The sequence below is a fragment of the Cupressus sempervirens genome, chromosome 2 (genome assembly GCF_028749045.1).
Source record: "Cupressus sempervirens isolate cs-2001-9-10 chromosome 2, ASM2874904v1, whole genome shotgun sequence".
Classification (NCBI taxonomy): domain Eukaryota; kingdom Viridiplantae; phylum Streptophyta; class Pinopsida; order Cupressales; family Cupressaceae; genus Cupressus; species Cupressus sempervirens.
The window spans coordinates 21,886,365-22,030,543 of record NC_143119.1 but is presented as its reverse complement, the minus strand read 5'-3'; positions in this window follow the sequence as shown (position 1 = coordinate 22,030,543).

The following is a 144,179-nucleotide window of genomic DNA, read 5'->3' as shown; positions in this document are numbered from 1 at the left end:
ACAAAATTGGCCTCCCCTGCATCCTAGGTCATGTTTGGACTCCACAACTAGACTGAAAAATCTTCTTCTTCATACTTTCAGTTTAAAATCATTTCCTTTTCAAAATATATAACCCCCTTAAATAGGAACGTGTGCATTAACAATGAATAATGGCCAAAAGTTTTTTCCACCTTGCCCTTCGCAATTCCAACTAACCCTATATGAATTTCCTCCACCAAGTAGGATGCAAAATAAAAAATAATATCAACACCAAAAGAGGAAATTTGAATCAACATATACATAAATTTTATTGGCACAAAATTTTCCTAATCCTCACCAAAAACCTTACATAGAGTCATATATATTTCTATGGCCCTAGAAGTGAAAAAATCCTTTTAAAAAGGTTCCCTAGTAGATGTTGCGACTACTAGAAAATTTCCAATTGGACCTATGTGTGCCCTCAGTGTACCCTACCTGATCTTTCCCTTCTTAGATAAATATTCTTTCTCCAGTCTTGGTAGGTCAATGGATATATGATAATCTAAAAATGGTTCTAAACCAAAAACTTCTCAAATTTCTTCAGGACTTATTCTGACTAGGCATCCACCATCCATTCTTCTCACTATCATGGCTATTGGGTCATAATTTTAGGCAATGGCCATTAATAGGTCAGAATCCATAGAAACACTAGGGAACACAAGTTTTCCCAAATCAAAATTCCAAATGTTCCTATGGGGAGCAAACAATTTCCTTTTTGAAAACCACTTCTTAAAAAGATGGAGCCCTATTTTAGTGGCGGTGGCATCTCTAACCGAACTCCTTCTATCATATAGCCCATCCACAATCTTGAGCCTAGGGTTTACGAAAATTATCCTTTTCATTTGGTTAGACTCAATTGTAGATTTAGGCCATAACTCAAGAAGGTCATCATGTATGTTTTTTTTAATAGAATCTACCTATCCCAAGAATACTTTCTTTGGAGGCATTATGGATAAAATCTGCTGAATATTAGAATACTTCAATGTATATGGTGAATTTAGGAACTTACTTGGCTTTTGGCTACTCTTTAACTACAACTTCTATGATACACTATGAACAGTGGAAATCCTTTTGCGCTCTAATCACACCAGACACAACTATTTAATGGCTTTGAGCTCTCTGAAAGTTTGAAATTTTTTTGCATAAAGAAGAAATGGTGAAATCTTTGCAATATACTCTATTTCTAGTTCACACAGGGAGCCTTCAATCTTCATAAATGAATCATAGGGAGGAATGGGGTGGCATCACCTTCTATTTTTAAAACATGCCATCGATTTCAAAAAAAAATTGATGATCCAAGAACAAAATCATGAATGACTCACTTTCCACTTGCCTAGTTAGCAGCCAATCCAATAAAATTTCTCCATGTAAGCCTTTCTCTCTATGGCTAGCAACTCAATCTAGACCCACTAGTGCTCATGTACACATGTTGCACTCTCACTATGTTGCTATGCATAAACATCAAGAAACTTCTGCATGTAATATAGCAACCATCACTGATTCTTCCCTGATCTGATGATGCATATTTCACAAGTGTTTTAATACAACTGTGGTGGGTCCTTTTGTTTTTCCTTTGGTTTCCATGTTGCGTCCACTAAATAATACCCAAGTTTCCATAGCGACAACATGACCATTATTGATGCATCTTCAATTTGATGACTTTAATCAACACACATCTTTTTATGAGTCTAGGTCCACATTGCATGTGACATTAGATTTCCCTTGATACACTGGTATAGTTATTTTATAATTGTCAATCCTTTTGGTGTTGTTCTTTTGAAATTAGGTCCCATCGTGTTTTATTTCACATGAGGTCTCTATGTCATTACCGACATAAATACCACATTTCTTGAGCATGATATAGTGACCACCGCATTATTTGCAAGAATTTGGCACATAAAATATGTACGTTCTCATTACTGTTACTCCATTCATTGCTTTTGACTTTCCACAATGGTCATGCAGCTCATTGATGATGAGAAGACCTTTTGGCCCCTACTTTTTAGTGTAGACCTCATAATGTTCCATTTTCCCAGTAAGTTGCCATGTCACTACCGGTGAAACTCTTACACATTTTGGTGGTGACATAGCGACCACCTTAACCTTGGAAAAATCTCGACACCATGAAATAGCACATGTTCTTGTTATGATACTTTATTTATTGCATCTCTAATGCATCTTTCAGTCTTTTGAGTTGACATGGTTTATTAGTGACAGGAAATTTTTTTAGCATCATATTCCCTTTTGTCCCACCATGTTTTCCTTTTGTGGGAGGTCACCATGTTGCTATTGGTGGAACTCCTACTTTTTTTGGTGATGAAAAAGCGACCACCATGACTTCAAAAAACTTGGCATCACAAGATAAAGCATGCTCCAACTAGTACTTCTTATGGTGCCTGACATTTGTGACATCCCATTGTGCCACCAAAATTCACAAAAAATAATAAAATCCTGGCACCCGTCTTTTGCAATCTGATCTCTTTGTGTTTTTGTTTTGCAATGGTCACCATGTCACAAAGGATAAAAGCCTTATAACTTTTGGTAGCAACATGACAAGCACCATAGATCTAAAAGAAGATCTAATGGTAGGAAACAAATTCAAGAAAAATGAAACCAAAAAAGAAAAATTAAAAGGCTTCCCAAAAGTATATACCTTTTTCAAAATGATTCTCCCATTCATTTTTCAAAATAAAGGCATACGACCTAAAAGGTCTACTTAGGGAAAAAAATTGGTTTTACTAGGGTTTTTCTTATGGTTCACAAACTTTTAAAAGACCAATCCCTTATTTGTAGGTTACATATGGATCTATCAAAAAATTTATAGATATTTTTAGGAAAATTTTGCATTTTGGAAAATTAGACCATCAGAATATAACCAACAACAATGTCAAAGTATGCACTTTATGTTAGATGGACAAGAATAGGTACAAAGGTAGAATATATTGTGAGATGGTTGAAAGAATCTTATGGTAAGAAACTAGAAGTAACTATTTTGGAAAATAATATTCTCTATATTGATTGTTGTAGTTTAGGTTTAAAAAGAATGAATTTTTATTTAAAAATGCCCTAGTTTTCAAAGGAAATTTTTTTAATGTCCTAGTCAACAATCTTTCATTAACCCAAACAACTCAAACTCCTTCATAATAGATTGTGTTGTTAGTTTTCCTAATGTTCCTATTGAACTACTAACAAAAGAGACTCTTAAATTGATAGGTAACAAGTTAGGGAAATATGTGGGTTTTGTAGAAACTTAAGTGAGCTTTTCTAGTCCAACATGTGGAAACCTAAGCCTTTAAAGATATATATAAGGGAAGATCATTCATAATAAAATCAAGATTTGTGGAAGGATCTTTCAAAGAGGACCCTGTAGCATCTTCTCCAATCCCAAATTAGAGCCCTTCTTTTACTTAGCCTTCTTTGGACATGAAAATTATCCTTAATAAGGAAAAGGGAGGCTTTGACATTGTGGAATCTGTTAAAGTAATAAAGTATTTTCTTATTAATTAAATAATATTGATTTAATTATTAAGTCATTCATTATCTCTAGTTTTCTTAAGCTAAACTTTAGGCATATAATATTTAATCCTTTTATTAATTATTATCATGCAACCTAGGTTTTACCTATGAGGGTTTTGATCTCCTTTTATAAGGATTGATCTCTTTGTAATTTATTGATTTAGTTTTGATAATAGAAATCACTTTTTTTCTCATCAAGAATGTCTCATCTATGGATTTGGTAATTTCAACCTCCATATCTTTTGCGTCTCTCTTTTTGTGATAGATGTTTGCATGCAGGTGATTCTAGGGGAGGTGTGGGGTTGATCTTTCGTCAACTTCAACATAATCCTCTATAGGGGATGATTTGGAAGATAGGAAAATAAGAGAAGTTGTGCACTCAATCCCCTTGGTTATAGTGGGAACTATTATCTCTACAAATCGAGGATGAGAGGCTTTAGGATTCATCATGCATACCACCCTTGTTAGAAATAGGGAATATTGAGAGGGGGGGGAGGTAGGGGGAGTGAATCAATATTTTACTAACTTTAGCCCAAAATTGAATATTGTTAATTACTTTATAACTTGCATATGAAAGTAAGCTAAAAATGCTAAATAATAAACATAATCATACAATCAATGAACTCATAACACCATGTTTTGTTAACTAGGGAAACCCTTGCCAAGGGAAAACCTTGGTGGGGATTATACCCACAAAATGATCTACTAAGAAAAAGAATTTGGTGAAGGATATTAACCCTGTTAGGAGTCTATGAAGTACATATAGTGTCTCAGTCCTTGCCAAAGGACTAGGCCCCATTACATGCCCCAACCCTATTAGAAGTTGCTTCAACCCTGTTAGAAATTGGTATTAAAAATACAATCTATGCAAGATGAGCCCACTTCCCAAACATGGAATCTATAATTAAGTTCCTTTATAAAAAGAGATAGATACAAAAACCTCTTTCTTGTTGTATGTTGTACTTCTCATTCTTTTGGTCATATATCATAAATCTCATCACATATGCCTTGTTGATCACATAGATAGCCTTCACATAAGTTTGCATAGCTCTCATAATACTTCTACAAGTACACACACTACTTTACATATTAGAATATTTTCTTTATACCTTACAATTCAGCAACTACTATGCTAACCTTCAAGCTTTCACATGCTTGGAAAAATAAAAAATTAACTCTTTCCCTCTTAAGGTTAACATCTAGGATGTCATTTGTAATTATTTTGGTAAGAAAACTAATCCTTGAAATAAAATATCTAGTTCTTTTTCATTCTTTGTTCTGTTTGTTTATTGTAGTTACTAGGAAATTGATCATAATGCTTGCTAGAATCTCCATACTGACTCATGCACTTAGCCACATCATCATGACACTCTATACTTAGTGTACCTAACTATGCACATGCCAATTATGCCTCTAGTAACCGTACATACCAAAAATGTGTCTTCTCTACTAGATGAACTCCATGATTCTTAGAAAATTTTCTAAGTATAACTTCCTTATCTTCATTTTAATGATCCACCCCATTCACACTAAAATCATGTGACAACATCAGTTGCTTGCCTTAGCTAAATCTTCAATAATCACCCCCTTTCTCATCAATGGTAAGATGAGGGAAAATTGGTAAGTTCCAAAAAAATCATCACTTCAAAATTTCAAAAAACTTTTTACAAAATTGACCTTGATTAAAAATTCAAAACTGCAAAGCTGTAGATCATCATATTAACCATCTTGCCTTATAACTCTTAAATACACTACATTATTCCCTATTTGACTAATTTCTCCTTACATACATTTGTTAATTATGTATACAATTTTCCATAACTTTTCTCCCCCTTTGACGTCAATGAAAAAGGCATCAAAATTTATTTACAAGTCAAAATCTTTGAATCTATACCTTTGCATCAAGTTGATAGTCATGCCATATAGTCATCAAAGCCTATCTTTAGAATCTTCAAGTTCTTCTCCCATGAATCTCCAACTCCTTTAGATATGTTGAGAATAGCACAAAGTCTATAAGATGTAATCTCAATTACATTTAAGTTTGAATAGAAAAATTTCTCAAATGATGTCTTAGCCTTAAAATATTCTTCTATATGTTGCTCCAATGTTCTAATTTTCAAAGATATATTTTCTTTGAAAAGTGAGAATCTCTTTTGATTTCTTTCCTTATCCATCTTAATGAACCTTATCTCATCATAAATCTTCTCAATTTGTGCCTCAACATCTTCAAATCTTCTAATTTTTCTTTTGAATCTGACCTACCAGTGCTTCAAGTTCTTCATTTTTCATCTTTATCTCCTCATCTTTGTCCTTAGTGAACTTAAATTTTAGTGCACATATAACATACACACTATTTACTTCTTGTTTGCATCTTCTCAGTATTGTGATGTGGAGCCTCATTAGACTCGTAGGTTTATTCAATGTGATTTCCCCCTAGATTATTTCTATAGGGGTTTGGGGGAAGCACCCTAAGTGTGTTCCCTATTGCAGTACATGGTGGGGTCAAGAGGCAACACCCCCATAGGGGTTTTGGGGGGTAGCATCCCCAAAGCCAAAAATAACCTTATGTTGTAAAAATACATCATTTATTATTTTTCTATTGGATGACTTACTCTAGCCCTAATTTTATAAGCAACAAAAGCTTGTGTAAAAAGGATTAGGATTAGGGATTTTATAATGTATAGTGATATTGTAGCTTCTTGTAGTGATATTGAACTGTAAGGGATTGTGGATTGTAATAAATGGATAATAATAAGATTGTACTGTTAGAGTAAATAATTAATAATTATTTATTTATTCTATTTACTTAAGCTTACTTAGGTTAATGCATTTATTTAATATTTAATAGTTAATAGTTGTAGTGATGAGTTGTTGACAACACGGGAGTTTGTTCCCTTCTAGCATGTTCCACCTTTCTGTGGAAAGTATGATTAGTTGTCAACCTTATCTTCTACCACCTTCCAAGCTTGTTCTACAAGCTTCCTTGAGGCCTTTATAAGCAGTCTCTCTCTCATTGTAAAATCATCCATTCACATAGCAATTCTAATTTCCTATTGTGAAATATTTTGTCTTGCTTTATTTTCTTCAAGATCTTGTTCCTTCAATTTCTCTTCAGCAAGCTATTTGCATGCAGGTGATCTTGGTGAGTTGTGGAGTTGGATTTCATCAACTCCTACATGGTATCAAAGCCTCCCTACTGCTTCTTGTTTGAAGGATTTTTTTAAACTATGATTCGAAGACACAAACCCTAGTTTGTTTGTGATTTTTTCTTCAATCAGGAGGAAGAGCATTTTTTTTAGTATTTGGAGAAAAAGGAGAAAGAGGATTTGACATAACGGATCTGATATTTTTTGGAGGTGCAACGATGGCGATTTAGAAAAAATAACTACAAAGGTGATTTTTAAATAGCGATATCTCCCTCATACGGACTCATTTTTTCGAGAATTTTTTTTTTGTTTTGTGGTAGGATTTCATGATCTACACATTGGCGTAGGTGGTTTGAGATATTTGTTCTTGAGTTTTTCTACAACTTGCAATTCCCAATTTTTTTCACTTCAAATACTTAGTACGAGCTCATCTGGATACATAATTAGGTTCTATTTTTTTGAAAGTGTATACTTTTTTGTCTACTTTCTAGATCTATAATTAGATTATGGATTTTGTAGACAAAAATACTACTTTAAAAAATAGGCCCTAAATTGGCTATTGTAATTGCACTAAGTAAAAAGTGCCCAATTTATACATTGTGTGTGTGTGTGTGTTGGGGGGGGGGTGTGTGGAGCATTTTATTTTTTGTAATTTACTTCAGAATAGACCCTTCTACTTCCATCTTCTCTCTCAATGGCGGATCCATCTGTAACTGTCTCATACCACACAACTATCACACCTAGAAGCCACAAATGACTAGGCTTCTCATTTCAAGGGGCTTATGGTCATGTTTGGATGAGAATCAACATGTTCTTACATGCCCTTATGAGGTTATTCAGTATAGGAATAAAATGGATGAGGCCATGGGATTGATTGCACTAAATATTTTAGATAGTTTACTATTTCACTTGGATGGTTTGACCACTCCACGAGCTTATTGGCTCAAATTTAAAACTTTGTTTGGCACAATGAAAGAGTTCTGGGCACTTTAGCTTGATGCAGAGTTGACTTATTTGACACTTGAAAACTTTCCCACCATTGAGGACTTCTTAATGAAATTCAAATCTTTGCATACACTTTTGTAGGGATGTGGGAAAACCAAGACAGATGATGAGTGTATCTTTTTGATACTCTCAAAGTTGAGGGGATAGTATCATATCTTCTCTTCCACTTTCTACTCCACTATGGATGCCTTTGGTGATAGACACGGGATGCCTTCATTTGAGATATTTTGTGATTGATTAACTTGTAAATAGTCCAAAATCAATTAAATGGATTCAGTTTTAGGTTCACAGTCAAAGGCATTGCTTGTCAAGGATACATAGGAGCAGAAGTCAAAGTAGATATCAGATCCCTCTTCTACAAGTTCATCATCTTCTAAGAAGAAGGAGAAAAAGAAGACGGAGACTCCTACTTGTTCCTATTGTCAGAAAGGATCTCATGATGAGGCACATTGTTTTCAGAAGAGATTTGATGGCTATGAGAAACAAATTGTAGATTTGCAAGCTCTTCTTTAGAAGAACATTATTTCTTCTCCATCCTCTTCTACCTTAGAGGGGTCTTCCTTTCAGTCTTCTTCCACATCTTCAACATCTACACTAGATCTTGGAAAGGGTCTTGCATTACAGGCTACCATTGCATCTCCTTCACAGGTTCCTTGGATATTGGATTCAGGTGCTTCTCACCATATGACATCTTCTCAAGGTGTCTTCTCTATTCTTGAGGCTTCTATTCCTCATATTCTCATGGGGAATAACACTACCCTACCAGTCTATGGGAAATTTTCAATTCACATCCAAGATGGTATATTCAATGATGTATTTTATGTTCAATCTTTTTCTACCAACCTTCTCTCAATTTCTCAGATTACACGTACTGGATCAAGGAAGATAGTTGAGTTCATTGTTGATTCAATCTTCATTCGAGATCATGATATAGGAGGTCTTATTGCTATAGGGGCAGTTCATCCTTCCACTCGTCTCTATAGCTTCTCACACTTTGGTCCACCATCTCCATTGTTGGAGCACGACTCTTCTCTTTTGTAGGAGCATCATGTGGTGCAGTCTGGATACTTGAACCTTTGTATTGTTCCTGAGATCCCTATTTTTGCTTCTACACCACATCTAGTTGAGGGCTTTTCTCCTTTGTAGGATTCTTCTTCTACTCTACCTGATCCTCTGGCTTCATTCATTGAGACTCCAAGTACACTTGTTGCAGATACTATAGTGGACATTCATGATAATGTCATCACACTTTCCTTGGGGATTCCATTTCAAGATCCTCATCCTTTTTCTTTTAGGCATCAGCTAAGCCTTCGAGTTTCCCCTCTCATTTACGGGTTTCCTTGTTATGTGCCTTTGTTCCTTCCACATTGGAGTTTCATTGGTTCAATCATTTCTACAGGAGCTCCGTCATTCTGGGGGGGTTTTGGTGTCTATTCTCATGGGGGGACTGGTTGTACTTATGGTTTTGAGGGAGTCTCTTGAAAAATTTCTGATGGAAGTTTTCCTTGGGGGGTCTTGTTGAGGCCTTCCTTCATTCCTTACTATATTTTTTAGCATGTTTGTACTTACCTCTTTTTGGAGGAGGGTTTTTCCCATGTGGTTTTCTCTCTTTCTCCATTTTCAGATGTTGCATTTCTTTGTATTGTACATGGGTACCTAACATGGCCCTATTGTCAAGACCCATCTTGCATTTTCATCTTGGTTTTGTGAGCTTAAGGCATTCCCCTAAGTTGCACTTAAGGGGGGGTGTTAGAGTAAATAATTAATAATTAATAATTTATTCTATTTACTTAAGCTTACTTAGGTTAATGCATTTATTTAATATTTAATAGTTAATAGTTGTAGTGATGAGTTGTTGACAACATGGGAGTTTGTTCCCTTCTAGCATGTTCCACCTTTTTGTGCAAAGTATGCTTAGTTGTCAACCTTATCTTCTACCACCTTCCAAGCTTGTTCTACAAGCTTCCTTGAGGCTTTTATAAGTGGTCTCTCTCTCATTGTAAAATCATCCATTCACATAGCAATTCTAATTTCCTATTGTGAAATATTTTCTCTTTCTTTATTTTCTTCAAGCTCTTGTTCCTTCAATTTCTCTTCAGCAAGCTATTTGCATGTAGGTGATCTTGGTGAGTTGTGAAGTTGGATTTCATCAACTCCTACATGTACTTGTTGTTGGTGGGTGTAGCCTAAGGATTGGGTGAATGACGTTAAGTCTTTATGTCTTGTGTTCTCTTTTGTGCACTCTATTATTTTCTAATATTGGTTATATTTGCATGTAACTGTTATTTTTGTTTGTGGTTAATCCTAACACTCAGTTCCTTGATACATGTATTAAGGGTTCCCAAATCATTTATGATGTTCTAACAAACAATGCTGAACACTTTTGCATTATCCCTATCTTGTGCTTGTATCTCTGCAATGTGATATAGCTTGGTTAATTTTGCATCAAAATATGGTATCATAGCTTTTGCTTTATCTTAAGGATCTGATTCTGTCATCTTTATAGGCAAGGTTTTCTCAAGTCTTTGTTTTTTTTCTATCAAGGTATTCTATAGCCTTTACACCTTCCTAATTTTTCTCTATGATTTTGCTAAGAGATGAGATTAGTTCAGTCTGAACATCATCATTTGATCCTGTCAATACTGCTAATGTAATGGGTGTCCCAAAGGACCTAGGTACACTTACCTTTTTCTCATCTTCTTCACATTTCCTCTTATCTTCTTCCTATTTCTTCTTCCTTTCTTCTTCCTTCTTTCCTTCCTTCTTCTTCTTCTTCTTATCTTATTTTTCATTTTTCTTCCTCCCTTTTGCTTCTTCCTTTCTCTTCTTCTCTTCTTCTTCCTTTTTTGTTTTTCTCCTCCTCTTTCTATTTATTTTTCTCCTCTTCTTCTAATTTCCTCTTCCTTTATTCCTCTTTCTTCTTCTCATCTTCTTCCTCCTCCTTTTCATCCATATGTTCTTTCTCCTTTCTCTCCTCACCCTCTTTTATTTTATTTTCCTCTTCCTCATTTTGCTTGTTTCTTCTTTCTTCTTTTCTTCCTCTTCACCATCTTTAGAACTGGTATAGCTAACCAAATTGTCAACAATATATATTCCATAATCCTTGAAAGGAATTTCTTCCTCAATATTTATTGTGATTCTGGTACTATCTACTTGCACAGTGTCAGTACTAATAGATACTGGCGATGAAGGATCTGGGATTATAGTGTCCTTGCTGACCTTTGGAACTGATAGAACTTCTGGTATGGATTATGTTAGGGTCTCTTCTTCAACCATAGTCTTTGTTTGTTTTGTTGATTTTGATATTGTAGGGACTTCTCCCCCTAAGTCTTTGCCTTCTTCTTCTTTTGGAGCCATCTCATAGTTTCCACCCATTATTAAAAATTATCTTTTCTTATTCCTAAGTAGGGGCTCAATACCCTTCTTTATCCCCTCCAAGTCATCATCATTAAAACTTCACACAACTTCCTCATTTGATTTACTCTTAGTTTTCTATCTTCTTCTACTACTCTTCTCCTATTTACAAGTCTATTATACAAATATTGAGGAATATCAGATTGAATATCTTCAAACCTCTTATTTGTCAAAATTATGTTTCTAACTATTGCATTATCTAGATGTAACCTTTCCATATTAATGTACAAGGGATAAAACTTTTTTAATTACTTAAAACTATTACTATCAAAAATTTGGACATTTAGTCTTTCTACCTTAGGTTTCCAACATTTCTTACTCAGAGTCTTGTTTGTCTCTTTCTTAGCCTTCTCAAATGGTCTATCTTCTTGTTGTTTTGATTCTTCTTCATTTGATTCTTCAGACTCAATCACCTCTAGTGTCTTTCTCCTCTTTTCTAAACCACCTGATTTCTACTTTATTCTCTTCTTTGATGTTGATTTAGTAGGTTTAGAGTATACTTTAGAAAGTCTTTCAAACTTCCTTGTGCTAGAAGGGGTGACAATTTGTTCTTCAATTATTATTACCTCCTCTTTATCCTTCTCCTTCAATATAGGTCTTCCAAAATTGGGTTGCACTTGAGATACTATTGCATAGGGAGCACCTGGTATTTGAGTGGATGACCTTGCTATTGTGACTCATTTTACCACTCTTGTAGTTGCTAGAGGTCCAGCAACTAAAACATCAGTTTGTCCACTAGCTCCCATTTCTAGAGCTATTCCTAGTGCCTCTGTAAGTTTCTCAAGAATCATTCCTAATTCTTTTCTCATGGTCTCAAAATTCTTTTCAACTTTCTTCTTAATCTCCTTATTGTGGAGCTCACTATATACCTCTTTCATTTTTTCTTCATATGTCCCCCATCTAGGACACATGAAGTCCTTTTCTGACTCTAGGATTATCTTAGCATTACCCTCAATTAATTCATCAATTATTTCATATCCTGTACGGTCAAAGAATTTTAGCCTTGGTTCCACTTCCTCCATGCATGTGACATCTATTTCTACTATAAAACCTATGTCATTTGCATAATTTCTCTACTAATGTTGGTCGAGTTTTGAAGCTTTTCCTCATGGCTGATTGCAAATTTTTTATCATCTTTGAGATATCTTTTATTATCTTTTCTTTTGACCATCTTCTATAGTGTCTAGTTATCATGCTCATTATATAATGATTACTATCCCATTCTTGATTAATCATACTAGGGAATTGTATAATGACCTAGAAAAAGAAAGTGTTAATAGTGATTCAAATATAAATAGTGCATTCTTGGTTTTATTTTGTTGTTCTATGTTGTCTAACAACTGTTGTTTCACAATTTCACACATGTTACCTTCTCCTTCTTTGCTGCCATTAGCTAAGTTGCATGGATGAATCCAATAGGCATAAAATTCACTCTAGAACAATAGTTCAACTTGTAACTAATAATTCTTCTAATCAATCTGATATTAGTTTCCTTTATTAGATCAATCCTCATGTTTCTTACATTAAATTTAGTTTCTAGGTTTACTTCAACTTGCTTCTTCAATTTTTCTCATTCATGAGATTGCATCCTTCATTACTTAGGCCAGTGAGTTTGTGGATCATATTTTTATCAATCATTACAAGAATTTCTTCTACTCATAACAAATCTTCATGAATTATGTTCATAATTATCATTGTTCATTCGTGGTTGTCAAACTTAGTTTAAAACATTTGGTTGATAATGTTCACACCCTCGTTTCAATGATAAATCATTGTTGCAAACTACATTAAGCTCCTTGTGGATATCACTATCACCAATAGTTTCAAATTTATAGTGAGTTTAAGCTCTAATGTCTTCTACATGTAAAACATTAATGTCTTCTAATGTCGTAGAGGTTCATCTTCCAAAGATACATAGGGATGCTTCTTGAATTTATACCTAGGTCTCTCACTTACATCATAGAGTATTGGATTTTTCATCTTAAGGATTTTCCATCTTAACTAATTCAAAGCTTCAAAAATGCAACTTCAATTTCATTATAAAATACCTAAAATTTGCATAACTAGGGCTTCCTTTAGTTCACACTTAAAAACAATTCAATTTTCCTTCAATTTGTCCTCACTTCTCTCTATACTTTTCTTAACTTCTTCACATGATCAAATGGTACATACAATCTTGTTTGCATAGCTTATATCTCACAAAATCAAACTTCACATTAATTGTAGAAGTACTTAATTTATAAAAGTTGTTTTTGATTACTAGTAAACTTTTTTTCTTTGCACTCACATGTGATGTCTCCAAATAATATGTGCTCTTAACCATAGTTTCATTTCAATTTTTTCTTCCTTTTGCTTACTTCAAAGCTCTTAATTTGATCTCTAAATCATGTTCCATCTCCCTAGTACTCTATCTTCAATAGATATGTGCTTAATTCAAATGGAATGATTTACTTACAATAATTGACTTCAATAATTCATTAGGTGCATCAAAATATTGTTCTTCCAATACTATTTATGAACTTGATGAATCCTTTGTAGTGAAAAATACTTCTTTGAGTTCTTCAACATATTCTCTCATTTCATCTTTCTAACTGTTGTTGCCTCCATCATTCCTTTTGAAGTTGTCATTCCTTCTATAATTCTAGTTCTTGTTGATGTTCCTCATATCCATTATAAAAAACCTTGCAATATGAGCAAAGTTGTTGAATAATTGACATACTAGTGTACTCCTTCTCTAATTATGTTCATTCGAATTAATTGGTGCTCTACAATTTCTAGCAATGTGTCCAAAGTTATTACACTTTTAGCACATAACATTACTCCTAGTTTCATTAGATCTCTCTCCTTCATTAGAACTTCTTGAGGATCTTCTTCTTTCATTACCTATAGGTTTATTATCCTAAAACCTTCTATTATTTTGATTATTATTATCAAACTTAGGTTTCTTATAATTGACTTCCTTATGGCTAGAACGATGACAATTGTAACAATAAAAATTAGTAACAGGTTTGAATGACTTACCTGTATAATTTCTCTTCATGTGACCAACTTCATTAAATTTAAATAATCTACCTTTGAATTCATATTTTACCTCTCTAGGTGATTCAACTTGCTCTATTTTCTTAGGTTCATCACATTTTTTAGGTTGATTTTCATGTTCAACATTTTAAGGTACATTTCTATTGAATTGGTTCAATCTCATTTTAATCAGTCTCTTAGTTTTAGGATGTTCAATATCTAGATTTAGTTCCCTTTTAGCTTCATTTTTCTTTGTTGATTTTTCTCCAATAAAATATCCAATACTAGTCTTATCATAGGATTCTCTCTGAAAATACATTTGTTCATCAATTTCATCACTATTGGAATATACATTTTCTAACTATTGCTTGATTTGAGTCAATTTCTCTTTCACAATTGCATTGTACTTCTCAAGGTATACATGCTCTATTTTGATAGATTCAATTTCAAATGTTACCTTTATAACATGAGATTTTAGATCTACATTTTGATCTCATTTTGGTTTTGACAAATGAGTGACAACACACTTAAGTCATACTCTAGCAAAATGATAGTGTGAGCTGAGTGTATAGAGAAAGCTGAGTATAAGTTGTTAGATAATGCATATCAAGCAATATACTTAGTTAGTACCAAGCACTAGTATGTGCTGAGTAGATGGTATGTGCCAAGTCACTCAACTGCCGAGCAAGTCAATACATGCCAAATGATTCAAGAGCTAAGTAAATATTTTATACCAAGCCATTCAGAAGCTGAGTGACAACATTGAAGATATAATGATTGTTTGAACATCAGATTCTTCAGGTGCCAAGTGAACAGTTTTTGGCATTGTTGTTTGTTTTCTATGTACACCATTTTTGGGCTGACTTAATGATTATTTTATGATTCTAGAAGACATATACGAATGTATATTGTGGACCCTCATGCAGTACATGTAATTGATTAGAAAGAGGGATGTATTAAATGAAACTATGGATCAACTACAACTATTGATTCCTACCTAACCCTAGTTCACCTAAGTCTTCTTATGGAGGGAAAACCCTAAAGAGTTTGTATGCATGTATAAGAAAAGAAGGAAAAATGCTAAGTGTAGAGAGAGAGCATTCATGGTGACTATGGAGGTTATGATAGTGATATGACTTGCAAAATTAGTTAGAGAGAACAAAGGAAAGAAGAGAGAGGATAGATGATACATATCTAATTAGAAGGATCAAGGATACACTAGGAAAGAAAAGTTATATTATCTAGCAGAAGAGTACTAACCAAAGGATCATGGTGCTGAATCATTCTAATAGGTGATGTAGAGAAAATCTTCTAATAGAGTATCCCTAATAGGTTTTTGAGTTCTAATAGACCCTTGTAAATCCCTTAAGTGAGTGCTTACTTTATTGTGAGTTAAATTCCTCTAACAAGGCACACTTTTAGTAGGGTATTAAAATCCTTTAATAGGGTGAGACTTAATAGTCTTTGAAAGCCTTTAATAGAGAAAACCTTTCATAGGTAGATCATAGTTTATGATCAAAAATTGTACCCTTAATTGGATACACTTTACAATTGCAGTAGTGAAGATTTGTGAGTGTCATCCCTGGCTCAGTTTTACCTTCTCTTTGGAGGGTTTCTTGGTAACCAAATATCTTGTGTCAAATGCTATTTACTTTATGTTATGTATGACATGCATGGATAGTTATCTTAGTTTACATATTTGATTATGAGATGGACATGTGGTGAATATGGATTTGATAAATTTTTGAAGAGTTGATTCAACACCCACCCCCCCCCCCCCCCCCCCCCCCCCCCCCCAATCAAAATTCACTTTCCCACTGTTATTTCAAACAATTGGTATAGGAAATTTGGTTCTCTTGAAGGAAAGTTTGACTGAAGATGAAAGTCTACAAATTGGGAAAAGTTATTGAAAACTAGAAGATTGAAATATAGCTTATCCTACATCAGTTGAATGAAGAAAGATATGAGTTGAAGCACTCATTGAAGAGAAGGAAAGAGATGGATATTCAACAAGATGACACACAATACAAATAGATTGACACCACTAAGCTATTTTTAGAAGGAAACTCTGGAGAGCTTGATGAAGCAATTATAGATCTGATGGAAAAGAATGGTACCCTAATTGAAGAAGTCATAAATCTTAAAAGGGAACAAGAAGCACAAGTAATACTATTGTGTGAGACAACTGAAAAGAAAAAGAAAGTTGAAGAAGACAAAGTCATGATTGAGGAGGACAAAATAATACTGGCTAGTAGACTAGAAGAGAAGACATTAGATGTGCAAAAGCTTGCCAACATGAAATTGATGATGACAAATCAAGAGCTAAATGGGAAAGACATTAAGATTATAACCTTGGAGACACAAAATGCCCTACTACAGAATGAATTGAAAGTAGAAAGAGAGAAGCTTAACAAGCCAAGTGAAGCCATAAAATATTTTGAGAAATTGATGGAGTCACCACGACCTAACAATGATACTATTGGATTGGAATACAACTCTACTAAAGAAGGAGAAGTGGTGATAAAAGGAGTAAAAAAGGTAAGAATAGTAAACCCACTTATCATAATTGTGGTAAATTAGGTCATATAGCTAATTTCTATAGGAGTAAAACTTCCAATCAAAGCCCTAAGAAAATATATAAAGGAAATTGCTACACCTACAACAAGCAAGGACATTAGACACATGAATGTAGGACCAAGATCATGAACACACAAACATTTGAAGGCTATTGTTACAACTATAAAAAATATGGAATCAAGGCATATGAATGTAGATCCAACCCTAAATTCCCATCAAACAAGAAAGTTAAGGTAAGTAATAATGGAAATTCATATGTTTGGGATTACAATACAAGATACATTTGTCACTATTTGTAAGAGTATGGTCATGTTCCTGAGAATTGTAGTAGAACACATTTAAGGGGCAACTATAATAAATGGTTAAGTGTGACTACATGCTTTAGTTGTTTGAAAATTGGTCACATTAGAAAAAACTATCCAACAAGGTCACTTGTGTCGAGTAACATATCCAACAAAGGAAAAGAGAAAGTTGATGTTGAGAAAGTAAAGGTGCAGATGAGAGAAAATGGAAGAAGAAAGAATATTGAAAAACGTCAAGTAAAGATAAGGTCACTTCATCCAATGGATCAGGTGATCACATGACCCTCAACTAGGCAATCAAAAGGTATGTGTGGGATTGATATTTTAAAGTTATATTATACATCAGTTCCAAGAATCTAAGATCTAAAAAGATTATATACGCGTGAAGTAAGATGCAATGTATTCGTTAGAACTTGGAAGAAATATGTAGTTTTGTTATTTTGTATGTTGTTGTTGAACATGGAAGTTTTCATAGTCACTGTTGAGCATGAAAGAAATTTTAGTTGTTGCCGAGTGATAGAATTATCTTATTATTAGCCAAGCTTGCTATGTTAGCAAAGCATAGTAGAAATAATGTGTAAGATGAGTGAGTTGAAAGTCCTATGATAGCTACATTTACAACTATAAATAGTAAGCATTTATTGCAGAATTTCAAGGGTTATATAGTCAATTTTTGACTAATTTGTATTCATCAGAGATCAAAGAGAGCAAAAAGAGCACAAAGGTGAATTGAGAAAGAAGATTCAAGTGTTTTTGAATTGGATTCAGCTACTACTCATCAGCATTCATTAGATTTGAAAGGTATTTTACTAGTGTTAGGTTACGCTGTTTGAATTTTCACAAATGCTAGTTACTTGAAATGATATCTAGCTCTTTTTCAAGTGTTAGGAATGAAGTAAAATAAGTTTTTTAATGTTTAATTGATAAGTAATGATGTTAGAAAACCACCCTTCTAAGCTATAGTATATAAAGAAGACCTTTTTGGTATGTTATTGATGATACCACTTAAGGTTTTGATGATTCAAGATGTCAAATGTTATTATACTAGAAAGATAGGAGAAGTTTAAGATATGGATATTAGAGATGCATATAATAGACTATGTGATAATGGTGTTTTGAGGGATGAGGACAAAATTGTGGAGTGAAAAGGATTAAATCATGGCCTAGATTTTCCCCAAGTTTTTAAGATAGAGTAGATACACATTATTCTAAGCCGAATACATGACAAATACATTTGGTTGGAGAATGTGATGCAGGAGCATCAAGATTGGATTTTGGTGGTGTGATGATTTTCATGGTTAGGGACATGTTGGAGACACACTGGAGAACCTTTCCTTATGATTGCATAGAGATTGGATGGATTGAGTTGAGTTTGAACTATTTTTACCTTGTTGTTGGAATTGTATTTTTCTGGTTTCTAGATGCTTGTTGTGAGATGCATAACTAATTTTGTGAAATGAATGCAAGGATGAAAACTTCAATAATTAAATAGGGCCTAGAGAACTATCATTTATTAAGGGTTCAAGTTTTAATTCATTACAATTTGGGAGATATGGCAATTCTCCTAGAGTATTGATTTCTGGCAATTTTGCATGATAGTCTACTATGCATGACTTTTAGGATGGATGCATAGATATTCTTAAGGAATCAGCCTTTTTGTATTTCACAGGTTGTAGAGGACCTCAATTTATACATTTAGTTTGAAGCATGAGTTCTAATTCAATTGGAGCTATGAGATATCACAATTTTTCTCGGATATTGATTTGTAGACATTTAATTGCTATTGGAGGCTAACTTGTGGCTCTTCAAGTATTTAATGTTAGCTTTATTTAGTTTCTAGCAGTTTGGGCTGATTTGTGGCATAGATTGGTATCAATAGGGGTCTTGTGGAGTCTTTTAGTCATGTAGTTGGGAGTGTCAAGTAGCTAAATAGAATTTTTTTCTTGAGTCTATGGATAGAGCATTGAATGTGAGGCAGCTTACAGTAGGATGGTGATGGAGTTGTGAATGTGTGGACAAAGCATCGAATGAGAGGTAGTTTATGCTTGGATATTGGATTAGTTGGAGTATATCTAGGGCTATTATTGGAAATAAGGAGATTGCTTGGTGGTCTTGTGAGCACAAGTTTAGATTTCCTTGGTGATTTCTTTCAGATTGTTGTTATGTTGTAGATCTAAACTTGCTAGGATTAGTGTTTGGGTTGGATCTTGAGGGATCTTGTAGAACTAATTCTATGATTTCTATTTGTATTTGGCCCTAACCTAGAAGGCCTTACAACTAGGGATATTGCATGTAATCAATTATATTTTATAAACAAATTTTTGTAATTTGGTATCAGATATTGCATTGTTGCTTCTTCTTGTTGTGTTTCCATTGTGTGGTTATATTGTTTGGGGCTAGGTCATCTCCTTTGGGGATTCTTCTAACTTGCACTACATCAGAATAGACCTATCAAGATCACTTAGAGGATAGTAAACCAAGTATTAGGGTATCCTACCCTTGATAGGCCTAAAACAATGCAAAATGATGCAAAGGAGAAAATTGAGAAGGGTACATGTGTAGTATGGAATAAAAGAGGGATGTCTATTGACACAATCTCATACCCCCTAATTTCCTTTGTAGTAAGAGTGATTGGTCACAAATTCTTTCAATCTACCATATTGAATAGTGTATCTTGTATGTTAGTAGATTTGGGATATAAGATAGTAAAGAAAGATCACACGTATGACCTTGTGAGTTACAACTTGAATAGCTATCTAAAAACTTGGGGGCCATAAGGAAAGCAAAGAATGCATCATGCAAGTTTGGTTCTTTACTATTTTTCATATTCTTCTATGTGCATAATAATTTTCCAACATTTAGAAAAGTGGTTGGGAAAACAAATAGGCCTGCTACACTTTAGATTGCATAGCTTATAGAGAAGCTTGGAGAAGATTTTGAGTTTATGATGACAAGCTACTTTGAAGATTTCAATAAATATATAAAGAAAAGACTAAGAATACCTATATCACTAGTAGAATGGTACTACAATTGTGTTTTCTTTCTAGTTGATGTAGATCATACATATGTGTAGGCAACCATAGCTAGGGTTTTATGGTTGAAGCCCTTGCTATATGAAGTGAATGTAGATGAGGCATCTGCAACTATTACAACTCTAGTGGTAGAGGAAATTGATAAAAGTGCCACCTAATTTGGAACTTATGAGGAAGTCAAGTCAAGAATCACCATATACTTGAAGACAACTTTAGTTATGAGGAAGAAAAATAAGTTGGTGAAGAAGCTAAAGGAGACATTTGGTGAAGGGGGAGAAGAGGAAGAACATGCCCAATCCCAATTGGCACTCACTCAAGGACAAGAAGAGGATGAAGAAGTCAATATAGAAGGTACCAAGGAAGAAGAAGCTAAGGAAGCACCTAAACTAGTTGAGAATAAGAAAAGGAATGGAAAAGAAAAAGAGGTGGAGAAACCTAAGAAGCTTGTGAAGATTTCACAGCAAAAGCTAGTAGTACCTACTACTGGGTCTAGCACAATGTAACCACCAAGAAAGTGAAGGAAGCCAAAAAAACCAAAGGGTAAAAGGACTATAATCTCAACAAAGTTGAGCCAGCTTGCAAAGAAAATATATAAGAGAAAGTACACTCCAGTGGCTAAGTTAGGTGAGGATAAAAGTGAGTCTGATGACATGACTGAATTCAAAGTGGTAAGCCACAATCCTTCCTCTAACTTAGACAACTTGTGTGATAACATTAAGCATAATGTAGATTTATATGGTTTCACACATGTTGAGTTTGATAAGTTAGGAAAGGTTGATATGAATAAGGTGGAAGAAGCCATATATGAGATGATGGCTACATTTAAGACCACACCTATTGAAATTTCTAACTCATTACCTAAAAGCTTATATGACTGAGTTGAGTAGAAATGGTAATTTATTTTATAAACTAAAAGACAAATAAGAGAAACCACTCTAGCTAAGTCATGCCTAAATTGCCCAAATAGATGATTGATGAAGCCATGGAATTGCACAAAGGAAAATTTACTCCCAAATATAGAGCATTCTATATTTTAGAAAAGAATATAAAGGATGTGGTAACCAAGAGCACATATATTTGGAAATCTATTTATCAGTTACCCACTCCTACTATTACATAGAAAGGTGAGAAAGATTTGCAAGATCCTAAGCAAGGTGAGAAACCAGTAGCATAGACTTCACAAGAGGATTTAATTAAGGATGGTAGTGTTGGAGGCACTAAGGAAGTAGAAGAAGAAGAGGCCATAGTTGAAGAAGAGCAGCATGATGAACAACATGTACAAGATGTATAAGTACCGAGTAATAGCCCCCAACACGTAGACCAAGTGAGCCAATAAGACTTAATAAAATCAAGGATATTCTTGAAAATTCTACTAAGAACATCAATCCTCTAACTAATGATGATTTGAAGAAAATTTTAAAGTATTCCACCATTGCAGTTCAATTATGCACAAATCCTATATTGGCAAGAATAGATGAAATTGAAAAGGATGAAGTGGCATCAAAAGGGGAGAAGAAAATTGACACATCTAGTGTGCCTCCTCCATCTACAAAGATAAAAGTTATAGAAGAACAAACTACAAGCACTACACAACAAGGTGTTTCTACTACAACACTAGTTGTATTACCTATAATTCCACTCATTATAACTAAGCAAGCCTTAGTTATAGTTGAGAAGGATGGGATAGAAGTAAAACTAGGTCAAGAAGCTATTCTTGCACCTACTCCATAGACACCAAGTGAAGAAAAAAAGGAGGAGAGTCAAGAAGATAATTTTGAAGAGTTAAAGTTTACTACTACACTAGAGGAACAAGTAGCCATATTGACTCTAGTTACCCTGGTTAACCCACTAGTTTCTATTACTGATACCGGTAGTCAAGCACTTTAGAGGCTCAGAACCTGTGCCACACCATTACAGATATCAAGTCCAAGTGTAGAAATGATCTAATTAGGATCTAGGACTATTACAGAGGAATGCTTAACATTATTTCATCAAGTAAAATTTCAAAGCATTAATTAGCAAATTAACACAACTTAAATGCTGAAATGAACAAAGCATAAAAAAGTAATGAATGAAAGAAAGAGAGTAGAGAGACATAACAAAAAACACAATTGATAACGGAGTTCATTCGCGGGTCGGACTACATTTTCGGGTCCTGCTCCAATAGAGGGAATGATCCAATTTGCTCCAAAATCAATTACAAGTGTTCAAGATCTTCCCCTCAAGCACAATTGCAGCATTACTCTCCAATGTGCAGGAATAATCATCAAGTCTCTAAGATCATAATCTCCTTCTCATCACCTAGATGTCTTTCCAAAGCTTATTACCCCCATTTTATACATCAAATTTAGCCAAAAATGGGCTAAAACAATTAACCAACATAATCCCCCATTTTGGTTACATATTTCAAATTTACCCCTTTTACCAATATTTTGTTATGATCTCACACAAAAATTAAGGGTTTGTTTTCAACAAATACCCTTATTTAGATAAGATTGAGTGGATTTGTTATGGATAGATAACAACTCTTCCCTTAATATTCTATATACCATAAATAGCCCATTGGTTGGCCTTAATTCTAGGAGGCCAATGGTTAGGAGTTCAACTCCCATTATCTCATTCCTTTAATTCAAATTAAATAGCTATTTTAATTCAAATTTGAATGTTTTCACTCTCTTTATGATTTTGTGATGTCATGCTGACATCATCAAAATCCATACTTTTGCTTGAATTTGAAACCATCATAACTTTTATATCCGATATCCGTTCTTGATGAAACGAATTCCATTGGAAAGCTTTTGACGAGCTCTTCCATTTGAAATCCATTGTCAAATACTTTTGAGATGATTATTTTTTTCACCCTTTTATGGCCTCTGGTCCCAGTTTGACCAAACTTTGACCAGTCATACTTTTTGCACCTGAACTCCAAGTTTTCTCGTTCAAGTTATGTTGGACTCAAAATTGTGAGCACTTTGTAATGATGTTGACTCTTGGAGCATTGGGACATTTTACTTTTCAGTATTTTTTTATCCCCTGGATCAAGCCTCCCCACTGAAGAGCTTTCGAACCTCCGAAAGTTTGGATTACTCAGAAAGAAGGTGAGGGTATAGTTCCCTCACTTTACCAATCTCCATCCATCTTGCCTTGCTTGGATGCATCCCCTTCAATCCCACTCAGAGGTATTCAACTAGTCCTCTTCGTGAAGTTCTGACATTCTTGTCAAGGATGACATCTTGTGGCAATTCTGACATGTACTCTGGTGAAAGGTCATCAACTGATGGAACTTGAACACTAACGTCTTCATCCAAGATCATTGGAGGCTCATACAACTTTAGATTCTCAACATTGACAACTGAGTAAATTTGCACGTATGGAGGAAGATTAAGGCAGAAAGCATTGGTACCAATCTTCTCTAAGATTTCAAAAGGACCATACCTTATAGGCTTGAGCTTCCTTCCTTCACCTTGCATTCTTTCCTTACTGATATGTAACCAAACTTTGTCACCAACTTGGAATTGGTGATCAATACGATGCTTATCATGGCGAGCCTTGTATTTTGCTTGGCTCTGCTCCAACTGTGCTTCTACTGCCTGATGGATTTCTTGGACCTTCTGGATGAACTTTAAAGCCTTTTCTGCATCATGGCATCCATCTACAACATCGTCCTTTCCAAAAGAAAAATCCATTGGTGTCTTAGGCAAGTAAACGAAGCAAGTCTGAAAAGGAGACCTCTTTGTAGAAGAGTGTGCCACATGGTTGTAAGCATGCTACACATAATGAAGACTTTCATCCCACAACTTAGGATGTTTGCTGTAGTAGCCTCTAAGTAGATGCACAACTGTCCTATTCACTACCTCTGTCTATCCGTTGGTCTGCGAATGGAAGGCTGTACTCTTCTTCAACTTGGTGTCCATGAGTTCCCACAAAGATGACCAAAATTCCCCTAAGAATCGAGAATCTTGATCCAATACAATAGAAGTAGGTAACCTAAAATGAACCCATACATTTTGAAAGTACAAATGAGCTATCAGTTTAGCAGTGACCTGCTTTTTACAAGGCATTAAAATACACATTTTTCTGAACCGATCAACTACTATATAAAAATAATCATGACCCTTCCTAGACATAGGTAAACCTCCTACAAAGTCCATAGAAACACTTTCCCATGCACGGGATGGTACAGGTAATGGTGTGTACAAACCCAATTTCCTATTACTTGGTTTGCTAGTTGCACACATTACACATCCTTTTATATACTTAGTGATAGTTTCCTGCATACGAGGGCAGTAACAATATTTTTGCAATTGAGCTAATGTCTTACTTACCCCGAAATGCCCTGTAATCAAAGAAGTGTGTGCTTCACGAATTACATGTGCATGTTCATCTTTAGGAATGCATAGTTTTCCCAAGTGGTACAACAAATTGTCCTACACATAGTAATCTTTCTCTTCCACATGTTTACCCTAGATTAAAGTTGCATAGATATCCTTAAAGTTCTCATCATTAGTATATTGTTTCTGAAAACTTTCATGAACCATAGAACCATTTTGAAGGATTATCAACGCATTCTGAATAGGAGGTCTAGACAGCATATCTGCTACTTTGTTATGGGAAACCTTCTTATACTTAATCACCAAATAAAACTGTTGTAGAAAACCAATCCACCTAAAGTGCCTACTTTTTTGGAACTTAGATTGTGAGTGCAAATATTGTAGTGGCTGGTGATTGGTGTGGATTACAGTTTCTTTTCCCATTAAGTAATGTTTCCATTTTTTAACACTCTGAACTAAAGCATAAAGTTTTTTATCATATGTAGGATAGTTACTTACTGCTCCTGAAAAAGTTTCAGAGTGGTAGTAGACTGGTTTACCTCCTTGCATGAGTACAACTTCCATGGCAAAGCCACTCGCATCTGTCTCAATCTCAAATGGTTGACGTAAATAAGGTAGAGCTAACACTGGTGCAGTACTCAACTTTTCCTTCAAAGTATCGAAAGCCTTCTATTGCGGACCTCCCCACTGAAAAGTTGCCTTGGTACTGGTTAATGCATGCAACGGTGATGCAATGAAAGAGAAGTTTGCAATGAACTTCCTCCAGTACTGAACTGCACCTAAGAAACTCCTGACTTCTGTAACTGTACTTGGCTTAGGCCATTTTACAATACATTCGACCTTCGCAGGGTCTACTTTCAATTGACCATTCCCTACGACATAGCCTAAGTACACTAAAGATGTCTTTGCAAATTCACATTTTGACATCTTTACATATAGTTTTTCTTTTCTCAGTATATCAAATACTTTCTTTACATGAATTACATGATCATCCCAAGACTTACTGAATACAAGAATATCATCTAAATAGACTATGACAAAATCATCAATAAAGGGATGAAAGACATCATTCATGACTCTCATGAATGCAGCTGGTGCATTACAAAGCCCGAATGGCATAACCAACCACTCATAAAGTCCCTGTTTTGTCTTAAAAGCAATTTTCCAAATATCACTTTCTGTAATTCTTATCTGATGATATCAGCTACGTAAGTCTAACTTAGTGAAATAAATTGCATGTTTCAACTGATCAAGTAAATCATCAATTCTAGGAAGAGGGTACCTATTCTTTACCGTTATCTTGTTCAAAGCCCTGTAGTCAATGCACATTCTCCAAGTCCCATCTTTCTTTGGAACCAACACAATAGGAGAATCACAAGGAGAAGTAATAGGATGGATAACTCATTTCTCGACTAGCTCTTGAACTTGCTTCTTGATTTCTTCATTCTACAACACTGATAAGCGGTACATGCCAATATTAGGAAGCGGTGTATCTTGCCGCAACTGAATCTCACGTTGTATCTCTCTCTTAGGAGGCAATCCCTTTGGTTCCTGAAACAAGTCATCGTAAGCAGAAACAACTTTGACCATTTCAGCCTTATGTTTTGGATCACATCCCTTAAATGCCTCATTTGTTTCATCTTCTTTGGCTTTTACAAGCATTAACACAAAATTCTTACTAGAGTTGACTAACCTTTTCATTTGACCAGCATTGACTAATGCCAGATTAGTCGTAACCTTATGTGCTCGTACAATGTATTCAATCTTGTCTTTAAACAAATGATATTTATTTTCCCCCCTATAGAAGATAGCCCGACGATCATACAAATAGGGACTCCCAAGTACAAGACCACAAATATCTAAAGGGACTACATCAACTTCTATCTCATCCACAAAGTTTGTAGTGATAGCAAATCTTAATTTGCATTGTTTAGTTACCTGTAACTGTGCATCATCGCAAACCCATCCAAGAGGATATGGTTTTGGATGAGGTGTTGTAGTCAAATTAAGCTTTTTAACAACTTATTTAGATATCAAATTAACTTGAGAACCAGTATCAAATAATGTATCAACCTTAGTATGCTTGATAACAACTCGGATGTGAAATAATTCATTCCTTTGCTTATCATTCTTAGGAGAAGATTCTTTACTTGTACTTGTACTTATACTAGAAGAATTTGTAGTTGATGTGAGAGATATACCTTTTCCTTTACCTTGAATCCTGGTAGCAACAATCTTTGTCTCATCTCTAGAGTCAGATCCAAGATCTTGTTGAGTTATAGCAGCAGTCTTTTGTTTGCCTTTGTTTCCACCAAATCGCTTCAGCCTCTTTTCAGGATGCAGTTTCCAACACTTAGAATCATCATGCCCTTCTTTCTTGCAATGTGAGCATGTGGGTTTCTCACCCTCTTTCTTTACTGTTGCTATCTTTTTACCCTTTCCTTTGCCTTTGGACTTTTCTTCAGAATTAGATGGTTTTTTATCAAACTTATCAATGAAAGTACCCTTACCCCTTGATTCTAAATGTGTTGCTTGGACACATACTTCATCCAAATTACAAGGATTCAGGACGAGAATAGAATGCCTTAGGTAAGAATGAAGACCAGCTATATACTTGAGTAAAGTGTCCTGGGTATATAATGGGACATTTAATGAAATAGCCTTTTTACAAAATTCGTGGGTGTAATCCTGGACAAACTGACCTTTCCCTTGCCTAAAATGTTGCCAGTTCATCATTAACTGTTGCATATGGCCTAGGGGGTAGAATTGCTTCTTTAAAGCAGTAACAAATTCTGACCAAGACAAATTAAACTTACCATGCTGTGAAGTTTCATCCTGAGACCTACTCTCCCACCAAGTTAAGGCTACACCACCTAACCGAAGAGTGGCTAACTGATATCAACATCATCTACAAGGTTTTGAACTCTATAGTAGACTTCTACTTGCTGAATCCAATCATCTAGTTTCTCGGCATTTAACTCCCCACAATATTTTGTCAAGTCAAATTTTACATCCAACTTGATTCGAGGCTTATGTCCACCCTTAGAAATATTAGAAGACTCAGAATGGGTAGAAAAAAGAGAAGAGGAGGAAGAAGGAGAAGAGGGAGAAGAAGGAGAAGATGGAGGTGTCTTTGGTGGATCATGATCAGCACCTTTCTTTTTCCCTTTATCCTTTCGAGCTGCACGTCTTCTCATCTTCTCTTCTCTTTCTTGTACCAAAACTTCTACCATTGTCTGCAAATTCTGAAGAGTCTTCTGAATACTCTTATCTTGAAAATCTTGTCCACCAACTTCATCTGCCATTTGTGATGATGGTTTAGTCCTTCATTTTCCAATCTCAGGATTGTATTCCTCAAGCTTTCCTTCACCTTTCTCAATCCTGGATCTTGTTAGCATTCAAATCTACAATACTACTCCAACAAAAGCTCTGATACCAAATTTGATCTGATTAGGATCTAGGACTATTACAGAGGAATGCTTAACATTATTTCATAAAGTAAAATTTCAAAGCGTTAATTAGCAAATTAACACAACTTAAATGCTGAAATGAACAAAGCATAAAAAAGTAATGACTGAAAGAAAGAGAGTAGAGAGACATAAGACAAAACATGATTGATAACGAAGTTCATCTGCGGGTCGAACTACATCTCTGGGTCTTGCTCCAATAGAGGGACCGATCCAATTTGCTCCAAAATCAATTACAAGTGTTCAAGATCTTCCCCTGAAGCACAATTGCAGCATTACTCTCCAATGTGCAGGAATAATCATCAAGTCTCCAAGATCATAATCTCCTTCTCATCACCTGGATGCCTTTCCGAAGCCTATTACCCCCATTTTATACATCAAATTTAGCCAAAAATGGGCTAAAACAATTAACCAACATAATCCCCCATTTTGGTTGCATATTTCGAATTTACCCCCTTTACCAATATTTTGTTATGATCTCACACCAAAATTAAGGGTTTGTTTTCAACAAATACCCTTATTTAGATAAGATTGGGCGGATTTGTTATGGATAGATAACAACTCTTCCCTTAATATTCTATATGCCATAAATAGCCCATTGGTTGGCCTTAATTTTAGGAGGCCAATGGTTAGGAGTTCAACTCCTATTATCTCATTCCTTTAATTTGAATTAAATAGCTATTTTAATTTGAATTTGAATGTTTTCCCTCTCTTTATGATTTTGTAATGTCATGCTGACATCATCAAAATCCATACTTTTTCTTGAATTTGAAACCATCATAACTTTTATATCGGATATCCGTTCTTGATGAAACAAATGCCATTGGAAAGCTTTTGACGAGCTCTTCCATTTGAAATCCATTGTCAAATACTTTTGAGATGATTATTTTTTCACCCTTTTATGGCCTCTGGTCCCAGTTTGACCAAACTTGGACCAGTCATACTTTTTGCACCTAAACTCCAAGTTTTCTCGTTCAAGTTATGTTGGACTCAAAATTGTGAACAGTTTGATGTTGACTCTTGGAGCATTGGGACATTTTACTTTTCAGTAATTTTTTATCCCTTGGATCAAGAAACATCCAAAAATGCTCAAATGAAATATCTTATGGAGATGTAAGTCTTTATGAGGTGATTGAACTACCCAAACTTGACCTTAACACAATAACCATTGAGAAAATGAGCATTATATAGGAAGCTCTACAGAGGAAGAAACAATAAGAGTTGCTAAGAAGGGTACATTAGCAAAAGTAAGTGCTTCATGATATCAAAGACATATTTCTTGATGCTTTCAGCCTCCCAACCTCTAATGAAGATAGACCTATTATTGAGCAACTAGTGAATATTGTTGACAAGATAAGTGATGAAGACTTGGATTTTAACACTGAACTCTTGGAATAGTCTAAAAAAAATTTCACACTAAAGTACTTGAGAAGATATCTATTACCACTGCACTATAACATGTTGATCTAGAACCCAAGATAGAGAGTGTGAAGGTGTTGGAGAACATATTGTTTCTTTACACCAAGTTATCTTATGTGAATTTATTTACACAAGAAGTATAGAGGGATATTAATAAACTATAAGGAGATATACAAACAATAGGTAATACTCTTAAGTTATCTCCTATTCAAAGCCAAGCTCATTTCCAAAGGTTGCTATCTATTCAAGGTCAATTAGTTGAGTTACATTCACAAGATGCAAACATAAGGGCTACCTTAATTAGTATCCAATCCATGTTGACCTAAAACATGGAAGTTTTGCATAAGGAACTAGCTTATGCTAGGACTTTGATGAAGAAATACTCTCATCTTTCTACTCATGATGGCTTAGTTTACCTTTTTGCATACTTAGACATTCAATATCAATCTCTAGTGGCAGTATGCAACACTAGAGATCATAATGAGTATCCATAAAACATTTATGGATAAACACACTATGAGTGTACCACCCATGACATAAGTGTCAAAAAAGGGGGAAATGTATAGAAAGGGGGATATTAGATAAAAAGAGGAATATCAATGCAAATGCATAATACAATTTTGAAAATTTTGAGTACTAAGACAAAAAGGGGACAATAGTAGAACAACACAATTACTCACTATGAAGTATTAGATTCAGGTGCAAAAAATGAATACTTACTTAGGGGGAGTAATGAACCCATGGACAAATGAGGTATGATTGATAAGCCATCCATTTTGAAAAATTTTGAAGTTTTGAAATTTTGTATAGGAACTGAATGATATATATAGATTATCTAAGTTATGCTCATATTATGAATATATATGCATGATCAAGTATTTTTTCCACTCATGTCAAAGGCGGAGATTGTTGATCTAATTTTGGTTAAGACATATGAGTGGCAACACACTTAAGTCATACTCTAGGAAAATGATAGTGTAAGCCAAGTGTATAGAGAAAGTTAAGCATAAGTTGTCAGATAATGCATTCCAAGCAATATACTTAGTGTCGAGCACCAATATGTGTCAAACAGATGGCATGTGTCGAGTCACTCAAGTGTCCAGAAAGTCAGTACATGTCAAGTGATTCAAGTGCTAAGTAAAGAGTGTATGCCAAGCCATTCAGAAGCTGAGTGACAACATTGAAGATACATTGATGACTAAGCATCAAATTCTTCAGGTGCCAAGGGAACAATTTTTGGCATAGTTGTTTGTAATGGTGCAAACTTCTATGTCAACCATTTTTGGGCTAACTTAATGATTATTTTACAATTCTAGAAGATATATACAAATGTATATTGTGAATCCCCATGTAGCACATGCAACCATTGAGAAAAAGGGATTATTATTTTAAGATGCAATATGGATCAATGATATTCATTGATTCCTACCTAACCCTAGTTCACCTAAGTCTTCTTAAGGAGGGAAAACCCTAAAGAGTTTGTATACATGTACAAGAGAAGAATAATGAATGCTAAGTGTAGAGAGAGAGCATTCATGGTGACTATAGAGGTTATGGCAGTGATATGACATGCAAAATTAGTTAAAGAGAATAAAGGAAAGTAGATAGAGGAAAAAGGAGACATATCTAATCAGAAGGATCAAGGATACACTAGGAAAGAGAAGATCTAATATCTAGCAGCATAGTCCTAACTGAAGGATCATGGTGTTGAACCATTCTAATAGGTGATGTAGCAAAAATATCCTAATAGAGTAGCCCTAATAGGTTTTTGAGTTCTAACATACTCTTGTAAATCTCTTAACCGAGTTCTTCCTTTATTGTGAGTTAAAGTCCTCTAACAAGGCACACTTTTAGTAGGGTGTTAAAATCCTTTAATAGGGTGAGACTTAATAGTCTTTGAAGGCCTGCATAGGGTAGATCATAGTTTATGATCAAACATTGTAACCTTAATTGGATACACTTTACAATGACAGTAGTGTGTTAGATGCTACATACTTTATGTTATGTATGCCATGCATGGATAGTTATTTAAAATTACATATTTGATTATGAGATAAATGTGTGGTGAGTATGTTTTGGTTAAAGTTTTGAAGTGTTGATTCACACCCGCACACCACCCCCTCCCCACCCCTAGAATTCAATTTCCCATTGTTATTTCCTACACCACATTCTCAAATTTTAGATATACTTAAATTTTGCTATCATCTTTCTTCAAACTCAAATTTAGTTCAATTATCTTCAACTCATGTTTTAGAATCTTATTTTCTTTCTTCAAGGTTGATGCTTTGATACCGTTTGTTCTATTCTCTTTAGGTTCTTTCTTGGATTTGAGATGATCAATCATATCTTTTAGTTTCCCAATGTAGTCTTTTGCATCTTCATATATTTCTTTCATATTATCACTTTCTTTAATAAGAAGACCAATCTTCTCAAGGGATTCTTCAAGATTCTTGTCCAACAATTCCATATCCATAGGGATCTTACTTAAAATGTCAATCCTCTTTAGAATAATAGGGAATAATGAGAGGGGATGTGAATGAGTATTTTACAAAATTTAGCCCAAAACTGAATATTGCTATTTGCTTTATATCTTGGATATGAAAGTAAGCTAACAATGTTGAACAATAAACATAACCATAAAATCAATGAACTCATAATACCATGTTTTGGTAACTAGGGTAACCTTGGCCAAGGGAAAACCCAGTGAGTATGCTACCCACAAAATGATCCATTGAACAAAAACATCAAGTTAAGGATATTGATCTTGTTAGGAGTCTATGAAGTGCATATAGTGTCTCAGTCTTTGTTAGAGGACTAGGCCATGTTAAAAAAAAAAACCCTATTAGGAGTTAGTATTACAATTTCAATATATGAAAGATGAGCCCATTGCCCAAAAAAACAATATATAATGAATTTTATATATACAAAGAGATAGACATAAAAACATCTTTCTTATTGTCTATTGTACTTTGTATTCTTCTAATCACATATCGAAAGTCTCATCGCATATAGCTTGTTGATAATGCATGTCTTCTTTGTGAATTGCAACTAATAACCTTTTTCCACTAGTTGTCCAACAGTCAAAAGATTGTGCTTCAAACCATTAACAAAATATACATCCTTATTGTTCATTTTACCATCAAGAGTTATAGATCCAATACCTTTAACTTGGCATTGTACATTATTTCCAACTTTGACAATGCCTCCATCTTGGCTTTTGAAGTCAACAAACTTATTCATATCACCAATCATATGATGTGAAAAACCACTATGAATTATCCAATTAGATTTCTTTTCAACCTATGACACCAAAGATACTTCCTTTGGACTTTCTTCTTTAATTACCACAAATCCAATTTCATCATCACTAGCACTTACTGCTTGTTCATTAGAATCATTTTCTTCATTTGTGTACAAACACTCTCTATCTTTGGGCATATGCACCGAGTTGTGGTGCCAAAAAGATGACAAGGTTTTTTTTTTTTTTTTTTCTAATTTTCAATAGCGTGTACACACTATAGCGCGTACACGCTATTTTGATATCAAAAAATTTATATGATGGGCTGTAGACCCGTGGCCCATCATTTTCATTTTGCTTTTTGGCTCTCCAACAGCGTGTACGCGGGTTTGATAAAAAAAATTCACCACCATTTTCCAAAATGCCTCCTCACCTACGAAATCCAAGACAACGAGCACACCGATGACGACGAGGTAAGTGATATAAACTTAACTTTGCATTGTTTAATATGTTTTCCATATTGTTTTATTGGTTTTTGATATTCTTTTGTAGGGTTTTTACAAATTTCATTTAGATTTGTTTATTTAGTTGGATTTCAATTGATTTTTTATCAGGAAATGTCCATAATCAACCGGAACCTTAAGAACCTCAAAATTAAAACCCTCCTGAAGAAGAAGAACAAATTCCACAACCCGAACGATTTGCAAGACCTCCACTAGGCACACAAGAACATATAAGAAATGAAATACAGAGAGGCAAAACTGAATTAGAAAGACTCATTGCTCGGTTGAAAGAATTTGGAAAAACCAATCCAATGAGGGCTCAACTGGCATCATCCCTCGAATCCATTAACACTCACATAGCCTCAGTTAGTGGTCAGTTAGATATTTGGTGAGCTAAGAGGGATGAACAAAAAAGATTTTATGCAAATAAATTGTCATATGAAGATGTTAAAAAAATATATATATCAAAAGGTAGTATATGTGCATTATTTAGAAAGCCTGGTGAGCCAAATACTGTTAGAGAGGGTACTAAATGGTTCCCCATCAATTGGTGTATACACGATGCTATTAGAAATAATTTTTGGGATAGATGGTGGATGGTTTTTGATGCCCCTCCTTGCAACAATCACGAGGTCCCCATGTATTTTTTGAAGAAATTATATTGTGAGTTTGTCCTTGAGGAGATTCCCAATTATTTTGATATGTTAGACTCCCAGGGTAGAGGTGGGGGGTCATCATTTGAGAGGCCAGGAGCACATCGTGACCCTAATGTAGTTAGGGCACCTGTGGTCCATCCACAGCACGAGCATGTGATTATTTCTTCAGTTGTGAAGGAACATGTAGAGGCCAACACTCTAGGGACCATTAATGCTTTGACGTAGACCCTCATCCATTCCACGAGCCCATTAGTTGAGGGGGAGCCTTCTATGCATCGTGGTCACATGTGCACTTCATGTGGATCCCTATGCACATTTGGCACTCATGCCGAAGATGCTGCGGATGATGGGCTTGTCACCGATGAGTTCTTGAATGAGACATTTTGCATTAACACACAGGTAAATTACTAATTTGATCACATTTCATATGTATAGTGAATGATTAATTAATTAGCATTTATTGACATTGTTCAAAATTTAGGGTCGAAGTGTTGTTGGGCCTAGCAGCAATCCTCCAGGCCCATTTTTTGTCCCTTCGACGAGTCCTAAGGCATGTATCAATTTAATCATTTTAATTAATATATATATTTATTACGTAATCATATTAAGGATTGACAAAAAGAAATTATGCATGTTCATCAGTTCTCCACAGGACCCTCAACCTTTACCATAGACACAGAGCAGAGACATCATACGAGCTTCACACAGGTACAGTTGTTTCATGTTAATTTAATTCATTTGATTATATTTATTCCATGTTTCATGTTAGATATAACGTGTATTGTATGACATGCAACTCATGATGTCAGACACACCTCCTCATCTGCGACAGTCTATTGATAGTGGAGTGGCCGCAGCTATGGCTAGCTCACAGCCACTGACAGAGGTATGAAAGAATTTTCTTCATTTTAGTTGTTGTTTATAATAGTTAATCTCAAAATTTCTAATTTTATTTATAAGTGATTATATTTATTGAATTGTTGTAGGGTCTTGTCACGCCTGATCATCCACGAGCATTTGAGGTGGACTTACAGAGTAACTATTTGTTGGTAGTAAGAAAATAATTGATTTTGTGTGTACATATATTTGATTTCAATGTATAATAAATATTGATTCATATCTACTTTCTTTGTATCAGTTGGACCTGGAGAAGAGCCTCAACAAGAGGTCAAGTGAGCGTGTTAGGAGGGCCCCGTCAACAAGAGGTCAGGTGAGCATGTTACGAGGGCCCCGTCATCTCCACTATCTCCCTCCACACGACAGCAGAGGATGTCGAGAGACTTGTTTCCTTCCCCTCTTGGGAAGGAAAAGATGTAGTTGAGATATTTGATGCATACATACATATATATATATATATATATATATATATATATATAGAGAGAGAGAGAGAGAGAGAGAGAGAGAGACTTGTTTCCTTCCCCATGTATATATATAGGCATCAGAGAGACATATTTGACATACATTTGATGTACATATGACATTCTATATTTGATGTATGACATTTATTTGATGTATGACATTATTGGTTAATATATGATATGTTTGTTCATATATGACATTATTGGCTATCATAATATATTATGTGTTTGTTAATGTATATTACATTATTGGTTATCATTTTATATTATATGTTTGTTCATGTATGACGTTAAATTAGATATGTTCGTGTATGACATTAAATTAGATATGTGCATGTATGAAATTAAATTCAATTGATAGAGAGTTTCCATTATGTCTACGAACTAGTAGATGTTATTTTTTGCTTTATTAGTATTTCTCAAAAACTGCAAAGAAGTTGTTTCTAGTTTAAAAAAGATTGTTTGTTAATACTAAAGGCTAAAGGCTAATCATGTTTAATACTTACAATTCTTTGTTTTTATCTAATAATTTAAAAAATATTGTACAAGTATTTTCAAAGAGCAACACTTGTCACTAACATCATAAGAAGGAATATCCAAGGAGAATTACCACTGATCCCCCACCACCAAATTCAAGAGAAAAAAAAAATCCACTACTAAAGAGATAGTAACAACGATCATCCCTAGTCTCTCCCTTATCACAAAATGATTACCATCAAAATTTGCATTTCCAATTGTGTCATGTGCGTTGAAGCGATAGTAACATTTTCACTCTCTTACCTAATGTCTCCCATTTCTGAAACTCTTGGGGAAGGGCAAGGCCATCTTCTTAGTACTTGAAAATACAACAAGTTCCATTTTTTTCCATATTGATAATTGTTGACTTAAAGTATAGTCAAAGTATTGACGGTCCATAGGAACTCAACCTTTGAACATCCCATCTGTAAATGACCTCATAAAGAAAGTTCAATAAACCCACATGAAATAGTGAAACAAAAGTTGCATACTTGTGAAGATGATCAGACTGCAGGTGATCAATATGTCTCAAATCTATATTCAGTTCTTTTACTATGCATATAAATGGTTTGTTATATAAAAGACTTATATCCACCAGATAAATAATCATTTTCTTACTATGCTATCCTTATCCTTGGCTATTCTTTGGTCTCTGCAACACGGTCCTGTAGGAACTGGAATCTCATCCATATCTCGCACGAGCTCCGAGATATGCCCCATCAAAGATTGCAACCCTGTGGCATTTAGTGACCCTTAGGGACATTCTAGTTGAGCGTGCCTGAGAACGTTTGAGCACTGAAGGGGACAAGAAGAGGTTGGGGATAGGGTTTACCTGACCACCCAGAGCTAATGGAGCAGACAGTTTGATCCCACAATGAAAGATGAGAGAGATTTGGCAGTTGGCAACTTTGTATTGGCCAACACTGCAAGTTTCAACATCACTTGAGATGGCGTTGTAGAATGAAAACAGAATGCAATCTCCAAAAAGTGAGAGAGGTTATTGTAGGTCTCTGCAACATGGTCCTATAGGAACTAGAATCTCATCCATATCTTGCACGAGCTTTGAGATATTTCCCGTCAAAGATTGCAGCCCTGTGGCATTTAGTGACCCTTAGGGACATTCCAGTTTAGCATGCCTGAGAATGTTCGAGCACTGAAGGGGACAAGATGAGGTTGGGGATAGGGTTTAACCAGCCACTTGGAGCTAATGGAGTAGACAGTTTGATCCCACGATGAAAGATGAGAGAGATTTGGCAGTTGGCAACTTTGTACTGGCCAACACTGCAAGTTTCAACATCACCCAAGATGGCATTGTAGAATGAAAATGGAATGCGATCTCCAAAAAGTGAGAGAGCTTATTGTAGGTCTCTATAACACGGTCCTGTAGGAACTAGAATATCATCCATTTCTTGCACGAGCTCTGAGATATGCCCCGTCAAAGATTGTAACCCTGTGGGATTTAGTGACCCTTAGGGACATTCCAGTTCAGCATGCTTGAGAACGTTCGAGCACTGAAGGGGAAAAGATGAGGTTGGGGATAGGGTTTACCTGGCCACTCAGAGCTAATGGAGTAGACAGTTTGATCCCATGATGAAAGATGAGAGAGATTTGGCAGTTGGCAACTTTTTACTAGCTAACACTGCAAGTTTCAACATCACTCGAGATGGCATTGTAGAATGAAAATGGAATACGATCTCCAAAAAGTGAGAGAGGTTATTGTAGGTCTCTACAACATGGTCCTGTAAGAATTGGAATCTCATCCATTTCTTGCACGAGCTCCGAGATATGCCTCGTCAAAGATTGCAGCCTTGTGGGATTTAGTGACCCTGAGGGACATTCCGATTTAGCGTGCCTGAGAACGTTCGAGCACTGAAGGGGACAAGATAAGATTGGGGATATGGTTTTCCCAGCCACCCGGAGCTAATGGAGCAGACTGTTTGATCCCACGATGAAAGATGAGAGAGATTTGGCAGTTGGCAACTTTGTATTGGCCAACACTGCAAGTTTCAACATCACCCGAGATGGCATTGTAAAATGAAAATGGAATGCGATCTCCAAAAAGTGAGAGAGGTTATTGTAGGTATCTGCAACATGGTCCTATAGGAATTGGAATCTCATCCATATCTCACACGAGCTCCGAGATATGCCCCATCAAAGATTGCAGCCATGTGGCATTTAGTGACCCTTAGGGACATTTCGGTTCAGTGTGCCTGAGAATGTTCGAGCACTCAAAGGGGACAAGACAAGGTTGGGGATAGGGTTTACCTGGCCACTCAGAGCTAATGGAGTAGACAGTTTGATCCCACGATGAAAGATGAGAGAGATTTGGCAGTTGGCAACTTTGTACTGGCCAATACTGCAAGTTTCAACATCACCCAAGATGGCATTGTAGAATGAAAATGAAATGCGATCTCCAAAAAGAGAGAGAGGTTATTGTAGGTCACTATAACATGGTCTTGTAGGAACTAGAATCTCATCCATATCTTGCACGAGCTCCGAGATATGCCCCGTCAAAGATTGCAGCCCTGTGGCATTTAGTGACCCTTAGGGACATTCCGATTCAGCGTGCCTGAGAACGTTCGAGCACTAAAGGGGACAAGATGAGGTTGGGGATAGGGTTTACCTGGCCACTCGAAGCTAATGGAGTAGATGGTTTGATCCCACAACGAAAGATGAGAGAGATTTGGTAGTTGGCAACTTTGTACTGGCCAACACTACAAGTTTCAACATCACCTGAGATGGCCTTGTAGAATGAAAACGGAATGCAATCTCCAAAAAGTGAGAGAGGTTATTGTAGGTCTCTACAACATGGTCCTATAAGAACTAGAATCTCATACATATCTCACATAAGCTCCGAGATATGCCCCGTCAAAGATTGCAGCCCTATGGAATTTAGTGGCCCTTAGGGACATTTCGGTTCAGCATGCCTGAAAACGTTCGAGCACTGAAGGGGACAAGATGAGGTTGGGGATAGGGTTTACCTAGCCACCCGGAGCTAATGGAGTAGACAGTTTGATCCCACGATGAAAGATGAGAGAGATTTGGTAGTTGGCAACTTTGTACTGGCCAACACTGCAAGTTTCAACATCACCCGAGATGGTGTTGTAGAATGAAAACGGAATGCGATCTCCAAAAAGTGAGAGAGGTTATTGTAGGTCTCTACAAAAAAGTCCTATAGGAATTGGAATCTCATCCATATCTCACACGAGCTCTGAGATATGCCCCGTCAAAGATTGCAGCCTTGTGGGATTTAGTGACCCTTAGGGACATTCCGGCTCAGCGTGCCTGAGAATGTTTGAGCACTGAAGGAGACAAGATGAGGTTGGGGATAGGGTTTACCCGACCACCCAGAGCTAATGGAGTAAATAGTTTGATCCCACGACGAAAGATGAGAGAGATTTGGCAGTTGGCAACTTTGTACTGGCCAACATTGCAAGTTTCAACATCACCAGAGATGGCGTTGTAGAATGAAAATGAAATGCGATCTCCAAAAAGAGAGAGAGGTTATTGTAGGTCTCTACAACACAGTCTTTTAGGAACTAGAACCTCATCCATATCTTGCACGAGCTCCGAGATATGCTCCGCCAAAGATATTTGAATTCATAGTGTTTAATGAGAATATAGTTGAGGCTTGCTTTACTTTTCTATGTTAAGTTTGGCTTTCAATTTTGGTTTCCCTAATTATCTATGTGAAAGTTCCACTTTCATAAGTAACATGGATGCAATAATACTAAATTAATTATAGTTCCATGGTTCTATAAGCTTCACATAGCTTCTCTTCAACTATGGATCTTGTAAGCATTGTACCATGACTATTGGTGTTGTGAGAATATACAAAGCATATATATTGTTTGACCAAATGTCTTCAATGAATATGAACTATATGGAAGAAGAGAAGACATGTTGCAAAGTCTTTGAAAATTTTCTTCAAGAAATGTAAGGAGCCATGGGTGATTCATCCAAATTATTTGGTAAAATAAAAGGAGGAATGAATCAACCTTGATGATAGAGGTTGATGCGGGCGCATCTCATTACTAAATTATTTCAAAGGTCCAAGATTCTCCATATATTTTAAATGGTCAATTTTAATAATTTAGGATTATGTCTTAGTGGATAGAATTAGGTGTTTTATTAAATAAATGTTATAGTTTTTAGTAAGATATGTTACAGAGTTAGAGGAAAGGGTTAATGATGTTAGTGTCAGTTTTAGAAAGGATAAAATTAGTAATAGAAATGCCATGTGGTCAATAATTAAAAGAATCTTAGCAGAAAGTTGGTGGCAATTTTAGGAGTGTTCATAATGACGAAAAAATGGCTATGGAATAAAAGAAACCGTTTCATATTCCTTCTATTTGGAGGAAAGTCAGTTTTCTTTAAAAAGCCAGTCTGATATGTAAGAAGAATATCCATGATTGCTGCATGGTATTGATGGTAAAGCATCTTTCAGATTCCTATTCTTAGTAGTTTCAAGAATATCCATGATTACTGCATGGTATTGATGGTAAAACATCTTTCAGATTCCTATTCTTAGCAGTTACAAGAATATCCATGATTGCTGCATGGTATTGATGGTAAAGCATCTTTCAGATTCCTATTCTTAGCAATTACAAGAATATCCATGATTGCTGCATGGCATTGATGGTAAAGCATCTTTCAGATTCCTATTCTTAGTAGTTACAAGAATATCCATGATTGTTGCATGGTATTGATGGTAAAGCATCTTTCAGATTCCTATTCTTAGATGGAAAAGAAAACATTTTTATTACTACTGGACAGCAAGGCTAGTCAGACTTTGGTTATTAAAAAGCCAATATTTTATGTAAAAAACAATTTGAACTTGGGGAGGAATGGGAAGTTTTATGTCTCCTTTGGTCTCCTGTGTTTTTTTTTTAAAGATTATGGTTCTACTGTTATGCTTCATATATTTCTCATGGCAATCAGTTTAGGGAATAACATTTGCAGAAAAATGTACTTTGATGCGGGATCAATATCTTAGATTTGAACCGTTGGATTTCGCTCAAATTTTTATATATTGTTTGAAACCTAGTTGCGCCAAATATCAATGGTTGGATTGAGTAAATCTTTTTTGGTTCAAAAGTTATTCATGTATGAGTACAGGTCTATCCGAAGGCAACAAGAAGATATTTTGGGAGATTCTATTTTCAAAGTTTTGTTTATTGAACCTGATTTTAGTGTGTGATCCTGAAGGTTGTAGACGCCCCTTGAAGCAACTCAGTTGAGTGATTGATTCTTCCTAAATTTTCCAAGGTGTGGCTCTGCATCATTTTTGGTATCAAAGCTCAGCAAAAGGTTTGAGAAAAAAAAAATAGTTGTGTATATGTTTGTGTGATTGTGAAAGATTGAGAGAAATTGTCTGAGAAGAAGTCCAGGAGACTAGATAAGAAGAAAATAACCTAGCTAAGGAATGATGGGACAAGAAGAAGCGGCTTTATTGTATCTTTTTAGAAGGTATCGACAGAGAAAGGATTCTAAACAGAAGGAGATAGAGGAAAAGAAGGAAAGAGAGAAAGAAGAAAGGAGAAAACAAAGAGAAGAGCTAAGCAAGATAGAAGAGGAGATAAACAATTTGAGAAGGAGACTTGAGGATAATGACGCTAAGTTGAAAGAGAATAAAGCTAAGTTGAAAGAAGTGCAGCAACAAGAAGTGCAGCAAGTATCTCTTGACGAGAGCAGTAACAAGACAAGCCCTATTGGATTTGAATGCAAACAATTTATGGTTGGAATAGTAACATGTCCTTTGAAAATAGAGAAGAGTACAATGCTGGAAGGTACTCCTATGAAAAAGATTTTGGAGGCTAAGGATAAGAGGGAAGAAGTGATTCAAAGCACACAGGTAGAGGATGAAGAGTTAGATCAAGAAGAGGAAAACAATCCATTAGAACTTCCCACATTTTGGAAAATTGAGTTTGGAGAGCAAATTTGGAAATCCTCTTCTGAAAGATTTTTTTTTTTCTCATTGTGGGAGTTGTGAGCGTGGGATCTTTGCGAGGTTGGTCTCGTTGGATTCAGCTCGAGGAGTTCTCACTTTGCCGACAGTTTCAGCAGTTTCGGCCCCTTTTGCTGTCAGGTAGGGCCTTCTCATTTTAAGGTTTTTGCTCTGTTTCTGCTTTCGTTTCTTGTAGCATTATGTTAGGAGGTTGTGAACTAGTGTTCCCCTCTATTTTTGGATGCTAGTTCTGCCCGGTTGGTCGGGTATGAACGTTTTACCTATTTTTGAAATGGGGGTTTAGGTTTTTGGGCCGTTATGCTAGCCGTTTTTGCATACGTTGTTCGTTTTTAATTATTTTTGAATTTTTGGGGTTTTTGAACCCAAAGGCCAAATGGGTTTTAATTTTGGAATTTTTCCAAAATTTGGGGTTTTTACCTCATTTTGTGTGTTGCCCTATTTTCTTGAGTTTCTCGGCACATTGTGGTTCGTGGACCTAGATGATCCGTTTGGATACTAGTCAAAACACTTTTGCATCTTTCTTTGCTTTGGGATGCGTGTAGCATCCGTCATCCCAATTTTGGTTTGGTTGATTGACTTCTATTTGCATTCTCATTCTGTCCTTATGTATGATCTCTGTGATGGTGGTGCGCCACACACATGTATATTGTCAGGTGACCTGCGGGGCCTGACCTTCCATGGTACTTCTGAAAGTTGTGATCATTGGGGTTGGGTTGGGAGTTTGCATGCCTTCAGGCACTCATCGTTGGATGAGCATGGGTAGGGTAGGGTAGAATATGGAGGGGGCTTCTATCCTACAACCTGGTGACTACTTCCCAGTTGGCAGAGGAAGTTTTATATAAGTGATAATTAAATTAAAACTTGGGGTGGTAATAACATTAAAGATAATAAATGGTACTTTTGTGTATTGGCCTTTCATTGAGGGAGTTGAGCTACACAGATCCGAGCTTGGGCTTTTGATGCCAAGCGATTCTCCATGATGTCAGTCCCTACATAGTAGCCCATTGAGGTGTCTAACTAGGACCCGTAGTTTATGCATCATCTTTGTCTTGGATTCAGTCATCATATTGCTTGGCATGTGTGTTAGCCATGGTTGTTGTTTTGTGTATGTGTGGTTGGATCATTATCTCCATCAGCACGGCAGGTGTGGACCTACGGGTGCCACGTAGTTGGGAGGCGTAGCTACCTTCACCATTGCTAGAGACCGATGTACAGAGATGGTCTATTGTTCTAGCGTGATCATTGTTGGATGTGTCACTTGGTACTTCGATTTGCAGAGTATGCTTTCTAGTGATTTATGCTTTCATTGGGATGTTGTGTTCCATGTTTACATGATGTTGGCTTTACGCATTCCTTGTTATGATGTTTAGCATCTAGTAGATGATGTTATCTGTTTATAGGGTTATCTTATGTTACTACTAGCATGTTAAATTTCATTTACTTATATTGTAGCATGTTTAGTAGTGATGTCCCTATCATGATAGCACCAATAATCTGATCGGTGACTTGGGATGTTACGTGCGGGGGATGGCTAGGGCCCAAGATGGTCTTATGACGCCATTGATGGTTGGGAGGAACCACATACTTACTTGGTTATTCTGTTCATTGCGATGTTATTTCAGTTGTTGTGATGTTTCCCTTTTGTTCTTTCCCTTTCTTGTTTGATAGATGGTTAGATTTCATTTTTTGTATTTCAGTTACTCAATTCTGGTTCGAGTGTTTTGGCCTCGAGATGTGGATCCGGTACTCCCCGGTGTGGAGGTTCTTTTGTCATTTTTTTCCCCTCATTTTTGAGTCCTAGAAGTGTTTTTGGTTTTGTATGGGCAACATTTGTTCAGCATTGTGCGACACTGTTAAAGTATCACACGCCCATACAAAGAATGTCGTACGATACTGTAAAGTATCGCACACATTATTGGAGAAGTATCGTACGACACTAGAAGAGTGTCGCATGACTTCATGAGAAATGTCGTGCGATACTTTTCTAGTATCGCATGCCTTCTTGAGAAGTTTCACACACACTAAGGGAGAAGTGTCGCCCTCCCTTAGTAAAAAGTGTCGCACGCCCTTTGGTTAAAACCTGCGCATGCGACCAGCGGGCACTTTTTGTAATGTTTTGATCATTTTGAGAGTTGATTTGGATACCCTTTTGGGTGTTCTTCAAGCCTATGTTGTTGCATTTTGAATTGAGGTTTCTTTTGAAATTCAGTTTTTGGGTTTCTGTTGTAGTCCTTTGGGGTTTAAAATATATCATTCAAGTATAATTTCTTATACTTAAGATATATTTTAATATATGCGAAGATTCATTTGAGATGGGTTTCAGACCTCTACGGGCTAAGATTAAGATTCTAGGAAATTTCAGGGCTTTAGAATTTAGACTTAGCCATTTTTCAGGAGTGTGTTTTGATCTTTTAGCTTGGTCAATCTCTTATGTTTTCTTGGTTGTGTTTTGGTTAGTGGTGACATTTGGAGATCCATTGGGTGTCAGGATGGTTGTTATGTCTTCCATTGCGATCTGCATGATCCATGTATGTTGTTGTCATGTGCACTTACACTTTAAAAAAAATATTCTGGTTGGTTTTTCATCCTTGTTCCAAGGATCTCCGGGCGGGGCATTACAATATGGTTTAGTCTTCTTCTGAGAATCTTAGTCATATTGGTTTAGAAGGATTCATGATACAACTACTATACTTAGCATGACCAATTGATGCTAAAAACCTTAGTATTGATGCTACAAACCTTAGTATTGACATAATTTAACCTCTGCAATTCCAGGCATAAGATGATTATCATAAAATGGTACTTGAACAAAGAACACTAATGAATATTGAGGATGTGAATTGATAATACCATTTCACAGATGATTTTGGCATCTCACCATTTATCACTTGTGCGTCAACTTTATTAGCCCTCTTCTTTGGTGACCTACAAATGAAGAATTAGCACAATAACAAATCTAAGATAAGATTAAAAGAATGGGTCCTATTAAAGAATCTAATATAAATTCAAATAATGTATCTATATTCTAAAAAAATCAAAACTAAATCTCATCACTTACACATCATAACAATACGGTCCACCTTAGTCATGTGATAGTCTTGGGGAAGAGGTTGTAACATTGTATTTGGATCCAATTGATCACTTTTTCTCTCTCTCCCAATTTAATCTAATGAGCCAACTGGATTTGCTCGACATTTTAATGTCTCAAGTATTGCCTCATGGTCTGACTCGCGAACTTTCCAAAGAATCTTATTATGTGGTTTTCCACCATATTTTATCAAGTGGACATTTGATGCGACAACAAGGTTTGAATAATGAAGAATCTTCCTCTCTGTTTGTTAATCCTCGAATAACCACAAGTTAGGATTCTTCATAGGATATCGTCTAAGCCATGTGCCTGTTACAACCACCGCATCGACATGGTACTCTAAACCTTCACCATCTATAACTGAGTGATCCAATTTTTGTTTGGCTTCAACACAATGACACAAATAATAATATGTCCCTTCTTCATTGTCTTCAGGTGCAATAACAACAAAAACATGGCCTGCAGTGACAAATGTACAAAATGCAGTCATTAATTCAGAAAATACTTGGGTAAAACTTATAAAGTTACATATTGAAATTAAAAAGATATATATATATATATATATATATATATATATATATATATATATATATATATATATATATATATATATATATATATATATATATATATATATATATATATATATATATATATATATATATATATATATATATTACCAGGTTGCACTAAATCTAACAAGCGGTCAAAGTCAATAGATGAATCCATCTCTACCATTTCCAGTGCTTGTGGGGGATGATAGGTGTCAATTGGGTCCAAAACCCATATATCCCATTTGTCCACCCATTTAGTTGACTCACAGTCATCCCAATTTTCCTCTGCACATGATAGACAATAGCATTCCATTTTTCGTGTCTGGATACTCCATGAACCTGCATCAGAATTTCTAAAAGAGTGTAACTCACTAGATCCTGTTAGTGTGCAACAATCTTGATATGGTGCAATGTTAGTATTATCTATCAACCAAAAAAATCTATGAGCTGTAGACTCACCTTCCTTACCTGGACCCATTGTAGCGTTACACCATTGGATGATGAATTTTGCATCTATCAATATTGCTCCATCTTTGTACTTTAGTTCTTCATGAGCCAAGGCTCTTTTAATGCATGCCCCAACACCATTGTGCTCTCCCCTACCATGACCAACCTTTGTGAAATTCCACATATATTGAATTTTACACAACCTGTGCATCTTGCTCAACCAATAGAACATTCGTGCATTCTTGAATTGAGATGCACAATTGTCTGACCAAATAATGTGTTGACGATATGATATGCCCCTATTAGCCAAATCTCCATAAAATAGTTGAAAACAACCATGTACAAACTCCGTAGAATGTGATCGATCATCGCTGATGTAAAAATGGTACTCCCTCAAAATCTTCCTGTCATCCTCTGTACTTGTAGGTGAATGCATGAATGTTATGTGAACAAATATAGAAACCTGTTGAGATGTATAATACTTTTCTTGCACCTCATTTTGTGGTTGTAGTGTGTAGTTCTCTGCAAAATCTACAACCAAAACAATGGTATCCAATGGAAGCGTATCCTTGCACAACTTTAATTGCAAATCCAACCATCGAGCTCTATGGGTATGCCTTGCATACTCGTACATAATCTTTTCATGAAAAATCTTCATGAACTCATACACTGGAATCTTTTCAATAACTAGATCACATCTTTTACCATGTTTCCCATCTTTTAGAGCATATGTCACTATCTTGAATTTTTCGTAATCTACTATTTCATTTCCAATTGCATGTGTACTATCCATATGTTGACAAGTTGATAAAAGTTGCAAAGAACCACAAAATAAGCACGTACCATCCAAGCATGATGTCTTGTAAAATTTTTGGCCGTCCTCTATTTCACATAAAATGTTGGATATGAATTCTCTTGAAGATCTTGGTGGCTCTTTTATGTCACAATCCTGCAAAACAAATTGAGAATGCAAAATTACACATATGTGCCTAAAAACATCAAAATGGTTAGAAAATTCAATATGTATCCTACAACAACAAGTTGTGCATGTGTGATTTATTTTCACATAAAAAGGTTTACCCATCTCAAAAAATCTTTGACTTATTCGAATTTGAGGATACATACCAATAAATTTTGCAAAAAATTGTGTCTGAGTTGAGTCCAAAAAATGTTTCGCATGTGGCTCGCGATTTCGACTACCAATCCTCCTTCTTACAACATCTCTTTGATTAGGAGAAACACGTGTGTTATTTTTCTATAAATTTTTGATCAATGATTTCAAGGCTTCACTAATTTCTTTATCCTTTCGTGGTAGTCTACCACTAAATGTCCATAACTCATTTTTTGTTGGATCTTCTAATCTCTCACACCTTAGCATGGCTCTCCTTAAGGTACCTCTACCAATTTTTAATATTTTGCTTAGCTTTCTCATGAGTTGAGCTTTCTTCATTTGGCTACTTACTATTGTCGATGTGAGTACTCATCTTGTGATATTACTATCTTTGGTGCATGATTTAGAACCCACTTTGTCATAAGCACTCATTAGATTCTGTACAATATTTCTTTCATTTGAATCATCCATCGTTCTTAGCCCAAGAATCTTCATGATAGGCCTAAATTTCAAATTCCTCATCATTTCAACAAATAATTGCCATTGACCTGTAATATTTAATTCTTCAAAAAATAATCTCCACATATGATTAACTTTTCTTTGACAAGTACGCTTGCTAATCTTGTCAGGCATTGATTTCAAATTGTTAGTATCAATATCAATCAAATATTTTGGTTTTCTAAAATGAATTCTAGAAGGTGTTCTAATCTCTTCAATTTTCTCAACATCTTGGACATCAATATAAGGTTGAGTGTATTGCGTACCTTGAACTGAAGATGATGTGCCTTGGCAATAAGATGTAAAAGATGGAATATCACCTACTTGATGTGTTGATGTTGTGCTTTCAACATGACATGATGGAGTGTGTATATCGTCGGATCTATAAATCAGTGTCTCTTCAACATGAGAGGATGATATGACTTCAACATTGGAAGATGGTGTAGTGGATGATATGACTCCAACATTCAAAGATGGTGTAGCGGATGATATGACTCCAACATTGGAGGACGGTGTAGCTTCACAATTCAATTGTCTTCTTGAGCGTAACAATCTCATTCATTCTCTTTGTCTTTCTAATTCTTCCTCCTTGTTTCTTTGTACTGGTGGTTCTTGATCCTCTTCGAAAGTTAATTCTTCATCATTTCTTTGCAATTTTCTTTGTTCACGTAGTAATTTCATTTTATCTTTTTTAATTGTCAAATCTCTCTCCCTATCTACATTTGTTTGAATCTTTGGTTTCTTCCTTGGCATGATGATGATTTCTACATGTCAAATTATTCAAACATCCGAATTACTTAAAATGTGTAAATTACAAATTATTCAATTACATATAAAAATTATAATTATTTGAATGAATACACAATATATATCAAACGACTTGTCAAATTTCTAACCATTTCGAAATAACATTTCATTCAAACATACAATTTTTAATGAATTCACTATATATTACATAACATATCAAATTATAATCAAATTTGTATCTATATATCGACAAACAATATTTAAAATGGATTGCACTAACCTTTTCTATTAAAAGAATATTAAAAAATTCTTCAAATCACGTATCCAATGATTGAATTTGGTGTTTGCTAGCTTCCAAAAGTGTTGAAATAGTGTTTTCTAGATGTTGGAACCCGTGTTTTCTGTCAGAATAACAGAGAGCATAACAGACCAAAAGTTAAAAATGGATGAAATGGGCCCCAAGGTTGGTTTTTGACCATTTTTTGGTGATTTGAGATAGTGTGTATGCACTATAGCGCATACGCACTACAAAGCGCGTACACACTATAAAGCGCGTACTATCTCAAAACACATCACTCCCCATCCTCCCTACTCTCTATCCTCCCTACTCTCTCTCCCATCCCCTCCCTCTCTCTCGTCCTACTCTCTCCCATCCTTTACTCTCTCTCACCCTCCCTCTCCCACCACCTACTCTCTCTACCTCTCTCACCCCCTCTCCTCTCCTATCCTCGAATCTTTAGATCTCTCACCCACACTCTTATCCCCCTTATCTCTCTCCCTCTCCCTCTCCTACCACCTAATTTCTCTCCCCCATCCCCTACTCTCTCTCTTCTCTCCCATCCCCTACTTTGTCTCTCTTACACACATTCCCATTCCCCCTCTCTCTCCCTCTCCCGTCACCTACTTTCTCTCCCCCATCGTCGTACTCTCTCTACCACCCCCTACTCTCTCTCACTCTCACACTACTACTACCTACTATCTCTCTCTTTCAAGTTCTCTCTCTCCCTCTCTACTCTCTCTCCCCCATCTTGTACAAGCTCTCTCTGCCTCTCCCACTCTCTCTCCCATTGCCTACTTTCTCTCCCCCATCCCCTGCTCTCTCTCTCTCATCTCCCATCCCCTACTCTCTCACACTCCCACAATCTCCCCCATCCCCTACTCTCTCACACTCTCACTCTCTCCCATCCCCTACTCTATCTCTCTTACACATACACCTCCATCCCCCCCTCTCTCTTTCCCTCTCCCATCACCTACTTTCTCTCCCCCATCGTCGTACTCTCTCTCTCTCTGCCACCCCCTACTCTCACACTCTCACACTCTATCCCATCCCCTACTCTGTCTCTCTTACACACACACTCCCATCCCCCCTCTCTCTTTTCCTCTCCTACCGCCTTCTTTCTCTCCCCCATTTTTGTACTCTCTCTCTGCCACCCCCTACTTTCTCAAAACACATCACTCACCATCCTCCCTACTCTCTCTCTCCCATCCCCTCCCTCTCTCTTCCTACTCTCTCCCTTCCTTTACTCTCTCTCACTCTCCCTCTCCCACCACCTACTCTCTCTACCTCTCTCACCCCCTCTCCTCTCCCATCCCCGGCTCTTTAGATCTGTCACACACACTCTTATCCCCCCTATCTCTCTCCCTCTCCTACCACCTAATTTCTCTCCCCCATCCCCTACTCTCTCTCTTCTCTTCCATCCCCTAATTTCTCACTCTTACACACATTCTCATTCCCCCTCTCTCTCCCTCTCCCACTACCTACTTTCTCTCCCCCATCGTCGTACTCTCTCTACCACCCCCTACTCTCTCTCACACTCACACTACTACTACCTACTATCTCTCTCTCTCAAATTCTCTCTCTCCCTCTCTACTCTCTCTCTCTCTCTCCCATCTTGTACAAGCTCTCTCTGCCTCTCCCACTCTCTCTCCCACTGCCTACTTTCTCTCCCCCATCCCTTGCTCTCTCTCTCATCTCCCATCCCCTACTCTCTCACACTCTCACACTCTACCCCATCCCCTACTCTCTCTCTCCTCTCCCATCCCCTACTCTCTCACACTCTCACTCTCTTCGTCCCCTACTCTATCTCTCTTGCACATAGACCCCCATCCCCCCTCTCTCTTTTCCTCTCCCACCGCCTACTTTCTCTCCCCCATCGTCGTACTCTCTCTCTCTCATCCACCCCCTACTCTCACACTCTCACACTCTCTCCAATCCCCTTCTCTATCTCTCTTACACACACACACTCCCATCCCCCCTCTCTCTTTTCCTCTCCCATCACCTACTTTCTCTTCCCCATCATCGTACTCTCTCTCTGCCACCCCCTACTTTCACACTTTCACACTCTCTCCCATCCCCTACTCTCTCACTTTCATAGATACACACATGCTTATCCCCCCACTCTTCTTCTTCTCTCCCATCCCCTACTCTCTACATCTGTCACACACACTCCCATCCCCCCTATTTCTCTCCCTCTCCCACTCCCTCTCCTACTGCCTATTGTCTATCTCTCTCAAGTTCTCTTTCTTCCTCTCTACCCTCTCTCTCTCTCTCTCTCTCTCTCTCTCTCTCTCTCTCTCTCTCTCTCTCCCATCCCTTACTCTCACTCTCTCTCCCATCCCCTACTACTTTCTCTCAAAATCTCACACTATCTCCCATCCTTTACTCTATCTCTCTTATAAATAAATACACATTCCCATTCCCCCCCTCTCTCTCTCTCTCGCAGTCCTTGTCCCACTACCTACTCTCTCCCATCCCCTACTCTATCTCTCTTAAATGCTTCCATTCCACCTCTCTCTCCCTCCCACTCCCTCTCCCACCGCCTACTCTCTCTCTCTCTCTCTCTCTCTCTCTCTCTCTCTCTCTCTCTCCCATCCCTCTACCATTGTCTACTCTCTCTATCTCTCTCTCCCCTCTCTCATTCTTGACTCTCTCTCTTTGACACACACACACCCATCCCCCCTCTCTCCTCTTCCATCCCCTACTTTTTCTCTCACTTACTCTCCCTCTCCCACTCCCTCTCCCACTGCCTACTCTCTCTCTCTCACTCTCACTCTTACTCTCTCCCTCTCCACTCTCTCTCTCTCTGCTACCCTCTAGTCTCTCTTAAATTTTCACTCTCTCTCTCTCTCTCACACACACACACACACACACACATTTCTATTCCCCCCTGTCTCCCCCTCTCCCACTCCCTCTCCCATTGCCTACTCTCTCTTCCATCCTCTACTCTCTCTTGAGCTACTTTGTCTTCCCCCTCTCCCATTCCATACTCTCTCTCTCTTTCACACACATGCACTCCCATCCTCCTCTCTCTCAAGTACTTCCTCTCCCACTCTGTCTCCCATCACCTACTCTCTCTCTCCTCCATCCCCTACTCTTAATCTCTCTCTCCCAACCTATACTCTCTCTCACACTTCCTCTCTCTCCCATCCCCTACTTTAAATCTCTTTCCACCATCCCGCACTCTCTCTTTTCCACCCGTACTCTCTCTCACACTTCCTCTCTTTGCCACCCCTACTCTCTCTCTCTCATCCTATACTCTCTTTGCCACCCCTACTCTTTCTCACTTTCTCTCTCCCATCCTGTACTCTCCCCCCTCTCCTATCCCCTACTTTCTCTCTATCTCTTTCATGCACACACATAGCCATTCCCCTATCCCCCCCACCTAGTTCTCTTTTGCAACATACATCTTAATAGTGCATGCGCCCTATAGCACGCACACGCTATTTAGAGCTGAGGTTTAAATAGCGCGTGCACGCTATAGCGTGTGCGCACTATAGGGTGCACGTGCTATTTAAACCTTAATCAAACCCAAGACTAAGGCTGGGTTTTTCCTTGGAGATCCAACCCAAAGGTTTGGATTTGATAAACAGGCCTGAGACGTGTTTTCCAGCAAACATACAAAAAATGATTGTTTTTTCTTCTGTTCTCCCCTTCAAGATTTCTCGTGGTTGGGTATCGATAAGATCAGGTTACATAGCATTATAGGTCTCTGTGTTAGCTATCTAACCATATAATTTATTTTTAATTTGAACTATTCCAAGCCTTTCATCTATAATTTCTTTTGAATGTATGTTCATTTTTTGTCAAAAACCACCACGTACTAATTGGGCTATAGATTTTAGCTCGTTCATCAAATTTTGTAACAACTTAGTTTTTTAGAAACTAGACTCCATTCTACACACTTTGAAAAAAAAAGTTTTGATTTTAGATTAGTTTTCAATTATTTCTAGGGGAAGCACACAGATATTTCACGTTTTTGGGATGGTTCTAGTTAAAAAATTCGTTAAAAAAAAATAGACATTATAAAATTACTCAAAAAATCTGGGATAAACTACATAGTGTTAAGTAACTTTTGACCAGAGCGATTAAAAAATTTCAAAAAAAAAGTTAAAATTTTAGGGGGGCCACACTTTGTACTGTACTATGTTTTTTTGGGATAAAAAGTACCACTTTTTGTGGCCCCCTTTTTTGAGGACCTAAAACTAAACATTTTGAAAAAAAATTAGTAGTTTAGAAACTAGATTCAAAGGACTACGACTTTTTTTTGGTCATATCTAAAAATTTTGAGCGTAACTATCTTCAAATTCTTGTTGAGTTCAAAATTTGTAGATTTCAGGAAAAAGGTGTCCACTTATACCCCCCTTTTGGCACCACAACTTTGTGCACTTACCCCTTTTCAAGGTTTGTAATTTCCTTTATACTTTTTCTCTCTTTTAGGACACTTAGATGCATAATGACTGTATTCATCACAAGTCCAACATTTAAAGATTTTCTTACCTCCATTTTCTCTTCTTACCAAAAGGGCTACTCCTTCTTTAATGTTTTTGTCCTCCTTAGATCTATTGCTACTAGCAAAATCTCCTCTAGCACTTGTGCTCCTTGATAAACTAGGTTGAATATTCAAGGCACTAAAAGTTGTTTATGTTCTTTTTATTTCTCTAGACTTTCTAAGCTCATTCTTAATTGGTTCAAGTCTTCCAAGAAATGTCTCCTTTATGAAATATTTGGTACAAGATATCAACAATTGTATCATTTGAACTGCTAGCTTAAATGGTGGTGTTAAGCTCTTCAATATCTTCTATATAACCTCATCATCTTCTTTTGCCTACAAATGTTCTTACAGATTCATCTTCCATCACTTTAGCATCTTGAAATGCACAAATCCAACTTTTTAATCTCAATTTCTTGGAATGTTCATCACATTCAAAACTAGTTCAAAAAGCTTTCCAAATCAAGTGTGAAGTAGCAAGTCACTTTACCTAATTGTATTCAATTTTAGGAAGTGCAATCAATAGGGCTTCTCTACCTCTCATGTCACACATAAAAGATCTTTTTTTGCCTCGGTACAAGTTTCCAAATCCTTTTCATCAATGATTGTTTTTTCTAATTTTGTCAAGATCCAATATCTCGAACCCATACACAACAGATGTGTCTTTGTATTTTCTTTCTAGTTGTCATAAGTTGTTCCATCAAAATTCAGACTATCTTTCGTAAACATGCTCACCATGGATCTCCCAAAGTTGTTAAACATTATCTTCAAGGACTTGATGCTTTGATACCAATTGTTAGAAACAATAGTCCACTAAGATAACTGGGGGGGTGGGTGGGGGGGTGAATCAGTTATCCAACAATTAAAACATTTATCTTCTTTAAACAAACATAACCATTCAACCAAAGTAAATAACAACCATAATAAGATGCACATAGACAATTACACTAGATATGTTAACTAGGAAAACCCTTGATCAGAGGGAAAACCTCAGTGGGAATGATGCCCATAAGATGATCTACTAATATATAAGTTCCTTGTTAGAGGATGGACCCTGTTAGGAGTCTATTATAGCATTAAGTAAATATGAGTGCCTATTAGGAGACTTTGAAGTCCTATTAGGAGATTCTAGCCCTATTAGGAGTTGTGGCAACCTTGTTAGGAGTTGTAGTACAATGTATGCAGCAAGAGCCCACTACCCAAACATCCAATTTCAACTACAAGAAGAGCTCACTACTCAAATATGCAATTTAATATTGTGTTCTTCTTTCCTTTGTTCTATCAACCAAACCAATCACTATCAGACCTTGTAGACTAGGTTACAAACCTTGGATCACTCAACAAAACCTTGGCAATGAAGTTTCATTCACTTCCACTCCACTTTACATTTTGCTCTCTCTTCTACTTACAATCACTTCATCATGACATACTTGACAAAATAAAACTTCCTTCCTTTATACCAAGTCCATAAAATAATTCCCTGAGTTGGCTATTAGATCTTCTCAATTAATCATTATAAGACCACATTTAGAACAAGTTACACTTAGCAATAACATTAATCTTCCACCTTGCAACTTGAATATCTATCCATACATGTAATATTGTGATGAGTGAACATAGCCACACCATCACCAACATGTCTTCTTCACATCCTCAACCTTGATTCTTAGAATAACAATTTTGCTAAGAGATATAACAAGTTTACCAAAACATGCCTCTATAAACTCTATCTCAGAAAAAACATCACCAAAACTTACATAAGTTCTTCTAGACTTATCATTTCTTCATCCAATGTTAAATAAATATACTAGATACTCAAAATTATCTCCCATAACCTCAGATAGTGAGAATACTCAACTAGCCATTTGTACCAACTTGATCTTTTTGTTGTTCTTTTGTTAGATACCACATAAAACTACTATGTTGACATCAATGATAAACTCATTCATGAATGTAACATATCAGCATAGTAACATATCTATAATACTACCCCATAGGAATATCATCAGCATTCATGCTTACAACATATCCAATTCCTTAGTCTGATGAATCACATTAGCAATTGAAAGAGACTCTTCAATTTAGCCATGATGTCCATGTGAAAGCCAAAATTCTAAAATGTATTTGGGTTTATTCCTATTAAATTAAAAAATAAAGAGACAAATCTATTGGAGACTAACAAAGAAAGAATATGAGAGAACTGGAAGGCACGTAGGTGTAAAATTGTTGTGCTTGAATATAAAATAAGATACAATTAATTTGAAGTATTAATAGGAAAACTTATGTTAGTGTTAAGTTTCTTGAACTACTCTAGGTAATAAATGAAGGTATTAAAAAGATAGGAGCTAAAGATCAAGAAATTAAACCAATTCAATATTTATGCAAAATTTGATAGTAAGAAATTAAAAAATAATATTGAAATCATAGTACAGTTTAAAGTTGACTTGATGATCATGATTGAAAAGAAGGAAGAGGAAATAATGTTGACACAATCTTGGGATGAAAAACAATAATGGAAATGGCCAAAAGTGCAAGAAGCATTAAGAGAGTATATCAAGAGGAATACAACTAATTGAAACCCACTAGTATGACATGTACACATATCCTCAATGTACATGGCATTCATGAATATTAAATAAATAAAATTATTTCTCACCTCAATTATAACTATATATAAAATTTGGCATTCATGAATATTAAATAAATAAAATTATTTCTAACATCAATTATAACTATATAAAATTTGACTAAAATGATAAAGCTAGTAAAAGAATATAATACAATAATGTAAATAAGCAAGTTTTACTTATGAATGTGGTTACTATAAGGAAGAAAAAGAATTAAAAAGAGGGAAAATAAATAAGTTATTAATTGGTGAAAAGGAAATAATAATAAGCAATAGAAACAAAGAGGTTATCAATTTTTAGATTTTTTCAAGAAGTGTTTTGAGATAATAGATGAGACTTATTTTAAGATTAGAAAAGTTAAGGAAAAAGTAAAGAAAATTGAAAATAGATAAGATTATTCAAATTAGAAAGATATTTTGACAACATAAACTTCATGAATAAAGTGTCTCCTCCTATATCTCAAAGTAAATAATTTTGTGGAGAGTTCAAATTAATTAGTAAATTCTTAATTAAATAAGAATTCATATTAATTAGTATATTCTTAATTAAATAAGAGTTTATATATATTTTAGTAGATAAAAAAGAAAACAAGACTAAGAATATGAAGTTAATAATAGATATTATGAAGTTATTTCTTAGATATTCAACAGTCACGAAGTAGGCAGAGAAAGGACTTTGGTCAAGTAGACAAACATGCTACAATTAAATGAAAGATTGAATAATAGAGAATATATTTAGAAAATAGGATAATGTCAAGGAAGGAAAAAAACTCCTAGTTTTTCATCATAGGAGATGACTAGCATTACTACTACCAATGTATTTACTCTAGAAGTTTATCAATATTGTCAACAATCTCCTTTTGTTCATATCCTACAATCATAGCTTTCTGTAAGACCAAATTTCATTGTGGTACATTGTCAAAAAGTTTGCAAGTCTTCTATATAATTCCATGTTTTACATAGATATATATATATCTGAGTAGTTGCAACAACAACATTTAACAAAATCCCTCTCTTTGATGTCTTTTCAGATATTCATACCCTATTCCAAGTCTCCCATTCAACACCGATAGTGGAGACTCTGGAAGAAGTTTTAGAGTTTGCATTCACACCTTCTGATTGAATTTTCTAGAGTATTTTTGAAGCCTTTGCAATAAGTTTTTTTGGGAATATCTTGTAACTAAGCATCATGTGAATGCATATTTCTTTGGGGTTTGTATTTTGCTGAGTAGTTCACATCTCCTTGCTTCCACATTTTATTGGCAAAGATTGCAGTCTTGAATGAGGTTGTGCTTTCACAAAAGAAAGAGAAATGAAAGCAAGTGGAAGAGAGCAACATCTGACAAAATTATTTTCAGCAAGGGAGTGACTTGACCCATGCTCCAGTGGGTGGGAAGAAAAGTAGTTTTAAATTTTGAATTTGTGTGGATCCATCAAACAACTTCTATTAATGGCAAACTAAGGAGTGGGACAAGTCACAATTGGGCCCACACCAACCATTGAAGTGATCAACACTTCAAGTGTGTTGGTTAAGCCTGACCTTCATATTATGACCCTATATGATGTAAAAGATGAATAATTGCAAACTATAGAAATATCATATGTTGGCCCTATCTATCATCTATATGTAAATCATGAGAAACGAGCACAACCTTATTTTTATATTATGAGGATGTACATCGTGAACTATCTCTATCCATCTCTCCCCATCCTATCCTCTCTAGTTCTCTCTCTTATTTATACTCTCTTCCTCTTTCTATCATATATATATGTGCTCTCTCTCTCTCTCTCTCTCTCTCTCTCTCTCTCTCTCTCTCTCTCTCTCTCTCTCTCTCTCTCTCTCCCACCCACCCCCCTCCCCTGTGCTCTCTCTCCCCCACTCTATGTAAGGCCCACACTAGTACCCTATTATAGATCTTGATGAAATAAATATGATTAGGAGTTAATAAGGTATTGATTAACATTTTCATTACTAATGATGTTTTATGAGACCCTATTAGAGATTGATGCAGATTTCAATTATAAAAAGTCTAATACCTGTTCAACAATGTTAGGTAGATAAGATAGGACCACATGAAAATGAAACTCAACATGTTCAAGCAGAGAACCTAGTCACAAGATTCAAGGTATGATCTTTAAGGCAATTAGAAAAGATAAATTAACATTTACTCTAGTGAGAACAACGATGAATGTAGGTTATAAAGACAACAAGATAGATGGTTACATTTGGATATTGGTTTTAAATTATGATGAAATAATTATGGAAGCATTCTGATAGTTTGAGGAATTAACCCTAGAAACTCACACACAAACCCCTCGTAATGTGATAAAGGGATACTATTAGCAATGTCACTATGTTTAACTTGATTGAAAGGACCCTAGTTAACAAGTTTGCATATTAGTGATTTTCACTTAGGAGATATATATAAAGAACCATTTTACAAGATTTAATGATTGAGTAGATATGACTTCAGTGTTTCATGATTATAAGTATGATGATAGAGTTTAGAACAGCAATTTTCTTATGTTAAGAAAGATAAATGTTGATACACATATTTTGATATTGCAATGTTTTGAATACTTTATGGGAATGATTGAATGAAAATTAATTGTATATGTTAATGCGAATTGTGTGATATTTAATCATTTTACACTTACTTGTATGTATTCCTATAATATTGCATTGGGCTACTAGTGGTTAAGTTGAGTGTGCAAGAAAGTTGAACCATGTAAATTATTTGGGGAAACAAGGTTTAAACCTATGTGAACATGGTAAAGCCAAGGTGAATCTTTGGAAGATTCAAAACGTCATTGTATTGTGTTTATTTCATAATGTGCTTGTGCATAGGTGTAATTAATTTAAAGATCATGATTAGGTAGAGACATGTCATCATGATGTGTAAAGTATTTTAATGTGTGTGTCATTTGACACTTGTGTTGTTTATGTGTAAATGACATGTCATATAGGGCCTTGGGCATGAAGTCACTTAACCTAAACTTAATCCCATTATGAAATTCAGTCAACCCACTTTGGAGAGTGTTAGGAGGAATCACCATCTTGTTGGAATTTGAATTCAAACTCGGTAGGAACTTTAGAGAGCCTAAAAGTGATTTCCAAGTGTTGTTTTTTGTGAAAATAAGTCACCCACATGGTAATAGTATAGGTTGGGGGTCTAAATCTAACCATAAGTTGGTCTAGGGGACTCAGGAGACCCTCTAAACTAGTCATTTTCAGGCCAATTCGAAAATTAGAGTGTCACATGACTTCTTTCCTCATCCCACCACTTGGTTAAGTTCTTATCGGTATTAAGGTAGAAGGGTGTAAGAGGGGTAGGTGGGGATGGAAGTAGAGGTCCTTTTATGGAGCTTGTGCCAAACTTAGTGGTTGTTCACCCACTCTCTAGTTGTAGAGACACTTAGGGTTTGAAGGAAGAAACTTGGAAGCAAACAAGTGAAGCTCTCTATCACCATTTTTCATAACCCTAGCTTGGAAAGAGGTTAGTGCTTCATGCCATGTTCTCTCTCATCTTATGAAAGTTGAAAGAAGGAAATTGGAAGAATGTTCTTGTAAGATGTATGTGTTTGCATTTGATATGTAGTAGTTGTTGTGTATGTAAATGAGCATGTTGGATTTACTTGCACTTGATTTTGTGGTGGTGGATTGTATGTTGTGTTGGGTGTGAAGGCTTCACTCACCCTTGGGAGAGAAGAGAAGCCTTGGGGTGAAGGGGTTAGTTGGGCTTTTCATTGGAGTTGAGAAATCCTTCTCTTGGGGAGGGGATAGTTTTCATGGAGTATGGGCTCCATTGAAGCCACATACCTTTCTAATGTTCTGTGAGAGGTATAAGTGAGGATATGTGAAGAGGAGCAAGTGTTGATAGCCTTGTTGAGGCATGTGGTATTGATAGCCTTGTTGAGGCATGTGTTATTGATAGCCTTGTTGTGGCATGTTTCTTGGAAGCATTATTGAAATATTGCAATTGCAAGATTTGTTGTCTCACAAGGATATGGCATTCTCCTCTTTGAAGAGTCCACCTTCACCCAATGTTTATGGTTCCACCTGTGAATCATTGTGCAAGCCTTGGTTGGGGATCAGAAATGTGTTGTTAAACTGTGATATTCATGTTGATTCTTGTTATTGTGATGTTGTTTGAATGTATCCTAGTTGAAACTTGTTTCCCCTAGCGTGGGGGTGGCCTCTTGAGGCCTAGGTTGGGAGGTGAGCCTCCATGGTTCATCATTTTTATCTCTCATTTGCAGGTCCTTATTGGATGATCTTGAAAGTTGGAGCTCATTTTGTCTTTCCATATGCATAGGAGATGAAGGCATTCTTTGTTGTATTTGAATTGAGGTTGTAAGCAAACTCCATCTTGTTGTGGGCATTTAAATGTTTTGCAAGAGTAGTGTTATTACTTCTCATTGACAAGGAGATATGGTGAAACATCTATGTTAGTGAATAGCATTTCCATTGTGTTGTTATACTATGAAGATTTCACCAACTTTTGTGTATTGTAAGAATTATTGGAGGAAGCATGCATTGTGTGTAGGTAGTTAAGTTATCTTGGTCCCTAAAGTTATTGAGCTCCTATACTGGTATGTAGATTGCAAGATTGAATATAATTTTCATGTAAGAATAGCCATATTAGAAGAACTAGTTTCATGGAATGATATCATCATTTCAACTCTCTTGAATAATAAGTGTATCTCCATCATTGAAATGGATCCTTGCATGTGAATACAATGTTAGATCTTGAGCAAATGGTTTACCACTTTTATTATAAGCAAGATAAGAATAATCATTTTGTTCATATAAGACTTCTGTCATGTTCTTTATATGTGTTTTTGTATGGAGATATTGTTCAAATGAATCAATAAGACCATTAATATTAGACTATCATAACATATCTATTAACCCCTAATGTATCATTGCAATTACTTATTATGGGTACCCTAGACTATAGAAGGAAAAAAAAATCAAGTAGATAACATAAATATATGAGCGTTATGAAATAAACTTGCTGTAGGTGCCAATCCAACTTTCTGGAATTTGTATGGAGAAGTGATATATAACACTCAGCTATTACAAACCAATAAAATAATCAGAGAATATACTATAGTATCTTTTAAATAAAATAAAATAAAAATAATAGAATACCTAGATAACAAGGAAGGAGGACATAGCACAATAAAATAATCCTAGAAAAAAAATCACCCAAAGTACATGTCACTATTAAATGAATTAGGAAGTCAGAAAAGATTATGAAGGCAATCCCAAGGAAGGGTGAGATAGGTAGTCGATTGAGGCATTAAATAATAAAATAATAAACATAAGACAAATATTTAAAAAAAGGTCAAAAAAATTGCTGCCTTAGGCGACCTTTAATGTGTAAATGATATAAAAATAAATAAATTTAATTTTAATTTAATGTGGAAGAGGGAGGAAGGGCCCCACCTTCCCATCTCCCCTCCCACGCATTCCCCAACTTCTAAGCGCTTTCGGCGCTGTCCCAAACCTGACATAAGTCAGGGATTAAATTTCTTACCCCCTTAAAACAAGCCGCCCACCTTAGGTACCTTGGTCAGCTAGAAGGAGGCGGAGTCATTATTGGAGATGGGCACATGATTTGAAATATGGTAGATGTTTTAAAAAGGTCAAAAAAACCATGGTTATAGGTACTATGTAAGGGGAGACGTGTACATAGGGTGAATAGCATTATTAATAGTATGTTAAAAAGATGGGTGTTAGTGAGTATTGTAGGAATGTATGTATGGGGTTAGGAGATGTTAGTGTTAGAAAATTAGTTTGTTATTAAATTAATTTGTTAGTTGGGCGTTAGTTAAGACTAACACAACTATATGATTAAGCAATTTAGATAGGATAGTAATTGTGTAAGATTTGAAATGTATTAGTTAGTATTGGATGTTGAGAAATTCAAAATGTTAAGGGTTAGTAAATCTTGTAGGGTCATTATCAAATGGTAGAAGTGATTGAAGTTATGCGGTATAAGCATGATAGGATGTGATAGTGGAATTGTATTAAGTAGTTAGGAGTTGTAATTAGGAAATGTTTCATAATTTAATTATTTAGTTGATTAATTAAGAGGTTCAATTAATTCAAGTCATTATGGTTATAGAGTAGAAGGATTAGTAAAATTATCATGTGTTTCATTAATGAGTTGCTTGATGGATATTGTAAGTAAGCTTTAAAATAATAATAGTAATAATAGAATTATTTAGTATTAGTTTGTATAATAGAATTGGTTGAAAAGTAGATAACATTATCAATACTAGTTATAGAAATAGTGATAGATATAGGATATCTGGATAATCGCTTAAGGATTAATTACCATCGATGACTAGTTATTATTCTATATGGGAGTTTCACTTATGAACTTCACATAGAGATGATTTACGTAGAAGATCGTTATGTAAAGGTATATATGCCACGTAAAACACGATTGCACTTATGCATTTAACTATGTAATTAAAATACTCATTAAAAAGTTAAATATGAAACTAGGTTTATATCTTGTTCTTAAGGTATCTACATTGTTCCACCACCCAAACTATAATGTACAATTTAATCGAGTATGGATACAAATTTTCTTGACAAGCATTGGAAAACAAATGACTAACCTAATGTCACTAGGTATTAGTTATAGTGAAAATTAGTACATTTTGATGGGTCAATTGCAATGAAGATGTAATGATAAATGCTAGAAGGGTTGCATACCTCATAGGATCGCTTAGTGTTAGTGGTTCTACAAGAATGTAAGTGAGATTATTGAAAAGTGAATGAAACTTATTATTCGTAGGAATAGATATGGAAAGATCTATGCGAGAGTTACCCCAACGTCATGGTTGTACTTAATGGAAGAATTAGGTTGTTCAGGATGTATGGGTAAGGTTACATACCACCTAGATGGCGATTGTGGATCTTAGAAGATAGTTGATCAATGACCAGTATATATATATATATATATATATATATATATATATATATATATATATATATATATATATATCAATCCTAGTTTGGGTAGGAAAGAGTTAAGAAGAAAATCTCCAATATTTCTTTTATAAAGTTAATAGATAATTATAGAAATTTAACATATCAAACTAATAAAATTGGTTTTTGTTACAATGTTCTAAAATCAAGTCATCTTTTGATCTATTCAAGCTCTTTGGCCTATTGAAGGATTTTTTTCATCATAAGTTCTCTTTGCCATACATGTCATGATTGAATTAAATTGTGCTCAAACATTGCTAAAAAAAGCACATTGATAAAAAAGCCCATGGAAAGATTCTTGAAACAATTTTTTTTTGTCAGTATAAAATACTGAAATGAGATGCATATCCCCCGATTGAGAAGCATACCTAGAGACATAGTCCTACCTAGAAAAACTTTGTATCAAATTATTTTTGTCTCTTTATTCTCTTTCTTATTCTCTCATCCATTTAAGTTTCTTTTATTATTATTCTCTTTTATGTACATTGAAAACATAATTAAATTGAGAGTTTAAGTTTTAATCTTCTTGCAATATTAATGGTTTAAAGTAAATACCATGCAATTACTACCTGGATCAGGGATTAAATCTGTATTTTGGATTAAGTTATAAAACTTCTGAATCATAGTTTATAGATCAAACTTTGTGAACGTTATTCTGCCTAACATAAGTTTTCATTTTCTAAAGGATGCAGTAGTTGATCTAGCTACTACTTAGAGACAAGCCATTTAGTTAGAGGATGCTCTAATTACAACAATAAAATGGAAGATAGTGTTGAAGTTGATGAAAGATCAACCCCATGGCTCCCAATAATCACCTACATGCAAACACTTGTCACAGAAAGAGAGAAGGAAAAGCTATGGAGGCTGAAATTGCCAGATCCATAGATGAGACATTCTTCATGATCAACAAGAGAAATTTATATTATCAAAAGTGAATGAATAAAATTACAAAGAGAACAATCCATATAAAAGGAGATCAAAACCCTAATAGATAAAACCTAGGTTACATGATAATAATTAATAAAGTAATAAATTATTATATGCCTAAATTTTAGCTTAAGTAAACTAGAGATAATAAGTGACTTAATAATTAAATCAAAATGATTTAATTAATAAGATAATATCTTATTACTCTAACACCCCCCCCTTAAAATGAACTTAGGAAATAGCTAGAAACTTATAAACTACTATTGAAAGCAAATTTGGGTCTCGGCAACAAGGCCTAATAAGGTACCCAAGCACAACCAAATCTCTATAAAGAGGAGAAATAGAGAAAACACACATGGGAAAAACCCTATTCCAAAAAGAGATGGAAAGAATGTTATAGAAGATAGGGAAAAAAAATGATCATGAAGAACACTACTGAAGCATGAAGCTACAAACACTGCCAAACTGTTGATCTGAATAACCTCCACTATATAGAACATGACCCGGTAGAGAAGAATAAGTCTAAATATATAATCAATCAAAGATGGAAGGTATCTCCATGGCCTCCAAAAATAGGAATGAAAGAGTGTATATATGGTAAATGATCCATCTCACTAAAATGCATAGGTATCCAAGTACTGCAATCACCTAGTACATAGGATCAAATACTCAATACATAGCTCAATCCACTAAACCAAGAAAGAAATATAACCAACATAACCCCCCTATAATACTAAGAGGTAAGACGTGAACACTAAAACTAAATGCAATATCTCCTGCAAAAAGAAGAACCAAGAACATCTCGAGTACAAAAGAAGTAAAGACACCTATAATGGCACATGTCATCGACACATCATGAGGCTAATGTGGTGGAAGGAACACTCACTTGACAAAGGAAGATGGTAAATATGACCAACATAAAACCCCCAAGGAACTTTATAATGTAGTGCATGTAGAACAAAACACAAAGATGTGCAAGATCTTGAAATGCAATAGAGTAGCAATTTATCTTAGTAGGTTTGCAAAAATACTACAAAAGGATGTTAACAAAGATCAAAAGGAGACATAAAGTTGATACAATAGATAGTAACCCATGAAAGATCATCTAAAACAAAAAAAAATTGGTCCCTGAACCTAAAACTAAAAAGATATCCATCAAAATGCCAAAATATAAAAAACTAAATGGGATGTGCTTAGATAAAAATCTAAAAAATAGAATGTCTCAAAATATGTCTCTTGGAGTGCAAAATAGAACTTCTAAATTTGATAGCCAAAATAGGCCATCAAATAGTGTAAAAAATAAAAATAAACTAATTCATCACAATAGTCTCAAAACCATCTTTCCAATAGTTCTTTCGAATCAAAAAATGAAGTCTAGATGAGCAAGTTAGGCAAAAAAACTACATATATGTAAAAAAAAAAGTGCTAGAAAAGCAAAAAATCACTACCTCAGGATTTGTGCAAGAATGTTTTGAAAAGTGTGTCTAGTAGTATTAGAAATTATCTTAGGAAGCATGCCAGTTCCATACCAAAACTATCTCAATTTGTGTGCCAAAAAAATCCCAATTTTTGTGCAAAAAATGCAAAATTGATGCCTTGGAAAACATGTCAAATATATCAAATTTTGAACAAAAATTCTTGATTTGTGCACAAAAAAATTAGAAATTCATAGCCTCAGGAAATGTGCAAAAAATAAAATTAGAGAATCATTACATCGGGAAATATGTCCAATCTAGGAGTAATATTTTTTAGCATCAAATTCTGACTATGTCCAAATTGGGAAAATTTTATATGAAAATAGGGGTTTATGGGTGCTCTAAGCTCAACAGTGATGTCTATTTGGGCTCAAAATGACCCAAAAATTAGTGACCTACTAGATTCAATACAAAATAACTCTAAAAAATGAAACCCTCCAAAAGAAAAAATATAGATCTAAAAGCTAAGCCAGGCTTCTCATAAACAGAATAGGGGCATGAAGATGTGAAGCTCTGATACCATGTTGAAGTTGATGAAAGATCTACCCCACAGATCCCAAGAATCACCTACATGCAAAAACCTATCATAGAAAGAGAGAAGGAAAAGCTATGGATGCTGAAATTGCTAGATCCATAGATGAGACATTCTTGATGATCAAAGAGAGAAATTGATATCATCACAAGTGAATGAATAAAATTACAAAGAGATCAATCCATATAAAAGGAGATCATAACCTTAATAGATAAAAATTAGGCTGCATGGTAATAATTAATAAAATAATTAATTATTATATGTCTAAAGTTTAGCTTAAGTAAACTAGAGATAATAAGTGACTTAATAATCAAATCAAAATGATTTAAATAATAAGACAATGTCTTATTACTCTAATAGAGAGAAGTACAATCATCCAGGTATGCTTCTACATCTACTCCCACTGATCCTTTCATGCAATGGTTGATGAATGATATGGTGATTCTTAAAAGGTAATAAAATAAAGCCAGTACACCATACCTATCACCATACCAAGACATTAATTAAAGACAACACCATTTGACCCAAGGAAATACTACTTTCCTAATTGCCCCTCAACAAAGGTTACAAATTAAAGAAGTGCCTAAAGAAACAATGTGTTCCTTTCACTTAACCATGGACCATGATGGTCAGCATGTCTTGATTGGTTGAGATGCATTCAAATTAACATTACAAGAGATGTCATTTCAGGAGAACACCCAGTAGAGAATGAAGGAGATGAAACTAAAAGTTCTATTTCTTATTTCTTGGAGTATGTGTCAGATGTAGAGAGAGGGAGACATACTTTAGTGACATTGAAAGATACTTCATGTGTTATTTTCACTTGGAATTAAATAAATCAAAAATTGAACACAGAGGCTAATGCTGTTGGTGTAGGTTCTAAAGGGAAGATTCAGATACATAAGGATTCCTCCCCAAGAACTAAAAGTTTAGACTTCAAAATTCTATCTAGGACATAATCAACCACTAGTTCTTCTCCCTTCAATATTGATGAGTTTTTTAAATCATCCACCATTTCTATTTTCCTAGTTGAATACCTCAGGATGAATCCCAAAGAATTAGACAAATTGGTTAGGGAGCCTCTTTCAAATGCCCAATTCATTGAATTCAATGTAGCTAAAGTTTTAATGGCCCCCATGAATCCTACTTTTGTATCAAAAGGTGCACCACGTGAACCTAATGCTGGACCTAGTATCCATTCTAGGAAAAGAAAAATAGAAGAAAGGAAGCCTAATACTTTTTACATCTCTTTGTTGCTAAATGTGCAAAAGCTTAATAACTCTATTATTGATTCGAGAGCCTCTAATAATATTTTGCCTTCTCCTATTGCTAAATCTCTTGGCCTCCCTCTTACAAAAAACTTTGGGCGATGTTACTCCATGAATGAAAAGTAGGTGTCACTCATGGGACAAGTTAAAGATGTGCAATTTGTCCTCATTGCATGTTCAAACAAGAGATTGAAATTAACAATATTGGTGGTTGATATCCATACAAGCTATGAAATGATGTTGAGCATAAACTTTTGCAAAGATAAGGGAGGAGAGATTAAAATGGATTGGTCTAAAGTATTGATCCCAATGGGAAAAAATAAGATAAAATTAGAACTAGAATTGAAAAACAAATAAACTGTGGTTCCTTTAGATAATCCCAAAGCTCAAATATTATATGAGGAATTTCATTTTGGAATTATGTGATTCTTCCTAACAACCAACCCAAGGTTATTACTAATAATGATGAGGCAAAAGAGATATGAACAATAGAGTTCGATGGCAACTATTCCAACTCAGAATCCAGTGTTGGAGTAGTTATGATTCCCTACTCAAGAGATCCTATTCCTTTCTCATTAAAATTGGATTTCAAAAAACCAATAACACTATAGAATATGAAGCCTTACTATTGGGACTACAAGAAGAAAAATAAAAAAGTATAAGCAAGTTGATAGTGAAAAGTGATGCCGAACTAATAGTAAAGTAGGTAATGAACCAATTTTATGTCAAGAATGATAGGTTAAAACATTATAGAAATTTGGTTTGGGATGAACTAGAATCTTTTGATGCTTTCTCAATTGAGTTTGTCCCTCAGTTTCAAAATTCTAGAGGCAACCCCTTGGTAGTTTCTACTTCATTGCTTCTACCTCGACCTGATTTAAAAATGATGTTGATAGAATATAAATGATCTATAGACTGAGTGTACTAGATAATGTTGATTATTGGAAATTTTTTGAAAATTGTTCCTAGTTAAAAGACTTTGTTTGGTGTATCCAAAAAAAATTTGACTTGTTTTTTGAAGGATTAGAAATAGAGGGTAAAGTGGTTGGTGAAGAACTCAGTGAGTTTGGTGAAGTAATTCAATTGAAAGGAAAATTTTTTTCAAAGGGATTGGTTTCTCTTGAACACCTTTTCCAAAGAAGTTCCTATAGTTCCATTAAGAAAGACACAACCAAAAATGAAGTTTTGAAAGAATATTATAAAATTGATAGTGGCAATGAGGGCAACCCCAAGTCGATCTTAATCAGTAGGGCCTACTCCATAAGGGAGAAAGACAATCTAAAAAGACTGTTGGTGAAATACATTGATGATTTTGCTAGGTGAAATGAGGATTTATTTTTTTTAGGAATGGGGAGTTCATACATCATATACCTTTGAAGCTTGGAGTAATGCCATATTGTCAAAAGCTCATGAATTATAATCCAAAGGTATCTAAGGCCATATTGAGGGAAGTAGAGAAGATGCTAAAGGCCAACATCATCTACCCTATTCACCATTGAACTTGGATAGCTAACATTATGCTAGTAGGGAAAAGGAATGCTGAAATTATAATTTGTTTGGATTGTAGGAACCTTAACCAAACTAGCTTGAAAGATAGTTATGCACTTCCAAAAATAGAACATGCCTTGAAATTTGTGGCCAAAGTTGAAGTCATGTCAATGCTCAATGGTTATTTAGGATATAATCAAATAAGTGTATCTCAATAGGATTATCATAAAATGGCCTTTATCACACAATGGGGTACCTATGCATACAATAGAATGCCTTTCAAACTAATTAACACAAGAGAAATATTCCATAGGGTGATAAATTCTTCATTCAAATATTTATGTGAAAAAATCATTGTGATCTACTTGGTTGACCTAACCATCTACTCTAAGAGGAGAAAACATCATTTGAGGGATCTTGAATTAGTATTGCATAGGTGTAGGTAACATGGCACATCCTTAAACCCTAATAAATCAGTTTTCTTTGTATAAGAAGGTAAACTCCTTGGACACATTGTTTCTAGATAGGGGATAAATATTGGTCCTGACAGGATCAAAGCAATTCAATAGCTCTCTCTCCCCATGACTAGAAGTGATTTGGAATCCTTCTTTGGCCAAATAAATTACCTAAGAAGCTTCATGTCTAAGTTCTTAGAGAAGGTAAGGCACATGTTGAGTATGATAAGTGAAATACATCCATTAAAGTGGCTTAAAGAAGGAAGGAAGGATTTTGAAGATATCAAAAATGCTATTTCCCATGCTCCAATGTTGGTTAGCCCTAACTTCAAGAAATATCTATAATATATTTTTATGCCTCGTAACACACATTGTCTGGCATTTTGAATCAAAGAAATAACAAGAGGGAAAATATTCTATTGCTTTCATGAGCATACCTCTAAAAAATCATGAGCTTAATTATTCTTAGGTTGAAAAACATGAATTTTTTGTAGTCAAAGCATTGAAGCAATTCATGTATTAAATTTTACATTCACATTCAAATGTATATGTGCTAGAGACTACAATTAAAAGTGTGTTGACTCAATAAGAAATTGGAATAAATAAAAGAGCAGTATGGATAGCTAGGATTCAAGAGTAGGACCTCACTATTAAGCCCACCTAGTTAGACAGAGGATAGGGATTATGTAGATTAATAGCAAAAAATAAGGAATCAATACAAAAAAAATGCACATGTTTCTCACATAGTCTTACTAGTCATTTCAACTGATCCCTAGTTCTAAAATGTGGTATACTATTTGACATATGGAAAATGCCCCAAAGACTTGAGTTACAAAGAGAAGAATAACCTTAGGTTAAAGGTGGCCAAGCATATTATTTTACAAGATGCATTGTACAAAAGGGGGATTGATGGAATGTTCTTAAGGTATGTAGATAGTGAAAATAAAAATAAAAATTATTGAAACTATGTCATTCTAATGTATGTGGTGGACACTTTCTTCTATAGTTACAATCTTCAAGATCCTCAAGAACTATTTCTATTGGCTAGGGATGTTCAAAGATGCATATCTATATGTCAAAAACTATGAAAAATGTAACCTTTTCACTAGTCATTTTCATTTTGTGGCATTTCCTTTAAATCCTATGGTGATAGATGAGCCTTTCCACCAATGGGGCATAGATTTTATAAGGTCATTGAGCCTGCCATCCAGTATTAATCATGCTTATATCTTGACCATAACTGATTACTTTACTAAAAGGGTGGGGGTGATTCCTAGAAAGAAAGAAAATTCTAGAGTAGTATGTGATTTCCTGATGAATTTGATGAAGGGTGCTCCACTTAATACCATAAACACATAACAAAAAAAAAAAAAACAACAAAAAATGCAAGAAAAAAAATGGACTTTTTATTTGCACCATGTTAGTAAACAATTTTTCTCATATGGGCTCATATGAAAAACAGAGAAAAAGTGTATACCAACAAATGAATTCCTAAAAAGAACTAGGGAATTCTCTACTTGAAGTTTCCTTGACAAAAATAGGCACAACTACCTTTATTGCAAATAAACAATTTTTGATTTAAAAGCTCAACAGAAAAACCTTTTCAGAATACAATCTGTTAAAAGTGTTGAATCAACTTATTTTATCTCATCAATACAAAACAAACTTTTATGCTAAAGAACCACTCAATTTTAATTATCAAGATTATCCACATGATTGAAAATTAAACAATCGAGTAGGCAAATTTAATAAAGTTAACTTCTCACAACATCCCAAGTTCCAAATTGACGATCTCAAAACTAGTAACAAACATAGCTAAGGGCTTTTGCATAAATAGTTTATTTAGAAATATTGAATTAAATAGGTAGACAATAGTATCTACTTACAAAGCCATTAACCAAAATCAAACTATAGAGTTTTCTTCATATTTGTAGAGTTTTGAAATGCTACTTCTAAACCTGGAATTAAACCACAAACAAAAATAGTTTTGTCTATCAATCTACTAGAGAATTCTAACCCCTATACCATACTAGTTATTACATATTTATAGGCATGGGGTTGGACAACTACCAAAATTACCCTGCCAGGAGTAAATAGTCTCTTGGTTAACATTAACCGAAATGCAAGAAAAGAAAAATGACAAAAGAAATAACAACTAAGCGACTAAGTGTAACTGCTCCTTCCCATCAGGAAATGCCATCTCCATTGGCCACGCTCCCTGCTACTTTCCTTGTTTCATAGGTAGTCAAAAAGGCTCAAATGATGGACTGATGTGGTAAACTAATATAGGCAACCGTTGTTTCCATATCTCCTTTTCTTTCTTTAGTTTAGCTACCTTTTCTTCATGCATTTCTAAGTGCTTTAGATTAATGATTAACATGGCTTTAGTATGCACTATGTTAGAAAAATCTTTCTTAGTTGGTGCCTTCTTGTCTTGTAGTTCTTGGAAATTTCTTTGAAGCTCCTTGATTATCTCTTCAAATTGGGCAACTGAGCCATCTTCCTTACTTGTGAATTTCTTGACAAACCACTTAAGGTCACCATGGATAATCTGATGTATTACCTTAAGTGCTTTCAATGTTTCCTTAATCTCAGTCACCCCTTGTGTCAGTGCTTCATTTTTCCATTCGATGTAGTCTTTAATAACATACAGGGCCTTTTCATCCAAATGAGCCATAGGGCATTTAGCCTGGAATTTTTGCAATCCAAATTCTTGGACATCTTCTAGCCACGTTACTACCTTTGCCTAGTTATTTCTCTCCTTCTCATAGCCTTCATTTCTTGTTTCCACCTTTTTATTAATGACTGATATCTCCTTTGAAGCTTTATCTAGGTGATCTATGTGTTTTACGATGTCATCTAGGGTGCATTGTACCCATTCTCATGCTGTTTTCCCCATGGCTTTACATTTGTGTAGGTTCTCCAGTGATTGCTAGTTAGTTGTAGAGGACACATCGATGATCGCTAACATCTCGCTGATAAGTTTTTCTTTAGGATAAGGATAGCATTAATATATTGCATGTTCTTGATAGTTTCCTTCATCTCTTATTTGTCCTATCCATCTTTATATACTCTATGCACAATCTTTTTATTGGAGGCTTTGAAGAATTCCATATCAACCTCACGGTTCCCTTTTCCCAGATCAACTTTAGTTATCTGGTAATCCTTAGGAGCTAGGGACTTGTGTGAGCTTCCATCTGGTGGTGTAGCTATCTCTGCTAACTAATGCACATAATTTTTATGAAAATTAATCTTTGCTTCAGTTCTCATCTTCTTTACTTTAGGCATCTTTCCTAGGCACCTACTGACTAAATCATTGATCGGCATGGATAGAGAAACCATGCTTCTCTTCTTTTCCACTAAAGTCTCTAACTAACCATTTAGGCATGACCTAGTCCTTATCTATAGCAGGGGAGAATTTGACTGGCAAGACTACTATCTTGGCCCTTGGTATTTACTGACAAGCTCTTAGGTTTCGATACATTGTCTGCCATAGGTAGTTCTTCTACTACCTTGAGATCAATTATTATGGCACCCTTGCTTTTGGTGGCTAATGCTTTTCTCGTGCTTGAATGGGTCACCCACTTTACCTTAGGAGCACCCTCTTGAACTTGAAGTTGAAGTGGCTCTAGAATTGCTTCAACTTCAACTTCAACGAACCTACAACAGGATCATGAATATCTTTATTAGTGATCTCTTTTTGCCTTTTCGGTGTCTTTTTATCTTTTCTTTTTGAAAACTACCCAGAAATATTAGGAGTGGCAAAAGTTTTTGATTTTATCCATTTCACAATTCTAGCTAGCACATCTTTAGTACAAGAGTAAATATCATCTTCTTCCCTTCCTCCCCAGTCAATTTTAGGAATGGGCATGCACTCAATATAATCAATGTAGAATGGGTCAAGTGTAAGGAAGCAAAAGTGCACGAAATTGCTTCCTACGCTAATCTTTGAGAGGATGATTATGCAAATTAAAGTAACTATTGCAAAGATCTCAAGAAATGTATAATAACATAATCAAAATAACAAAGAACACACAACACAGTGATTACCATGGGGAAACCCTTCCAAGAGAAAAAACCCCACCCTCCCAAACTCGCACAATGTATTATCAAACCAAGATGATTACAATACACTTGCAATGCAAGTTCTTATAGGAGCGCATCACCACAACTCAAACTTGGAGAGACTCCTTCTAGCACCAGTCTTGTAAACTAAACTCAATTACTCAAACACCTCCCCAAGCCCTCCTTTTATAGTGATTTTACAACCTAGAAACCACTTATGGTTTTACAAAACCATGAGCAAAACTACCATGCCACATGTTACCCATTTTTTACATTTACATTTCCAATATGGAAAAATAACTAGGTTAAAAATAGTAATCCCATCCACAATTTTGTCTCTTAGTCTAGACCCCCATAAAAATCACAAAATGAGTCATCAAGGCTCTAAAAATAGCCTACCTATATTCTACTAAGGACAAGACTTATTTAACAACTCACTAACCACTTTCCAATGCATAAACAAGTGGAAAACTCCCACAAACTAATTCTGGAATTTTCCAAGAAAAGATTGCAAGGTTGAGACACATGTTTCTCAACATCAAGCACCTCTTCAGAATCCTCCTCTTTCAGTCCACATGTATCTAGTTCCATGTTAAACATAATGATTTGTTTAATAGTTAGGTGTGACCAAAGTCTCCTTCTGTCTTCAAATTCATTAAGGTAGTTTTCCCAATAATCCTCTAGTTGTGGGGTGTGAACAAGGGATGATGCATTCTTAACATTATTTCTAAAAAAATTCATATAATTGAAATCTTCAGGTGAAGAGAAGGGTTTAAGGCACAAACAAGCCAATGATTCCTTTGCTAACATAGCTTCCTTTAGACTGGGACATCTATAATTTCCAATTTCAATAGGGAAATATACTGAAGAAGACCTCTTTGAAACTTGAAAAGACTCTACTATAGAGACAAATTGCTTGCATACTTCAGATAAAACCATAGTGTCTAAACAGTAACAAGGTAATTTCAATGGCTCACCAGAAAAGCCACCTATCCTGATATATGTGAATCTGGAAAATTGAATATAAAAGCAGTTGCACATTTGCACACCTTGGAAGACTTCTTCAGTCAACCTATCATTCTCATGACCTTGAAGTTCTAAGATCAACCTTCCTAGAAAGACATCATTTACCTTTCTAAACTCTTTACACAAAGTAGTCTCTCGAAGATCACTGTAATACTGGTAAATGAGCATTTCATCAACCCAAGGCATATGTGGGAGGTTTTCCCATTCCTTAGAAGCTGCTAGGATATAAATAAGATAGAAACACAAGAAAAATGGACCAAAGTTGTTGACAACTATTAAACCTTTATGCAAATTTTCAGCAATCAGGTCAGCCTAGTCAATGAACTTACATCCTTCAACAAACTTTTGGATGAAGAAATACATCCAAGACTCCCAATGAAACACATGTTCATTACCCTTAATCCTATTAAGTAGTAGTACAATGTCTACAATTTCCTTTATAAAATGCTCAATAGTTAAAGGCTTGGGCAATCTGGAACCCCCTTTTGTAGGTTTCAAGAGCTAGGATTGAGCTACCCTGTTATCATAACTGCTTTTTCCTTTGGCATATAGGTGCTCTGCTTCTTCAAATGTCTATGTCTTGTAGGGCTCTTTGTGGGGAATCTTAAAGGCTGAATAGATACTGGTTCTATTAATTTTAACTATTACCTCTCCTGAAACTTTCTTAATGCACCTGGTGATAGGGTTGTCATGGCTTGTACATTCAATAACAAGTTTTGGGCATGTGATTGTAACGGGAAAGGTGGCAGCTTCCAATAACCCACTATTAGCTAACTATTGATAAATGGGGCCTGGCTGGTGTTTTTGTTTCTCTCAATAACATCATACAAATTCTTATTTACTAGAAACATATCATGAATTTTAGGAAAAGAACTAAGCAAAAATGGCTTTTCAAAATTGGGCATTTTAGGATGAAATAACATCATGATTGTTATGAAAGATAGGTTTTAAAAGATGCACCTTCAATTATCCCAAAACAAAGCAAACACAAATGAAATTGTAGAGGGTTATGGCAACACAGTTACAGTTTGACAGAGCTATAGCCTGTGATTCGTTCTCCCTACCCAACAATACTGGAACTTCTTTCTAAATGGCAAAATGATTGGAGAAAAGGGTAAAATGAATGCATTTAAGGGATGATTTACAAGGAGATCATAGGAAAAATTTGGCAAGTTAATGTAATAATTACTTATTCATGCAACATGCATTGGAAATTACCCCCATGAGTGATTTTCTTTAAATGCCCATTAAATCCACATGCTTACTGACATTATATGTCATCATGAAATGAAAAATTTAGCCTTTCACCAACGGTCACCATATCTAATCATGTACTACCTTAAAATCCTTTATTTATAATCTCACATGCCTTGGGACATGTTTTACTAGGACCCACCTTGCTTTTAGCTTGAAGATTGAAAACCTGTATGAAAACAAGCATCAGTATGTAAAATTGACATCGAAGCTGAAGTTGAAGTTTCGGTTGATTGAGCTTCAACTTCAACTTTATCTTCAATACAACTAACTCAGGGAATGGAAGAGGCTATAACACATGGAAGACTAATGTGGGCTCGAACTTGAAGTTGAAGTAAATCGAAACTTCAAGCTCAACTTCAAAGTTAAGAAAATACTTAAAACTAAACCATGGCTTAGACGAGGGAAAAATATGAGTGGTAACAATCGGCTCTAGCTGGGGAATGAGACAAGGAGGATCATGGATGAACCCAAGGCCTTTGGCTTTTTAGACTAACTCAACAAAAAAAAAAAAAAAAAAAAACACAAAAACACAACACAAAGAACAGAGAAAGGAAAGAGCACAACCCAAAAAGTGGTATTTACAATGAGATGGAAAACAAACTAAAAAATGGTATAGCTTGAGGTCCTACCCATTATAGGATAGGGGAAGATCATCTCCATTAAGGTATTGCAGTTTAAAGAAATTTGAACCTAGTTCCCCAGATATCACAAATGGGCCATTCCATAAGCTCTCAAATTTGGTGTGGGCTCCTTTAGGTTCTTTCCTCTTGTCCCACAAAAGTACCTGATCTACTTTCATGACTTTTCATGGCCTTGCCTTTTGATAAAAAAATCTTTTGACCCTTGCTTGATGGTTTGTGATATGATCCGCTAACTCTCTTCTTTCTTCTTCTATTTTTTGGAGGTATAGTATTCTCTTCTCAATGGAAGACTAAAACATTTCATCTTCAATTTCTTTTTGCAAATTTAGTGTAGCTAGCTCCAAAGGTAGGGACAATTGCACCTCAACTCCATACACTAGTTCAAAAGGTGTCATGTCTATGGCTCTTTTGGGAGAAGTTCTATCAGCCCAAACTGCTTCATATAACCTCTTGTGCCAATCTTTTCCCTTGTCATCCACCAGTTTTTTCATAATATTGACCAAGTTTTTATTCATGGACTTTGCCTACCCATTGCCTTGAGGGAATTAATATGAAGAATGAGACAACTAGACACCAAGTTCATAAAAATACAATTGAATTTTTTGGCATGAAAATTTTTGCACATTATCTATCACTATTTTGCTAGGAGTACGAAAATGAGTCAAAACATTTTCTATCAAGAATTTACACACTACCTGTGATGTTGTTGCTTTAACAAGAACTACCTCCATCCATTTAGTAAAATACTCAGTAGCAGTAAGGATGTGTGTGTCCTAAACTCGAATTTGGATTAATAGGCCCTATAAAATCCAATCCCCACTATTGAAAGGGTTCTTCTATGATCACCAGTTTTAGAGGCAGAGTAGCTAATTATGGTTTCTCGGTAAACAATTTACATCTTTCACAATTTCTCACCCAATGGTAGTCAGCTTTAAACATACTTGGCCAATAGTAACCATTTCTCATGATTTTAAAAGCTGTCATTGTTGATGAAAAATGACCACCGCAGGCTCCATCATGGAAAGTTTTCAGTAAATTTTCCTATTGATTAGTATCAACACACCTTAAAAACATACCATCTAGACCTCTTTTGTATAAGATATCATCAATAATGACAAACTTGGCTGCTCTGAGCTGAAGAGTCCTCTGGTATTTTCCTTTCAAATCATCAGGGCTTCTCCCATATGTCAAGAAATAAACTATGTATGAAAACCACTCATCTTTAAGGCCAAAAAACATGCAATTGGGATAAGGTTCCTCTTTTACACCTTCCACAATAATCTTACACAATCCTTGTCCTCAAACTAGTTTAGATGGTCAGATATCCAAATCAAATTCTTGGACGTTTGCTACCCATGTTGGTCGATTGTTGACTGCTACATCCTATTGTGTGAGAATACTTTTGACTGCAGTGGATGACACATACACTACAAAATGTGATTGCAAAATATAATACAGAAATTATTTTACTACTTTCACAATAGCAAAGGCTTGTTTTTCAGACAAAGAATAGTTAAGCTCATGTTTCTTCAGTGGGACACTCATGAAAGAGATAGGCATCTCTTCTTCTTTGTCGTTCTTTTGGAGCAGTATTTTGAACATGGTATGTTATGATGCATAAAAATACATTATGAAATCTTTTTTAAAATTAGGATGAAAAGGTGTTGGAACTTTGGCAATCGCTTCTTTTATCACCTTGAATACTTTTGATGTTGGTTCATCCCATTTGAAATTTTTCTTTTCACTGAGCAACATGGCCATAGGTTTAACAGTCTCTGCAAAATTAGGTACAAATTTTCTCAAGAAGTTGATCTATCCAAAGAAGGATTTAACACCATTTTGATTGATAGGAAGATGTAACTATTGAATGACCTTTACTCTCTCTAGGTCAATTTTAATTCCTTCTTCTGAGACTATGTGCCCAATTAACTTTCCCTCTCTCACAAAAAAAATTGATTTCTTAGGGTTTAATGAAATTCCATGCTCCCTACATTTTTTGAGCACTTTTATCAGATCTTTTATGTGTCTTCCATCTTCTTGAAAACACTATCATATCATCAAGATACACCATGATGCACCTATCCAATAAATTACCAAAATTTGAATTCATAGCTCATTGAAAGGTGGCACTAGCATTTATTAAGCCAAAAGGAATTCTTTTGTAGGAAAAGGTGCCCCATGGTGTTGTAAATGCTATTTTGTGTTGATCTTCTTCAATGACTTCTATTTGGTTATAACTTGAGAAACTATCTAGGAAAGACATCATTTCTGAAGCAACTATTTGAAGAATTTGATCCATTATTGTCAAAGAAAAATTATCCTTCAAACTTGCTTGATTAAGGTTTCTAAAATCAACACAAATCGTTATCTCTCCATTCTTCTTTCTTACTAGCACTATATTTGCCACCCATGTGGAATGATGAATTGGAAAGATAATGCAAGCTTTAAGCATCTTATCTATTTCTTTAAATATTGCATAAAAAACTTTTGGATTATATGTTCTCAATTTTTTCCTAAAAGGAGAGGTACCTGGTTTCAAAGTAATATGGTGTTTGAATTTACCATTTCTAAAAGTCTTTAAGTCATCATAAGACAAGGAAAAGACATCTATATACTCTGTAAGGAGCTTGATGAATCTAGCTTTCTCACTTTCTCTATAACAGGTTCCCAAATTGATAATTTTGGGATCATGTTTGTCTCCCAAATTCACCTTTTCATAATCAACATTTGGATCTTCTTTAGGTGTTAAATCTTGAGCTAAGGAAGTATCTCACCTGTCAAAGAGTTTTTCAAGCACAACCAGGCCTTTAGGTATTACATTCCCTTTTAATTGTAACACATCACTCTTATCAGTGAGATCAGGACAAAATTCTCTACATTCAACATCCAAGCCTTCAAAATAGTTAGTAGAGAATTTTTTAATATTTTGCAAGAAAGAATTAATGTGAGCATCATCTTTAAATACTTGCTATTGGTATGATTTTTCATAGTAGAGAAAAAGATTTGAAATTTTGCTGAAAAATAAGTTGGGTCATTGCATTTTGTAGATTAGGGTTTTCATTTGCTCATATTTTTCAAATTTTTAGGTTACCCTAGTCTTGCTTTGATTCATGTATTGTCAATTTTTATTAAATTCTCAAGGTTTATCTCTCAACACAACCATTATAATACCCTAAGTGTGAAAAACCCTAGGTCTCCTTTCAATTTTTGGAAAAGGATTTGTAAAGCGCTCAAAATTTGGCCCTTTATGGTCTTATGGTGTAGGGTTTCACGTAAGAATGAAATACCTTCTACCTCTTGTTTCCATGGTCACATTTTATAGTGTAGCATAAGAGCATAAAGAAGTTTTGTTTTATGAGCATATGCTTTTGTCTTTTGTAATAGTGAAATAGTTCATTTAGAGTCTCCCCGATCATATGTTTGGTCTTTGAGCGAAGAAATGTAAAGGCTTTTTCATGCTTTGAAAGCAGTTTTATGGCTTTATGGTGAATAGTTGAATAGGTGAGCAGAAGAGGTTTGAAGAGATATTCCCAATCATACAATATTGTGTTGAGCATGTGATCGTAAAAGGTTTTGAAGGATATGTGTTGTGCCGCTTTACAGAAATACGAGTAAGCAATTGAGCAAGGGAGCTGGAAGGTGTTGAGTTGAGGTCTACGAATCTACATTCTAATGGATGGCGTAGGAGTGTAATACCCCAACATGGTGTAAAGGAATGGTTTGTAAGAATGCACAATTTTTTTTATGATTCTACAGATAAAGTTAATTCGTAGGAGTGAAGGTGAGATGCAGTTGTGTTTATGTGCATACGTTTCTTGGACTCGCGAACAATCGTAAAGCTAGATTACAATAGTGATTGTTTAAAGTGGGACCTGTTGAGTTGTCAGATGGGCTCTGGTGCAAGCAAATCAAGTGGTGACAAGTCACAAACATTAGATGGGCTAGACTTGCATGGTAGAAAACTTAAGTTCTCAATTTTGCATGTGTTAAAAATCAATGGCAATGTTATTTTCTATTTTTCTAAGATTAAATCTGGGTCATTGATAAGTAAAGAGGGAAGTTTTATCTTTACATTTTTATGCTTGCAAATTAAGCATATGAATGAAGAGCTATTTCATCTTTTCTCCATGGTTATGAGTAAGGTTTAAGTGTGTAAGCGTAAAAGGTAAAGTGAAGAAATGAATACAAGGCTTTACACTTATACAAGAAAGGAAAAATGTAAGAGTGGAATGCCATCTACAAAAGATTTCTAGTATTACGAGGATGAGGTAACTCATGCAAATGTAAAGGAGGAATAAAACAAAGACAAGAGGCATTATGATGCCATGGGTAAAACCTAAATTGTATGATCAGAGGATGAATGTTCAAAGAATTACAATGTCTCAGGTAATGAAGTGAGCGGAGCAACATGATGGAATTTTTCAAGGCTTCTGCTAATATGTTTGCGTGTGAGTATAAAAGGTAAAGAGAAGATAGTAGCAAGGGTTTTACACTCATATGAGGAATTTTTGATGTGTAAGGGCGAAGATGTTAGTTGTGAAGATTTGAGACTCTACAGTGTAAAGGGTTAGTCACCAATGGGTCCAAATGAATATGTCATCAGGGAGGGAGCTATATATGTGGTCAAATCTCATTAGGTTAATTGGCCAACTTTTCAAGTGGAATACTTGTCACCTTTTGTTTGAATCCCTTGACCACAGGACTTTCAAAGATTGATGGTGCAGATTTAAACACAAAAGGTGGTGCCGCTCTATGTATTTATTAGATATGAAAGCTTTGCATGTGTAAAATAGAGTATAACACAAAGGATTTTCTTAGTCCCACCTTGTGCAAATAAATATTTCAAGCCTTTTCTAAGAAAAATAAATTAATGAGAAAATTGTATTTGGCAAGTGTGTGAAGCAGTTTGTTCGAGGAGAAGTTGCAGAATTACAGAAAGGAATAAGAAAGAACTTCAAGTAAGTAAATATATTGTAATTTCTATTATGTTCTAGTATGATATATTCAAAGAATGCCTCCAAGAGACTCATCAAATTCTAGGTTATGGATAATAGAGGGATTTCTTAATGAAGGTAATTATGTCCAAGATGCTAATATCTCTCAAACTGATTCAAATTTGTTCAAAAGATGGTTTGCAGAGAGGAAGTTGTTTGCTCCACATGCTTTTGTATGGAATTTTGACCGAGGAAGATTAGTAATCCTAGGTGGTTTTGTGAATTATGATTTCCTTGAGACTATGGCAAAGAGCTATGATCGAGTCACTAAGGTAGTGAAAAGAACAAAGAGTGAACTTGGCAAAATTAGAACCCTGGAAATAGTAACGTCATTCTCTAAAGAATTTTTCAAGAAAGTATACTTCAATACCAGGGTAGTAGAGATATATAGATCCCTATTTAGAGTTTTTAGAGAGGGTGAAGAATATTTTAGACCCATGTGTTTCATGTGTATAGTTACTCTTACTTTTTGTTAATGTATGTCTTTCTTTTCAAAAGAGGAACATATTTTGGTAGAGGAATGGTTTTGAATGTAGATATGCCCGAGGTAGCAAAAAATGCTCATTTTGTTATATTTGACAGCAACATTTCCTTCAAGGTCGGATGCTTCATATTAAGTGACAATCCCATAATGTAAGAACCCCAAATAGGCTCTACACTGTTCACTGTTTGTTTCCTTGGGTGTAATGATTGTTTTTGGTTTGTTTTTGAATGTTTTAAGCTGTTTTTGGGTTTTTGAGTTTATGAAAAGAAAATAAAAATATTGAAAACTAATCTTACCTAAAATTATAACTCAAATATGGTTATAATGCTAATCAAATTCATTTATTCGGATGGCTCCTAATGTATGTACAATACTTATTGCTGGAAGAATACATTAAAAAAATCATCATTAATAGTTGAAAAAAACTTGATTTTTGTCTCCAATATGCAATCACGCTATTGGTTGCTTCCTCCTTGGGCAGCGCCTATCAAAAACCACAATATTAAATCTCTGATTTTTAATTCACTGGAACGCTGTACTATTCACAACACTGTAGCTGCTGTTATAACCACTTCCAACCTGTAAACAGATTCATCCACTTTTTTCCTACTAAAACACAATATTGACTCCAGAATGAAGTCAACTCACAGGTAAAATTCAAGTGATATTTCACACCCTCAAATTGCATCAACTCTGAAGATACTACGTTCTCCACAGTCTGAATTCTTCTCACTTGTAGAAACCCTTGTTGCCACAACTTCAAGAAATTTCGCAAGGCAAAGTTTTTAAGCAATTCTCATAACCTCCTCTTGAAGGAAGACACGGTTTGTTTATAAGGACTCCTCAACTCTAGAATGAGTCTCCACGCTCAATGTGGGATAAAAGATATAATAATAACATAAAAAATGTTATTACATTAAAACTTAGAAAACCCCTTTTAATTTTTCCATAAGCTTGAACCCACAATTAATTGAAACGATGGCCCCTTTTATGATATCACGACCCTCACTTAAGTTATATATTATAACTTAACAATATAGGCTCAAAACCAATAATGTTTATTTTAACTAAATAAACATTAATATCTCCATTATTACTCAACATTTTTGAATGTCATTTGGACTGGGAGCTAACATGATAGAACTGCATATGACCATACCCCTTTTCTAAAAATAGCAAGGGTCTATCTTTATAACTCCAAAACTACTAAAAATAGCCTGACCAAGCCAAACTCAAAGGAAAACTCATCATAAACAAACTCTGGCAACCCAGAAGAGTACTCTGCTCTGGTCCTTGGAGGATCTCCACACCAAGGTGACCCTCTATCCAATCTTATTAGCCTACGAGGGTCTCTGATAGGCTAATCACCAGCTAAAGTGATGTCTCTAGCTAGAAGGGGACATCACAGTCTGCCCTCCTTGAAATTGCTTGTCCTCAAGCAATCTCAACTCTGGATGCTGTAAAATCTCCTCGCTCTCCCAAGTAGCATCCTCTACTATCAAATCCTTCCACTTCACCAAATATTCTCGGATGGTACATTTCCTCAAGTTCCTCTCTCTAAAATCAATGATAGCCTCCAGTATCAAAACAAGTTTTCCCTCATCATCCAGGGGTGGTAGTACTGTAGAAGGCACAATATGATGCCCTAGCACCTTTTTGAGGCGTGACACATGAAAAACATTGTGCACCTTGCTCTCCGCCGGCAAGTCTAACTCATAAGCCACCTCTCCCACTTTCTTGATAATCCTAAATGGACCATAGTATCGTGGCTTGAGTTTCTCGACACCACTCTTCTTGAGAGTGGATTGACGGTAAGGCTGCAGCATAAGATACACCATGTCTCCAACCTCAAAAGTTCACTCAGTCCTCTTCTGATCTGCATACTTCTTTTGTTGATTTTGTGCCTTAGATTATCCTTGAGAGTCTTAACAAGGTCTTGACTCTCCTGTAACAAATCACCTACACTAGGCACTCTACTGTCACTCAAAAGCAGATCCATAAAATTGGGTGCCTCATACCCATACAGGGCCATAAAGGGTGACATCTAAATAGACATGTGATAAGTGGTATTGTAGCAATACTCACAAAGATAAATCCACTTTACCCATGCCCTCTGTTGCCCTGCTATATAATTTCTGAGATATCCCTCCACCCATTTGTTTACTATCTCTATTTGACCATCTGTTTGAGGGTGGTAGCTAGTACTCGGAGTGAGCTCTGTCGCACACAACTTGAATAGCTCCTGCCAAAAGTGACTCATAAACCTGCTGTCTCTGTCACTTATAATGCTCCGAGGTAAGCCATGTAATCTGAATATCTCTTTGAAGAACAACTCTACCACCTGTGTAGCAGTGTATGTAGCAGTGATCGGAAAGAAGTGTGCAAACTTTGTAAGGCGATCCACAACCACATATATGTAGTCTCTGCCTTGGGCTCTAGGCAGTCTTGTGATGAAGTCCATAGACAAACACTCCCACTTCCTATCAGGAATCGGAATTGGCTGAAGTAAATCAGCTGGATAGGAGTGTTCTTGCTTATTCTGCTGGCAAGTTGGACACTCCCTAACATATTGAAGTACCTCTTCTTTGAGCCCTTTCCATGTGAATCGCTCTCTAATCTGTTGGTATGTCTTGTAGAAACCAGGATGTCCTACCATAGGTGAATCATGAAAAGATTTCAAAACCACCCTCCTCACTACTGATCCTGGGACCAAAAATATTCATCCTTTGTAAATGATGAGCTCATTCACAAGGGTGTATCTGCTGTCTTGAATAGTCCCATCTATGAATCCAGCTGCCCAAGTGTCCTTTGCATACTCTGCAAGGATCAAGTGTCTCCAATCCTCCGATATGTCTGTCAGTAAGCTCAAATTGGGCCTATGTGATAAGGCATCAACAACTACATTCTGTGTCCCCTTAAAATATGTAATGTCAAAGTCATAGGACTGTAACTTGCTCACCCACTTTTTCTTCCTATCATTGAGATCTAGCTGCCCCAAAAAGTGTCTTAGGCTATTATGGTCGGTTTTGATACAAAATTTGCTACCTACCAAATATTGCCTGAATTTGGCCAAAGCATGCATAATGGCTAACATCTCCTTATCATATATGTTGAAGCTCCACTTTGGCCCTCTCAATTTCCTGCTCTCATAAGCAATAGGGTGCTTCTCCTGCATAAGCACCGCTCCAATGCCCTCTCCGAAAGCATCACAATGTAGCTCAAAAGGTTTGCTAAAATCTGGTAATGCTAACACTGGACAAGAAGTCATCAACCCCTTAAATTTCTCAAAACACTCCTGTACTTCAAGAGTCCACAAGAAAGCTCCCTTTCTCATCAAATCTGTCAAGGGTGCCGCATGCCTAGAATATCCATCCACAAACCTTCTGTAGAAACCAAATAGTCCTAGAAAGCCCCTCAATTGTGTAAGGTTCACCGGTGAAGGCCACTCCACAATGGCACGAATCTTTTTAGGATCCATGCACACGCCCTCTGCACTGATGATGTGACCCAAGTACAACAACTCTGTCAAGCCCAAATCACACTTCGACTCCTTTGCATACAAGGATTCTCTGTCCAATATACCTAGCACCGTGTCCAGGTGAACCAAGTGCTCCTCCCAAGATCTACTATATACCAAGATATCATCGAAGAAGACAAGTACAAATCTCCTCAACTGAGGATGGAAAACCCTATTCATTGTTGCTTGAAAAGTAGCAGGTGCATTAATTAGCCCAAATGGCATAACTACAAACTCAAAATGGCCACAATGACATCTAAAGGTTGTCTTCTTGATATCCTACTCTCTAACTCTGATCTGGTGATAACCTGATCTCAAATCTATCTTTGAGAAGAAGCAAGCTCCATGAAGCTCATCTATCAACTCATCGATCCTGGGAATGGGGTATCTATTTTTAATCGTCTTCCTATTAAGCACTCTGTAATCAATGCACATCCTCAATGTCCCATCCTTCTTCTTTACTAACACCACTGAAGAAGCAAAATGAGACTTACTTGGTCTAATGTGGCCCATAGCAAGTAACTCCTTTATGGTTTTCTCAATTTCATCCTACAACCTCTTCGAATGCCTGTAAGGTGTAATCATGATGGGCTTAGCCCCCTCCTCTAACTCAATGATGTGCTCAATACCTTTGTCTGGTGGTCTACCTGGTGGAATGTCACTAAACACCTTAGAGTGTTTAACTCTAAGCTCCTGAATATCAGGAGGATATTCAATCTTATGCTGTCCCTCCTGTGATGGCATCAACATGCACTCTACTGCCCACTCTACCTGATCATGTCGAATCAATCTAGCCATTCTACAAAAAGAGACCATCCTGAGATCACTGTCCCTGATTGCCTTAAGAATATGTGTCTTCCCATTCACTTTAAACCTCATCTCCATCTCCTTGAGGTTAAGAGTGAACTCACCAATATCTTGCAACCAACTCATCCCAAGAACTATATCTGTATCTCCCATAGGTACAACATAAAAATCTTCCTTAAAGTCGTAATTATTAACTTTCAATGGGAGTCCAGTGATCGTACGATCACATTTGAGGACATAGCCATCCACTACCATCACTCTAATTCCCCCGAACTCCTCTATTTGTATGCCATGCTTCTCCACCATCCTAGCATCAATGAAATTATGAGTGGCACCTGTATCAACCAAGGTTATGACTCGCTGTCCAGCAAGTACTCCTCTCATCCGAAATAACCCTTCTTGCTTAATACTAGTGAGACGAGCTTCCATAAGTTGCCCATCTCCTTCCCCATCCTTGGACTCCATTTTAGACAAGTTTTCAGCCTTGTCTTCCTCTTTTTCACCATCTATTTCCTCTATATCAGACTGCTGATCTGAATTATCTGATTCTGATTCCTCATAGTATGCCCACATAACTCTATTAGCTTTTCCCTTTGGCCTAAGAGGACAATCATGGTTTGCATCATAGGGCCCCTTACAGTAGAAACATAATTTTTTCTTCCTCAAATCGTTTAATGTTTCCCTGTCAAAAGGTGCTGGAGTTTTATCTTTAGAATCAATTTTAAAATCAGTCCTCTCTGGTTTTTTATAAAATGGTTTATTATCCTTACTAGAAGATGCTCCTTTGGACTGAAATTTGTTTGTTGGGACTGCATGTTCCATACTTCTTGCCTTTCTCATCGCTTCCTGTAAAGAAATAGGATCAAATGCCTTTATCCAACCTCTCAGTGGTTCGGATAGGCCCTCAATGAAAAGAACTATCAATCTATGCTCTAAAATGTTTGGCACCATGACTGCCAACCACTGAAATTCACCAATGAAATACTCCAAGTTGCCTACTTGTTTCAGCTGTGCTAAGTCCCAGAAGTAAATCTCTAGATATTTCTTGTCAAATCTTTCAACCAACCTATCCACGAAGTCCTGGTATTCTGTCACTTGGTTATGCTGAAGTGTTACCATACCATGGTACCACCAATCATGTGCTATTCCCTCCAAATGCAAGGTGGCATATTTGATAGCTTCAATCTCTGTCATTGGCCTCAGTGCCAAAAATGTGTCAAGCTTATGAATCCAAGCTTGAGCTGTCATCTTACCACTCCCATCAAATGTAGGCATAGTAAGCTTGCCTGTAGCCCTCTTCAGCTCACTATTTTGACATCTAGGCCTCCTATCTTGTCTGAGTGACCTGTAATGCTCTCTCCTCTGATTTACAAAGCATTCAAAGGTCATTCTCTCCCAAACCTGCAGAGCTAATAATTCCCATTCATCATTTGCACCCATGAGTGCATCTGCGAATATGGGGTCTCCTATCCCCTCCTCTACCAGAGCTTCTTCTGGCTCCTCCAGAAAAAATGTAGGGCGTGTAGGCCTATCAGCTATTCTGGAATGGGTCCGTTGTGGTCTATGATTACCTGTAGCACTCTTGTTATCTCCTTGTTCTCCTGGCTCCCCATTTTGTCTAACAGGTGGGTTCATCCTTTCTACCATAGTAGTGAGTGCCTGTAATGCCTGTGCCATCTGCTGCTGTCCTGTAACCATAGCACGGTAGAATTCTCTGGTATCTTGATCATCATTATTCCTCCAGTTTCTAGGTGGACTACCATCATGCCTCTCTTCCATATTTCCTGTTTCTTGTAACTATTCTCTTTCAATCAGAGCTCTCCTACGAGTATGGTACCTGTGTGGTCCAATTTCCAGTGGCTGCATATGACTCCCCAAACCCTCAGGATGGCAAGAATGAGGCTCTGATACCAATGTATGAACCCCAAATAGGCTCTACGCTGTTCACTGTTTGTTTCCCTGGGTGTAATGATTGTTTTTGGTTTGTTTTTGAATGTTTGAAGCTATTTTTGGGTTTTTGAGTTGATGAAAAGAAAATACAAATATTGAAAACTAATCTTACCTAAAATTATAACTCAAATCTGGTTATAATGCTAATCAAATTCATTTATTCGGATGGCTCCTAATGTATGTACAATACTTATTGCTGGAAGAATACATTAAAAAATCATCATTGATAGTTGAAAAAAACCTAATTTTTGTCTCCAATATGCAACCACGCTGCTGGTTGCTTCCTCCTTAGGCAGCGCCTATCAAAAACCACAATATTAAATCTCTGATTTTTAATTCACTGGAGCGCTGTACTGTTCACAACACTGTAGCTACTGTTATAACCCCTTCCAACCTGTAAACAGATTCATCCACTTTTTTCCTACTAAAACACAATATTGACTCCAGAATGAAGTCAATTCACAGGCAAAATTCAAGTGATATTTCACACCCTCAAATTGCATCAACTCTGAAGATACTACGTTCTCCACAGTCTGAATTCTTCTCACTTGTAGAAACCCTTGTTGCCACAACTTCAAGAAATTTCACAAGGCAAAGTTTTTAAGAAATTCTCATAACCTCCTCTTGAAGGAAGACAAGGTTTGTTTATAAGGACTCCTCAACTCCAGAATGAGTCTCCATGCTCAATGTGGGATAAAAGATATAATAATAACATAAAAAATGTTATTACATTAAAACTTAGAAAACCCCTTTTAATTTTTCCATAAGCTTGGACCCACAATTAATTGAAACGATGGCCCCTTTTATGATATCATGACCCTCACTTAAGTTATATATTATAACTTAACAATATAGGCTCAAAACCAATAATGTTTATTTTAACTAAATAAACATTAATATCTCCATTATTACTCAACATTTTTGAATGTCGTTTGGACTGGGAGCTAACATGATAGAACCGCATATGACCATACCCCTTTTCTAAAAATAGCAGGGGCCTATCTTTATAACTCCAAAACTGCTAAAAATAGCCTGACCAAGCCAAACTCAAAGGAAAACTCATCATAAACAAACTCTGGCAACCCAGAAGAGTACTCTGCTCTGGTCCTTGGAGGATCTCCACACCAAGGTGACCCTATATCCAATCTTATTAGCCTACGAGGGTCTCTGATAGGCTAATCACCAGCTAAAGTGATGTCTCTAGCTAGAAGGGGACATCACACATAACCCTAGGATACTGATTTAACCAAGGAATAGTGACAGGTAAAAGTGACTCTCACAGTATTGTATAATGATGATGAAACCCATAGGTTGAGGTTAGTTTGTAATTATCATAAAAAATTTCATCATTGTGGGCTTAGAAATTGCATACACAAAGGAATTAGGGTAGTAGCCAAATCAAAATGAAGAAATGTAATAGAAAGGGACCCACAAAAGAATATTTGATCTGCATGTCTTTTTGATTATTTGCAATTTTGTCTTTTCAGATAGGTGTATTGAATCTCATTGTTGTAAAAGGACACTTGTCAATCACATTTACCCTTTTCTTGTTGCAACTCATACCTATACAAATGAGTATTCAAGGCAATGTGAGGGTCCAATTTCTAATTTTTTTTAGTCATATACTTAGTTTGTTTTTGGTTTAGTAATTTGAGAAAGTCTTATGATGTATTTTCTTTATAAGTTTCTGGGAATACATTAATACAAAATGATCTTTGTATTTCTTCCTAAGGTCATTTTGAGTTTACTACAAGCATATACAATTTTCAAAGAAAATGAATACAAATTATGAGCTGTCTCCATATCTGTTCCTTTTGAATTTTGTCTCCTCTTGATTACTTAGTTATCTTGATGTTGTGTGAGTAAAAGCTTGTGCAACTGAATGCAATCCATTTAGGTTGTATATCTTTTCATCACTACTATTAATTCAATGAACTAAGTAAGAGCTCTGATGAATTTGATAAGATTGCTGCAGTAATGGGAAGGATGTTTTGAATGATGAATTCTAGTAAGAACTACTGATAATATTTGTTGTAAGGAAACAAATTAGATCCATGGAATTGTAGTAGACTCTGAACCCCAATGAATTAGGCACTGGTCAAAATAATTTAGCTAGATGAGAAGTGGATCATAGAGGAATATCAAATGCAAAATTATAATCATTTTCACTTTTATTTCCTGAAGATTTTGAAAGCTGGTCAATACTTGTTTGCATGAAATATTCTAGTCTTAGTTAGCCACTATTGTAGGGAATACTTGCAGATCTATAGAAGAATTTATTACCAAATATGTTATATGGGATGTATTCTATTTAAAATGTCACAATCAGCTATATGTTTAAGGATTGGGGATGAGAATCAGAATGAAACTAGTGCAGTTCTTGCACAATAGTAGTCAAATTGAGTCATCCCTTAGCTATACTCACCTTGGTTTTGTAGAACTTAAAGTGAAGGAAACCATTTTTGGTTTTGTTGATGTTGGGTCCAAGTGATTTGCATATGTAATTGAAAATAGGAAGTGTCTTGTCCTTAGGTTGCATAGTTGATATCATTTTGGTATTGAGCATTTATGTTGTTCAGTAGTTTCAAACACCAACACTTTCCATGAATTTTTATTATTAGGGACACTTGGCCTGTGAATGATCTCCACTAAATACTTTCTATTTATGAAATTAGGATGGGGAATTAACAAAGAAGCTAATACTGCCAAGGAGTCTACCTTATCATTTTATTCTCAGGGAATTGCTTCAATTGCAAAAGCATCAAAACCTTCAATCTTGCTCATACACAATTTCTATAGTGCTTTAACCTTTGATTCTTCACTAAGAACACGTATTTAACTTGTTTCACTATTAAATCAACATCCCCTTTTTCTTTTAATAGTTTGATGTTTCTTCTCTTGGCTTCTTCTATGCCTAGAAGTAAAGCTTCATATTCGACTATATTATTAGTGTTTTCAAAGGAAACTTTATAAGAAGAAGGGGATTTCTAATGATCAGGTGATATGAGAATCACACTGGCCCCAGATCCATTTGAGCAATAGCTCTCATCAAACTCAAGAGTCCACAGTGAGTCTTCTACTACTGATTTCTCACCTATTTTCTCATTTTTAGACAAGATCAAATAGTTAGCAAAATTAGTCTCTAGATAAAGGATTTGAGATTTGGGGTCATCGAATGGAAAGACTATATATTTGGATTTGACTTCAAGTAACAAGGTTACTTTCTTCTTCCCCATAAGTATAATAGTTTGGGACCAATCAATTTCTCCTTCCCCTCCTAGGTTACAGTAGAAAGTCTGGCTAAGAAGCATACCATAACTTGTAGGAATGTTTGCTACTAGGATGGCGAGCTTAATTATTTTCTCAGGGTAAGTAGCTAAAGACAATTGGGCATCTTTAATTTGACCTATTAAAGGTACTTATTTTGAATCTATGGAATAACATTTGCAAAATGTTTTAGTCAAAGGAAGATCTAAAGCTTTTGCTACTTCTATTGGCATTATATTATCAAAAGCACCTGAATCTATGATGTAGTTGCTTAGCTTAAAGCCATGGAGAAAGAGGGAGACATAGAATGGATCAAGTTTGTGATTATAGGAAGGTTTAGGATTAATTTTTTCTAGTTGGATTATCTCTTCCTATTTATTTGATGTTTGTGTCTCAGATTTCTTACCCTTGGAAGATTCCTTCTTTTGTTGAGCAACTATTTCATTCTCTTGAAACCTTGACTTTGTTGATCTATTTAGCTATCTTGTCAGGAGATGACTGATTAACATATTCAATCAATTTATTAAGTTCACCAAGATTCATTCTCAAATATTCTATAGGAGAAATTTGTATCCTTGATGCTTTATAAAACTCAATGGTGTCAAATATAGAGTCAGAATCAACCCTTTTCAAGATTTGAGTAGTTGTTAAAATAGGTGATGACTTACCTTCTATTTCTCCCTTTTTCTTTTGCTCCTTGGCCTGAGTAGGAGTTATACTATTTTTAGGATGGACATTAGTTGTTAATATTCTTTGCCCTTGGGTCAACACTAAACATGAAGCCTCTTCCAAGGTTAATAAGATGTCATTACCCCTGTCAGAATCAGATTCATACTCAAGGTAATAGCTTACAAAGTTGTGATGGAGACACAACCCAAGAACAGAATAGACACAATAGAAAAGGGAAATTGTATTAACTGAGGAAATAAGCTAGTACAAACAGTATAGAGAAAATAAACTTCAAAACATGCCCTAAGGGCTTACAATAGCATAAATCTGGAGATAATTTCTCCTTTCAGTACCTCCTCTCAAACTCCACTCCGAACTGCCTTTTACAATGCCAAAAATCTCCTTAAATAGACCCCAGAGGGTTAAGGACTAGGAGTACATTCTAGAAAGTGCTAGTAGGCATCCACTGACCAAATAGAAGGTTCCAAATGTTGCATTAGAAGTTGGTGCAAATCTAGAGGAATCCAGAAATGGTAACCGAGCTTTCGGGAGGCATAACTTTTGAACTGTAGCTCCGATTGACGAACCATTTACATTTTCAGAAAGCTCTCGAAGAGCTCTATAGCCCTATGGACAAGCTGCACTCATCCCCCATTTTTTGGCCCTTTTCAAGGTCATTTAATGCCCCTAACCTGACTTTGAAGCATTCTTAGGAGGTCTCCAAAATCCAAAAAACTGCAATAACTTTCAAACTATGGCCTTTTGACCTGATTCTTTTTCTGGAATGCTCTAAATCACAATTACATTCATCTGGCCAATGCACACCTTCTAGGTTACCAAAATGATGGCTAAATTGCATGCTCCTATTTTTTTGAGATTTTCTAGCACACTGATAGTTGAACTGTGAGAGTTGGAACCTTTATTTGACCCAAATGGGTGTCCAAAAATAAAAACACATCAAACAGAAACTAAGTCTAAGTACATTTTTTTTTTGGGTGACATAGGATTGCCCTTATACCTCTGGATGCTCCTGCATCAGACACCCAGGGTAGATTGAGAAGTGAACTTGTCACTTTATGAATGGTAGAGGAAATCCCAAATGGGAAATCTCAGCTACTGAAATCCAAGTTGAGTCCTCGATCGGCCGTCCTTTCCACTTCACCAAATACTCTTCATACTACCTATTTCTGGTACTCCTACCCACATGATGATCTAGAATTTCTTCTATCTCCTCCTTCTTAGAAGCAGGAATTGGACATGGCTCTAACACCAGCTCCTCATCTGCACCATCATCATGATACTCTATTAAATCTGCAATGTTGAAAATGGGAGAAATCTGAATACCATTTGGCAGCTCCACTTCATATGCATTTCCTGACTCATGTTTCTTTAGAATTTTGCAGGGGCCAAATTTCTTCATTGTCAGCTTGTTGTAAGTACCAACTGGAAATCTTTCTTTTCGTTAGTGCACCATGACTAAATCTCCTACTTGGAATTCCTTATGTCTTCTCCTTTGATTAGCCCTAGCTTTATGCTCTTGATTCATCTTGGTAATGTGTGCTTGAACCTCCTCATGTAGATGCTTGATATGTTCAGCAAATTCTTTCACTTCAGCACTTGTCCTCTCCCCTTGTTCTATCTTCCTCAATTCTGGTGCAGTCCTTGGGCTATTCCCATATACAATTTGGAATGGTGATTTTTCAGTACTCCTATTTATAGAGTTATTATAAGAAAACTCTGCCTGTGGTAGAATCAAATCCCATCCCTTGGGCTTATCCCCAACTAAACATCTCAGCAAATTGCCCAAACTTTTGTTTGCCACTTCTGTTTGGCCATCAGTTTGTGGGTGATGCGTGGAATTGAATTTCAAGTCGGTTCTTAAATTTTTTCACAATGTCCTCCAGAAATACCCCACAAATTTAGTATCTCTGTCAGAAACCATGCTCCTTGGAAGACCATGTAGTCTTACCACCTCTTTGAAAAAAAAGTCTGCAATATGGATATCATCATGAGTTTTGTGGCATGGAATGAAATGTGCCATTTTGGAGAACCTATCAACCACCACGAATACTGAGTCATTACCCCTTTGTGTCCTTGGCAATCCAAGAACAAAATCCATACTTATGTCCTCCCATGGCCTTGATGGAACAGGCAATGGCTGATATAGGTCAGTATTGTGACTAAACCCCTTGGCAACTTGACAAACCTGGCAACTCTGTACAAACTTCTTCACATCCTGTGAAATTTGAGGCCAAAAATAATGTTCTCTAAGAATGGAAATCGTCTTATCTTGACCAAAATGTCTTGCCATCCCTCCACTATGTTTCTCCTTAATCAGATTTTCCCTCATGGAACTTCTTGGAATGCACAATTGACTACCCTTGAACAACATGCCATCCTGAATCAAATAGTCTAACCACTTGGTTCTATCTACAACAACAGGTTCTTTACAAGCTTTCCATGCTTTAGAAAAATCAGGATCCTCGGGGTACAAATTCTTGAGTTCATCAAACACAACTACTTCAACTTGCATTACTGTAAGCAACAACTGTCTCCTACTTAGTGCATCTGCAACCTTGTTAGATTTTCCACTTCTATGCTTCAACAGAAATGTATAACTCTGCAAGAACTCTACCCACTTCATATGCCTCTGATTCAATTTACCTTGGCTATTTAGGTACTGTAATGCCTAATGATCAGTATACAAAACAAATTCCTTTGGCAATAAATAATGCCTCCATTTATTTAAGGCCTAAACTATTGCATAGAACTCTTGATCATAAACAAAATACTTCTTCTTTGCATCAGTCAAATTTTCACTAAAATATGCAATAGGCTTACCTTCTTAGCTTAATACAGCCCCAATAGCACTGCCACTAGCATCACAATCTACTTAGAAAACCTTTCTGAAATCTGGAAGTGCCAACACAGGCTGTTCTGTTACCTTCTTCTTCTTCAGCAATTCATAAATTCTCGCAGCTGCTACAGTCCATTTGAACTCTTTTCTATGTTAGAGTAAATAATTAATTGTTAATTATTTATTCTATTGCTTAAGCTTACTTAGGTCATGCATTTATTTAATATTTTATATTTAATGCATGTTGTGGATATGTGCTGAGTTGTCAATCTTATCTTCTACCTCCTTCCAGCCTGTTCTACAAGCTTCCATGAGCTCTTTATATTCGGGCTCCCTCTTTGTATTTTATCATAACAACATAACATCATTTCTTATTATAAATACATTTCTTCTTGTGTTTGCATTATGATGGCTCTCATGTCCATTTAGGGTTTTTTGCCCGTGCTCCATGCTCTTCCCTTCTATGGCTTCTCTTTGACAGGTTTCACATGCAGGTGATCTTGGCGTCTTTGGAGTTGGCTTTCCTCAACTCCAACATGGTATCAGAGCCTTCCTGCTGCAGCTTCATTGAAGAAATTTTGAAGCCGTGATTTGAAGTCACAAACCCTAGCTTGTTTGTGCATTTTTTCTTCAAATTAGGGGATAAGCAATTTTTTGGAGCACTTTGGGCCCAAACGGACATCACTATTGGATCCGGAAGGCCGTTTGCAGTCAGGATTCATACAAAACTTGTTGTTTTTGGACACAGGGAAATTTTAGGGATTTTTTGAAGCCTCCAGGGTCGCTACCGTACGGATCGTACGGACGTAGAGCATAATTTTTTTTTTAAAAAGGGGTTTTTCGGGTGCACCGCCGCCGCGCCACCGCCGGGCCACCACCGTGCCACCCGCGCGTAGACCGCAGCGACCGCAGCGGGTAGCGCCGCCCCGGCCTCCTCCTGGCCACCGCCCGTCCTCCGCCCTCCACCGACGATTCCTCCTCGTCAACCACCCTACGGCCACCTCCGCCGGTAGCTCCACCAGCCCGGCCACCTCTGCTCAGCCCGACAGCACTGGAGGCGCGTCAGCACCTTTGTAGCCACTGTGGGGGTGACACGTGGCCTGGGCGCCACGTGGCACCATGCCACGTGGACCTGCCATGTCACCCCTGCCATGCCAATTTTTCCATGTGGCGTGCCACGTGGCACTCTTTTTTTACTACGACGGCCACCAAATCGTCTGACTTGCTGACGTCAGCACTGTGTCATCAGACCTTGCATGCACCTCTCCTGATTTGCTTTTGGACCTACCTTTGGTTTTTTGGCCATAACTTTTGCATATGGAGGTATTTTTCCGATCCGAAAGAAGTGCCAGAAAGCTGGTTCCGAGACGGAGATTTTGGTCTAGGTATTTTTTGGTTTTGATGCTTTTTTATTTCTTATTTTTACTATTTAAGTCCGAAGTCCTATTTTTGACTCCGACATGCATATCTTTTGCGTCCCATGTCTATTTTTTGAAAACTTTATATTTCTGGAAAGCTGGTTCTGTGTTCTTTTCAGAAATATAGTTCTTTTTCTTTGTTTTTGGCCTCTTCTCTTTCTATCATAGTTTTGGTGTTTTAGCTATATGGTGGATATTTTGACTGTTTTAGGCTCGAGGATCGTTTTCCTAGCATGGTTTGCTTTCTTTTCGGCTGTACTTTCTTTTGGTTCAGCTCTTTTTCAGTTCTGATCATTGTAGCTATCATTTTGAAGCACTTTTTATTCTCGCACTGAGATAAATTGTCACTTTTGTATTTCGGGAGTCATGAATGTTGTTTTGAGTCAGCTATGCATGCACTATTTCATAAAGCACCATGGGGGGGATTATTTGTTTGCTATTTTAGGCATTCTCCCTTTGTCAAGTGAGTGTCCCTTCCACGACATTAGCCCCATGCAGAGTCAGTTAGACCGTGTCTTTATCGGTGTCTGTATCTCTTTTCCTCTTTCCTCGTTCTTGGTTCGTTTGCAGGAGATTTTGGCTCACCTTCTCAGTTGCCTATCGTCACACCTTGTCTGCATTAAGGGGGGGTTATGTTATGTTCTAATGCATCCATGGTTTGATGGTTTGATAGTGTGAACTATGTATTTAGTGGTTGATCCTATATATAAGGCGATTGCAGTGGCTGGCTACCTATGCATTTCGGTGAGATGGATCATCTACCATATAGACATGCTCAGTTCATGCCTTCTTCTTCCATGGAGGTTTCTTCAGATCAGCAGTTTGGCAGATTTGCGACTTCTTCATGCTTCAGTGATGCTGCTTCTTCATGATCACTCTTTGTTCCTGTTTTAGGGGACAATTTCCCTAGTTGGAGACTTCGTCAGCTCTTCACTAGGTTCTTACCTCTTTTTGGGGGAGGGTTTTTCCCATGCGGTTTTCTCTCTTTCCTCGCTTACAGAGGTTGCATTCTTCTTGCATTGTACATGGGTACCTAACATGGCCTCATTTCCGGGACCCATTATGCATTCATCTTAGCTTTGTGAGCTTAAGGCATTTCCCTAAGTTGCACTTAAGGGGGGGTGTTAGAGTAAATAATTAATTGTTAATTATTTATTCTATTGCTTAAGCTTACTTAGGTCATGCATTTATTTAATATTTTATATTTAATGCATGTTGTGGATATGTGCTGAGTTGTCAATCTTATCTTCTACCTCCTTCCAGCCTGTTCTACAAGCTTCCATGAGCTCTTTATATTCGGGCCCCCTCTTTGTATTTTATCATAACAACATAACATCATTTCTTATTGTAAATACATTTCTTCTTGTGTTTGCATTATGATGGCTCTCATGTCTGTTTAGGGTTTTTTGCCCGTGCTCCATGCTCTTCCCTTCTATGGCTTCTCTTTGACAGGTTTCACATGTAGGTGATCTTGGCGTCTTCGGAGTTGGCTTTCCTCAACTCCAACATTCTATCCCCTCTTATTGTATCAGTTAGGGGTGAACATATGCCACTGAAATTCTTAATAAACTTCCTGTAAAAACTAACCAAACCATGAAATGATCTTACCTCAGTAGCAGACCTTGGAGTAGGCCATTCCAAGATGGCTTTTACCTTCTCTAGATCCATTTAAAGATCTTCAGGTGATATAACAAACCCCAAATAGACTAACTCCCTTTTTGCAAAGATACATTTCTTTAGATTAATTAATAGTTTCTCTTCCCTTAGCCTTTCAAGGACACTACGAATATGCAGTAAATGTTCTTCCAAAATCTTGCTGAAAATTAAAATATCATCCAAATAGAGAATAACAAATTTTCCCAAGAACTTCTTAAGTACCTCATTCATGAGCCGCATGAAGGTGCTTGGGGCGTTCATCAATCCAAAGGGCATGAGTAACCACTCATAAAGACCCTCCTTGGTATTGAAGGATATTTTTCAGTCATCTCCTTCTCGAATCTATATCTGATGATAACCACTCTTCAGATCTATCTTTGTGAAGTACTGAGCTCCACTCAAGCAGTCCATAAGGTCATCCATCCTTGGCAAAGGAAATCGGTACTTGATGGTTATCCTATTTATAGCTCAAGAATCTGTACACATCCTCCACTCTCCATCCTTCTTTGGTGCAAGTACTGCAGGTACTGCATATGGACTCAGGCTCTCTCGAATCAAGCCCTTCCTCAACAGCTCCTGAACCTGTCTATTTAGCTCCTCTATTTCAGCAGGAGTCATCCTATGAGTAGCCTTGTTAGGCAAACTAGCTCCTGGAATCAGATCTATCTGATGACTGATTTTTCTTATTGGTGGCAATCCATCTGAAACATTATCAGAGATAATATCTCCAAACTCCCCTAGTAAATCTGAAACTTCAAGTGGTATTTCACTACTACCTTCTTTATCTTTCCTAGGAATCAAAGCATAGCACATATGCTGATGTTTCATGCCATCTAAAAACTTCCTTCCATCAACAAGACAAATCTTAGCATTGCTACATACCTTTTCACCTTCCTTTTTCATGGGCTTCAATTTGTGGTGAACTCCATCCTTTGTCAGAGAGTATGTGTTTGCAAGTCCATCATGCACTGCATGTCTATCAAACTTCCATGGTCTACCCAACAATAGATGGCAAACATCCATTGAAATAACATCACAGAGAACTTCATCATGGTAACTCTCAATTTTGAATTTCACTAAACATTGTTCACTTACCAGGACCTTATGATCATCTTTTACCCAAGCAATCTGATAGGGCTGGGGATGTTTCTCCCTCTTGAGCTTCAGCTTAGAGACCATCTCTTTTGATACCAAGTTATCCATGCTACCACCATCAATGATCACGTCACAACATTTATCCTCCCACTTGCATCTGGTACGGAACAAACTCCTCCATTGTCTTGGTTCAATCTCACCACTTAGTAGGATTCTTTCATTTACCAAGGTCTCTCCTCTTTTTGAATCCTCTGAATGTGATGATTGTGCATCCTCATCTACATGAGCAACCCTAGCTTGGCCCTCAGCTCTCCTATCTATCCTTTCTTGTCATTGAGGGCATTCAAAGGCACGATGACCTTCTTCATTGCAATGGAAATAGGTACCACAAAAGCCTCCTCTTCCTTGTCCACATCCTCTACCTCTTCCTCTTTGATTTCCAAAGTCTTGGTCACAGGAGTGGTTGAAACCCTCATTCCTCTGGTTCCTGCTAGTACCCTCATCTTCATTTTTCTTTTGGGTTTCATTGCGGCCTCCAGATGACCTACCACTTCCCCTTCCTCCTTGACTGCGCCCTCTTTGTCTTCCTTCAAACCTTTTATTTAGCTTCTCTTCAACTCATAGGGCAAACTGGTATGCCTCTTCAATGCTGGTCATTCTTACCAGACTTAATTCCTCCTAGATGCTAGGTTGCAACCCATTGATATAATGAACAACCTTCTCCTTATTTGCTTCTGCATGTATCACTCTAATCAAGAGTCGGTAAAATTCCTCTGCATATTCTTGGACTGATCTTCCTACTTGCTTTAACCCATGCATCTTCTTAAACAAATCAAGCTCATAGTCCACAGGAATGAACTGCTTCTTCAATTTGTCCACCATGCGATCCCATCTTGTGATCTTCTCCTTTCCTCTTCTATTTCTTTCCAATTGGACCTCTTGCCACCAGATTTTGGCATGGCCTTTCAGTTTGGCCTTTGCAAACTTAACCCTATCTGGGTCCCTGATATTCTCATACTCAAAGTATTCTTCCAGTTCATTGATCCAATCGATCAACTCATCTGGTTTCAGATTTCCTGAAAATACACCCACTTCAATTGTAGGTCTTTTCCCAAACTTAATAATGGCCCTAAAAATCCTTTCCTCTACATGATTTAGAACTTCCCCATCAAATTCTCCTTCTGGTCCCATAACTTCTTCTTCATTGTCATCCTCACTGTCGTCACCAACGACAACATTTGCTCCTCTACGGAGCTCCTCTTGCAATGCCTACACCTGCCTTTGGAGGGCTCTAACCTCCTTAGGATTAATAGCTCTGGCCCTTCCACCATGCTCTCTTCATGGAGGCATCTTCTAACTCGATCCCACAACCACATAGTCCTGGTGCAAACTGCCTCACAGTCGGCGCTCTATCTACACACTCAGGAAAACCAGCTCTGATACCACTTGATGGGGTCACAACCCAAGAACAAAATAGACACAACAGAAAAGGAAAATCCTATTAACTAAGGAAATAAGCTAGTACAAATAGTACAGAGAAAATAAACTTCAAAACATGCCCTAAGGGCTTATAATAGAATAAATCTGGAGATAATTTCTCCTTTCAGTACCTCCTCTCAAACTCCACTCTGAACTGCCTTTTACAATGCCACAAATCTCCTTAAATAGACCCCAGAGGGTTAAGGACTAGGAGTATGCTCTAGAAAGTGCTAGTAGGCATCCACCAATCAAATAGAAGGTTCCAAAAGTTGCGTTAGAAGTTGGTGCAAATCTAGAGGAATCCAGAAATGGTAACCGAACTTCCAGGAGGCATAACTTTTGAACCGTAGCTCCGATTGACGAACCGTTTACATTTTTAGAAAGCTCTCAAAGTGGTCTATAGCCCTATGGACAAGATTCACTCGTCCCCCTTTTTTGGCCCTTTTTGAGGTCATTTAATGCCCCTAACCTGATTTTGAAGCATTCTTAGGAGGTCTCCAAAACCCAAAAAACTGCAATAACTTTCAAACCGTGGGGCCTTTTGACCTGATTCTTTTTCTGGAATGCTCTAAATCACAATTACATTCATCTAGCCAATTGACACCTTCTAGGTCACCAAAATGATGGCCAAATTGCATGCTCCTATTTTTTCGAGATTTTCTAGCACACTGATAGTTGAACTGTGAGAGTTGGAACCTTTATTTGACCCAAATGGGTGTCCAAAAATAAAAACACATCAAACAGAAACTAAGTCTAAGTACATTTTTTTTTTGGGTGACACATGATTGCCCTTATACCTCTGGATGCTCCTGCATCAAGTTGCCAGGTTCCTTAGAAGGTTCTTCCTCTATTATTACATTAGTGGAGGCCACTTTTTCTACTTCAAGTTGCTGATATCTTATATTTTTCGGACAAGAACTTCCTTCATGGTCATTCGTAAGATGAAAAAAACACATGTTGTTTTTGCTAGGTGGAGCTTCAATTTGTAATTTTTGTTGACTTGAGGGTAATGTAAACTGTTTTCCTTGGGTATTTTCTTGGAATATCTTGGTAATGAGTGTTCATTTTAGGGAGTTGCTTGTTAATAGTCATCACATCATTAATGAGATTTTGAACTAACGGGTCTGATTTTTCTGAGGAAGATGGTTGGGATTTTGAATTTTGCATCTCTTTTTTCCATTTCCCTATAGCTAAAAGGTCATCTTCTAGTTCAATTGTCTGTCTTTGGGTTGCTTCAACATCTGCTACTCTATTTCTCTTTAAGTGGAAGCTGATGTCTAGAGGCATAGTATTAATGAAGAATCCTTTATGGTTCTCATCATTGGGTCTCTTGGTAGTAGGAATTTTGTGAATTATCTTATTGAATTTTGCTACAAAATCTCTCATGGGTTCATGTACTTCCTTTTTAAATTGAGTTAATTGAAGTAGCAAGGTATATTCATCATCAACAGATTTAAATCTATCTTCAAAAGTAGTACTGATATGATTCCAATTGGTAATGGATCCTTGTGGGAGATGATGAAACCAGTTAGAAACATCATCAATTAAGGTTTGTACAAATAGCCTCACAACCACATCTTAATGTGAAATAGCAAGGACTACACATGCAATACTAAAAGCATTGAGATGTTCATCAGTTGATTTCTTTCCATCACCATAAAATTTGGGTAACACTTCTCTAGAACCTTTCAGAAGTAGATGTAGGTTACCTCCAATAGCCAAGGGACCTATTTGTGCACCCCAGGGGTTAGTAGCCATCCTAGGGGGAATAAAATTCAAAGGTTGGACATTTAAATGAGAAGGTATTAATGTCCCTGGCAAGATTAGGGCTTGAAGGCTTGTAGTTATGGGGGTTGATTTCTTAGGAGAAGTGGGCCTACTTTTACTCTTGACAAAATTCTTTCACTTCTTGGAGAGATCAGGGGCGAAATTAAGGCTCTTTACAAATTCAAAAGACTCATCAATAAACCCCTTCCTTTATTCACTTCGAATATACTTTTTACTAGCTAGTTTATCACAATATAGACTAACATTCAATACTCATAATGGCCTTGGGATTAGTCTATCAACTATTTCTTCTTCATTAGCAATTAGTACACCTCTAATGAGTTATGCTCTTTCTTCTTCTCTTTCAAGCACTTGATTAACCTGTGTAAATTGTTCTAGACTTGTCTTGAGTTTCTAGGCTTGTGCACTTCGATTTGAAATAATATCCTCTTGAGTATTATCAAACCCTAAGCCTAGTTGAATTATTGGAAAATTTTTGTGATGAGGCAAAGCTATTTTAGTCTTCCCCAGCGGAGTTGCCAAAAACTATTAGTAAATAATTTTTCTCATATGGGCTCATATGCAAAACAAAGAAGAAGTGTATACCAAAAAATGAATTCCTAAGAAGAACTAAAGAATTCTTTTCTTAAAATTTCCTTGACAAAAATAGGCGTAGCTACCTTTATTGCAAATAAATAATTTTTGATTTAAAAGCTCAAGAGTAAGACCTTTTCAGAATACAATCCACTAAAAGTGTTGAATCAACTTATTTTTATCTCATCAATACAAAAGAAACTTTTATGCTAAAGAACCACTTGATTTTAATTATCAAGATTATCCACATGATTGAAAATTGAACAATCAAGTAGGAAAATTTAATAACGATAACTTCTCACAGCATGCCAAGTTTCGAATTAACAATCTCAAAACCAGTAACAAACACAACTAAGGGCTTTTGCATAAATAGTATCTTCAAAAATTCTAATTTAAATAGGTAGAAAATAGTATCTACTTACAAAGCCATTAACCAAAATCAAACTACAGAGTTTTCTTTGTATTTGTAGAGTTCTAGAATGCTACTTTTAAACTTGAAATTAAAGCACAAACAAAAATAGATTTCTCTATTGATTTGCTTGAGAATTCTAACCCCTATACCATACTAGTCATTACATATTTATAGGAATGGGGTTAGACAACTGCCAAAATTACCCCACCAAGAGTAAATAGTCTTTTGGTTAACATAACTATTAACTGAAATGCAAGAAAAGTAAAATGACAAAAGAAAGAACAACTATGTGACTAAGTGTAATTACTCCTTCCCATCGAGTATCACCATATCTACTGGACATGCTCCTTGTCACTTTCCACATTTCATAGGAAATTGAAAAGGATGAAATGACAGATTGATGTGGCAAACTGATATAGGCAAACCATTTTTTTTGAATCTCCTTTTGTTTCTTCAGTTCAACTACCTTTTCTTCATGCATTTCTAAGTACTTTAGATCAATGATCAACATGGCTTTAGTATGCACTACATTAGAAAAATATTGCTTAGTTGGTGTCTTCCTGTCCTATAGTTCTTGGAACTTTCTCTGAACCTCCTTGATTACCTCTTTAGATTGGGCAATAGAGTTGTCTTCCTTACCTGTGAATTTCTTAACAAACCACTTCAGATTGCCCTGGATAATCTGATGTATGACCTTAAGTGCTTGTAGTGTTTCCTTCATCTCAGTCACCCCTTGTGTTAGCACTTCATTTTACCATTCAATGTAGTCTTTAATAGCATATAGGGCCTTTTCATCCAAACCAGCCACAGGGCATTCAGCTTGGAAATTTTGCAATCCAAATTCTTGGACGTCTTCTAGCTTCATTTCTATCTTTGCCTAGTTATTTCTCTCCTTCTCATAGCCTTAATTGCTTGTTTCCACCCTTTTAGTAATGGCTAATATCTCCTTCAAAGCTTTATCTAAGTGACCTATGTGTTTTACGGTGTCATCCAGGATGCATTGTACCCATTCTCAAGTGATTGTTGGTTAGTTGCAAAGGAAACATCGATGATCACTGACATCTCACTATTTGGTTTTCCTTCAGGATGAAGGATAACATTAATATATTGTGCCATTTTCTTAATATTTTCCTTCATCTCTTTTTTGTCTTATCCATCTTTCCATACTTTATGTGCAATCTTTTTATTGGAGGCTTCGAAGAATTCCATATCAACCTCATGGTTCCCTTTTCCCAAATCAACTTTAGTTATCTGGTAATCCTGAGGAGCCAGGGACTCACGTGAGCTTCTATTTGGTCATGTAGCTAGCTCTATTAACCAATGCCCAAAATTTTTATCAAAATTTATCCTTGCTTAAGGTCTCACCTTCTTTACTTTAGGCATCTTTCCCAGACACTTACTGACTAAATCATCGATTGACATGGATAGAGGAACCATGCTCCTCTTCTTTTTTACTAAAGTCTCTAACCATTTAGGTGTGACCTGGTCCTTATCTATAGCATGGGAGAATTTGGCTAAGGCAAGACTACTCTTAGCCCTCTGTATTTATTGGTAAACTCTAAGGTTCTAGTACACTATCTACCATAGGTAGTTCTTCTGTTGCCTCGATATCAACTATTATGGCACCCTTGCTTTTTGTGGCTGATGCTTTTCTTGTGATTGAATAGGTCACCCAATTTTCCTTAGGAGTGCCCTCTTGAACTTGAAGTTGAAGTGGCTTTGGAACCGCTTCAACTTCAACTTCAACCGAACCTGCAACAGGATCATGAATATCTAGATTAGTGATCTCCTTTTGCCTTTTGGGAGTCTTTTTACCTTTGCCTTTTGAAAACTTCCTAGAAAGATTAGGAGTGGAAATAGTTTTTGATTTTATCCATTTCGTAGTTCTAGCTAGCACATATTTAGTACATGAGTAAGCATCATCTTCCTCCCTTCTTCCCCAGTCAATTTCAGGAATGGGCATGCACTCAATCTGATCAATGTAGAATGGGTCAAGCACCTCTTCAAAATCCTCCTCTTTCAGCCCACATGTACCTATTTCCACGTTAAAAATAATGATTTTTTAATAGTTAGGTGTGACCACAGTCTCCTTTTGACTTCAAATTCATTAAGGCAATTTGCCCAATAATCCTCTAATTGTGGGGTGTGAACAAAGGATGCAACATTCTTAATATTATTTCTGAAAAAAATTGTATAATCAAAATCTTCATGAGAAGAGAAGGGTTTAAGGCACAAACGAGCCAATGATTCCTTTGCTAACATAGCTTCCTTTAGATTGGGGCATCTATAATGTTCAATTTCAATGGGGAAAAATACTAAAGAAGACCTCTTTGAAACTTGAAAAGACTCTACTATAAAGACAAATTGCTTGCATACTTCAGATAAAACCATAGAGTCTAAATAGTGATGAGGTAATTTCAATGGCTCACTAGAAAAGCCACCTATTTTGATATATGTGAATCTGGGAAATTGAATATAAAAGTAGCAGATTTTCACAACTTGCAAGACTTCTTCATTCAACCTATCATTCTCATAACCTTGGAGTTCAAAGACTAGCCTTCCTAGAAAGACATAATTTACCTTTCCAAACTCTTTACACAAACCAGTCACCTAAAGATCACTATAATACTAGTAAATGGGCATTTCATCGACCCAAGGCATATGTGGGAGGTTTTCCCATTCCTTAGAAGCTGTTAGGATATAAATTAGATAAGAAGACACGAAAAATGGACCAAATTTGTTGATAGCTATTAAACCTTTATGCAAATTTTTAGCAATCAGGTTGGCCTAGTCAATGAACTAACTTCCTTCAACAATATTTTAGATGAAGAAATAAATCCAAGACTCCTAATGAAATGCGTGCTCATTTATCCTTAATCCTATTTAGTAGTAGTACAATGTCTGCAATTTCCTTTATAAAATGCTCAATAGTTAAAGGCTTGGGCAATCTAGATCCCCCTTTTGTAGGTTTCAGGAGCCAGGATTGAGCTACCCTATTATCATAACTACTTTTCCCTTCAACATATAGGTGCTCTACTTCTTCGAACATTCATGGCTTGTAGGGCTCTTTGTGGGGAATCCTAAAGGCTGAATAGACACTAGTTCTATTGATTTTAACTATTACCTCCCTTGAAACTTTCTTAATGCACTTGGTGACAGGGTCGTAATGGCTTGCACATTCAATAACAAGTTTTGGGCATGTGATTGCAGTGGGAAAGGTGACGGCTTCCAATAACCCACTATTAGCTAACTTTTGATAAATGGGGCTTGACTGGGTGTTTTTGGTTCTCTCAATAACATCAGACAAATTCTTATTTATTAGAAACGTATCATTAATTTTAGGCAAAGAACTAAGCAAAAGTGGCTTTTCAAACTTGGGCATTTTAGGATGAAATAACCTAATGATTGTTATGAAAGATAGGTTTTAAAAGATACACCCTGAATTATCGCAAAATAAACCAAACAAAAAGGAAATTGCAAAGGGTTATGACAACATAGTTACAGTTTGACAGAGCTACAACCTGTGATTCATTCTTCCTACCCAACAACGCTAGAACTTCTTTGCAAATGGTGAAATGATTGGAAAAAAGGGTAAAATGAATGCATTTAAGGGATTATTTACAAGGAAATTGTAGGACAAATTTCACAAGTTAATGCAATAATTACTTATTTGTGCAACATGCATTGGAAAAGAGCCCCATGAGTGATTTTCTTTGAATGCCCATCAAATCCGCATGCTTACTAACATTCTGTGTCATCATGAAATGAAAAATTTAGCCTTTCACCAACTCTCACTGTATTTGAACATGTATCTCCTTAAAATCCTTTATTTGTAATCTCAAATTCCTTGGGAAATGTTTTACTGGTACCCACCTTGTTTTTAGCTTGAGGATTGAAAACCTGTATGAAAAAAATCGTTAGTATGTAAAATTGACATCAAAGCTAAAGTTAAAATTTTGGTTGATTGAGCTTCAACTTCAACTTTGTCTTCATTAAAACTAACTCGGTGAGTGGAAGAGGCTATAACAAATGGAAGATTGACATGGGCTTCAACTTGAAGCTGAAGTAAATCAAAACTTCAAGTTCAACTTCAAAGTTAAGAAAAGACTCAGAACTAAACCATGGCTAAGGTGCAGGAAAAATATAAGTTGTAACACACTGCAAATGTGGAATTAAAAAATTTACATTACAATAATTTGCAAGACAAGCTATGAACTATCAACCAGAGCTATTCTAGACAATGTTAGGGCCTTTCTTAAATAGGCAATTTTATGTCGCCTAGGAAGGTTATAGACAATCAAATTGAATACTTGGGGCTAACAGACCCTAAAAATACATATATTGTTGGCCAAATACATCTTTAACAATTATTTTAGATATTTTAGGTAGCCCAACTTTTGAAGCCGATAACTCTCAAACCATTGCTTTGATTGGCTATTATGACCACTTTTTGGAAATGCTAGCTCCTAATCTACAAGCTTGAAACTGTGCAAGGACCCTTCTGTTGAATTTTTGGACCTCATTTGGGAACTCTAAGGCCTCCAATGATGAGACTGAAGATTTTTCTGCAAATGTTTCTACCAAAAATTTGCAATAAATTCTTTGATACTTAAACTTGAGCAATGAGATTTTTATGGTAGGCTTATAATCTAAAATAAAGCTTCCTATAGAAAATCAGAATATTCTGAGCTCATATGAAAAACTTACTAAAAATAGCAAGTTTCCATAAATAGTAACCATCCTGTCTACTTGTCCTTATTAAAATATAAAAGATTGAAAATTTTTTTTTGGTAATGCAAGATCGCTCTTTCACCTAGGATGCTCCTATATCAGATACCCAGGGTAATTTGAGAAGTGACTCCATCACATCTTAGGTGTTTAGAGGAAAACCAAGATGGTTGACCTCCTCCCTTGCTAGCCATGATGAATCCTCTACTAGCCACCTTTTTCATTTGACCAAGTATTCCTCATAAGTTTTGTTCCTTGTACTTGTGCCAATATGACTATCCAATATCTGCTCAATTTCCTTTGTAGCTAAACTAGCTACTAGAATACTCCATTGTGCTTTTGCAACTTCATCTTCATCATCTCCTTCATAATACTCTATCAAATCTGAAATGTTTAATACTAGTGAAATATTCAATTCAATAGGCAACTCCACTTCATACACATTTCCAAAATCATGCTTTTTCACTATCTTGCATGGTCCAAACTTCTTCATCTTTGGCTTATTATATGTACCCATTGGAAAATGCTCTTTTCTCAAATGAACTATGACTTCATCTCCAATCTAAAATTCCTTATGCCTCCTTTTCAAATCTGCCTTAGCCTTATACTATGTATTCATCTTTATGATGTGCATCCTTGCCTCCTCGTGGATGTTCTACAAATGTTCAACAAAATCTTCTACTTCAACACTACTTATCTTAGTTTTATCCAACTACCGTAATTTAGAAGAATTTCTAGGCCTACTCCCATATACAATTTAGAATGGTGATTTACTAGTACTCCTATTGATAGAATTATTATATGCAAATTCTACCTATGGTAAAATCATATCCATCCTTTTGGCTTGTCTCCAACCAAACATCTCGACAAGTTTCCCAAATAGTGATTCACAACTTCTATTTCTCCATTAGTTTGTGGATGATGTGATGAACTAAACTTCAACTCCATCTTTAATTTCTTCCATATTGTATGCCAAAAATACCCAGCAAATTTGGTATCTCAATCTAAAACTATACTCTTTGGTAGACTATGTAGTCTCACCCCTTCTCTAAAAAATAACTTTTCCACATGAACAACATCACTAGTCTTCTTACAAGGAATAAAATGTGTCATCTTTGAAAACCTGTCAACCACCACAAAAATTGAATCATGCCCATGCTGTTTCCTTGGTAATCCAAAAATAAAATCCATACTAACATCCTCCCATGGTTTCTCTAGTACAGGTAATGACTGAGAAAACCGAATATTCTACTTCACTCCTTTCGCCACTTGACATACTCAACAACATTTTATAAACTTCTTCACATATTGCTACAACTGTAGTGAGTAATAATTCTCAGCAACTAAAGCTATGGTTTTATCTCATCCAAAATGTCCAGCCAATCCTCTACTATGCTTCTTCTTGACGAGATTCTCTTTCATTGAACTTCTTGGAATACATAACTAGTTTCCTTTGAACAACATACTATCTTGGATCATGAAATCCAACCACTTTGTCCTATCAAGTGTAATAGGTTATGTACAAGCCTTTCATGCTTCACCAAAATCAGAATCATTTCGATATAAAGTACTAAGTTCCTTGAACCCAACCACTTCTATCGACATTTTTGTTAGCAAAAGTTGTCTTCTACTTGTAAGGAAACTTAGGTGCAAAAACAACTTCCTTCACTAATATCTTAAATGAAGTATGGTTCAAATCCTATTAAAATCTTTTACACTTACAGATTCAATATCATGTAAATGACAATATTTCAGCCAAGCAAGCATAAAGAAAATAGATAGAGAAAGAAAATACATAACGCAAAGATTTTTCGGTGGGGAAAAACCTTTCGATAAAACAACCCCACCCCTCCAGAACCTACACAATGTATTATCTTCAACACAAGGTTACAATACACTTGCAATGCAAGTTCAACAATGACAACATAAGACTCCAATAGCAACTCATAGTACCAACAATACACTATTTCACATCACATCTCTTCACAACCCTAAAAATGCTTATAACATGTACTTCCCTTTTAGGGCTACTCCCAAAGGTAATCTTATTAGGGTTTTACCATTCTCTAAGAAAATAGGAACCCCAAAAAAATGTAGTGAGTAATATTTCTCAGCAACCGAAGCTATGGTTTCATCTCATCCAAAATGTCCAGCCAATCCTCTACTATGCTTCTCGTTGATGAGATTCTCTCTCATTGAACTTCTTGGAATACATAACTAGTTTCCTTTGAACAACATACTATCTTGGATCATGAAATCCAACCACTTTGTCCTATCAAGTGTAATAGTTATGTATAAGCCTTTCATGCTTCACCAAAATTAGAATCATTCGGATAAAAAGTACTAAGTTCCTTGAACCCAACCATTTCTATCTACATTTTTGTTAGCAAAAGTTGTCTTCTACTTGTAAGGAAACTCAAGTGCGGCTACAACTTCCTACACTAATCTCTTAAGAGAAGTATGGTGCAAATCCTATTAAAATCTTTTACACTTACAAATTCAATATCATGTAAACAACAATATTTCAACCAAGCAAGCATAAAGAAAATAGACAAAGAAAGAAAAAACATAACACAAAGATTTTCCAATGGGAAAAAACCTTTCGATAAAACAACCCCACCCCTCCAGAACCTGCACAATGTATTATCTTCAACACAAGGTTACAATACACTTGCAATGCAAGTTCAACAGTGACAATTAAAGACTCCAATAGCAACTCATAGTACCAACAATACACTATTTTGCATCGCATCTCTTCGCAACCCTAAAAATGCTTATAACATGTGCTTCACTTTTAGGGATACTCCCAAAGGTAACCATATTAGGGTTTTACCATTCTCTAAGAAAATAGGAACCCCAAAAAAATGTAGTGAGTAATAATTGTCAGCAACTGAAGCTATGGTTTTATCTCATCCAAAATGTCTAGCCAATCCTCTACTATGCTTCTTCTTGATGAGATTCTCTCTCATTGAAATTCTTGGAGTACATAACTAGTTTCCTTTGAACAACATACTATCTTGGATCATGAAATCCAACCACTTTGTCCTATCAAGTGTAATAGGTTATGTACAAGCCTTCCATGCTTCACCAAAATCAGAATCATTTGAATACAAAGTACTAAGTTCCTTGAACCCAACCACTTCTAAATTCATTTTTGTTAGAAAAAGTTGTCTTCTACTTGTAAGGAAACTCAGGTGTGGAAACAGCTTCCTACACTAATCTCTTAAGAGAAGTATGGTGCAAATTCTGTTAAAATCTTTTACACTTACAGATTCAATATCATGTAAACAACAATATTTCAGCCAAGAAAGCATAAAGAAAATAGATAGAGAAAGAAAACACATAACACAAAGATTTTCTGATGGGGAAAAACCTTTCAATAAAATAACCCCACCCCTCCAGAACCTACATAATGTATTATCTTCAACACAAGGTTAGAATACACTTGCAATGCAAGTTCAACAACGACAAAAGAAGACTCTAGTAGCAACTCACAGTACCAACAATACACTATTTTGCATCGTATCTCTTTGCAACCCTAAAAATGCTTATAACATGTGCTTCACTTTTAGGGATACTCCCAAAGGTAACTGTATTAGGGTTTTACCATTCTCTGAGAAAATAGGAACCCCAAAAAACATTTTGGGATGATGCCCCGAACCCCACTATTGGGGTAGAGTGTACAGTACTCAAATTTATCAGTTACCACATGTCTTCACTTGCCATTGAATCTTCCTAACATAGCTCTTACATGTCATAGGAATCTGTCATAACTATTTTAGCTATGATCTCCTTATACACAATTCAAGATGCCAACACATCAACATTATTTGCAAGAAATACATTTTACGAAATAAATAATAAGAATAGGAATTATCCAAGGTTAAGACACCTTATTCCTAACATTCTCCCACTTGTCAAGCACCTTGTAAGATCAATAGGAACATAACAGGAACTAACTGCTATAGGTCAAAAGGTCTATAGACTCCGAACACGATCTGAACTTCTCAGTGCCCACTAATTTTTTTAATGCATTTACAACATTCTTCATAGTATCTACCTTTTTCAAATTTACCTTTCCATCTTTCACCATATCACTCACGAAGTGAAATTGCAAATCAATGTGCTTCGTTCTAGCATGGAAAGTTGGATTCTTTTCAAGGCAAATAGCGCTTTGACTGTCAGACCAAATAGTAATCTGTTTTGCATCAACACCAACATCAAAACACAATATCTTAAGCCAAATGGCTTCCTTACAAGAATGAGTAGCATCCATGTACTTAGCTTCTGTAGTGGATAAAGCAACCATAGGTTGTAGCTTTCTCATCCAACTAATGGCACCACCAAACATAGTGAACACATAAGCACTGGTGGATCTCTTGTGGTCAATATCACTTGCCCAATTTGAATCCACAAACCCATGAATACAAACTGAATACGGAGATCCAGAAGAGTTACCATGATAACATATGGAGTAATCTAATGTACCCCTCAAATATCTGAATAATCGCTTAACTACATCCCAATGCACCCATCCAAGATTAGCCATAAACCGACTCAAGACTCCCACTGCTTGGGGAATGTCTGGTCTAGTATATACCATAGTATACATAAGACTACCAATTACACTAGCATAAGGTACTCTACTCATGTCCTCCATCTCACTAGGAGATTTTGGACAATCATCTACAGATAACTTTGTTCTCATAGGAATAGGGAAACATAGTGGTCTACAATATGCCATGCTGAACCTATCCAACATAGACTTCACATACTTACTTTGACTCAACCAAAGTTTTTTGTTAGACCTGTCTCTACTGATTTCCATACCCAAGATGTACCTAGATGCCCCAAGATCTTTCATCTCAAACCATGCTAACAACTGAGATGTAAAATCAGAAATCATACCCTTACCCTTCCCAAACAGCAACATATCATCTACATATAATGCAACAATAAGAAGGTAATCATTTTCAACTCTAAAATAAACACAATGATCTGATTTCAAAATTACAAATCCAATTGACAACACAAAGGCATCAAAATTAAGATACCACATCCTAGGAGATTGCTTCAAACCATATAGAGATTTCTTTAATCTGCAAGCTAAGGATTCTTTACCTTTAACAATGTAGTGCTCAGGTTGTGACATATAAATCTCTTCCTCCAAATCACCATGAAGGAAAGCTATCTTCACATCCATCTATTCTATCTCTAAATCATATGATGCAGCAAGAGATAATAGAAATCTAATGGATGTCAACTTTGCAACAAGAGAGAATATTTCACCATAATCTATTCCCTCTACCTGTGAATACCCCTTTGCAACCAATCTAGCTTTGTACCTTTCAACACTACCATTTGCACAAAATTTCTTCTTGAACACCCATTTACAGCCAACATATTTTCTCCCTTTAGGAAAAGCTACAAGGTCCCAATTTTTTTTTTCTCTAATGAAGCCATCTCATCATCCATAGCCTTAATCTAGGAACCTGCATCTTCCATGCTGAAAGTCTCTTTCACAGATCTAGGCTCATCAGTGTTAGCAATCAAAGCAAAAGAAACTGGAATCTAACATAGAATAACTAAATGTTTCTGGTTGCTTTCTTTCTCTCATGGATCTCCTCAAGGGTTGTGGTTGAGGTTGTTCTTCCTCTTCTTCTAAACTATCAGAGCTGCTAGAGCTCTCCTCATCATTAGACCCAACATGGTCTCTTTGTTCAGTCTTCTTAGGGGTAGGAGGCAACTGAACAACATCTTTTTCCTTTTCTTTTTCATCTGGTTGTAGCACAATAGGAGAAGATTTTAGCTCTCTAAAAATAACATTTCTATTATACAACACCTTACTAGTCATAGGATCCCAAAGCTTGTATCCTTTCACACCAGCACTGTATCCGATGAAAATACATTTAATAGCTTTATTTTCCAACTTAGATCTTTTCTCCTTTGGAACATGTGCATAAGCTTCACAACCAAAAACATGAAGATGTCTAATTGAAGGCTTCTTACCAAACCACACCTCCATGGGTGTCTTATAAACAAGGGCTGATGTATGAGATCTATTAACCAGATAGCAAGCAGTGGCCATAGCTTAGGCCCAAAACCTTTGTTCTAAACCAGCTCCACTAAGCATGCTCCTAGCCTTCCCCATCAGTGTCCTGTTCATTCTCTCTAAAACTACATTTTTTTGTGGGGTATAAGGAGTTGTCTTATTCCTCTTGATACCTTGTTCTTTATAGAACTATTCAAAATTTGCTAAGCAAAACTCACCACCATTTTTAGTTCTCACACACTTAATCTTCTTACTAGTCTGATTCTCTACAAGGGCTTTAAATTCCTTGAATCGACTAAAGACTTGTGTCTTACTTTTAAGGAAATAAACCCATGTCCTTCTACTGTAATAATCTATGAAAGATACAAAAAATACAAACTTTGAGATTGAAGGAACTTTTACAGGACCAAATACATTAGAATGAATAAGATCCAAAATATCAGAAGATTTGTGAGAACTAGAGTAAAACTGAACATGATTTTGTTTACCATAGACACAGTGTTCATAGAAGTCAAACTCAAGATTGCAATCATTTAACCCCTCAATGAGATTTTTATTTTTCAGGGTTCTTAGACCCTTTTCACCAATGTGACCAAATCTCATATGCCACAACATTGTCTTTTTTGTAGGAAGCTTACCTTTCATAGTGTTTGCATTGCCATCGAAACCAATAACCACAGAATTCTTCACTGCTCATTTAGATGGTGAGGATAAAGAACTATTACATAGAGGAATACGTGCATCTAGCTGAAATAAGGTACCTCTCCTAGTACCCCTTGCAAGCACTATCGATCCTCTCATCATCTTCCATCCTTCTTTCAAAAAAAAAACTTGCACACCTACATCATTCAGTATACTTATAGATAATAGGCTTCATGCCAAACCTAGAATGTGCATAACTCCATTGATTCCCTTTACTCATCCATCAAGAAATTTGATAGTGACCCTTTCACATCCAACTATCTTTAGGTGAGAATCATCACCCAAGTACACCTTTCTAGCATTGAACTCCTCATATTTTGAGAATCAGTTTCGATGAGAGGTCATGTGAAAAGATGCACCTGAGTCAACCAACCACACATCATCAGATGCATGGGCTGCCAAAGCTATGATGAATGCATTGCCATCTTCTTGAGATCTTTCTGAAGCTGAATTTGAACCTTTCTTCTTCTTCGGCTCTTTGCAATCTTTATGAAAGTGCCTAGGTTTATCATAGTTCCAACATTTTTCCTTGGACTTATTGGAAGTCTTTGACTTCCTACTGGATTTGGATCTACCCTTATTGTTAGACTTATTGTCATTTTTCTTCCCTCTTTTTGTGGATCTCCCATGAACAACAAGGGCATCTTTTTTTGAAACAAAAGCCTTTCTCTGCATCTCCTTTGATAGCAGTGAAGACACCACATCATCCATTTTGAAAGTGACTAATGTGCTTCCAAGAGCCATCACAAGATGGTCCCATGAATCTGGTAAAGAACATGAAAGTGTGTAGCAATGATCCTCCTCCTCTAGCTTGAAACCAGCTGATGTCAATTGTGCAGCCAGTAGATTAAATGCATTTAAATGATCCATTAAGGATCCACCTTCCTCCATTCATAGAGAGTACAACTTCTTCCTTAGGAACAACTTGTTCACCAAAGATTTGGCCTGATACACAACCCCAAGTCTTTCCCACAAACTATATGTAGTTTTATCATCTAGAACATTCAGAAGAACTGCATCGGTTAAATAGAGTCTTAGGAGACCCTTAGCTTTATGGTCTTTGATATCCCAATCTGCTTGAGTTATAGTTGCTGGTCTTGTAGCATTTGAAGTCACTTCCCATAGGTCATGATCTTCCAACGTGTCTTCCATATTGAGTTTCCAAAACTTGAAATTAGTGCCATTAAATTTCTCCACCTCCATTCTTCCATATGATGAACTCACCATCTCAATCTGCAAATAAGATTCAAGATGCTTTGCACAAGACTCCCACTCAACTTGAGATTAGCTCAAAAAACCCTACCCAACAACTAGGATCAAAAGTTGATCAAGTTGTGATACCACTTGTAAGGAAACTCAGGTGCGGAAATAGCTTCCCACACTAATCTCTTAAGAGAAGTATGGTGCAAATCCTATTTAAATATTTTACACTTACATATTCAATATCATGTAAACAATAATATTTCAGCCAAGCAAGCATAAAGAAAATAGATAGAGAAAGAAAACACATAACACAAAGATTTGCTGGTGGGGAAAAACCTTTCGGTAAAACAACCCCACCCCTCCAGAACCTATACAATGTATTATCTTCAACACAAGGTTACAATTCACTTGTAATGCAAGTTCAACAGTGACAACAAAAGACTCCAGTAGCAACTCACAGTACCAACAATACACTATTTTGCATTGGATCTCTTTACAACCCAAAAAATGCTTATAACATGCGCTTCACTTTTAGGGCTATTGCTAAAGGTAATTGTATTAGGGTTTTACCATTCTCCAATAAAATAGGAACCCACCCCACTATTGGGGTAGAGTGTACAATACTCAAATTTATCAATTGCCACATGTCTTCACTTGTCATTGAATCTTCCTAACATAGCTCTTACATGTCATAGGAATCTATCATAACCATTTTAACTATGATCTCCTTATACACAATTCAAGATGTTGACACATCAACATTATTTTCAAGAAATACATTTTACAAAACAAATAATAAGAATAGGAATTATTCAAGGTTGAGACACCTTATTCCTAACACTACTAAGAGCATTTGCAACTCTGCTAGACTTCTCACTCTTGAGTTTCAAAACAAATGTATAGCTCTACAAAAACCCAACTCACTTTAAATGCCTTTGGTTCAAGTTTCCTTGACTATTTAAATATTGCAAAGCTTTGATGATTAGTATAGAAAAAAAACTCCTTAGGAAGAAGATAGTGTCTCCACTTCTTCAATGCTTCAACTATAGCATAAAATTCTTGATCATAAACATAATATTTTCTTTTTGCATCATTCAATTTCTCACTAAAATAAGCAAAAGGTCTACCTTCTTGGCTCAAAAAACTCCTATTGTAGTAACACTAACATCATAGTCTACTTGAAACACCTTGTTAAAATCTAGAAGTGCTAAAACAGGCTGCTTAGTAACTTTTTGTTTCAAAAAATTAAAAATCTTATCTGCTCCTATAGTCCACTTAAATTTTTTCGTATCCCCTCTTATTGTTTCAGTTAGGGGCCCATAAATATTCCTAAAACCTCTTATGAACTTTCTATAAAAACTAGCTAGTCCATGAAAAGATCTTAGCTCGATTTTACTCCTTAGAGTGGGTCATTCAAGGATAGCCTTCACTTTCTTTGGGTCAATTTTCAAACCTTCTGTTGAGACTACAAATCCTAGGTGTACCAACTCCTTATTTACAAAACTACACTTCTTTAGGTTTATCAACAACTTTTCTTCCCTCAATTTATCAAACACCTTGTGAATATGAATCAAATTCTCCTCCAATGTCTCACAAAAGATCAATATATTATCTAGGTAACAATGAAAAACTTACCCAAAAACTCCTTTAGTACCTTATTCATGAGCATCATGAAAATTCTACGTGCATTGGTTAACCCAAAAGGCTTGACTAACCACTTGTATAGTCCTTCTTTTGTCTTAAAAGAAGTCTTCCATTCATCACCTTCTTTGATACGAATCTGATGCTACTCACTTTTCAAATCTGTCTTTGTGAAATACTCAGCTCCACTCAAACACATCATAATTTCATCCATCCTTGGAAATGTAAATCTATAAACTATTGTGATCTTGTTGATAGCATAAGAATCTATGCACATCCTCCTCCATTCTTATTTGGTGCTAATATAGTTGGTATTGCACATGGACTTAGACTCTCTTAAATCAACCCCTTCTGCAACAACTCCTGAACTTTCTTGTTCAACTCTTCACTTTCTGCTAGTGTCATTCTATGTGTTTCTTGTTTGGTAAATTATCTCCTACAACCAGATCCATGTGGTGATTGATCTTCCTCATTGGGGGTAATCTATCAGGTACATTATCTGATATAATATTAGAAATCTCTCCCAACATATCTATAACTTTTTTAGGTACCTCCTCTACTTCTTCTTTACTATATTTAGGAATTATAGAATAATTCATATTCTCATGCTTTGTACCTTTAAAGAACTCTTTTCCATTAACAAAACATATTCTAGCAGCACCACATACCTTTTCTTCTTTCTCCTTCAATGGCTTCAATTTATGCTTTACTCCATCCTTGGTTAGAGTGTAGGTTTTTGCTCTCCCATAGTGTAAAACATGCCTATCAAATTACCATGGCCTACCCAAAATTATATGACATATGTCTATAGGTATGATATCACATACTACCTCATCCTAGTAGCTTCTAATCTTGAACTTCACTGAGCACTACTCATTGACCATGACCTTGTGGTCATCTTGCACCCAAGCAATATAGTATTGATGTGGGTGTTTTTGTCTATTCAGCTTCAACTTGGTTACCATAATTTTTGACACCAAATTTTCAATAATTCCACTATAAATAGTCACATCACAACACTTATCTTCATATTTGAACCTTATGCAAAACAAGCTCCTTCTCTAATTAGGTTCATTCTCACCAATCAGCAGGACTCTTCTATTAACTAGGACTTCTCCTCTTTCAACATCTTCAAAATGTGATCATCTTGCATCTTCATTAACATGTGCAACTCTTGCCTAGCCTTTTATTTTTTGATATATCCTTCCTTGGCATTGGGTACATTCAAATTATCTATACCATTCTTCTCTGCAGTGAAAACATTTCCCATAGAAGCCTCCTCTTCCAATAATTCTTGTCCTCTGCCTCTTCCTCTCTAATCTCTATTGTTCTGATAATAGAAATGATTGGAATTGTTTCCCTTTGGTTCTAACCACTACTCCCAACCTCATCCTTGTTCTTTTGATCATCATTATAACCTCCATAAGATCATCTTCTAGATCTTCCACCGAGACCTCTTCCACTATTCTTGTCAAACATCTTGCTCAATTTCTCCTCAACATTTAGGGAAAATTGGTATGCCTCCTCAATACTATTCATTCAAACTAGACTGAACTCATCATGAATGATTAGCCTTAACCCATTAAGATAACAAGTGACCTTCTCCATATTGGCTTTTGCATGGCTAGTTCTAATGGGAACTCGGTAGAACTCCTTGGTATAATCTTGAATAGAATTTTCCACTTGCTTCAATGCTTGCATTTTCTTCAACATATCAAGCTCATAATCCATAGAAATGAATTGTCTCTTTAGTTTAGCTATCATTTATTCCCATATGGTGATTTTTTCCTTTCCCTTTCTGTTTCACTCCAACTAAACCTCTTGCTAGGTGAACCCACAATAGTGGGTTACACTTTTTTGCCTAAACTGACACTGAACTTTGAATGTTTAAGAAAACGTTCACTTTCAAATGCAAATTCCCATTTAACGGTTAGGAATTTGAAGATGAAGTAAACTAGAGTCTTTTAGGATTTTGTGTCTAGATTCTAAATCTATTTTTTAAGTTTTTAAAAAAATTGATTTTATTGAATTATTTTTTCTCCTACGAGAATTGGTATGATATCAAAAACTTGATTTTTAAAGAGTGACACTATTTTTGACACACATAAATTTTTTTCTACAATAGATATCAATATGATTATTTTGAATTTAGTTTGTTAACATCCATACCTAAACTGTAGAGTTGGTCTTATATCTTTATCGTTAGTATTTCATATTTTATTGTAGTTTAAAGGTGGCATAACACTAATTTAGACATATGCGGCTTTTGACACATGTAACTTATTATATATTTACCCAATTTTTAAAAAGAAAAATTTGATTAAAATGTGAATCAAATATAGAGACCATACTTATTTTTCAAAATTTTTATTTTTATATTTACTATTTTTCCATGAGCGTCGAGTATCTCAGTTTATTTTTTATAATAAACCTATATTTAATTCATGTTAAAAAATATATACCTAAAAAATTCAAAAAGCACCAAATTCATAGTCATTAGAAAGCTAGTTCAGAGTACTTCAATCATGTACAATTTCAGGTCTTCAGAGCTCCATTTGGATCTAGTAATTTAGCTCCGAAGAAAGGAAATCATTGAAAAAACTTCAAACTATTCATGTGGGCTTCTATCTAGCTAGTTTCGATAGAAACTTAGTTTCTATCAAAACTATTTTGCAAACTTTTGATAGAAACTAAATGTCTTAGTTTCTATCAAAACTATTCGTGGTTTACACCAGTGGTTAGCAAACCAGTTTCATAGTTTTGATCAAAACTATCAAGCTAGTTTCGATTGAAACTATGACAGCGGGATAATCCCTACCCCGACCATAGGGGTGTTTCTCTACTAGTTGGCTCCTTAGGGTTTTTCCCTAGTCTGCTAATGAGGAGGTTTAAAAAAAAATAATTTTTGTATATAAATATGAGTTTCATTTTTTACAATTTGCATTTTAAATGTGAAATCAAGTTATTGGCTTTTGAATTGGGAAGAAAGAAATATTTGACAAACTTCAACCTATTTTTGAATTTTGGAGGAAGAATTTACAACATGGGAAATAAAGATAAAAGAGCAAGTAAATATGCACGAAGAAGAACTAAGGAACAAGAAGATGAAAATTGTCAAAAAATGCTAGCAAGATACTATCTTAGATCAGGTATACATGCAGAATCTTTTTTTAAATGTATTTAATTAGTTTATTTAGTTAGGATTAGGGTTTAAATCCAATTAGGAATATGATATTTATCTTAAATTAGCATTACTAGATTAACTTAATATTAAGAGTTTATTTGAAATTATGTTCATATTTAGGCCATTAGGGTTTATTCAATTATGTCCATATTAGTCCTTAGGGTAAATATTACATTATAAATAAATTTAAATTATGAATTTATTTAGCATGGGAATTACCTTGTTTATTCAATTATGTTAATAATTTATAGTTCATTAAGGTTTATTAGATTATGATTAAATTTAAATAAATGAATTTATTTAGGACATAGTCAACCAGGACAACCTATCGACATTGGAGAAGGTTCATCCCAAGTTCAAATAGGTACATGTGCATCTCTTGTGAGTATATAATATAGATCTCTCTAGAATTCTAGGTCTCTATCAAAATTTATATCTTGAATTTTTAAATTTAGTGAGTGATATTTCCCCTTATAAACTTGATTTTATTTGTTATATCGTGCACATGCAACTCTAGTAGATGATGAAAATGTTGGACATGAGGAAATTGAAGATGAAGCAATGGATATTGAAGAAGGACCATCTGAAGGTTAGATAATTTAATCAAGTACATAATATTTCACTCAAGTTAAACATGTATATATGTATACATATATGTCCCCTAAAGAGATTGTATCTTAAGACTTTGTTTCATTTTTTCTTGTGCAGCCCGAGGCCAAACAACAAATGAGAATGTTAATTTAGCTCAAAGATTGAAGAGAAAAGTTAATCATAGAAACATAGATAATTTAATTGAAATGGATGTGGAAAAATAGAGAAAATATGCTGATCAACCTACACATACTACGAAAAGGAAATTGAATAAAAAGTCTAAAGACATAATTGCACAATTTGAGAATCTATCAACAGTGAAGAAAACTCAAATATTATCAATTTCACTTCTTAAAGATGAATTAAAAGAGACACTGAGAGTATTGGGTATAGATACAAGTATTAAAAAGAGGAGGGCTTCTAAACTAGAAAAAGATATTGTTGAAAGTGTTAAGGAAGGGTTTTATTCCATTGGAAAAAAAACTAGATCTGCAGATAAATCCATTGCACGAAGCGTGATACTAACATCTATTTTAAATAAGAAAACATCCCAAAATAGACATATCTCTTCATTATCATCTCATTTCGGGTATAGTCAGAAGATAGTACTACATTATCTGAAAAGGAGAAATAATTTGAATGATAGTACATTAGAACGCAATTGGACACTAATGTGTAGAGCTCCTCAATCTGACATGATTGGGGAAACAATTAAGAACTTAGTTATTCAATTTTGGATTGATAATACTCATCCTTCACCAAATAGAAGAGATATCATCAAGTAGAGGATTGGGCCTAAGGAATATATTCAACACGCAAAACATTGGTTGGATGTCACTCAACATGAATTGTATCTCTCATTTTGTAATTTAAATCCTAACATAAAGATTGGACAAACAATGTTTGAAAGATTGAAGCCCTATTTTGTGAAGATAAATAAATCTTTTGAAACATATTGTTGTCGATATCATGTTGAATTTGATTTGTACTATGAAGGGTTTCAAAAGATGATACAAGAAAGTGGTGGAACTTCTCAAAATACTTTTCTTAAACGACTGTGTCAATTCATAACATCAATCTTATGTGACAAACCAAATGATTGTGGAATAGGTGAAATAGATTTCATAAGAGAAAGTTGTGAAACATGTGGTAACTTGACTAAATTTCCTTTGAGAGAAGAAGATACTAATACAACAAGGATGGTAAAATGTAAGAGATATAAGTACATAAAGTCAGAAACAAAAGTTGGAAAAGAATCAACAAGCTTAGAATATGTAGAGGATGAGATATTGGCTAGAGAATTTATGTCAAATTTTCGTAAATTGATTCAACCATATATACGCCATGCATTTTTTTCTAAGTGGCAAGCAGAACAATTTCAAACACTAAGAGAAACTTTCCCACTTGGAACAATTCTATCTTTTGTTGACTTTGCAGAGAATTACTCTTTTGTATCTCAAAAACAACTTCAAGTAGAATACTACTATACAAAGTAGGTTACTATTATGGTTCAAGTGTCTTATCGACATGCACAAATTGATCTAGATGGTGTGGAAAGTACAGATCAAGCACGAGTCATTAAATAAGAGTATCACTTTTATATTAGTGATGACAAAGAACATGACACACATTTTGTGGAACATTGTTTTAAGAGATTTTTTGAATATTTGAAAAACAAAAATATTAAAATAGAAAAACATTTTGTATGGTCAGATGGATGTGTAGCACAATATAAATCAGCTAGACCATTTTATGCATTATGTAGATATCATTGATACCTTAATATACCACACATTTGGAGTTCTTTTGAGAGTGAACATGGAAAGGGTGAGCATGACGGTGCAACAGATTGTATCAAACGTGCTTTAAGAAACTATCAAATGAACTATAAAGGATATCACATTAATAATGCTCATGATGTGGTTGAGTGGTGCAAAACACATTTTTTGGTGACAACAAATATAGATAACACATCATCACAAGCGAATTGAGTCATACCGTTTAGAGTGTTTTGGGAGGTATCAGGTATATATAAATTAATTTGTTCATATTTTTAAATTGAATCTTAAATTTATATTTAATATGTTACCTTAGATGATCTCTAACTAAATTATGGACCTTGTGTACATTCAAGTGTTGATAGAAGATTAATGCATGCATGCAAGAGGGTAGAGAAGACACGATCTTTGCATTTAGTTGTGAGTACAAATAGTAATGTGTGGTCATTGTACATAAGAGAATACTCATGTTTTTGTCCTAATTATATTGATGAAGACTATGGTGGTTGCATTAATCAAGAACATGGATATGTGGGTGAATGGACTTTGGTGCCACTAGATGTTATTAATACGAATGAGTTTGAGGACGAAAACTATGATGATATTCCATTGATTTCTAGTGATTATAACCATATTTCAAGATTGATCAGAGTTGGTATGTATGAACTATATATATACCTGGATCATGTACATGTATACATTTTTCATAATTTTGGTTAATTTTTATTATATATATGGACTTATGTAAATGACGTGTATCCAGAATTTTGACATATATAAGTTTGTGTAGGAAATGTTTTTGCAGTCATGGCGAAATTGGAAAATGTAGAAGGTGCTAGCTATTATTTATTACGTTGCACCATGGAAAGAGAGAAGCTAACAAAGACTGAAATAAGTGATGAAATTATTTTTCCCACAGGTTAGTATATAGTTGAATTATGTATATATGTATGTCAAGTATCTATATTTTTAATGAATTCAAATTCTTTGACTTAAATTCAAGATTGATGTATTTTTTAAATGTGTACATGTGCAGGTTCTGTTGTTGTACAAGGAACATATTTGAAGCAAATAAAAGTACTTAAAAATGGGATTCATTTCACCAATTATCAACCTAACAATAAGGTATATCAATATAGTAACCATGTTATTGCCACTGGTCTAACTCTTCATCCAGTCAAAGGACCCGGAATACATAAGTGGAGGCTCCATATTGATGATCATGAGAAAATATTAAATGTTATCCAAGAATGAGCTGATCCACTTGATATGAGATAGAAACAACTCCTAATTTGACATTTAACTCAAGAACAATTTGAAATTTGGTTCAAACTATTTGAAATTTGGTTGAACAATCATTTGATCAATTTGAAATTTGGTGGAATAACTAATTTTCTAAATTGAACTTTTACTCTTTCATTTTTAACTCGATGTCTTGAATTCAAATTTTCATAAAGTAACTAATTATAGAAATTATGAACTTATATGTATGTGTGTACACTAATTACCTGACATGTGCACCTCGAGGGAAAGAAATTTGAACACCACTTTTCTTAAGGGGATGAAATTAGGAGTTTGTAAAATTAATTATATTGAACTTTCTATTTCACTTAACTTGTCAATTTTAGGACACATGTACGCTTTCAATTTAACTAATTAGGACATGTGCTTTCAATTTCAAGACATGTGAGCTTTCAATTTTAGGACATGTGAGCAAATTAAAATTTTGAATTTAGGATACATGTGTACAAATTAAAATTTCACTATGATTAAAATTTGAAATGTAACTCAAGAACAATTTGAAATTTGGTTCAAACTATTTTAAATTTGGTTGAACAACTATTTGATCAATTTGAAATTTGGTGTCCAATAACTAATTTTCCAAATTGAACTTTTACTCTTTCATTTTTAACTCAATGTCTTGAATTCATTTAACTTTCTATTATATTGAACTTTCTATTTCACTTAACTTGTCAATTTTAGGACACATGTACGCTTTCAATTTAACTAATTAGGACATGCGCTTTCAATTTCAGGACATGTGAGCTTTCAATTTAACTAATTAATTGACATGTGAGCTTTCAAGTTCAAATTGCAATTTGTTTAACTAAATTTTGAACATGTACATGTTTTAAGCTGGACTTGAATATGTGGGCTTAAGGGCCCGATAAAATTCTAGAATATGTGTACAAATTAAAATTTCACTATGATTAAAATTTGAAATGTAACTCAAGAATAATTTGAAATTTGGTTCAAACTATTTCAAATTTGGTTGAACAATTATTTGATCAATTTGAAATTTGGTGTCCAATAACTAATTTTCTAAATTGAACTTTTACTCTTTCATTTTTAACTCAATGTCTTGAATTCATTTAACATTCTATTATATTGAACTTTTTATTTCATTTAACTTGTCAATTTTAGAACACATGTACACTTTCAATTTAACTAATTAGGACATGTGCTTTCAATTTTAGGACATGTGAGCTTTTGATTTAACTAATTACTTGACATGTGAGCTTTCAAGTTCAAATTGCAATTTGATTAAAATAAATTTTGAACATGTACATGTTTTAAGTTGGACTTGAATTTTAGAACATTGGGCTTAAGGGGATAAAATTCTAGGATATGTACATACAAATAAAAGGGATGAGTTCTATAGATTTAGTTGAGTTAGGAATTATGTACAACTAATTACCTGATACTTGAACATTTAATACATGATATATTACTGGACATTTAAATTACATGAACTATTTATATATATATATATATATATCTAAATTTAATCAATGTACATTAAACATGCATGTACATATCTAAATAAATTACTTACATATCTTAGATAGAAATAGTTTATAATATACTAGATCTAGATCTATAATGTACATTAGATTCCACAACATAATGTAACATGTATCAATCATCTCGAGAACAAATAACAAAAACATGTATCTATCTAGAGATCTATCAGAAGATAATATCAAATATAAATAGCATGCACACATGTAGACATGTAGATCCAGGTACATCTATATCAAATCAAATATAAATATAACATGCATCATGTGTGTATATAAAGTGTCTATCTAATATATGAATGTCTCTCTGGATGAAAGTCTACAAAAAATCATCTACATAAAAAAAACTATAGATCATCAGGTGTAGGACTATCATCGCCATGCCTCCTCACAATGTGGTCTGAAGACTAACTAGTATCAAGGTGCTCACTAGGATGTGCTGACCCCTATATATAAATTCAAGAGAAAGTGATATCAATACATACATACATTTAATCAAGAGAAAGTGATATTGAAATACATGTACACATAATAAAAACATAAATAAACATTACCTATCCACTACTGACATCATCCAATGAGTCTCGATGATGTACACAATTTGGCATCAAAGCTGGAGTAAAAAGAAGCATGTCCCCCTACATTGTACATGTGCATGTGCAACACATCAAATTAAAATTTCTCTCAATGATTGCATTTGAATCTATGTGCATGATATACATACATGTGCACACATACACATGTCTAAATTAAATTAGTCTCAAATGATTGAAATTTTAAAATGAGCAATTTTTTTTTTACCTATGTAGATGGTGGCATTTGATAATACTCAGACTGCCTAGCATCGATCGTGTCCACTAATGCATCCAAATTTCACTGTGTTGCATCAAGGTCAATTTATGCATCTACATGGGCCCCATGACTGGTGACTGACACATGTGGAGATGGCATAGAAGTAGAATCATCATGTGTCAACAAGTCCATCCATCCCGTGGTCGACAAGCTCAAATCAATATCATTAAGGCCCACATTTGAACTCTGAGCCTGCACTGTAACACTGGTTGAAGGGTCTGTGGCATGTATATGTCTCTCTGGAGCAAAAGAGTGGTCAGTAGATGGATCATTACCACCATGACCACTATGACCACCATGACCACTACTTGATCGATGAGAGGAATATGGCTGAGGATGTGTCCTAGCACTACCATGGACATGACCTTGAACATCTGATATGGGTATGCCAAGATGCTCTGATACAAATCTATATGTATCTAATAGATCCTTAGCCAGAGCAATCATAGTATCTCGTGCCAACACTCAAATGAGACCCTCTAAGCTAGCCATTGAAGGGATGCTTGCTGCACTGTACAAGTCTCCTAAAGATGAAGCATAGGATGATGATCTGAAACGTCGATGAGACATCAAATACTGACCAACCTCATCACTCAAAATAGATCTAATAGCTACTACAATCTCTTCAACTCTCTAAAGGACCCCATGTAACTGAGTGCTACACATGGCCTCATCAGTTGATGGACCTAACACAGGGGAAATAGTAGGTGCCCTCTCTCCAACAATTGATCTATGTGCCAACGAGGGATGACTTGGCTGCCTATCAGCCAGTCTACTATGCCCCTATCCTAAATGTCCTAGTAAATCTGTGTAGTTCACCGGCCTGCATAAGCAAACCTCTAAATAAAGCTGTCGGGCAAAATAGAGTGGAATTTGGTCATTATTTGGATAACGACCATGGGCAGCAAGGAAGTGTGAGTATATCAATGCAGCCATCTGTGGATTTGTACACTTAAAGGGATAATACCCCTTCATAGAATTTTGTGAAAGATAATGAGGGAAAAATTCCCTCTTTAGGATATCTTTGGGCACCAAGCCCTGCACCTCCTGGAGTGAAAGACCAAAGGAGACCTCTCATCTCTTACTGACAAGGGGAGTCTATATAGTATGTGTATAATATGGGGCACTTCCATCAATCTCATCTTGAATAAATGTCAGGCTACGTAAGATACTTTGGCATGTACCACTATAAACACTAGAGCATGTGCCACTAGTCAGGGATTCCTGAAGTCTATGAATCTCCTAGTTGGTGCAATCATAGAGCTCCTGAGGTGGGATAGATAGCTGATCACGAGGGACATGATGCTGCTTAGGGGGGATAGGCTGCTACTTAGGGCCTAGGATAGGCTACTCGGGCCCGAGTATAGGATACTACTCAGGGTCAGGGATAGGATGGTCGGGCCTGGGTATAGGCTGCTCGAGGGGGACAGGCTGCTCGGGGGGGATAGAAGGCTGTTGATCAGCCATGCCAATCTATGTAGGTGTGTGTATAATGTGTAAACCTGAAAATTAAAATTAAAATGTATGACATTTAATAAACTTGAAATTTATATTAACATATGTATATACAATTTGACAAAATTAAAAAACTTGTATCTAAATTGTTGTAATAAAATTAAACATGCACATACATTTCTACATATATATAAAAGTCCTAAAACATAAATGAACATATACCTTAAAAGAAAACTAAATTTTAAAACACACATGTTGTTATACATAATGTTTGTAACTCAAGGACCTTTTAAGAACTACATGTGTGCAAGTTATATTTCTATCTAAGTTAGATTGAATGTTCAAAGGTTTTAGACATATGTGTACACATAAATTTGTCAAGTGTAATTTAGGTCCACGAAGTAAATATGTGCATATATATGTATATATAGATATATGCATATATGTACACGATATGTATATTTTCACATATATCTATATCATGTGTGTGTATATATGTGCATATGTGTGCATATATACACACACACACACATGCACATAATATGTGCAAATATACATAACATGACACATATGCATATATAGATCTATTTATGTACACACACACACACACACACACACACACACACACACACACACACACACACACACACACACACACACACACACACACACACACACACACACACACACACACACACACACACACACACACACACACACACACACACACACACACACACACACACAAAGTAATGTCCCCATTTTAGCAGTTGACCAAGTGTGTGTGCGTTATCCTTGTTTGACATGGTCCTGAGGGCTAACGAAGGGTTTAATGGGATCCTGGAGTGTTTTGGCCTAGTCATTTCTAGTTTGGGCCAAAACGAAGTTGATTTACTCAGTTTCAGGCATACTTAATATTTTTAGTAAGTCAGCAGGACACAGTGCAGGTCAATTTTGGTGATTGGATTTGATACTCCTCGGTGAGAGCTTTTCGATGAGCTATCACTTGCATTATTCGGAGTCTGATTGCCAATACATTTTAATGCCTGAAGTTTTATTAAAGTAACATCTAATTTAATTGTATAATATTAAAGCGTTACTTTAATATTTATTTTATGGGGATGTGTACCCAAGGGAGACATAAGGGGTATTTTAATATATGTTTTATATACTACACATCTTTTATTCCACATTGCCCATATGAGTTGAGTGGACCCTTGGAAATAGAATAAAATGAAGCATTTGTGGCTTCATTAGCCAGGTTGAATATGAGAAGAAATTGGTGTGTGAGTTTCAGCTCTGTTCTTGGAATTTGAGGATATTTATCCTCTCTTATAACATTCTAGACATCATTTGCTTGGGGTTTGGCCTTTGGAATTCTTTTTTATCGGCTTCATTATTAGGCAGTTTAGTTGCATTTTCGGCTACAGGAAGATTTGGTATTTTGCTCATATCTTCTTCACTACTTGTCCGACGCTTATGCTGCTTTGAGGGAATGATATTACGAAGGTAGTGGACTGATTGAAGGACAAAGCACTGTAGCAGCAAGTTTGAAAGCATGGGCTGGAGTATTATGTCAATAATGCTGAAGTAATCAGTGAGTTGATAATTTGTGATGTATTTGGTTTTATGAATTCTGAAAAATAACATTTTATTGGCAACAGTTCATTTCCACTTTGCATATTATTGTAGTTTCTTTCTTTTTTATGTTATATGATACCAATTTCATGCACAAAACACAACAAACAAATAAACGTTGATTTACAGAGTTATAAGGGGTTTAAAACATTAAACAGAGAAATAAGAGGTTGAATGCAAACTATTTGACATAATTCCTTTCAGCAATTTGGTTTAGTTTTTTTGACATTCAGGGGTGTCCATTACAGTGGTATCAGAGCTATAAGTCCTACCATCCTATGGAGGTCTTATAGGGAATTTGGAACAACCAGATAGAGGGAAAAGTGTTTGATGAAATGTCAAAACACTAAAATCAAAAAAAAAAAAAAAAACACAAGCTAAGCATTTATGTTTGAGCATGCGACAGGGGCCTTATAATTTTTGCGATACCAGAGCAAGAAAAATAGGATTTCAGACTTGCAAAGCAAACAATCTAGTACATCCATGCAGGGGGACATTGAATCTAGCCATATAGACATAGAGGTGATATTCTTTGATCAGGACAACAATATGGGTGATCGAGATGATAGGAATACAAGATTAGGCAGAGGCGAGAATGTTGGTCCAGATCAGGGGGACGTAATGGTCAAAAAATTACTGAATACATTAGAGCAGGGGTAGTGTATGCAGCAGGAGTAGAATAGGTGAATGGACATGATGTTGTAGTTCATGGCTAGACAGATGGGTGTTAATATTAATCCAGGTGATGCCAACAACAGAAATAATAACAATGAGGGAAACAATAACAATGGGGGGAACGATAACCATGGAGGCCAAGGCAACAACAATGGTCCTGAGAATAAAATTAATGGTAATAATGGACATGGCAACAATGGGAATGAGGCTGATAGCTTTAGACATGTTGCATGCCCAGTGCAGACTGCGAGCTCAAGACCTCTTCTACCTACCTTCCCACACCTTCCCACCCAGAGATCCGGTTCAACCAGTAAATGAAGCGCAGATTATCAAGTTATAGGATCAATTCAGGAGGGATTGGGAGGCTAGTGGACCGGAGTTTCAGGTGAATATTTCCCTCGAAGATTATATGGACTTGAGGATGAGACACATGCCTAGAGCAGGAGGGAGGAATCAAAACTTTGAGCTGAGAAAGAAAGTTGGAAAAAATTACTTACCTTATTCTGATGCTTTAGGGAATATGATTGCACAAGCTTGGGTGCAGAAGGTAGATACATACTTGCAGCTAAATCCTATGCCCGAGGAGGAGGCTATCGAGTATGCGACTATGCACTTGGATGGCATTGGACATGAATGGTGGCATCATGGCATGGTGACTTTAGGTCATAATTAGATTACATCCTATGAGGAATTCATCAAAACATTGATTGAGAGATTTGACACTAGGGATCCCAAGTTACATTTCAAGGAACTAGCATAGTTAAAACAGTTAGGTTCTATGGATGCTTACATTGCCGAGTTTCAGCGCTTGTCTGTACTTGTTACTGATATCTCTCCTAGGAGATTGGTGGTGTTATTTTGTGATGGCCTTGTTGATCCATTACGAGGTTGGGTGAAGGGACATGATCCACTCACCTTAGTTGAAGCAACTAAAAATGCACGAGATTTAGCCCCTTTGGTATACAAAGGAAAAAACCATTCAATAGATTCTTCCTACTACAAGGACAAAGACAAAAAACCATTTCAGAAAGAGTATAGAAAAGCCAAAGAAAAGCCAAAGAAGGATCAAAAGGACTAGACAATGAAACCTTGAATGAACTTCGAAAGAAGAAGCTGTGCTTCCATTGTAGAGAGCCTTGGGACTTATCTCATAAATGTTCTCTCAAGGCTAAGGCAAATCAAATGGAGTATTTTTTAGCAGAAGATTCAAAGTCAAAGGGGGAGGATCAACACTTCGATTCAGATGAGGGTAACACTATAGAGGAGAGTAGCATTCCTAAGGATGATAGATTGTTGGCATGCTTGACAGGGGACCAAAAGGCAATCACATTTAAGGTCAGGGGTACTATCCAGAGGCAGAAAGTGATATCTCTTATTGAAACTAGGGCTACACATAACTTCATAGATACACAGTTGGTAGTCAAGAGAGGGTTATAGATAGAGGAGCATGGTGGGTTTAGAGTCATGGTGGCTAACAGTGATAAATTATTATGCACTCAGAAGATATCTAATCTTCACATTAGGTTTGGAGATGGCTACGAGTTGAAGGATGAGTTCTATGTTATGGACATGGGAGATTATGATGTCATCCTTGACATGACATGGATGGCTTCACTAGTGGAGTTCACACTCAACCTAGCAAAATTGGAGATGAGATTCTAGCATGAGGGCAAAACTATGGTACTTAGAGGACTTTCAGATGGAGGTTGCAAAGTAGTTTCCTTGAGGAGAATGCAAAGATTTTTTTATCATGATGACATAGAGTGGGTCGTAGAGTGCTACATTATGCCAACTTCACCAGAGCCACAAGAAAAGAGTCATCCACCAGATATCTAGAAGATACTTGATAGATAGACTAAAGTATTTAGCGATATTCCTCATTGGGTTCCTCCTGACAGAGGGATGGAACATGTTATTGAGATCGAGGAGGGAGCCAAACCAGTTATGATTACTCCCTATCGTCATCCTAAGAAACACAAGGATGAGATAGAGAAGGCGATTAAGGATTTGTTGGAGATGGGGCATATCAGGCCTAGTAAGAGCCCCTTTGCTTCAGCAGTAGTATTGGTAAAGAAAAAGGATGGGACGATGCACATGTGCATCGATTACAGGGCACTGAATAAGAAAACAATTAAAATAAGGTATCCCATTCCTAGGATTGATGAGCTGATTGATGAGTTGCATGGGGCATGCTTCTTCACCAAAATTGATTTGCGATCCAGATACCATCAGATCAGGATGAGAGCAAAGGACATTGAGAAAATAGCCTTCCGATGTCACTATGGCCACTTTGAGTTCATGGTTATGCCATTTGGTCTAACCAATGCACCCACTACATTTCAAAGTTGTATGAACTAGGTATTCAGGAAGTAGCTGAGGAGATTTGTCTTGATCTTCTTTGATGACATCTTGGTCTTCAGTAAGACCTGGGAGGAGCACTTACATCATCTGGAGGAGGTGTTATCTATTTTGGAGAGAGAGTCATTGTATGCCAAGGAATCTAAATGTGAGTTTGGCATGACTAGCTCATTTACCTTGGGCATATCATTAGTGCAGATGGTGTTCAGGTTGATCCCGAAAAGATTAGAGCTATTGTAGAGTGGCCTACTCCCACAAACCTTACACAGCTTAAGGGATTCTTTGGTTTATGTGGTTTTTATAGGAGGTTTGTTAAGGGATTCTCACAGATTGCTACACCCTTGACAAATCTTACCAGAAAAAGAGCCTTCATGTGGACAAGGGCAGCACAGAGGTGTTTTGAGCATTTCAAGCAGGTAATGTCTTCATGTCCAGTTCTAGCTCTACCAGATTTCATGAAGCCTTTTGAGCTTGATTATGATCCATTAGGTGATGGGATTGGAGTAGTATTGATGCAGAAGAAGCATCCCATTGCATTCGAGAGTAGGAAGCGTCGGGGAGTTGAGAAGAGTTATTTTGTCTATGACTGGGAGATGTTGGCCATAATGCATACATTGGCCAAATTTCGATCATATTTGGTAGGTGGACATTTTGTGATGAAGACTGATCACATCAGCATTAAATACTTCATGAGCTAGTGTGATCTTAATGACCGGCAAAAAAAATGGGTGAGTAAATTGCAAGCTTATGACTTTGACATAGAGTTTGTCAAAGGTACAAAAAATGTGGTGGCTGATGCCTTATCTTAGAGACCTCACTTATGTGCTCTGGCAGAGATTTCAGGAGATTCGAGAGATTAGATTATAGTAGAGTATTTCAGAGATTCTTGGGCTTCTAGATTGATTTCAGGTACCATACAGGATGATCACTATGAGGTGATAGATGGATTGATCAGAGTTCAGGACAGGGTTGATTTGATTTCGTCATCACATTTGAGAGAGGTGATACTGAAGGCATTTCATGATGCACTCATAGCTGGACATCTAGGGGTCTTCAAGACCTACAGGCATATTCAAGAGCAATTTTCATGGAAAGGGCTCAAGGATGATCATCAGAGGTATGTCAGGGAGTGTGTGGTTTGTCAATAGAATAAGGGAGAGCACACATTTCCTGCAGGTTTATTACAACCCTTGCCCATTCTTGATAGGAAATGGAAAAGCATTTTGATGGACTTCATCACTGGTTTACCATGAGTGCAGGGAAGGGATTGCATCTATGTGGTGGTGGACCACTTGACAAAGTTTGCTCACTTCTTTGCTATTCCATCCACTTACACAGCAACACAGGTGGCAGATCTTTTCTTTAGAGAGATATTCAGGTTACATGGGTTGCCCAGATTCATTGTTAGCGACTGGGATAGTAAGTTTATGAGTGTTTTTTGGCAAGAGTTTTTTAGGTTGTGTGGTACAGATCTTACACCTAGCACTAGTTATCATCCACAAACAGATGGGAAAATAGAGATTGTGAATAAATGGGTGGAAGGATAGTTGAGGAACTATGTAACTACACAACACAAGGCTTGGATCAGATGGTTGCATATGGGAGAGTATTGTTATAACACCACTTATCATATGTCCATCAAGATGACTCCTTTCATGGCACTCTATGGTTATGAAGCACCTAGCTTCATGGATTTAGTTTTGGGGGACAATAGAGTGCCCAAAGCCAAAAACTTATTGCAGGATAGTCAGGACATCTTGAAAGTGCTCAAAGAGAATATACAACAGGCCTAGAATCAATAGAAATTGTATGCTGATCAGTACTAAATAGAGCGTAGCTTTGAGGTAGGAGATATGGTTTACTTGAGGCTACAACCATATAGACAGTCATCACTCAAGAAGAGCGGAGCTGAAAAGTTGAAACCTAGATTTTATGGTCCCTACAGGGTGATTCACAAAGTGGGCAAAGTCACCTATGAGCTTGAGCTTCTAGAGGGCAATCTAGTGCACAATGTGTTTCATGTGTCTAGGCTTAAGAAAGCCATTGGTCAGAATGTAGTGCCTTCTATAGATTTACCCCCTTTGGATGAGGAGGGGAAGCTTGTGTTAGTACCCAAGGCTATTCTGGAAACCAAAGAGAGGAAGCTTAGAAATAGGATAGTGAAGGATTATTTGGTCAGATGGAGAGACCTGCCGGAGGAAGATTGTACATGGGGGAGTGAGTAGGTTATTTAGTAGGCTGGACTGAGATTGCTTTAGGACAAGAAATTTCAAGGGGGGCAAACTGTAATGTCCCCATTTTAGTAGTTGACCAAGTGTGTGTGCGTTAGCCTTGTTCTACATGGTCCCAAGGGATAACGAAGGGTTTAATGGGATCCTGGAGTGTTTTGGCCTAGTCATTTCCAGTTTGGGCCAAAACAAAGTTGATTTATTCAGTTTCAAGAATACTCACTATTTTTAGTAAGTTGGCAGGACATAGTATAGGTCAATTTTGGTCATTGGATTTGATACTCCTCGGTGACAGCTTTCCAATGAGCTATCACTCGCATTATTCGGAGTCCGATTGCCAATACATTTTTATGCCTGAAGTTTTATTAAAGTAACGTCTAATTTAATTGTAAAATATTAAAGTGTTACTTTAATATTTATTTTATGGGGATGTGTACCCAAGGGAGACATAAGGGGTATTTTAATATATGTTTTATATACTACACATCTTTTATCCCACATTGCCCATATGAGTTGAGCAGACCCTTGGAAATAGAATAAAAGGAAGCATTTGTGGCTTCATTAGCTAGGTTGAATATGAGAAGAAATTGGTGTGTGAGTTGCAGCTCCATTCTTGGCATTTGAGGAAATTTATCCTCTCCTGTAACATTCTAGACATCATTCACTCGGGGTTTGGCCTTTGGAATTGATTGTTATCGGCTTCATTATCAGGCAGTTTAGTTGCATTTTCGGCTACAAGTAGATTTGGTATTTTGCTCATATCTTCTTCACTACTTGTCCGATGCTTATGCTGCTTTGAGAGAATGATATTACAAAGGTAGTGGACTGATTGAAGGACAAAGAACTATAGTAGCAAGTTCAAAAGCATGGGCTGGAGTATTATGTCAATAATGCTGAAGTAATTAGCGAGTTGATAAATCTGTGATGTATTTGGTTTTATGAATTCTTAAAATAACATTTGATTTGCAGCAGTTCATTTCCACTTTGCATATTATTGTAGTTTCTTTCTTGTTTATGTTGTATGATACCAGTTCCATGCACAAAACACAACAAACAAATAAACGTTGATTTCCAGAGTTATAAGGGGTTTAAAACATTAAACAGAGAAATGAAAGGTTAAATGCAAATTGTTTGACATAATTCCTTTTAGTGATTTGGTTTAGTTTTTTGGACATTCAGGCACACACACACACACACACACACACACACACATACACACACACACACACACACACACACACACACACTCTCTCTCTCTCTCTCTCTCTCTCTCTCTCTCTCTCTCTCTCTCTCTCTCATAAAGTTTAGGTTTAGGGTTTTGCATTGAGGTTAAATGGTATGGTTGTTTAAATCATGGTTAGCAAATTAGAGTTAAAAGTTGGAATAAAAATATAGTTAGGTTTGGGGATGGGTAGCGTAAGTGTTACTACTCATATTAAGCTTTAGGGTCAAGGTCATGTTTAACATCATGATTAAGGTTTGGGTTAGGTTAAATTGTATTAGTGATATAGTTAGGTTTAGAATTATTCTTAGATTAGAGAAATAATTTTTTTAGGATTATTGTTAGCATAACTTTGGTTATGATTAAGATTGTAGTTAAGGTCATGGTTTATGGTTAAGGCTATAATAAAGGCTAGTGTTAGGATTCATATAATGCACCATGTAGGGTTAGAGTTATGACTTTGATTAGGGATAGGGTTACGATTAGTGTTTATATTATCTCTTAGTTAGGGAGAGAATTAGAATTTTGTTGGGTTGAGGTTTAGATATGGTTTGAAAATATTATTTGAGGTTAAGGTTAGGGTTTACATCATGGTTGGTCACGAATAGGGTTTGGGTTAAAATGACATACCTAGGTTTTATGTTTGGGTTATGGCTAGAGTCAACATTAGGCTTTATAGTTGAGGTTTTACATCACATGGTAAGGGTATGGATTAGTGATATATAGTTAATTTTAGCATCATCTTAGGTTAGAGAAATAATTATATTGGGGTTTTAAAAAATTAGGGTTAGCATTTCAATTATGATTAAAATTGGAGTAAAGCTTATAGTTGAAGTTAGAATTAATGTTAGAGATTTTTTTAAAGGTCATGGAACTATCGCTAGTTTTAGAGTTTAGATTGGGTAAAATAGTTAGAGCATACTTAAATAAACTTTAAATTAAAAGATAATATTTTATATTTAGATCTAATATGGATGAGAAATTATCTTTAAAAAATATCTTATTTGTCTATTTAGAGATTCACAATGACTTTAGAGGCTTAAGCATGAATAGTAAAACAAAATATACAAAGAAACATATATAAAAAATAAAAAAAATACAAAAAAACAATAAAATGTACAAAAAAACATATATTGAAATACTAAAAACACATAAATTTTAACTAAAACAATAGAAGAAGGGAAAAAACAAATGTTTCATACCTTTTTCAGATGGTTGATAAGGCGGATGCCGGTCTGTCTCTAACTTTCGATCGAAATAATGAGGAGACTACCGACTGCGCCCCTATTTATGCTAGTGGATTAGGGTTTCGATCAAAACTTAAGTCAAGTTTAGATCAAAACTTTGAAACCAGTGCAAAAACTTGCATTCCAATTTTGGATCAAAACTTGACTTAAGTTTCAATCGAAACTTGGGTATTTAGTTAGTTTCGATCGGAAGTAACTTTCTATTGAAAGTAGATATTTTCGATCGAAACTTTTAAAATTAGTTTCGATCGAAACTTCTCAGATTATTTTTCACCTCTGCACTTTTTTGGAGGAATTTCTTCCTCCAAAAAAGTTTAACCCACTATTGTGGGTTCACCCACCATTAGATCTTTGTGTGTCCTTTTAGTTTCACCTTCAAAAACTTGACCCTATTAGAATCCTCAATATCTTCATTCTCAAAGTACTCCTCTAGTTCATTGATCCCATCAATCAACTCCTCTAGGTTAATATTTCTAAAAAATATGGGAACTACAAACATTGGTCCTTTTCCAATCTTGGAGATGGCCCTAAAATGCCTCTCTTCCTCTAGATTTAGAGTTGCCTCTTCTTTGGCATTGTCTTCCACTTCATCCTCATCCTTTCTTTCATCTCTTATGGGAAGATTCATTCCTATACACATTTGTTTTTCCAATGCTTGCATTTGTCTTGGAGGGTTCAGAAACCCTTTGGTGTAACACCTGTAGCTCTTCCACCATGCTCTCTTCATGGAGGCATTTTTGCAGTTTCACTTAAACCCTAGAGAAAACTTGCCTCACAATCGATAATCTATCTACGTGCTCAACCCAAACTATAATCTTGGTATAAATTGCCTTATAGTCAGCAATCTATCAACACACTCAAGAACTCTAGCTCTAATACCACTTGATGAAGGATGCTCCCCTTAATACCATAAACACATAACATAAACAAAGAAACAACAACAAATGCAAGAATAAAATATGGACTTCTTATTTTTTCCTCAAATGTGAAATTATAGAATTCACAAGTACAATATGTTAACCCACATGGGTGCCTTCACTACAATAATTTGCAAGACAAGCTACAAACTATCACCCAGAGCTGTTCTAGACAATGTTTGGGGCTTTCTTAAATAGAAAATTTTATGCCACTTGGAAAGGTTCTAGAAAATGAAACTTAATACCTAGGGCTGATAGACCCTAACAATACATTTAGAGTCAACCAAATACATCTTTGACAATTATTTTAGATATTTTAGGTAGCCCAACTTTGGAAGTCCATAACTCTCAAACCATTTATTCGATTGGCTATTATAACCACTTTCAAAAAATGCTAGATCCTAATCTACAGTCTTGAAATCATGCAAGCACCCTTCCATCATTTTTTGGGACCTCATTTAGGTACTCTAAGGTCTCCAACGATAAGTCTCTAGATTTTTCTACAAATGTTTCCACTAAAAATCTGTAATAACTTCTCCAATACTTAAGCTTGAGCAATGAAATTTTTATGGTAGGCTTATAAATCTAAAATGAACCTTCTTGTAGAACATGAGAACATTCTGAGCTCATATGAAAAAATTACTAAAAAAAGTAAGTTCCCATTAATAGTAACCACCCTATCTACTAGTGCTTATTAAAATAGAAAAGACTAAAAAGAATTTTTTTTTTTGGTGATGCAAGATTGCTCTGACACCTAGGATGCTCTTGCATCAAAATTATATTTTCATTAGACTCAAGATCCCTTACATAATAGTTGTAGATAATGCTAGATATTTCTCCTTGGAAGGTATTTCAATGTTTTATTATGAACATAACATATCTCTATCTCATTCTTCTGGATTACTTTCCTCAGGGTAATGGATAGGTAGAATCTAGTAACAAAAATTTGATCGTGATAATGAAGAAGTTAGTGAGTCACAATGCTCAAAAATTGCATAAGAAATTGTATGAGGCATCATGGGTTGATGAGATCACACCAAAAAGGGCTATTGGAATAACATCTTTTGAACTTGTCTATGGATTAGGAGCACAAGTGTCCCTACCACTAGAATTGTCTATTTTAAAGTTACAATTAGTGATCAAAGATCTATTTTTTCAGCACTCTTTAGAGAAAAGAGTAATGTACCTAGATAAACTTGAAAAAGAAAGAGATAAGTTGGTAGATCACATTACTAAGCATCAAATGAAAGTTAAACAAATCTTTGATGTTAAGGCCAAGGCTCACAATTTCATAAAAAGTGACAAAATTTTACTGTGTGATAGGAGAAGAGAATTAGACAGAGCACATGGAAGGTTTGATTCTTTGTGGAAATGCCCCCCCCTCCCTCCCTTATTTTTTTATCAAAGGTCACTGGTTCAAGTGTGTTTTGATTGAGTTACCTAGATCACACTCATTTTGCCTTCACTTATAATGGGAAAGACCTAAAATTTCTCAAGTCATAATTTCTTTATTATGTCCTTCCCTCTTGTAAATAACCTTTGGTTTTTTATTCTTTCTTTGTTGTGCTTTTTTTCTCTTTCTTTCCCTTGCAATCAGTTTCTGTTTCCAATGACCTGAGTTCTCTATGTGCTCCACGTATATAGTCCCTAGTCAGAGCCCTTGTTTGCCCTAGTTTTGAGTCACCATAATTAATCCTCTATTTTTTTATTCACTTTCTAAAGACTTCCTTTTTGAACTATTTTTTGCCACCTCTATAGATGTGTTTTAACTTAGGATCATAAAGTCAAGCCTTGTTCTTTTGAACCTTTTGAATCAAGGTTCAAAGTAGTTCAAACTAGTTAAACCAAAGGTTTTTGGACTAAATTTTTCTTTCTAGGTGAGACCTATAAAAAATTCATTTACTTACCCTTGAATGAATTTGAACCTCTTTGAACCCAGGTTCAAAGTACTTTAAAATAGTTCTATCTCTGAGAATCAACACCCAAGAAAGTAATCATTGATTGATGAGATAAATATCATTAAGGCTTAAGAAATGATGTCTTGATGATGATGAAGCATCTCTTAGGAATCATTATCACTAGTAGAGAAACAAACTAGTAATGTAAGTGGAAAAAAGACCAAATTTTTTACTGAAAACTAAATCATGTTGTCAGAAGAATACTAACAATGGTAGCAACATTTCCCTCAATATGAGAATTTAATGAAGAAACATCATTGCTCCTTGAAGCATGTATACTAGCCCAAAATAATATTGCCATTAAAACCTCATCATTTGGTAGTGCTTTCCCTGGTATGCTTAATTTTATTTAAAATTGAGTCTAAAGTTATTTTCTTGTTATTGTACTCTATGAGAAATTATGAGAAAAATGTGGAGATGAAGTAGAAGTATTTTGGTTTTTTAGCTACTTATAGGTGAGGGTTAAACAATTCTTCCTTTCTACTTTTGTAATTTCATTTTCCTTTCAGAGGAAAGATTTGGAAGCCCCATATACAAAACTTAATAGTTTTATTGCACAGAGTAAGAGGGTTAGCTAATGTTTTGGTTTTTGACAAATAAACAATTTCTTGATTGGGACAAGTTGATAGCCAGTTCATTAAGGAGCCAAATTAATCACTCACAAACCTCCAAACAAGAATTTGATATGTCTTCCTATCTAACTTATTGTCTTGCATGTGTGAGTGACCTCACTACTATTCCTCATGAACCTTTGAGTGAAGACATAACTACATACCATTATTTTCCCTTGCTAAGGAAAGATATGGTATTAGAAGATTTTAGGAGGCTACATGATTTTTTTGGAAATGTACGCATTAACCTTGGTAAAAGCCCCATGCCAAGGATGTACTTGGAAGCTCCAAGATTAATTCAAACATATGGAAGCTTTTTACATTTAGCCCTAGGTTCACCTATTTTAGAATAGGGGTTTTTGAGGAATAACCAATTAAGTTACCACTGTATGCTTTAGATTGCTTTGTCCTTACTGAAATATGTAGATAAATGTTCTTTATGGTTAAAAACAACCTTCCTGAAGAGAAATATGAATTTGTATTCCCCATTAAAATTGACTCTATATCTTGCAACACAATGATCAATGCTTTAGTAATTAGGAGCAACCTATTGAACTTCAATTTAGGGTTTTATCAACAAAGGAGAGCTTTTGATAATAAGAGGTTCTCAAGACTAGTGCTTGGTGTAGGAGATCAGGTTCAACAAGTGCCTCACCTTGAAGATTTGTGGGAAGACTATAATAGTGAATAAGAGATTGCTAAAGAAGATCACTCAAGGCTTACATTTTCTCAAATCACCTCACTAAAGTTAAAGTTCAAACTGGAAGGGTTTATTGAAGATGCTTCGAAATTCATTGAACCTAGTTATAAAGAAAGGATTATAGAGATTCAACCTAAGGTTGACTAGAATAGAGATGAGGAGGATGACATAAACCTTAGGCCTAGATCCATACTAGAGTAGAAAGACATTTGGTTAAGAGGAAAGAGGACCAGGTCAACTAGTACAATGCAAATTGAAAAATGTATAAAGATTATTTCTTTCTCTATATCTTTGACTTTTGACATCTCCCTTTCATCTGATGATTTAGGTTGTGTTTCTATAGTTAAGAGGAATAAAGGAGTGATACCACCAAACTAGCTGATAACCCTTAGAGCCAAGTCCAAAACTAGGTCTACAATGCAAGTTCATACAATAGTTCAAGGGCCCAAACATATGGATCAAGAGCAGGATAGAGGAGATAATCTCAAGTTGTTAGGTGATCAAGAGATGGATACATAATTGGTAGATATTGCAAATGTGATTCAGTCAAGCTTCGAGACTCCCCCTAGAATCAATGAAGGGGTGATTATCACCAATACCATACATCCTTGTCTATCTAATTGTGTAACTAAGAAGCATAGCTTCAAACCAATTTCCATGTCCGTTAAGGATATAGTCACCAAGTTTAAAAAATAATGCTCTCCTAACCAAAGTCTCTATCATAGGGAAGGTAATAGTTCTTAGAAGGGTTCATATAAAGTAGAAGTTAAATATTTTAAAATCACATCATTAAGTTCTTGGCTAACCACATGTTGAATCAATTAGAAAAAGATAGTAAGGAGAAGAGAGAGCTAAAATGATTGGTCATAACTATCACTAAATATATGGATTCTTTGATGAAAGTTGGCACACTTCCCTTAATCAAGGTTCCACAATACTTTGATCATAACTCTTCTGACAACCATTAATTAGTCAAATAGATGCAAATAGGAAAACTATTTCTAGAGGTAATGAGCAATTGGATAGGGTCTATTGAGAAGGATGGAGGTAAATTCACTTTGGATTTTACCACTTCATATACAAAGGGAAAGATTTTACTTAGAGAAATCCAAACTCTCATCCTTGTGTGGGAAATGAATCAAAATTGATGTTGGACTATTTTTTTCAACTACTTGAGGTAGAAAAATATGGCATGATCAAATTTATCTCTAAAAATCCCATGAAGACTATGGACCCATGTATGCTTTCCATATTGAAAACCAACATGGGTTGGAAAGAATCCCTTTATAAAGATGCCTTTGAAGAAACGTAGGCAATCTAGAATGAGATCAAAGAGATACATAAAGGAATCTTGAAGGACATGCAAATAATCAACCCTACTAGTATCTTGTAGTTTGAGCATGGAAATGCAGATTCAAAAACATTAGTAAGGAGTTTCCAAAAGGTCATGTTCAAGATCAGCAACAACAACACTCCTACTTCTCAAGATTTGAATGTTATGGCTAATTTAGAGTCTATGTTGTATTTGAACAAGGAGCTCATGCTCACATAGAGAAAAAAGATTAAGGAGCTAAAGTAGTAAAATGATGATTGCAGGTCAAAATTGCTTAGCCTAAAGAACTCACACTCTCATGTAGCCCAAAAGTTCACAATTTCTTTTTAGAGATGGGAATTGGTTAAGAAAACCACATCAAAGGATGATAAGCTGAATGAGGAAGCTTAGTTGCATGGCAACTGTCCTTTTTTATTTCTCTTTTCAAATTATTTTAGCTGGTTATGTTTAATAAATGTTTTTAATTGAGATGGGTGGGTTTTGATGGAGGCCTATTAGATTCTAAAACTATATATGTTGGAGTATAAACCTAATTAAGGGTTATCTTTTAGATAGAGAGGAGATAGTCTTAATTGTAATTTTAATTTGATATTTTTGGATGGTTATTAGTGAAAAGTAAAGATGATAGTGTAAATGTTTTTTTTAAGACTTTGGGCTTGAAAGTTACATTTATATATCTATAAATACATATTATGGTTCAAAAATTTATGCTTGAACTTTGATGTGGTGGTTACTTTGTGAATCATTGTGTTGATTATTCATGGCAATGGTTACCATTTTGAATTGTTATTCATATGCTCTTAGTTATCACTTTGTTTTATGTATTTAGAGTATTTCAATAGTTTCTTGAAGTTTTATTCAATGTTAAGAAGACTATTTTTCTTAGTCAATTTATATTCTAGAAGTTATAGATTTTATCTCCATACCCAAGAGTGTGCAAGAGATCCTTAGGCACTTTCTAGGAAAAGTGTGTGTAGGTGTTTATCTTGCTTTAAATATAAATTCATTAATAATATATTAGAGGGAGTTGTACCTCTTAAAATTCAAAGGGAAATAGTTAAAGAATCATTTACCCAACTACTGTGAGCTTCATTGGTCTCCCATCTTGGGTATAGAGCAAGTTATTTAACTTTCAAAAAGGGGAAGACAATCTGTTCAATAACAAATAAAAATACACATGTCTATATATATATGTATGTATGTATGTATTTATTTATGCATGCATGCATGCATGTATGTATATAAATGTATAATATATAATATTATATATATATATATATAAATAATAATACGATATATAATAATATATATTATTATTACATTAATATGTATATATAATAAATGATTATTTACCAATAATAATAATGTATATCGAATCAATCTAATTGAAGCTATAACTTTAACATATTCTTCAAATCTTCCTTGTTCTTTATGATCAACCAATACTCACTCCCTAAGAAGATCATTTGCTTTTTCATCTTGTTACTCCAATTTTCAAAAAGTTTACCATCAAATTTAGGATTTTCTTTCCTATAAATTTTGATTTTGGATATCCTCAACTGGTCAATATTTCTCCAAAAGGACCATAAGTTTTGATACTAATTCTTAAGAATAAAATTCCACTCTTCAACCAAATCACCAATGAATAATATAGTTGTGGAAAAAAATATGAACATGAGAGCTCACGATTTCTTTCTCCAAGAAAACCCTAATGGGGATGATACCTACAATATCATGTGCTAGTGTAATAGTGTCCCTATGAGGAAACTTAAACATGTTAAATATTGATACAAAACATCTAGTACACTATTCTCTATTAAAGGACAAGTCATTTTAAAAATGTCTTTTAACCCTAATAGGAGATGATGAGAA